General features: G+C 46.0%; 2 protein-coding genes across 2 annotated transcripts; one reads left to right on the plus strand and one right to left on the minus strand.

The window, feature by feature from the left end:
- Window positions 1-3,245: 3,245 nt before the first annotated feature.
- NECAB3 (N-terminal EF-hand calcium binding protein 3) lies at window positions 3,246-100,314 on the minus strand. Its single transcript, XM_056844863.1, has 13 exons — window positions 100,099-100,314; window positions 62,346-62,370; window positions 60,939-61,047; window positions 41,014-41,039; window positions 40,485-40,582; window positions 16,260-16,396; window positions 15,186-15,307; window positions 13,995-14,074; window positions 11,841-11,894; window positions 8,703-8,815; window positions 6,090-6,167; window positions 4,725-4,816; window positions 3,246-3,548 (listed from the first exon to the last, which is right to left on the minus strand). The coding sequence occupies exons 1-13, from the start codon at window positions 100,312-100,314 to the stop codon at window positions 3,520-3,522; spliced, it is 1,179 nt and encodes a 392-aa protein (XP_056700841.1). The 3' UTR covers window positions 3,246-3,519.
- Window positions 100,315-104,383: 4,069 nt separating this feature from the next.
- LOC130473342 (uncharacterized protein F54H12.2-like) lies at window positions 104,384-105,694 on the plus strand. The gene has a single exon (XM_056844864.1). It carries the CDS (start codon window positions 104,384-104,386, stop codon window positions 105,692-105,694), a length of 1,311 nt encoding a protein of 436 aa, XP_056700842.1.
- The last annotated feature ends 38,485 nt before the right edge of the window (window positions 105,695-144,179 follow it).

A 144,179-nucleotide genomic window follows, 5' to 3' on the forward strand; every position in this document is an offset into this window, starting at 1 on the left:
ATTTTAAAAAAAGTTTTAAGTACTTAGCATGGTGTAGTGGTTAAAAGCGGTAGTTTGGAGCGGTGGAGTCTGATCTGGAGAACCGGGTTTGATTCCCCACTCCTCCACATGAGCAGTGGAGGCTAATCTGGTGAACTTGATTTGTTTCCCCACTCCTCCACATGAAGCCAGCTGGGTGACCTTGGGCAAGTTACAGCTCTATTAAGAGCTCTCTCAGCCCCACTTACCTCACAAGGTGTCTGTTGTGGGGAGGGGAAGGGAAGGTGATTGTAAGTCGGTTTGATTCTCCCTGAAGTGGTAGAGAAAGTCGGCATGTAAAAACCAACTCTTCTTCTAATTTGTGAATAGATGAATATTTATCCTCGTACACTCCCATTTAAAAATGAAGGAAAACAGTGAAAAGGCTGCCTATCCATCTCAGCAATGGCACACTATTTTCTTGCAATCTGGTTTAGTCAGTTTTAACAACCCATTAGCTTGCAAAATGAATGCATGAATCACTTGACACTGGCAGTTCTGCAGTGCCATCTCCAACTTCCGGGGAAGCCTTGAAGAATCCCTGGAACATGCCAAGCCTCTTATCCTGCGATGTGCCCGCGCGCGCGTGTGTGTTAAAGTACCAAGAGAGGTAAGAGCAGAACGTGGTTCTCTCTTCAGCATTTATTATTCAACCAAAGAGCATTAGCAGAATTAATCTGAGGAGACAGACCAAAACCTAACCAGTTCAGAGAAGCACAGTGGACTGTTTATTAAGAGACAGGGAACCTGGAGGACATAATCATGTTTGGGTTACTTAATACAGACATAGCCTTGCATAATGTACATGAAAAGAATAATAAGTAACCAGGCATTCATAAAATAAATAGTTTCTATTCTCTCCTTGGGCTGATCTTTTGCTTTCTATTGTTTGAAGACAAACCTTTCCATTCTTCCCTATTTGTAAGAAAACTATTGATAAGAATATATGCAGAGTGCAAAGCATCAAACAACCATTTAGGAGAATTCCGTTTCTTATTTTTTATAACACATGCAATTTTCCATGTCTCTGAAAGATCCATTTTATTTAAAACAGAAAAGAATAATGTGTTTCTTGACTGGATACTGGCAATCAGCTAGAGACACAGGGGACAACACTACAAAACATATGGTGGTTTTATACCAATTTAACAGTTACAGAGTCCCCAGAATGATCTAGAAACTGAAGTTTAGTGATGGGTTCTTGTAGGTTATCCGGGCTGTATGACCGTGGTCTTGGTATTTTCTTTCCAGACATTTCACCAGCAGCTGTGGCAGGCATCTTCAGAGGAGTAACACTGAAGGACAGTCTCTCTCCTTCAGTGTTACTCCTCTGAAGATGCCTGCCACAGCTGCTGGTGAAACATCAGGAAAGAAAATACCAAGACCACGGTCACACAGCCCGGATAACCTACAAGAACCAATGGACTCTGACCGTGAAAGCCTTCAACAATATTTGTGATGGGTGTTGAGAATTCTCAGTGATAGATTCTTTCTTGTCACAGAAATGGAAAAACTATGAAGCCAGTTTAAGTCTGTGGTATAGATGTGGTCTAAAGTGTTTCAGGTAGCAGCCAAGCTATGGATTACATTGCAGCCACAAATCTCCTACTGCCTCTTGTCCAGAAGAAAAGGGAGTAACTAACCCTTTCCCTGACAATTGTCATTCATTCCTCTGAAACTCGGGGCCAAAGTAGATGTTTGGATTTTTAAGGAGTTGGGTCCAGGTTCCCTGCAGCCCACACAGCAGCTGTGGGGGAATGGCTTTTAAAAAATAAAGGAGAGCCAAAATGGGCAAGGAAGGTCTCTGTGGGGGGAGGAAAGGGCTCCAGCCTCCCCCTCCCCAAGCCATTTTCCCATGCCTAAACAGTGCTGGGAGGAATTATTTCCCCATTTTTGCTGTTCCATGTGCATAGAGTACTTCACATGGAGCAGCAAAAATGGAGAAATAACTCTCCCCAGCACTGTTTCAGCATAGGGAAATGGCTTGGGGAGGGGTGAAGGAGCTTTTTCTCCCCTGCAGTGGACTTCCAAGCCTGTTTGGGCTATCTTTTATTTTTTAAAAAAACATTCCCTACAGCTGATTTAAACTCTCTACTCTTTAAAAACTCAAACATCTGGTTTGGCACTCACTCCCACCATTCTAATTTTATAAGTGCAGGGTCCCATATTTGTAAGGTAAACATGGGTTTGAAATAGGGGTACAAAATAATATAATGCCCTAATGACAATTTAGAGCCTGTCCTCTCTAATTGTGAAGTGATTATTGCTATCTACTGCCAGCTTTATTTTGGAGCCTGACTGCTTGTGATGAGAATCAGTTTGTGCACCCGCCAGATCCTTCTCTGGAAAATCTGCGTCCACCAATAATACAGGCACGAGCCAGTTTTGGGCTACAATCAGCAACATCCATGTTTGATTCACAGTTCATAAATAACGTGCTGTTGAGAGTATAGTATATAGGTCAATAAATTAACAAGAAATGATACCCTGAAAGGGTCACACTAACAAGGAAGTGTTTGCTGTTTAGCATAAGAACAGCATCCAGCTCAATCAGATTAATGGCCCAGCCAGCCGAGCATCGTTTCTAGAGCGTCCAACCAGCAGCCTCAAGGAATTCCACAAATGTGGCACGAAGGTGCTGTCTGTCCACCATCAACTGGAATTCAGTAGCATGTGAAGACATAGCCTCTGTCTAGCCATCATGGCTGTCGGTACATGCATCCTCCATGAATTTATCTGATCCCCTTTAAAACCATCCAAGCTACATGAAATTGGAAACTATGGACACATTATCGGTTTCTCAGACTACAGACAGGACTGTGCTTATAGTTTCTCTGCACTTCTGCAGAATCACAGAATACACACAGGCTTGAACACAAAGCATCGATACATTCCACAGAAATCTTTTATCTTCTTATTTTTACTCTCATGGGTAGACATTTCCTAAGCACACTGTAATAACCTGAGGCACACGGCAGGGAAACACTGGTCTTAACTGCCTCAAAATCTTTCTGTCTTCTTTTTAATTAATCTCTAGAGGTTTGTACAATAACCATAGACAAACTCTCAGTTTGGTTCTTCATTACAGCTTCGGTCTCACAGCTCTACAACAGGCCTTCAAAATTATGCTCCCTTTGTGTACCATCACACTTCACTGGATGGATTTGTATCTCCATCCCGCCATGCTTCCGTCTTACACTGTTTGTATAGCCAGAAAGACTAAAAGGCTATGACATCATTCTGTGTGAAAGTTCTATGTCAAAATAGTAGAGGGGTGCAATGACATTCAGGAATGATGGCAGGGTGCATTCAGAAGTGCTCTCCCATTCCTACAGCTGCTGAGGAAAGGAAGATACAAGCACTGCACAAGAATATAGAGGAGGAAAGAGGCATGGAAGCAGTTGGGATGGAGAAGAATAACCCAGGAAGGGAGGCTGCCTTTTAAGGAGAACACTTGATCCATCAGCATGCTGGTTGCTTTGTAGAAATACCATGGGGGGATCAGTTGTTGTTCATGATCCACCAGGAAGCTGAGAAAACAAACAGGAGACATTCTCAAAGTTCATATATACAGAAGGGGAGACATTTTAGTCTAAGGAACTCTCTTGGGCACAACCTCCAAACTATGTGCAATTGGCCAGTGTATTCCTTATGGAGCTCAAGTGGGACTTGAAGAATCTAAATTAAGGAAATCAGCTGGCAAAAGTATTTTTATCTTTATTCAAATTTGTGACCTCAAATATGCCAACCTGTGATTTCACAATTTGATCCAGGAGTGCTTTGCATTGACTGCAAGGCAATGGAACACAACGCTGTAGCCTATGCAAATCTCATCTCTCCTGGGTAAGAGCTAGGGGTAGGCCTCAAGGTTTTTTTCGGTATTTTTCAGATTCAGGTTTATTAAACCTGAACATTTTTTTAAAAATCCATAATACTCTTATTTTTTTAAAAAAATTGGGTTAATAAACTCGAATCCAAAAAAAGCCAAAAAAATCTGGCTTGGATAGGAAGGAAGGCATATTCCTTTTGCTGCCGCCTGAATGCTCCAGTCAGAGCGGGCAGGCGGTGGCAAAAGGAACACCCCTGCCTTCCTCTTATCCGAGCTGATTTCCAGCAGCTCAGGCCTCCACAGGTAAGTAAGGGGGGAGGGAAGGGGGTAGAAAATGATGGTGGTGGCTGAAGCGACCGAATAATGCTGAATAAATTCAGCATTATTCAGGTCTGCTTTTTTCAGTCCCTCTTTTTTGCTGCCTCTTTAATGCTGGTTAAAAAACCCCGGAAAATACCAAAAAGGTACTTTTAAAGTTTTTTTAAACATTCGGCATATTGATATGCACACCCCTAATAAGAGCAATAAATATATTGGACCTCTCTCTTCTTTCCTGCCTTATCTATCTGGAGTTATTTCCAAACCTTATTTAATTTAGTGTTTTTTACTTCCTTTTTTATTAAACTGAGGCAGCAACCTGATGCACACTCACTTGGTAGGAGAAAATCCCACTAAACTACATGGCACTTCTAAACATGCATAGGATCAGGCTATATAGAAGTTTACTTCTGAAATTTGCAACAAAATATAGATATGCACAATGATCAGTTTCTGACAAAATGTTCTGCGCGCTAAGTTCTTTAAAAAGGAATAATATGAGTGCTCATTGTCCACTAGGTGGAAACAAATGCACAGGTTTGTATTGAAACATACCTACCTGGAAACAACATGGTGGTCAAGAGTTCTGGAGTATCCAATAAATCAATGAGGATCTGGTGAAACTTCTTGCAGCAATTAGATTGCAGATGGCTGCAAAGAAATTGGGAAAGTTATAGCAGTGTACATAATATTTGTGTCTCAGCCAGACTGTACTTCTAAGAGCAATAAGGGGGCAGGTCCTATTCAATAAACTCTAGTAAGAGGACTACTTGTAAAGTTTCCCACCTTTTCCCTGCAAGAATGCCACAAACCATCTTTCATCCTACAAAGAATTTGATCCCAGTTTCACCTCCATAACAATCTGACTACCCTCTGCCATTCTTCATCCATCTTTGCTATGGTGCAACATACCTTTCTCACATGCTGGAAGAAGTACTGTTCTGCTCCTGCATTTCAGTGCACTGTGTTATGATGTATTGACATGAAGCATAAAACTGAAGTTTGAGAAGCACTCTTATAAGATGTTGTCCTATTATTTTTGACCCTCTTAACCCACTATATCTATCCAAAGCAATCACAAATCCTTCCTTTGTCCCAACTTTGTTAATTCCTCATTGCCATGATGCCTGACGTACTTTATGGACTTTCCTAGGGACTTCACTTAGACTAGGCTGCTGGACTGAAGGAGAATAGAGGGATATTCTATTTCTCCCTTCAATCAACTTTAAGTGAATTAGCCTTCCATTGCTTAAGATCCACATACAGTGAAAACAGATGGAGAGAACTGATAATCATGGAATGCAGGTCAACCATTGAAACTGATGTGCACTAGGTGCGGGACAGACAAAAGAAACTAGTTCCTACATTGCACAATATGCAATTAATGTATGAAATTCACTGCCACAAAACATGGTAACAACCTTAATACAGGGGAGTGGACAAATTCATGAAAAATAGGTCTTCTGGTTAGCAATTATTACTAGAAGTAATAATAACCAAATGAACTTCCATGTTCAGAGTCAGTGTGCTACTGAGTACCAGTTGCTGGGCAGCAACACTGGAGGAAGGGATACTATCTTCTTGCTTGTGGGCTTCTCAGGGATATCTGGTTGTCCACCGGAGGGGGGTGGGAGAAACAGGATGCTGGTCTAGATGGACTTTATTCTCATCCAGCAGGGCTCTTCTTAGTTGATAAAGAACTGCCCTAACACAAAGCTTGCGGAAATGAGCTGAATGGTGGCATTTCTAAATTTGACTGCACTTGAACAACTGGGACCTGTTTACATGGTGAGGTCCAAAGCTCAGTCTGCAATATACACCCAACCCACACCTGACCACTTAAAAAGGGGAAACATGAATTGGCCATGTACTTTTAAACTCAGCCTCTACAGAAACGCAGCACGGATTGTAGGAAACCACTAACCTTCTCCACGAAGGCACATCTTGCCAGAACTCATAGAGGATGAAGCATGCCTCACTTGTCAGTTTGTGGGCAGACACACTGCAGGAACAGAAGATGAGCCAGGAGGAAAAACGTTATCACTACACACCAGGCTGTGCATAAGTACACAGAAATGGGACTCCAATGTCTACAGCCAGCCTGGCTTTTCTGTACCATAATTACTTATCTTCAGTGACTCACGGATAGGCTTTTGTTGTTGTTTTCATGGAAAGTTAATAGCCTTCACGCAGATGTTAAAGAACTGACAGTGCTTTTAAAGGAACACGTGGATTTCTTATGTTATCTCACAGCCTGTGCACAAAGAATAGCAGATAGCAAGGCTTTTATCTGATGCAATGAACATCCATATTTCCTTGATTCAAATGAAATGACTGATCATGATGACATTCTTCATTCACGGGAATCAATACCAGACCTCACATGCCACTAAGGAGGTCTCGTTCCCTCCACCATTTCAGGGTGGGTATAAATGTTATGTTTGACATGGATCTACCACTGAAAATGGAAGCCTTGTGTAAAGTTTTCCACATGTTTTCACATGGAGCTTCCAGCACTGTGACAAGCTTTCCATATTTGTCCCTTATTGTTTATGGATATTTATCTGGATTGTTTCCCCGAGTCTCTGCCAGTGGCAACTAATGATTTGGAGTGGAGAGGGGGCATATGTGACGTGATGATAGTTCATGGCACAGGGGGGAAAGTTTAAATGGGGAGTGGGGTCACTCCACTCTGGGCTGCAATTCTGTATGGCAGCTGCATGATGAGCTTAACACCTAGCTGTGCTACCTAGGGATTATACCTATGTTGACATGGGCATAGAGTATAAGTTTCTAGGGACAATTTCAAAGATGACACATTGCAGGTTGCTCTTCCACATAATGGGATCACAATGAAGTATCATCGGATGAGTGAGATGTGTTAAATCATAATACATTCTTACTGTATTATGATACAAAAAATCCTTCTTGACTCTAAATTCAGGATCCATTCTCACAATTTTCATTTTTTGGTAGATACAGAATTTGCTGACCTCAAGCTATTAGGGCAGGTGTGTGAACACCTATGTGGTATGAATTGGTTTGGTCACACTACCATGTATTGCAACAACAACAACAACAAACATTTCAAGTGGCCAAAATGCAAATCTGGTTTATTATTAGTTTCTGGGTTCAATTTGAGATATTAGTTATCACTTACAAAGTCCTTCATAGCCGTAGACCTGCATATCTGCAGGACTGCCTCTTCCATTATACATGGGTACTCATTTGAGCCAAGTCTTCTGAAGTTGCCACTTTGCAGGTGGGTAAGAGTGACAGCTGCCCATACACGGGCATTCTCTGTTTTGGCTCCCACCTTATGGAGTAGTTTCCCTGAAAAGGTCAGGAAGGCTCCCATACTTCTATCATTTCACAGAATGTGTGAAACAGAATTGTTCAGATGGACATTTTTATAAAGGGAACAGGAACATTGTCTGTGAATTTCTAGGCCGTCTTCATTGTACCGATAATTGCACAGATAATACTATTTTGTTGCAGTTTTGTACTTTTGCTTTATTATATGTATTATACAGCTTCTAATTTCTAATTTTGTAATCCATTTTTTTTAAAAAAAAATATAGGGCTGTTTACTATATGTATTGTATTGTTTCTACTGCGCTGTTGAGTCTCAGCGAGGAAGGTGGGCTCACTACAAACGACACAAATAAATAAATAGGATTCCTTGGAGGAATGCTGTAAGTAAATATTCAACAATATTTACTTAGTTAGATGGACATTTGTCAGCAATGCTGATTCTGTGACCATAGGCAGATGATGAGAGGAAAGGCATCTTGGCCATCTTCTGGTCACTGGGTGTGTGTGTGTGTGGGGGAAGGTAGTTGTGAATGTCCTACATTGTGCAGGGGGTTGGACTAGATGACCCTGGTGGTCCCTTCCAACTCTATAATTCTATGATTCTAATGTGTGAAAACATTGCTAGAAACCACCAAAGAATGACTGGAAAATGTGGCTACCAAATGCTTAGAGGAATTTGAGAGTTAGCCCCTCAGCCCAACTCAGTTCTGTATGTGTGGTTACTATCAGCAGAAGAGGGCTCTGGAAACTTTCAGAGTTACCTGTTTCTTCCTTAGAGAATAGAAGAATGTACTAACTTTGTTTGTCAACAACAAATATAATTATGGAAGCAGGATGAGGGGGATGGGTGTCTGAACTCACCAGCTTCTGAGCCCACAATTATAAATAGCAAATTCACTTTCTGTGCCTGTTTGTTTTGCCATCTGTGTAGGAAGAGGAGAAACAATATTTCTCTGTAATGAGTCTGTCTCTTGCAGAGTGTTTATTTGCTGTATGGGGCTGTTAGGTGGGCCAGATTAGTCAGTGGATGTTTGTCAGGTCTTGAGTACAAAGCAGCCCTGTATACACTCTATGTGTTATAAATAGCACTTTCCTGGCTATTGGGAGAGTGAATTAAGGTTTGTATACTGAAGATGAAAAGTTCAACAAAAGCCACAATTGCCACTCTTAAGCACATTTCTCATCCAAGCAACTTATAAAAGTCAAGTTTTGGAAGACTTACTGTAGGCAGCTGCTCTGTCCGGCCGTGGTTTCTGTGTAGGACTGGAGAGCTTGGCGAAACGCCTCTAACCCATTTTCTGTCACCGAGATCTCCCTTTGTGCCACCAGGATGTGCTGCAGGGAGAGAAAAGAGATGGAGGGTGAGGCTCCCCGTTCTGATATGCAACATTCAAGGTTGCATGATGTCCTTTGCACTCTAAGTGGCCCTTTTGCATCTAAGGATTTGTCCATGTTCCAAAACGCACCCAAACATGCACTGCAACATCCGTGGTTTGAATGGTAAACTTTATGCAAGTCACAAGTAAACACGCTAACATGGAGAATGACGGTCGAGAAAGAAGAATGTACTGATACTTGCCAGGGGCAAGGGGCAGAATTCCAGCTGGAGCCACTGGATTTTCCTTGTCAATTGTGGCAAAAGAAAAAGCATCAAGGGAAAACAAGGAAACCTGCAGCTGGCACGGAATAATAATGTTTGCCAGAGAGCCAAACACATGGGCATGATATTGCACTACAATATATTAATATAGCCCAACTATGTGCAACATGATTGACAGACGAATGTGTGCAAAAGACAGGTCCTGTCCCAAAAGAGCTTACAGGTTCCATTTAGACAGTTGGCCATGGGGGGCTGGGAGTGGGAATGGGAAGAAGAGGAAAGGCAAACTGAAAGAACTTTACTTCTCCTCTGAAAAACCAATGAATAAGCTCTGTAAAATTCAGAATAATTCAGACAACATGATCCATTTGTACATTCAATCAGCAAATGTACAGCTGGTGCAGGCAAAGGTGTGCTGGCCCTGCCCCCCTATCCATGTGTTGTCATCATTGTGAATGTGGCACCTATACACAGAGGAAATGGTTGGGAATGCTTCTCAACCAGCTTGGCTGACGGTCTCTCTCCAGTTGTATCTTTGGCTTCATAATAAACTAGTTGTATTGCTGGGCTAGGCGAGTACTAAGGCCTTTACTTCCATGGATCTTACAAGACTGAAGCAGTTTTGCTGGTGGGGAAGATAAGGCATCTCTCAAATTCCATTGCCAGTGCTGAGAGGCCACCTGGAGACATTCTGTCCTATGCCCCAGAGAAAAAGCAACATCATACTGGACTGCAGACTCAAGAAGGCAGGCAGCTCCTCTTTCTCTGCCTCCTCCTCTTTCCCTACAAGGCTAGGAGGTATCTTCTGAGTGGAAAGAAGACGTTGCCCCAGTGTTCCTATAAAATGTAATGACAGCCTGCTAAGGAGTTCTTTGTTCTTGCAACGCAATACATCTTTGCCTATCATTTTTGCCTCTTTGGTCCCATCATATCTAACCATTGAAAGGACTTCTGCTCCCTCAAATGACTGCTTTCTCTTTTGTTGTCCCATTATGCCTGTCTCCTAGAACACTTATAGGACGCCACCTCTGACTCTTTGTTAAAGCCCAACCACATCCAGGAAGCTTTCAGCACCAACCCTTAACCCCATCCCCTACCCTATGGAATCTAAATATGTCTAACTGTAGCAAACACATATACGTCCCCTGTCTTTCCCTGCCTCCAAGGTCTCCCCCTTGTTTTGCTGCCTCCCTTGTGTTGAATTCTAGACTGTAAACTCTTTGGAGTAGGGTCCTAAGTTCTTACGTTCTGTGAAGTGCCGCAAGACATTGGCCTTTTCCGCATGCACAGCTTACCACAGATTTTCCACATGGTCGATCTGCGAGGCTTGGAATCGGATTCCACGAAGTAGCTCTGCACACCTCCTTTTGCAACGCTGTTTTCTGTTTTCCTGTTCACTTCTAAATCAGTTTTATTTTGTCTGCACTGGTTTTCCAAAAAGCAATGTTTTCTGGTGAGGGGGTTTCATGCCATTCGAGGCACTGTGGATGATCGCACTGGATGCTCCCCCCACTTCCCCCTAATTTTTTTTGTGTGTTTGGGCATGTGCTCTAGTGCTTTCTCATTAAATGAGAAAGACACTATTTGAGAAGTGGCCGCCTGTGTTTGAAGTTGCCACCTTCAGAAACATGTTCCCATTGATCGAGACCATTCTAACCCACTGCAATTGGCCCCAGGGAGTCCATGATGCAATTCCGGGAACTTTCTGGGAAAGTAGCTTCTCTTGCTCATATGTATCTCATCCACCATTTTGCATTTGGAAAAGTTTGAATTCAAAATGGATGCTCCAAACTGAAGCACAATGGATGCCCCAAACCGAAGCACAATCCACCATTAGGCACATCTGCATGCCCCCCGCAAACAACTAGAGGCCCAGTGCGTTCGTGCACTTTGCTTTACACTCAAGCACCAATGAACTATTGAACTATCACACACCTTACAATTCACCCCAATTAATTCATTTTTTTTCACTCGGAGGGTTTTACCAAGCAATTTTATGAACTTCCCAGAATTAAAACATACCCTGGTTCTCCCAGTGCGTAACAAGAAGCTCAGAGTACATGTTAATTACAGCCTAGGGGGATGCAGAAATGGGGAGAGTTATTCTAGCATTCATGCGTCCATTAGATCCAGCATTATACTGCTAATCTTGTCATCAAAAAATAAAAAATAGGGGGGCAATGGGTGGAGGGAGGGGAAGGGAGGGGAGTAGAGCAAAAGAGTGGGCATGAACAAGGGAGGGGTGTTTGGTAGGACGGAGAAATAAAGATGTTTGAAGAAGTTTGCATGCTCAAGGAAAGCTGGCTCAGATACAGATTAAAAATATCATGGTAAAAGTGCTCAGGAAAATAATGGAGAAAAAAGATGGGGAAATTATTTGAGAACCAAACAGAGGAAAACATGTGCAGAAATGAAAAATAAAATGAAGCTTTTGACAACATGAAACATAGTAAACCATTCATGCAGAAAAGGCCATTGATAACACAACAACTATAGTGAAATGTGAACCTCTATTAGGCCCAAGAAATAGGGGAGGAGCCAGAAGTCCTAACAGGAAATGTAGGGTGGGAAGCAGAAACTACTCAGGAAAGGAACTGAGTGAGGGAAAGCTGTTCTGCTTGTATGTTTGTAATAAATAGCTATTGAAAAGTCACAGAGTCTCTGGCATTAATCTGACAACGACAGTTACAACAATAATACGTTACTTGTATGTATCACCATTATTAGTAAACAGAAATACAGTACTGGCCTTGAACTTACAGAATCTCTTCCTTTGCAGAGATTGTCCTCTTTCAGAGGCTCCAGCCTTGGGCTCTGTAGAAATGCAAAAATGTTGCCAAAGGGGAACACTTTATTTGAGAGGTTAAAACATTTAATGGCGTTGTGAGCTTCTGCACTGCATAGTCACAGTCATTACAAAGCAAGACTAGACTGCCCATCAAAATATGTCAAAGCAGACCCTGTGGAAGGTTCACTATACTAGTGGTGTGATGGGTTTGGAACAGGCTCTCCAGCTTTGGAACTCCGTTCCCCTTGAGGTTCAGCCCATCTGCCAAAGCCTCAACCTGAACATTTTTCAGAGGCAATGCCAGATATCTGGCACAGTTTCTAGGAATAGACAACTGGTAGTTTTAGCATTAGAGTATCTGATCAATCTGTACACACAGGTAGATTCGAGTCCAGTAGCACCTTAGACACCAACAAGAGTTTCAGGGCATAGGCTTTCAAGAGTCAAAGCTCCCTTCATCAGACACTTCATCATGTCTGACGAAGAGAGCTTTGACCCCCAAAAGCTTATACCCTGAAACTCTTGTTGGTATCTAAGGTGCTACTGGATTCGAATCTAACTGTTCTACTGCAGACCAACATGGCTACCCTCTGAAACACACGTGTGCACTTTCATATCCAAGGAAACTTTGAGCTAGTGACACTGGAAGGACACGGAAAGAACTTAAAAGGATTCACACAGATGTCTTTACTGTAATACCAAATGATGTCTCACTTGTGTAAAACAACCATGACATCTGCATTGAACCACAGTATGCCATTATATTTGCACCGAATAATGTCTTGGCATATGTCAAACAGGATGTCATTATTCAACAGCTGGAGTGGACTTTAACCCTGGTTTTATTCCCCAGTGCTGTCCTCAACACAGTACAGACCAGGGTATCAACAGGAACAGTGATGCCAATGAGTATTAGTTGAGGATTCAAATGATTCAAATGATTGCCAGAACACCAGATTCTGGTTTTACAAAATAACTTTTGCTAAAATAATCTGTATGTCAAGTCCCAGGACATGGCTGTCATGAACCAGGGTCTGATTTGGCTAAAGTGCCTTTCCTTGGCCTCAGATGGAGAGGGGCAGAGGTTGAGCACCACCCTATTCCACTTCTTCTCCCCTAGCTCTACTCCCTTCTGATCTCTCTTGTTACATTAGAAGAGATATTCTGGAATTTACGCTAGCTTCAATTCACTGCAAGTATTTAAACCTTAATTGAATGATTCATCCCACACTCGTTTACAGCATTGGAAGGTTTATTACTGGAATCAGGAAGCTCCCACTACCCTAATCAATTAAATTCTACAAGGCTTTTACTGTCTCTTTATGACTATCCAGGAAATGTAATCATAAACCATTTTGCTGAAGGGCAGAACTTTTTTTTAGGATTCCAGCACTACTTTGTTTTGAAATATCCAACCCTGTACATTGAACAGACACAATCTATTAGATAGAGGCTACACACACATTAATACCTCAGAGGCATGTATGATATCTTAACTCATATAAGCTGTCCCTATACATTTCAGCCTATGTTAGGGTTGTCAAGAAAAACAGAATTAGCAGCTGAAGCTTTTCATGGTATGGAGGTAAATAATATCAACTCGTGAAAAACATCCCAGTAAGCCCTTGTTAAAGGAGAAGGACATTTTTCTCCAACCTTAGCATTGTTAATAACTGTTATTTCTGCTAATGAAATCACCATCATTTATCTGGTATATGGGCTCTTTTCCCTTTAACATAAAATTCCCCAGGGTCCCTTCATTGAGAGCTGTGACCACTACATTGTTTCAGAGAGGGTTTTAAATTCTGGTATAAACATGTGAACAAAAGCACTATCAAAGCCATTTGGCAAGCCAAAAATGGTCTCCTGGATGATGTGAAAAAAAATTAAACAAAACAAAAACATACATACCGTATCTGTACATCCCTAGTCCTTTCATAGGTTTATATATTAAAAATGTGGAAGGTTCAGGTATAATAATCAAAGACCTACAACAGAGATCAGGTCAGCTGTATTTTGGCCCAGGCTCAAAACAGGAATCAGGATGTAGGTGGAGATGGGGAAAATGCATCAAGACCAAAACGAATCTCTGTTTTGCCTTGTACCTACTGAATCTGCTGGCTCACCTGACATTCCAGCTTCTCAATGAGCTGTTGTAGCCGATTCATCTCAGTTGTCCATTGGCTGTCAGCTTCCACGCAAACACCTGGGTGTAACATGGAAAGAGATGGCTGAGCTGAAACCATAGTCAAGGAAGCTCATGGCAGCAGTTCAGCATATAAGGATGGCTTTGGTAGGATCAAGAGCGAGGCTGATGGCATGGCAAACCTCCACTATTGCCTTTTAGCACAAATTAGAAAGATGCATTTGCTTTTTATTCATCCCTACTGTCTACTTCACAAAGGAAGGCAATGCTTTCTTCCTTATGCCTTTACATAACATTTGCCTTGTAACTGCAAATATATAATAATCTTTCTATCTAATTTGTCTTTCTCACTGAGACTCGAGATTGATTACACAGGATAAACCAATCACAGTATATACAAAGAGACACCTACTAAGCACAACATAGGTTGAGATAATCAATATGAGAAGACAGCTAATGAGCCATGTACTAGGACTAGGATTACTGGAATCTGAATGAGAGTAGCACATGAGACATGATACAGAGTGTGGATATAATGAAGAAAGTTGTATTACATCAGTAGAAAACAATGAAGCAACAACAGGACAATACTTGTAGCAGAATGATAATATGTCCTGTACACAGTGCTATAACCTACAGCAGTGGATCCCAAACGTTTTGAGTCATGGGGCACTTTGCAGGAGAGAAATTCATCATGGAGCACTAATTTTCACCTAGCACCTATATACTAAACCAAATGACAGTAGTATTTTTTTTTACAATCTCTTCATGGAGCACTAGGAGATGTTTAGCAGAACACCAGGTGCTCTGTGGAGCACAGTTTGGGAACTGCTACAGCCTTTTCCTACAGCCTTTTCTTTATATAGTGCCTTCCTGGTGCAGTCTATTATAGTATAGCAGTTTGCTCTTTTGTTGTAAGAAAGACAGGAATTCTGTTTGGAAAGCAGCTTCAGGAAGCCTCTTGCCCAGCAAAGGGGCAGCCACTGTCAGCTCTGAGTCAACATGTCCTCAAAGAATCAAGGGATGAGAAATCCAGGGATGCCTACGCACATGGGAAATAACCCACTGTTGCATACTGTCAAGACATTTGCATGAAACTTTGCTATTAGAGGAACCTTGCTGCTTCTCTATGGTACAAACACAGATAATACGAATAGGGACTTGCCAATACCTGTAGTCAGCATCCCTGAATAAGGATCTGTAGGAGACAAGCAGATGTTCTTCTGAGCCCTACGACCACATCTTTTCACAGTGCGTGGGCCAACAGACACTTCTGATTTGTTCACCTCAGTCCTAGAAAGCGCCAAAAACAACATAATACATCTCCTGTAGTAATGGCTAGTGGGTTGGATCCAACCAACTTTTGTAATGGTGAAAACGAGGAGGGAAGAAGAAGGTCTCCCCTGATCAACAGAAAGGCTATGCTGGGGATCACAGGATCTGTCTGGGCAAAAACCATGTGGGCTGTAATAAGGACAGGAATAAAATGTGATTATGACAAAAACTTGGCTGGATCCAACCCAGTACATGCATGTGTGTTTGTGCATGCAGTTTCCTCACACATCTAGACACTATGGCGTGGACCCTGTGAACGTATGCCAGGTATGCTAGACACCCTCTGCTGTGGCGTGTGCTTCCTCTCCCACTGGCCGTTTGAGCAAGATCAGTGTTTTCCAGTGAGCCCATGTGAAAATGGAAGTGCGTGCGTAGGATTTTTCAAATTATATTATCAGGAAAATGCTGCCGAGTGGGTCTCCTTTAGGAGTTAAAAAAAAGAATCTAGCACTGGTGGCTCTCAGTTCCTTCCCAACTGTTATTATTATGACAGTTGTTATTATTATAACAGTGCCATCCAGAATGGCACATCTGTGTGGCAGAGTCCCTAAGTCCTACACCACAGAATACCAACAGAAATGCAAAATTGGAAGCAGCATAGCTCATACCACTCCTGCCATTTCCCCCATCAGCTTTCTAACTAGGTAAAGGGGCAGCAGAGAATGAAGACCTCTGTGCACTTAACTATGCAAACTGAATACGCCTGACTCCCCCAGATAAGCTAGTGTACCTTACTTTATGGTTGCCAGAAGCCCGCAGCAGTTTTGGCAAGGCTAATCCCTAGGGGACTGGATAATGAAGAAGAGAAAAAATTGGGAGTGAGATGGGCAGGAGGAGGCTTCTCGGAGGGTGCTTCTATTATGATTGCACCTTCTTTTGTAGCTTTTGTTCAACCCAACCTGTACATTACCTTTCCCGGCCAGCCTGTTCTTCAATGGTGTCTGCAGCGCATTCCAGTGAAACGTGCAAGGACTGCAGTTGGTTCATTGTCTCTCGCAGCAGAAAGCGGGTCATAAACTGTTCCATCTTAGAGGAGCTCTCATATTCCTGGGGGATAAGAACGTGGGAGGAGGAAAGATGGGTGACCAGCTGAGTACTAATAGGCAAACTTTCTAAGAACGGCTACAGAGCCTCTCGCCTTGTTCAGTGCCCCATGAAGAGCCTTCTGCTATTCACACTTTGTGAACCTCAGAGATGGAGGTAGCTGGGGTGATACTACCTTAATGTTGACCCAGACCCAAAGCTATGAAGGAAAAACTCAGGATTTTATGGCTATATTGCAACATTTAAAAATCCAAGGTGGAGCCTGAGATCTCCCAGAGTTACAACTGATGCCGATACTACAGAGACCAGTTTCCCTGCAGAAAATGGCTGGTTTGGAGTATGGACTCTATGGCAGAATACCCTGCTGAGGTATCTTCCCTTCCCAAACCCTGCCCTCCCCAGGAACCACATCCAAACCTCCAGGAATATGCTGGAGGAATATCCAAAGTTGGCAATCCTATCAAGGTTGACCAACTTACCTCTTAACCACACAACACTTCATTCTAATTTATAGCAATTTTAAGAAAGTTCTACTTAGTCAAGAGGAGTAAGGGAAAACAGAACTAGAAAACAATACCATCTCATTCATTTAAAATCAATAGAAAACCGTGCCTCTGTCTTCTTCACTTTCCCTCTGGATACTACCATCTTCAGTATAATTCTTGTCTCAATATTCCGTTCTCCTAAACCTGATGTTGGAGTTTTTCCTTGATCTAATTTTCCATATTTGGCAGGCTTTGGGATTTATAGCTGTGACGTTGTCTATGTGGGAATGGGTGTTATACAAATCCTGCATTTACTGTTCTTTTTCATTGTGAAAATGCTATAACTTACTGTATATTTTCCACAAAAAAATGTAAATTAACATCTCAAATCTTTTGTGCAGATGACAGTCTGCATGCATACAAAACAAACAACAAATAACTAAACAGCAATTAAACTTAGAATTACAACCTAAAGAAATGTTAAAGTGTTCTCATACAAAACTAATTTCAGAAGACCATAGGGCCAATAGATATAAATAACATATCTTTGTTATGTTAACATATCTCACATCGAGATCTGAGGACTGAAATTCTGTAAACAGGGCTCAAATTTCTGCCACCCACCAATACATTTTTTTTTTAAAATCAAACTCTAAGTCTTGGCACATTTATTGCCCTGTTTATTTAATATTTTGCCTTAACCACTAAAAGTAAGCCATGGATTTTTCTTTTTTAAACCACTGGGCTCTTGTTGGTAATAATGCAAACAAAAAAATCAATAAATAAAAGCATTGGAGCCACTGAGCTAAGCAAGAAGCTGTAAGCAAAGGGCCTTTATTTTCACACACACACACACACACACAAGGGACAAAGGGACTTCCATTTTTAGCCATGCAACTGGGGCCCAAGTGATCATACATCACGGTAAAGCTTCTTCCCCCATTTTTCTGTACAACAAACGAACACCAGAGATGATCTGTGCAAGCAAGAGGCTCTTTTCATCCATCCAGATAAAACACAGATTGTTGTCGAAGGCTTTCATGGTCAGAGTTCATTGGTTCTCGTAGGTTATCCGGGCTGTGTAACCGTGGTCTTGGTATTTTCTTTCCTGATGTTTCACCAGCAGCTGTGGCCGGCATCTTCAGAGGAGTAACACTGAAGGAGAGACACTGTCCTTCAGCGTTACTCTTCTGAAGATACCGGCCACAGCTGCTGGCAAAACGTCAGGAAAGAAAATACCAAGACCATGGTTACACAGCCCAGATAACCTATGAGAACCAATGAACTCTGACCGTGAAAGCCTTCGACAATATTTTGACCGCCTCTACGGGGAGAAAATATTTCAAAGGAGAGAGACACTGTCCTTCAGTGTTACTCCTCTGAAGATGCCTGCCACAGCTGCTGGCGAAAAGTCAGGAAAGAAAATACCAAGACCACGGTTACACAGCCCGGATAACCTACGAGAACCAAAACACAGATTATGCATGTACACCTATTAGGCTTGACCTGATTATATAATTGCAGCCTCGGTGATCTGGCATAAACATCTGTCGAGGGAACATCTTTTGATTAATACATTCAAGGTCTAACTAGAGAACACAGTGGCATGACTTGAATGACGTATTAGAACACAGGCCACGCTAAATAGGCACAATTGAAAATGGAAAAGCAGCAGGTAGGGAAAGAATGCTGAATCCTTTCCAAAACTCCCTCCCCACAGCTGCTTTTCTCCCAGAAGGGGTTTGCTTCTGCTCTGAGAACCCAGCTGGGAGAAAAGAAACAAAGGTGAGAGATGGTTTCAGGGGAGAAAAACATCAGCTTTGAAAGGGAAGAGTTCATCACAACCCTCTTTGATTGCTGCCCTGCATGGAATCCCCTCCTGCACTAGGGTTACCACATCCCTCTTTACTATCGGTGGGAGGTTTTTGAGGCGGAGCCTGAGGAGGGCGGGGTTTGGGGAGGGGAGGGACTTCAATGCCATAGAGTCCAATTGCCAATGCAGCCATTTTCTCCAGGTGAACTTGTTATGTATGTACATAGTTAGGATAGTAAGCAGGGGGAAACTTAGGAGCTTGAGTTCCAGGCGAAGGCTCCTAAGCCCTGCTCGCGCGATTGGCCCAAGCCAGCGTGCCCCATTGGCCCTAAGCCGGGGGGCGCTATTGGCGACCCGGGGGTTGTTCCCCCCTATCATGGATCAGGGGGGGAGTGGCCGCACGCAGCCAGGGGAATATAAGCGGGGCCGGTTTTCACAGTTCTCAGTTCTGTTCTTCACTACAATAAAGCGTTGCTGTTGGGACTCCGTCTCGACCTCGTGTGTCCTCCCCATGCGGACTTAACATTGGCGACAAAGGCTGGTAGGCAGTCCAGCTTGCTACCGAAATCACTCTCGCTGAAATCACCTTCGATTCTCTGTGACCTCGCAGTGCCCGGTAGGCAGTCCGGCTTGCCTTGCTGAAATCCCTCGACACACCGAGACGCAACACTTCGCTGCAATGGCCACCCACGGATCACTGGAAGCGTTCGACTCCGCCAACCGAGTGGGAGAGCTACGCAGATTGCGTTGCCTGCTTCATGGACACGACATTGACGACGCCGACAAGAAGCGCTCGATCTTCCTGAGCATGTGTGGGCCACGGACCTTCCAGCTGGCGCAGTCCCTGATGGCCCCCACCAAGGTGCTCGAGGCGCCTTTAAAGGACATTCTGGCCACGCTGGGGAACCATTTCATGCCCCAGCTGACGCACCTCGCTCGCCGCCTGCCGTTCCACCTCCGTGACCAGGAGCCGGGAGAATCCGCTGCAACTACCTCGCCGCCCTACGACAGCTGGCCTGTTTCTGAAAGTTCCAGAACCTTAATGACGCCCTCCTCGATAGGTTCGTCTTCGGCCTCAGGAACGAGAAGGTGCGCCGCCGCATCATCGCCAGAAAGGCTGCAACCCTGATCTCTGCCGTCAAGGAGGCCACGGCGGCAGCCGGCGGCAGCGCCACCGCACCGCCTCGTGCAGAAACCCCTGTCCATTTTGGGGACCCCAGCGACTCCGACTCGGTGGACAAGACACACAAGATGTCCGCTAGACCACACCGGTCGCAGGGCCCCGTGGCTCGCCCATGCGCCAGCTGCGGGGACCTGCACGACCGCCGTTCCTGTCATTTTCATGACACCAACTGCCGGGCTTGCGGCTGGGTTGGCCACATCGTGAAGGTCTGCTGCTCCACACAGAAGGGCCGGCCGGCCGGGCCAGGAAAGATGGCATCGCTCAGCCCATCCACGACATGGCTGAAGACGAGTTTCCCGCCTCCTACCGCTATCGGCATGACACCAAGCTGCACAGCATCCACGTGAACCGGGTCTCCGGCGTGGAGAAAGTTTCCATCTCCGTAAGGATCGAGGGCACCCCCTGCGACATGGAGGTCGACTCGGGCTCACCCTCTCCACGGGTTCTTGGGACACTTTCCGCGCCCTGGGAAGCCACACTTCCTTGCCCAAGCTGCAACCAACCAGCGTCCTGATCTCAGACTACTAGCGTCATCGGGTGCCGGTCCAGGGCGTCGCCTACGTGAACATCCAGTTCAAGCACCACTCCAGCCGTCTCTGCCTCATCGTGGTCGACGGGCCCCGCGCCAGCCTCCTGGGCCTTGAGTGGTTCCAGGCCCTTGGGCTCTACATTGGGGGCATTCACCACATCTCCCAGTCTGCCCTCAACTCCATCTGGTCCGAGTTTGAGGACGTTTGGAAGGGCCCGCTCGGCTGCTACAAGAGGCCGCCTGTTCGCCTGCGCGTCGACCCCGCTGCCACCCATTTCTGGTAGTATCATTGGCATATCTCAAATTGGCATATTTTTAGGACCCATTAATTGGCCAGGCCTCTGTACCGGAGAAGGGCCACAGCACCCGCCCCCTCCTGCCTCCCTCACTGCCCTTCAGCCTTGGTGGCCAGGAGTTGCAGGAGATACCACTGCAGGGCCAGCCCATGGAGAAATGGAAAGAAGAGTTGGACTGGCTGGTGCAAGGCTCACAAGAGTGGTGCCAGCCAGGTACATTTCTCGAAGCAGGCAATGCAGTTAAGATTAAGCATCCCCAAAAGGGTACCTACTCGAAGCATTATCATTTTTTCTCATTTGTTCATTCATTGACTAAAAGGCGAGAGGATTGTCTAAAAACAAACAGATGTTCAGGGATGATTCAGAGGAATATCAAGGGGTGGTGGAAGCTCTTCTAGCTCAATATTTCAGGCTAACCCTTTCATCCCCCTGCACTTCTAATGTCAGTGGCTTAGATCCTATGTATCTGTTCTGCTGGTAGAAGAGGGTATTTTGGCTGATTCCCTCTCCCACTGCTTTGTCCCTGGGGATTCAATGAAGCACAACTGGGGGAGGGGCACAGAAGACTTCAGCAGGAAAATGGAACGTTGTCTTTTATCTGTTACGGCTCTGCTCTCACCACATCAAACCCAAGCCAGTATACTAAAGTCCAAAAGAATGGATTAACATTTTTTAGTTGCCTCTCCTCTATAAGGCCACATTTGAGCAATGTTGCACAAAATCCTCACTCCCCTTGATCTACCACCCCATTGCTGGCACCAAATTAGATTTTGCCAGAATCACTCTTGAATAGTGTACTGTTATACATCTGGTATCACCGTTTGAAAATATGGGTCTGGTGATACAAAGAACTATGAAGTCAAAATGAAGGAGGCAGAACAACTGCTGCATGGGATCCAAATCAGCTAATAGCGCCAAGGAAGCAATGAAAAATTAGATATGATAAACATTCATAATTAAGGAACAAAGATGTCAGAGCCACTCACAAGACATTGATGGACATGAGCAATGGGGCATTTTACAGGGGAAAGTAGCATCCTTGTGTAATTCTACGAGATGTGCCATCAACCTGCTCTGATTGCCTCTCTGCCTAACCATCAAGAAGGAAAGAGATAAAAGAGGAAGAGAGCTTGTGATTCATTAGGAGCCCCCAAAACACTGCAGATTAAGTAAAAGCTACCTCTGGCATACATCCACTCTGGCTGCAGGAGCCCCCCCCCTCCACTCAGCCTCATAAATATGCTAATTGTCTTTCTTCTGCCTGCTCCTTTCAAAATTCCATTTGTCAGAGATATGATAAACACACTTCCCAACCATCCCTGCATTGCAACTTCAAGGAACAAGAAGGCAGTGGAATCTTTTTTCTTGTAAATGGCGTTGAAGCAATGAAGATACCAGGTGAAAAATCCAGAAACAGTGCATATGAGCGTGTGTGTGAACATGTATGTGCATGTACATGTATGCCTCAAAATGAAACATCATCACTTAATGTCAGTATACAATCTTGGATGGTCTAAAGAAGGTCTTAGTAAATGTGCTGTTGATTAGAGCTTTGGGGATAAATAACTAGGAATAAAGTGGGATGGGGCAGAAATGAAGATCTGCAACCCATACAAATGGGGTGCTTTTCCATATCTTTCATATATCCTGGTAACTCCTGTTCAATGACAGGCAAGGATGCCTGGGAAAAAAATTCCTGCCATTCTGGCTGGCAGGGCTAAACAAAATACCCCAACCATTGTACAACGGCCCTATGATATCAGATGACATCACAATAGCACCTTGTATTAGTTCGCCAAGCTCAGGAGGGATAACAGGAGCAGGTAACACAACATTACCGCCACTGCTTCCCAAGAAGAGGAAGGGCTGCTCATGTGAAGTTGCATGATGGGAAATAACTCCTCCCACAAAAAGAGTAAAAAAGCTAAGCCTGAGAAGTTCCCAGACCAGGAAAGGGATAAAGAGAGAGGGCGACTCCTAATTTACTTGAAAAAAGACAATTCAACTGTAAGTATTATCAGAAGCGTAGATCCACCTACCCACTCAGTGACACATACAATCATACACAACCTACCCCAGGCTACTCAATGTGTGTTCCCCACACATGCTTTTCCTGCAGGCTTGTTCAGCACACATAGTTCAGAGATGCACTATAAGGAGCATCTGATCATTATGGGCTACTAAGGTGAGCATAACAATCACATTTTTGTTGGCACCCTAATCCCATCTGCTGGTGTTTCTGATCTCTTCCACTACAGCTAAAGTCAAGGATACGGTTAAGTGGCTGGGTTTCCCCCACTCCAGTCAAGGTCTCTGTGATGGTGATGTCATCAATGACTTTGAAGTCAAGCCTTTGGAGTCTCTCACTCTGTTTTTGTTATCTCTTCCTGTGACTTTCTTGATGGATCTCTGCTATCTCTTTTTCTCACTTCTTGGGTGTTCCCCACATCTGACCAAGCTTCCTCAGAGCCACCAGCACATTAACATTAGGTAGTACCGAACACAACAAGGCAAACCTCTGAAGAAGTGAGCTGTGGCTCACGAAAGCTCACACACTGCTGGAAATTTTGTTAGTCTTTAAGGTGCTACTGGACTCCTACTCTTTTCTACTGAGCCTATTACATTTCACTGGCAGCAGTGCTGTTGGTAGAGGTCTTTACATAGGTGAATGATACTGAGGGTATTCATATATCTGGCAACTTTCACCCATGGCCCATCTAGTCCAGCATTTTATTTCCCACAGTGGGAAACCAGATGCTTTTAGAAAGGACACAAACAGGGTATCCCATGTACAAAATGACACATATCCACATGCCTATTTACACTCTCAAAGAACACCATAACGTTGGTGAACTAGGACTTCCCTTTGCAGAAGCCATCCCAGTTCTTCGTTATTCTCCTGTGTACTTGTAATTTTAGAAACACTTTAGTCTCATCCACATAGCTGATAGATCGCATTATTTCCCTCAGCTCAATTTATTAAGTATATATGAGCTTGGGCACACCTGACATGGACATACTGCACAAAACTGCTCTATTTAATCCCTAATGTTTAAGGGATGGATCATGTCACACTCCCCTAAGGTGGGCTTGCCGAAAACAACCTTCTTGTTGATAATGGTGCTATCCAGGCCACAGCAGTTATAACTACTGACTACACTGAGTATCCCCTTATTGTGACTCTCCATTCACAACGTTCACAATCTTATTATGAATCCTAAAGCAACCGATTTCTCTAGATTTCTCTCATTCAGTATTTTCAGTTGCCTGCTTACCATTAATAACAACAATTTGGGAGCTATCACTCATGAAATAAATACTGGAAAAAGTAAATATTCTGTCAATTCCCTAAAGGCAAGCACTTTTGGAAAAGAACATAAGAAAAACCCTGCTGGATCAGACCAAGGCACATCAAGTCCAGCAGTCTGTTCACACAGTGGCCAACCAGGTGCCCAATATTTTTGAGCCTGTGGACACCTTTGGAATATGTCAAATATTGAAATTTTATATGCTAAGTAAGTTATAAATTATGCCTTTATGTTGTTAAAGCAGTAAACTTAGTTTAGGCTTGATATGACAATAAGTACTAAGGGTGTGCATATCGATTTAACAAAATTTTAAAAAATATATGAAATGTTACTGATATGAAATTTGATGGCAATAAAGGAAGCCAAAAAAACGGATCCTGAATAATGCAGATTTTTGTTTTTTTGGTGTGTGCATTATTCAGGCCGCTTTGGCCCACCACCATTTCCCCCCCCTCTCTCCTCCATCTTCTCTCCACCTTTACCTGCCTCTGGCACCAATCCAGCCTGTGCTGCTTTCCCAGAGCCCAGAGAAGCGGGGGGGGGGGGGCTGGACTCAGATATGCCCTGCCGGTCTTCTCTGGGGTCCAGAGAAGCCGGTGTGTGTGTGGATATGACACCAATGCAGCCTGCGCCGCTTCTCCAAATCCTGGAGAAGCCTTGTGGAGTGGATCTGAAAGCAGTCCAGGGGTGGACCCCAGAGAAGGCCAGTGGGGGGGGGGCAATCTGACAGAAATCCACCCTTCGTCTCTTCTCCGGGCTCCAGAGAAGCACCAGGGGGTGGGGATTGCTTATAGATCCTTCCTGCCAGGCTTCTCCAGAGCCCGATCTAAAAGATTCGGGGGTGGCGGTGGTGTATTTTTTGACTTTGGGTTTATTAACCCAATTTTTTTAAAAAAAATATGGGTTTTCCGGAAGTTTGGGAAATTTCCAGGTTTGATACACCCTAACTGAAAAGTACCAAAAAACTTGCTGCACAGCCCTATTGCATTAATATCAGCCCCCCCACCCCCATTTTTTTGTTTTTTTCAAAGGAAGGGAAAAACCCTCAAAATTCCAGGAAATTTTACATCTCTAGCTTGAGATCTACCAGTAGACTACAATCTACTTCTTCCTATTCGTGACAGAAATAATATAGCTACTCCTGACAGAAGTTAGTGAGCAAGTGGAACATTTTTTTTTATTTGGAAAAGGAGATTTGACTCTGAGACTTATATGACCCAAGGAAGCTGTTTTGTGCAGTAAGTACAGGGCAAGGGTGCCCAAGAGGGAGCCTGACCAGGCTCCATTAAAAGATTGTGAAGAATTCTCATTTATAAGCGAGGAAGGAACACTGCTGGTTATTAGAAAGATTCTGTTTTGCTTACAGGTGAAAGTAGTGCTGCTACCTCCTCTTGGAAAACTCTCTCATGGCTCAAAAGTTCCCCCTTTGTTCACTCTCCCTCTGGGAAGTAGGGTAAACATTTATGGCAGGCAAGAGCTGAGGGACTTCCACGGAGACAATTCTAGCCCCTCCTTGCCATTTCTATCAGCAGCACGCCGAGGAGCAGGAGATGGAGAACCACCAAGGAAGCAGAACATCCTTAGGTTGTTTTTCCTGGTTGAGCCAGAGAAGCCAGCTGATGGAGACTCCCCAGTTGCCAAAAATAAAATCAACAATTGGTACACCATTCATCCAATAAGCATGCAGGGGCAAGCTGACCTGTGCTCAGCTGATTGTTGCAACTTCCTAAACCAATTGCTGGAGTCTAAAACCTCCAGGAGGCAATAAACCAATGTTAAGCATCTCAAAAAGCTGGCTACATGTACTGTCTGCTTGGTGGTGGGAACAGCAGTTTACTACACTAGGATGTCATAGTAAATGGAGGCTGTTAACAACTATCATGTTGGAATGGGAAATTCTTTTAATCCGGGGCCAGATTAAATTTAGCTAATGGAAATAAAGTACACAGTTGCATACTCAGGACTTCTTTTCAATGGCTGTCCACTCAGAAAATGAAGCCTAAAATTGCTAATGTTGATGTTCACATTAAGGTGCTTCCCTGGATGGATAGACAAGAGGTGGGCGGCTGATACCCTGCTAGAAAATCAAGTAGGCAAAGTATTAAATAGTCTGGAGAACCTATCAGAGAAGGGATTAAGCAAGTCTGTAATAGTGTATATAAGACCACGGCACAGAAGAGAAGGGGCACCCATAAATGCTGTTCAGATCCTGATTGTTGCATAAAACTGGTGTTCTCTGCTCACAATGGTGAGTGGAAACCTTGATCCAACACTTACATCTGAGCCTTGCTGCCAGGTGAGAATCTTGCTTCCTTTGGTTGGCTTCATGCTAGTCACTGTAATGATGCCTAGCAAGGGAATAGGTACTGGTGGTCTATTCTGGAGCCGAAATTCTGGGGCAAATTCTTGACACACATAGCAGTAGAAGATGCTGGGGAAAGAAAGTTATCAAGAAACTTCCTTGTAGATAGCCTGCATCTCTTCCTTCTGTGTTCTTATTCCATTAGCACCAAGAAGATGAAAGCTTTTTGTCTTTTGATCCCAGCAGGCATTTTAAGAGTTTCTCTCACACCAGCTCATTACCATGTGCATTGATAAAACAATCTGCTTTGAAAAATGTGAATACAATAACCCAGTTACTTCATCATGCATCCCACCTCAGCCCATGTACTATGCACTTTACTTGTTAATTTATGGATTAGGAAATTGTTGTCAAATCCACACAAGGGAAGTAAAGTATTAGCCAAACGGAATCTCTCAGTTGGGTCCATAGCTTCTTTCTGCCATAATGGATCCAATGGCTGCCTTCCACTAAATCTTGCTTTCACAGAGGAATGAGTCCTTGGATACAAAAGGGGTGCTTGGATATAACTTGGTGGAATCAAGCCATTGGATCCTGCACTCGGATGCCTTCTGAACATAGAAAGTGTTGGATCAAGGTTTCCACTCACCATTGTGAGCAGAGAACACCAGTTTTATGCAATGGATCAAGGTTTCCACTCACCATTGTGAGCAGAGAACACCAGTTTTATGCAACAATCAGGATCTGAACAGTAGTTGTGGGTACCCCTTCCCTTCTGTGCCATGATCTTACAGACACTATTACAGACTTGCTTAATCCCTTCTCTGATAGGTTCCAGAGTCAGCAGAACTCTGATTGCTGGAAGCCAGCATGGTGTAGTGGTTAAGAGAGGTGGTTTGGAGCAGTGGACTCTCATCTGGAGAACCGTGCCTGTGAATTCCCCAAGTCACCCAGTTGGCAGAATGCTGGACTAGATGGACATTTAGTCTCTTCTAGCAAAGCATTTCTTGGGGTTATCTGAATTTTCACACATTTTTCCCTACAGGAAGGTAATTTCTGTGTGTGTGCAGGGGTGGGGGTGTAATTGGTTTACACGGTGAAGTTGTCAAGCATAGTTGAGGAAATATAAAAACATTATTTTCACATGTATATATGCCATTTTTCCATGCTGAAATTATAACCATGTAGGGGAAACATTGTGAAGCATCACAGTGTGGTTGAACCTATATAACAATAACAACAAAAAGGTATGAAGGCTCACAATGAGGTTGTGAAGCTGAAGCTAAGGTGTAGGGTCTGGCCAGCATCTGAATAACAGACTCCCTGTGAACACATTGCTCTGAACACCCCTCACTTGCCATGAATAGAATGCTATGTGGTCACAGAAGCAAACCCTTGTTGAGAAGACAAACCACAATGGGTAAATAACAGTTCTTAGAATTCCCAACAAGACTGCATTTTCCCCATCAACCATCTGATCCAGGACTTTCCTAGTGCACCACTTTTTTTTCTATCGAGAGGTAAATAGACAGGCACATGTCAGAAGGAGATTTGACAACCATCTAGCTTTCTACCAACCCCAGTGTTTTACACACACACACACACATATATAATGGGGAAATAGGAGAAAGATTATTTTTGTTGTTTATTGATTTATCATTTTAAAAACTTCTTTTTTGTTGTGTTGGGCATGCAGCCATGCTATGGGGAGGGAGGCCCTCAGAAGTGATCAAAGCAAGACTCCAAAAGGCAGGTCTACAAACAGAAAGAACTGCCTGCTATAGGCCTGGCTGTTACTCCTGTGGCAGAAAGTCACCGATTGTAGGTTGTCCTCCATGCTCAACTTCAGCTGATCAACCCCTGAGAGAACTCCATTAACCCACCTACTGTGCTACATTTGGGTGCTCCACAGACTGAGGGAGTGGGAGAGGCAGCAATAGCAGGTAAGTCAGACTCCCAGCCTTCCTGCCTGACCAAGTCTCCTCCACTGCCCAGCCTGCTTATCTGGGTCATTTCTATCTGTCCTGCAGCTGTAGTTTCTCCATCTACTGGCAAGGCTGGGCAGCTGTTCAGCAGAACAAGGAGCAGAATCTAGGACAAGGTTGCTGAAATAGCAGGGGAGCTGTCCACAGCCGCCATTTTCACAGCTAGTGCTGAGCTACCAGAGTTGGGCTGCTTCCACAGAGAGACTGGAAAAGGTAACCCCATTGTGAAGGAATCAGCAAGTGGGATGAAGGCAGGTGGAGGTGGCATCTGCACTCCCAGTCTTTATGCTGCTCACTGCTGTCCCCATCCCACATTTCTGCCGCTCCACTGCATAAGCACAGAATTGTGTTGACACACCAACAACCATACCATGCCTCCTGCAGCGTGACAATCTCCCTTTCCCCCTTCACAGCAGTGCTATGGTTCAAGGAATACTGTGAGTATGCCATGAAAAAAGCCTCTTAAAATATAGAAATGTGGAGCATAGCTCCATCCATCTCCCTGGATTGGCTCCACATGGATGCTCCACCCACAGCCAACATACATTTCCTCCTTTGAGTAACAGCAAAGGAGTTTTTTCTTTGCTCCAACTTATGGGAGAAAGCCCTGGGAGCCCAATGAGTCATGCTTGGAAAGAGCATGACATGCCTTGGAAGCTACTCCAAAATACAGAGGCAGCTTCGATCATTGGGGGAGGGGGAATTAGAAAGAGAATGTCTGGCATGGCTGTGCATGTTTGGGACAGAGTGAACAAGAATGTCTATAATGGGGAAACAGGAAGCATGAGGCTAGGTAAGGATGATTTCCATTGGCCTAGTAATGAGTGGATAGATTGCTTGGTGGTAGAGGACTTGTACACCCTGACCTGGATGGCCCAGGCTAGCTCGATCTCATCAGGTCTCAGAAGTTAAACAGGTTAGTTAGTACTTGAATGGGAGACCACCAACGAAGTCCAGGGCAGCAATGCAGAGGCAGCTAGGTTTGAGTGCAGTAGCGCCTTAGAGACCAGCCAGATTTTCGGTGTATGAGCTTGAGAGAGTCAAGCTGCAAGGGAGCTTTGACCCTTGAAAGCTCATACCCTGAAAATTGTGTTGGTCTCTAAGGTGCTACTGGACTTGAATCTAGCTTTTCTACTGCAGACAAACATAGCTACCCTCTGAAACTACACAGAGGCAGCCAATGGCAAACCACCTCTGATCGTCTCTTGCCTTGAAAACCCTACAGGGTTGCTATAAGTTGGCTGCAACTTGATGGCACTTCCCACCACTAGAGGTGAAAACATAAACAGGTGGAATACCTCTTCCCCTTAAATATACCTTGTTTTTTACAGGCTGTACCCTTTTGCAGCTGAAGTGTACTGCCTGACTTCACTGGACTCTGCCCTGGGCACATGGGTATCTGTGCCGCTCCACCTCCAGGTCCCTACTGTTGTCTTCAAGGAACTGGGATCCCTAATCATAAAACAAATTCCATCAACCGCCAAAGGCTAATATCAGGGAATGTCACTGAGAATGATCTAATGTCATGGCACTACATGAGGACATTCTGCTCCCAGAGAAACCATGCTTTCTCCTGCAGAGATACCATTCCCTCTACAGAAACACATATACACCAAAGAAGCACTAGTGTTGTTCTGGAGACTCACAATGAGTATCACCAGCAAGAGTTCTTGGCCCCAGTATTTGAGTGGGGTAAAAGAAAACAGGATGACTGTCAGGATGCAAGTCTTGTCGGGCAGCATGGAGTACACATTTGTACATGCCACACTAGGCAAGCAGGAAGCACCAAGTCTCAACCTGTGCCATGCAAAATGCAGCATATTCCAGATGCCTCAGGGGCTTGGGAGGGGAGCTTTGGTGTCATGCTGTCACTCACGCAAAGGGACATTCCCACAGTTGCCTCTGTCATATGTCCACATTCACTTAAAATAGGGACAAAGAGACGTTATTTCAAGCACTGCAGGGTTTTTTTTTTAAGTCTGCTGTAACACATTTTTATTTAAGCACATTGCTTGTGAGGATTTATGGGGAATAACATATTTGACAGCAGGCAAAGTAAGCCCATTTCCTTTTAGGCCCATCTCACACTGTTCTACTCCTATGGTGTGAAATGTTAACCTGGTAGATCCAATTAATCTGGCGACATCTAGCCCCAGCACTGAGACTGGGAGTTGATTCAGAAGTGCAAGAGTGTGAAACTATAGAAACAAGATGAGGCAGGTCTACTCAGAAGCAGGTCCCATCTTATTCAATGGTGCCTACTCCCAGGAAAATGTCCTTAAGGATTACACAACCTGTGTCCTGAAAAATGGGTCTGTGTTATGTAATGCAATATGCCAAAGGTAGATAGGATAGCCATTGTTAGCTGTTATGTTTTTGGAGAGACCTTGAGGAAGCTCAGCACTTTGCATATTGTCATACACGAGTTTGTCATCATGCAATGTGAAGTTCTGTATAACTGTGCTTCCTACAGATTGCTGCCACAATTATTTCTGGAAATGACAACTCTTTTTTTGTGACTGAGTATTGATTCTTGCTCCACTGAGAGAGTAGACTGAAATTTCCTGCCAACTGCAATCCTCTAGAATTCAACATTCCCAGTAATTGTTGATTAGCAAGGGAATGCGAAGCATAATCGTTTCCATACTTAATCTATTTAGGGGCTTTTTGGCAAGGTGAGAGAGCTTTTCTTCTTCTGCCTGCATAGTTCATCTTCCACACAGCCAGGAGAAAGTGGCAGAGAAAGGAAACAGTATGGAGAAAGTTGCGATTGTAGTCGACAACGGCAGTGCCTTCAGTCGGTCAGGCTTTGCAAGAGAGGATAAGCCAAGAGCTGTCATGAAAACAACCTTCTTGCTTCCCAGCCTCCCAGGGACACAGCTGTACAAGCAACAGTCTCTTGACACAGAGAGCACCACAGAACCCAAAACTCATCCAATCAAGCATGGCATCATAATTGACTGGGACACCATGGAGAACCTTTGGAGCCACCTCTTCTACTGTAGGCTGAGAGTGTCAACTGAGGAACATCCCTTGCTCATGAGTGACTCTCCCTCTTGCCCCACCACAAACAGAGAGAAGATGGCAGAGGTGCTTTTTGAGGGTTTTGGAATCCCTGCTTTGAACGTGGCCAATACAGGATTTCTTTCCCTCTGCTCCTGTGGCAAGGTCACGGGATTGGCTGTGGAAGCAGGGGCTGGGGTTTCCCATGTCACTGCAATCTACTCTGGGCAAACCTGGAGAGAAGGAACACAGAGGCTAGATGTGGCTGGGAGGTTGCTCTGCAAGTACATGCATCACCTGCTACTGAACAGCACCACCAACCCACAGCTCATTAGCACCTTGGACAAAAAGACAGTGACCCTGCTTAAGAAACAGTACTGCTACGTCTCCATGAACTATGAAAGGGATCTCCAACAAAATGACAGCCAGGAACCTGTGAGCTTTGTGACTCCCGATGGGCACTTGATAAAGCTAAGCAAAGAACGGTTTTGCTGCCCTGAACCCCTTTTCAGGCCACACCTGTTGAGCCAGAGCACCCCAGGACTTCACCTCTTAGCCTGCCAAAGCCTGCAGAAGCTTCCAGAGGAATACAAAACAGAGGTCATTAACAACGTGGTGTTAGCTGGAGGCTCTTCGATGTTTCCTGGTTTCCCACAGAGGATGGGCTTGGAACTGGATGCCTTGCTCCATGGCAGAGGATACCAGATCAAAATTTTGGCTGCCCCAGAAAGAAACTCAGCAGCCTGGCTTGGGGGCTCTTTGGTGGCCTCGCTGCCCTCTTTCCAGCACTTCTGGATGAGAAAGGAAGACTACCAAGAGCATGGTACAGCTTATGTGCATGAGAAATTCACACAGTGAAAAAAAGTTTGCACCCTTAAGGCGGGAAAGGCCAGAAACCATTTAAAATACTGAGAAAAGCCTACAATTACAAGGAAATAGAAAATATCTGGCTTTCCAGGTCTGCTTGTATTTTATATACAAAGTATAGCATTTCATGCCCTATTGATGTCAGCTTTCACCTTTGGGGGTTAAAAGTGGTTTAACTTTGGTCTACCTGTGCTCAGTTTCTTTACTGAAACAGGGTTTTTCCTTTACCAGCTCAAAATGAAATAAATATGAGAGCAGAAGCATGCACAGACATAAATCATTTTTAAAATTCGGATACATATTAAAATAAAGATCATCCATTGTTATAGTATGACAAATTTGACACATTTTGTATGCAAATTTGGTTGCTATATTAATTCACCTATTAGTACGCCCGTTCTTATTTTCCCCCACCCCACCTCCCTAAAAAAGAAGGAAAGAAAAAACCCCAAATAGTGACAATTTAACACAAAGGCCACATATATCTGCTCTCCTGTTGTGACAGTGAGGCAAGTCTGCATTATTTTATAAGTCCTAAACGTAGTCATGACTAGATTTAAACTGGCTTATACACAAATATATATTTGTATCGGGGAGGGTTCATGTCTCAGTGCTAGAGAGTCCGCTTTGTATGCAGAAGGTCCCAGGTTCAATCTCTGGCATCTCCAGTTGAAAGGATCAGGTGATGTAAAAGACCCTTACCTGAGGCAGCTTCATGTGTTCCTTTATATTTATTTTGGAGATTGTACTACAGATTCCAAGTTCTCTACCAGCTTCAGGAAAGATGCCCAAGCAGGCAGACATACTCTGCTGCCTAGCCCAATACGTAATCCTATCTATGGGGAATATGTCTCAAATCTGATTTACTATCCAGATGGAATCCTATAGTGCCCAGTTACTTTGGAACAGTTGCTGTTCTATTTGCAGGAAGATGAAAACTTTTTACCTGCTGTCTGGCCTGAAAAGGGCTTTGCTCAGAGACTCCATGCTAAGTAGCTGCTAACACAGCTTTAACTGACAAGGGCAGTTGGGGGGCAATGTCTTGAGTTTCACCTTTCACATTGCAGGGGAGGAGCAAGCAGGGGTGGTCTTAGCCACGGGGCATCTGGGTTAGCTACTTGGGCCGCACATGGAGCGGGGAGCTGACTCTGCAGCCAGCTGCCCTAGTCACTGCCCTAAAGCCCCACCCCCACCCCCACTGATCCTCCCCCACGCTGCCTGAGACAGGCAGTGCAGGGGGGAGCGATCAATTGTAGCTTGGTAGCTACATCTCTGCCCCAAGTTAGTCGCCCTCCCACCTGCCGGAATGATTCTGGGGGCCCATCCCTAAGTTTTGCCCAGGGCCCCAGAATTGCTAAGAATCACTTGGGAGCAAGGAGGGAGATCTTCTGTTGCATTTCCCCCCCAAATCTCATCAATTTCTTTTTAACTAAAGAGGCTAGGAAGAAATGAGCCCAGGAAGTCTTCTCTGTCCTCTTCCAAACTGGCCATAGCAGATTTGGATGAGACAACGTATATTTGATCCTAAATTGTAACTGTGATCCACAGACTCCTCATTTTGAAGTAATCTCATTGAAATAAATTAAACTGTTTCGGGGTGTGATGGAAAGCAGAGTTAATGGCCCCTAGATTCCCATTCCAAAAATTCAAAGAACACTGAAAATTAGTTTCTGTCAATGCCCAGGGAACCTTCACTCCGAATACCAAATAATCCATATTTACTAAGCAAGCCAAATAAAGGCTACAGTTGGGTCTGCACTGACAAAACCTTGATTTATTCCATATGTGTTTAGCATCAGGCTACAGTTGAAGGAGAAAATCGAAGGCCCTTCCTCTGAATGGATAAACAGGGAGTTTTCTGGTTCTTGTAGGTTATCCGGGCTGTGTAACCGTGGTCTTGGTATTTTCTTTCCTGACATTTCGCCAGCAGCTATGGCAGGCATCTTCAGAGGATCTCCTCTGAAGATGCCTGCCACAGCTGCTGGCGAAACGTCAGGAAAGAAAATACCAAGACCACGGTTACACAGCCCGGATAACCTACAAGAACTAATGAACTCTGACCGTGAAAGCCTTCGACAGGGAGTTTTCTGTTTTTGTTTTTTTACTTCCAAAAATGAACCTTACCTCTCAGTCAAAGCCTTTCAGGATGGCTAGGGTCCGATTAGATGTGTGTGTGTATGTGTGTGTGTGTGTGTGGGGGATCAGTCACATACCAATACTATTCACATATACAAAAGAGGGGCTTGCTTTAACAGTAAGAGGGGCATGTGGGAAAGGAGTGCTGAACCTCCTTCCTCCCCCTTTCCTCTTAGTTCCCTGCAGCTGCCACTTTTCTTGCTTCCTGACCCCTGTACTAGAAAGGAGATGGGAACAGATAAAAGTGGGTGGAGCAATGGACTGAAGGGAAGCAAGGAATGGGCTGTGGGCTTCTCATGTTACCCAAGCAGCATGAAAAGGAACTATGCTGCGACAGCCCCCATAGCATAAACATAACCTGAGGACAGGATCTTAAAAGAAATGTCTCCCCTTTTCCAGCTAAGGAGAAGAGAGGTGCCATCCAATAGCTCCACCATAGTGAATGTGGATTCTGTGAGTGTAATACTTCCCAGTTCCATCCATTTTGTCACCAAAAGTGAGTCAACTTGAATAATGCAAATATCAGACACTCCTCAGACTATAAACTGGAGAACAGATGCCTAGAGATTAAAATTTTGGATCAGGCTCCCTCTGGTTTTCTCTGTATCCCCTTAGGCACATCAGTCTTTGTATTTAAGTACATTTGCATAACCAGAGGAACACTCATGTGGACGCCATTTGAAATACCTCTCATTCAAAGACTCCAGGACCATCTGAAGAAGGAAACCTGTGCCAGGCTACCATAATAGCCCATTTGGGCCTCATGGTAGGTAACATTATTCATTTGCTGAGACATCAACATTTTCGCTCAGGGATGAAATCATTCCAGGATCCAAATGTCTCTCCTTCTCCATCAGCACTAGGAGCTTTCCACATGTTGAGCAACCTTTACATCTACACAGCCTGACTTAACAAGACAAATTCCTTCCTCTTCCTACGCCTACTGAGACTCCCACCAAGGCTATCTGAAGCCCAGTTGACCTTGGACTCTTAATGCTTTCCTCATGTAAGGCACCTCTATGTTGGGAAAACTAGACGCGTTGAATTGCTGACTGTCATGCTGCTGTGAAAAGCACAGCACTAATGGGGTCCCTGAGGTTCATAGTGAACTGGTTCAGAATACAAATTTGCCCAATTCATAAAACTTGGAGACACTATGAATTAAGAATGATAACTCTGGAGCTCTTCTCACGAGTGAATGTGTTGCTGGATTTTCAAGCAATTCCAGAAATACTGGGAAATGATAATTCCCAAGGAACAAACTTCGCCAATGTTATAAGCTGGGAAAGAACTCTCAGAAAACAGATGAGCTTTTCCCAGATACTCAAGTTTGTAAATACTGAACCAATTCTGAATCAACAGAGAGCTCTCCCCTTTCACAGGACCCCTTTCAGAAGAAATGGTGGCAAACCCAATTAGATTATTTCATTTCAGAAGAGTCCAATCTAAATGTTGGCACTTACCATTATAATCCTAGCAACAATTGGAATTTCTTGTTTGCATTCTAGCTTTCTGTATTGGTTTGATTTGTGGAAACCAACCCTTTACAGTATGTTTTGCTAAGCAATGTATGATAAAAGCTTAGTTTGAATTAAAACTCACCAGTGGACTTCTATCTTTTTTTCTGATAGAACTCCAGATGCTTGGCAGTGCTACCCTAATTGTAGTACTTCCAAAATCCAGTTTTTGCAAGCAGCTCATCCAGGTTTTGTGAGCATCGAACTCCTGGTAAATCTCCCATGCATAAAAGACCATTAACTAGTTATATTTCACTGTGATTTTGACCAGAGTTATAACCTTCTATGCCCACTGACTTCAATGGACGTAGAAGAGTGTAACTGTTTAGGATACCACCCTTACATGACTAAAGACGCTAGGAATTGTGCAGATTATTCCTTGGCTTGGATTTACAGAAGTGTTTTACTGATAGTCCTATCTGAATTTGCCAAAGCATTTTACTGTCTATTCTTATTCGACGTTGACAAAGAACTCTTCCTGTTAAGTGCCATTTACCGTAAAGTGTTTTACCGCTACTCATCTTTACTTCGTCTTTTTGCAGTCAATAAAGTCAGTCCAGTTAAGGACAAATGCCTCTTTCCTTTGCTTGGGGAAATATTGTTCCTATCAAAAAAAATTAACCGATTGAAAAGTTATCATTGCATGAGGATGAAGTGAGGTGAAGAGCTTCACAGCTGAATTTCTAGTAAAAGTTAAAGAAACACACACATACACACACATATACACCTAAAAGGAGAACTTAGGGTGGCATTCAAAACATAACAGGTTTGATTGTCAGTGGTTCTCATTAAGTCCCGTGGGACAAAGAAAATGAGCTGCATTTGGTTGGAGTGATGTGGGAGTGGCAAAGACTGAGAGCCAGCGTGGTATAGTGGTTCTCCAGGCTCTAATCTGGAGAACAGGCTTTGATTCCTCACACCTCCACATGAGCAGCAGTCTTTAATCTGGTGAACCGGGTTGGTTTCCCCACTCCTACACAGGAAGCCAGCTGGGTGACCCTGGGCTAGTCACAGTTCTCTTAGAGCTCTCAGCCTCACCTACCTCTGTTGTGGGGAGAGGAAAGGAAAGAGATTGTAAGCCACTTTGAGACTCCTTAAGGTAGAGAAAAGCAGGGTATAAAAACCAACTCTTCTTCTCCTCCTCCTCCAGATCTGGAATTACCAGGGGCCAGCATAACCTGGATTCTTCATTTTCCCCCTCGCATTTAATGTATGGCTGCTAGTCACTCTTAAAGTACTGAAGTTGGGGACACCACTGCTTAGAAGCAACACCCTCCCCCACAGAAATTTAGGCTCCACTTGCTAGTTCTTCCATTGAGTGGAAATTAACGGTATGGTGGTTTGCATGCTACAGAATGTGATTTCCCAATGGAGACACCTGGTAGCGGCAGGGAGCAGAAGGTCTCTTAGAAGATCTCTTAGAATATTCTGAATAACAATTCAGAAATGGCCTCATCTCCCTTCCCCACAATCTTTCATCTGCTTCATGCCAAGTTTTGAAAACTTTCATCTGCAAAGTCAAGTCCCCTGGAATTCCCATCCACTTAAGACAGCTGTAAATGGAACACACGTTGAAGTTCTGAAGCGAAGTTGTTCTGTACATTTAACACACTATTCCCAGGAATGTGTATCATTCATTATTCACTAAGGGTTTCTCAGAGCAATTGGTTTGAACAAGGAGGATACTCTTACTACAAATGCCCGGTGGAAAGTTTTTAAAAGAGCTTTCAGTCCTCTGGTAAGTTGCACACATTTGTGTTTCAATTTCAGAAAAGGAACTTACAAGGAAAGGCAATAGTGTGCAAACTCAGCATAACAAATAATACCCAGCTAGGAGAATAGTTCTGACCTGGATGATCCAGGCTACTCTGATCTTGTTGGATCTTGGAAGCTAAGCAGGGTTGACCCTGGTTAGTACTTGGATGGGAGACCACCAAGGAAGACCAGAGAAGACAATGGCAAACCACCTCTGTTTGTCTTTTGCCTTGAAAACCCTACAGGGTCACCATAGGTTGGCTGTGACCAGCTAGTACTTTCCACCAGCAGGAGAATATTCATTTAAATAGCTATCCATCATACATTTACATATTGTTCCTGATAACCTGAGTTCTGCCTTAAACAGCTTTACTAACCAAAGAAACGAACAGCTTTCAATCTGAGAACCGCTAGTATTACATTCAGACTAACAGGCAGGAATGTTTGCACTCATTGGGCATCAATCTGAGTCAATGAGATGTTTGAATGAATGGAGATGAACCATAATGGTCACTACAGTGACTATTATTATTGTTGTTGCTGTTGTTGTTATTAATTTCTCTAGCTGGAAAATAGCATAGAATCTGAGTTAAAAGACATGTGGCCAAAGCAGCATAAAGTGACAAATTAATGAACATGATTTGCTTCCTAGGATTGCCAGTAGGGTTGCCAGGTGCCTCCTCTCCTCCGGCGGGAGGCTTTTCCGGTTTAGAACCGTAAGTGCCTCCTCGTAAGGGGCCTTTACCTCTTAGTTTGAGTGGTAAAGCGGCCCTTTACCACTCAAGCTAAGAGGCAAAGGCCCCTCGCGAGGCAGAACCTCCGGTTCTAAACCGGAAGTGCCGTGCGCCGTATGCACGAGCACCTGCACGTTTGCCCCCCGACCCTCAGTGGTCGGCGGGCAGAGGGGTAAATGGCCGGGGGTTTGCCCGCCACCAGCGGGCACCTGGCAACCCTAATTGCCAGTGCTGTCAGAAAACTTGAACAGAACATAGAGAACTGGGTCTCCACAAACGGGACTGCCAGATTGCTGTTTAGAAATACTGCACAACCCATTGGAAGTTCCAAGTCTCCCGAGGATGATGGAGCCCCAGTTTCTGCCATTCACTTGTCCTTCACCACTCCCGCTACAAGGCAAAATTGGACTCCTGCTTGTCCCCACCAGCAAGGGAGGAGAGTAAGTAATGGCACGGATGCAGGATCGGGGCAGGAGAAGCCAGGGCTGGTTTCAACTACCTCTGCCAGACCTGGAACTTCCCTTTGCTGTCTTTTAAGTTTCCATTTCCACAGGATGATGCGGGGTCAGGAAGAGACAGAGAGTGATTCAACAGATACACAGCTGACATGGACCTCATCCAACTAGCACATTTAGCCCATATTGTACAGTATCATCTCTGTTTGACATTTCTGTGCATTCCCTTTCCCTTGCTGTCTGGCTTAGGGGGCTTCCCGTTCCCCATGTTTAAACCCACATGCTTGGGTGCAATTCTTAAAATAAAAACAGAGCATGCAGGTGAAGACCCCACGCTTGCCCACATCTTCTCTCACTTTGCATCCACTGTATAAAACATTTAATGTTCTCCAAGCAAGCCCTGGATTTCAGAAAAGTTGAGCATGGTCCAGAGGAAACATAAGTGATTCAAATACAGGATCAATGGCTCTTTGTAGGGTGTATCTCCACTTGCTGTTTCTGTTTCAGAACAAGTTCCTATCCCCACCCCCATCAGGACCCAGCAGTGAGAAACGAGAGAAAAAGATCTGATCACCATGCCTCCGTGTATCTGCTCGACAAGGGAGAATTCTAATGGCCCGTAGAGCAGGATTGTTTTTTTCTCTTTACCCGCTATTGGGCAGGGAGGGTCCTTTGGGTAAGCAAAACAATCCCTAATAATTCCATCTGAATTTTGTGGGTAGGGGAAGTTGCACATAAGAATGTTTTTCCCACTGAAACCAAGCGAAGCGTCACCCGAACACGATAACACCCCTGGACATACGACATAATATTAAAGAACCTGGACAAAACATTAGTGGAAAACGCAAGCTGAAATCAAATGTGAAAAACAGTTCTATGGATATCATGTAGGTCAGTCACACCTAGAAAGACATCATACTGCTTAGGGAGACAAAATTAATGTATTTACTTCTTTTATACCACACCTTTCTCTCCAGTGGGGACCCAAAGCAGTTTTCACTGTTCTCCTCTCCTCCATTTTATCATCACAACAACCCTGTATGGGAGGTTAGGCCAAGAGTGTGTGGATTGGCCCATGGTCATCCAGTAGGCTTCCATGGCAGAGCGGGGGCTTGGACTTATACATGAATACATGAAGGTGCCTTATACCGAATCAGACCCTTGGTCCATCAAAGTCAGTATTGTCTATTCAGACCGGCAGCAGCTCTCCAGGGTCTCAAGAAGAGGTCTTTCACATCACCTGCTTGCCTAGTCCCTTTAACTGGAGATGTCAGGGATTGAACCTGGGACCTTCTGCATACCAAGCAGAGGTTCTACCACTGAGCCACGGCCCCTCTTGGGTCTCCCAGATCCTACTGTGACTCTCTAACCACTACACCACACCCGCTCACAGCACAACTCACAATTATTTGGAAGACCTTGAGTTTCACAGGCTGTGTACACAGCACCATCCTAAGTGGGATCCCTCAAATATTTCTGAAAATTCCCACCCAAACTTGGGAGAAATGTATAACATTTTGAAATATATAATTCCAGGTTTCCATGAGAACCTTGGGGGCTGGAAACTTGCTTTCCTTTAAAAAGTTACAGCACTGTCCCTCAGTATCTGAATATCCATTATCACACACAGGAATACTGGTGCACTATTAGAAACCGGAGATAAATAACGACACCTTCTGTAACAGCAACTTATTCTTGCCTCCAATGGAAACTGCACACTTACCATTTTGGTTTTATCCATGGCTGACAGGACGGCAATGTTTAGCTGTTCTAAAGCAGACAGAACATGCTTGTATTCTCCAAGATGTTCTGAGAAATAATCTGTAGCAGAAGAAAACATTCATGGTTAAGATTCCCACAGAGTGCCCAGTGCTCACATTTTTAGCTATTATTAAACACAAGTTTCATTTCTACGGTAATTTAGAAGAGGCCCTATTTATTGTGCCCCTCCTTGTCAGGTAAGATGGCTGGGATTTTCCAAGTGGCCCTTCATTTGTGGAAATCCATCTTCGCACCCTATTCAACTGGTACATACTGTTTAGAGTTTTAGACAGAGGTGGGAATGGTGTGTGGGATGCCATGCCACATCTTTTCAGGCGGACCTAAAACCATCCCAATTATTTTTCAATGGATAAAAGCCATCTCAGAAGGGACCAGGTAAAGCGTAACCCTCCCCCGCATAATTCTGAACAATTTTGGAACAACACGCCTATTTCTTTTTTCCTTAGTTGGGAAGTTAATGGCATACTTACCACACAACTTTTCAGTCTCCAAATTCCTGCAAGAAACAAAGAAAAAAAATACTCTTATGGGTCCGAACTTGACAGAAACAGGTGCTCTTAATGAGAAGACTGCAAGTGTTGGCTAGGGCTGCTGATTGAGAGGGGAGCAGCCATAGCTCAGTCGTAGGGAACACTCTTTCCAGACAGTCCCAGGTTCAGTCCAAGGTATCTACACTTAAAGCATCTCAAGTCACAAAAAGATCCTTCTTGGCCCAGGATGCTGGAGAACTGCTGTTAGTTAAACTGAATTAGAAGGAGCTATGTGCTGATCTAGTACAGCCTCCCATTTCTCATATCATGGTGCGGTGGTTAGAGAGCTGACATAGGATCTGAGAGACCCAGGTTTGAATTCCCACCCTGCCATGGAAGTTTGCTGGGTGACTTGGACAAGTCAGTCTCTCTCAAGTAAACTTACCTCACTAGGTTATTGTGATGATACCACAGAGGAGGCGAGAATAAGTACCACCCTGACTAATCTGAAGAAAAGTCAGCATAAATAAATATCGAGGTATCTTCAGAACTACTGGTGACCTAGAATCATAGAGTTGGAAGGGACCACCAGGGTCATCTAGTCCAACCCCCTGCACATTGCAGGAAATTCCAAACTACCTCCCCCACCACACCCCAGTGACCCATACTCCATGCCCAGAAGGTGGCCAAGGTGCCCTCCTTCTCATGATCTGCCTATGTTCATAGAATCAGCATTACTGAAAGATGGCCATCTAGCCTCTTCTTAAAAACCTCCAGGGAAGAAGAGCTTACCACCTCCTGAGGAAGCCTGTTCCACTGAGGAACTGCTCTGTTAGAAAATTCTTACTAATGTCTAGACGGAAACTCTTTTGATTTAATTTTAACCCGCTGGTTCTGGTCCGACCTTCTGGGGCAACAGAAAGCAACTCGGCACCCTCCTCTATATGACAGCCCTTCAAGTACATGAAGATGGTTATCCTATCCCCTCTCAGTCTTCTCCTCTTCAGGCTAAACTTACCAGCTCCTTCAACCTTTCCTCACAGGACTTGGTCTCCAGACCCCTCACCATCTTTGTTGCCTTCCTCAGGACACGTTCCAGCTTGTCTACATCTTTCTTAAATTGTGGTCCCCAAAACTGAACACAGTACTCTAGGTGAGGTCTAACCAGAGCAGAGTAAAATGATACCATCACTTCGCGTGATCTGGACACTATACCTCTGTTGATACAGCCCAAGATCACATTTGCCTTTTTAGCTACCGCATCACCTACTGCATTACAATTCTTCCCTAGTATATCTCTGACCAAAAGAATACACTCCCTTGTAAGATTTTATATCAGTGGCTATTTCAGAATAAGTGAACACAGTATATGACAACTAGAACAAAGCCTTCAGCTATGTGGGATGGTGAAAAGTAGGGAGATCAGGCAGGGATCCTTATCATGTACATTAGGGTGTTCCAAGTGTGCCCTGATTATCAGCTGTGAAATGTTGGAGAGTACTCATTAAATATTTGGGAGAGGGGTACAGGGAGTGAGATTTTCATAGCTCTTACAAACATATGCACAATGATGCCATACGAGGCAACCCATCTGTTCTTTTCTTAGCTTCCAGCCACACTGACTTAGGTATTCAATAGTGCATCTCCCAGCCCTGTGTTTAGGCAAGGATACTGCGTCTTCTACTTTAATGAAAATAGATGTCCCACTTAGGCCAGCAATTAAAAAAAAAGAGAAATGGAGAAGAGGCACATTACAGAGCAGGGGGTTGTGGCTGTGGTAAAGCATCTGCCTGGCATGCAGAAAGCCCCAGATCCAGCCTGTGGCATCTCCAGTTAAAAGAGCCAGGCAGTAGGTGATGTGAAAGACCTCTGCCTGAGACCCTGGAGAGCTGCTGCCAGTCTGAGTAGACAATACTGACCTTGATGGACCAAGGATCTGATTCAGTATAAGGCTAATTCATCTGCACATGTTTAGAGGGATATGAGCTACACAGCCAGCATCACTGCAACGGGGGATGAAGGTAACAACTCTCCCCATGTGATTCCCCTTGGAGATAAGCATGAGCACCAGCTCAAGTTTGGATTCATGCAGAAGGCAGCTTTTCCCTATGGTGATGCTCATATCAACTATTCTCTACAATATAAGGCAAGCTTTAGAGCATCAGGTCTCTGCAAAGAAATATTCGGAGCAAATCCCCCCAAGAAAAGGGGCAGTTGTCCCCAGATTGATGCATTCCCAGCAAAGTGAACTAATAAAACATGACATGTGCACCCATCACTCTTCTTAGCCTTTTAGGGGTCCCAGAAAGGAAGAGCTGATTAATTGTCTCAGGATGCAAGAATATCTGTTAAAAGCCCATTCCACAAAGAAAGACGGTACACAATCAGTTTTTATAGGGCACTCTTTGTTTGTGGTGAGAAATCCCCGTAAGTCTTCAGCATCTCCTTGTGCTTATAAATGCACCTTATTGTAGCACAATAGCTGTACAGCTACAGAATTCCTCCCAACAAAATTAACAGTACTATTTCTGTAGATCCAGAAGAGCAACCACATTAGATAATACTATGACCATTTTTTACAGGAAACCAGGGGATATTGGCTATAGGGTATACAGGTCATGCTGTAAGCTGTTGGACTACTCCCGCTAAGCAGCGCACGAAGGCATGGGGCCAAAGACTGGCCTAAGAGCAAGACACTGCTCCCCACAAAATGGATGCCTCTCAGAGAGTTTTGGGACCCGTTTTGTGTGTCAAACCTGGGCAGGAAGGTAGTTGGCCACCGAACTTTTCCTCTGGCCCTAAGGTACACCTCGCTGGACAACGAGGCCAGCTAATCCCCACTGTGTCACCCTAAGGTGATTTAACTGACAATCTGAGATGACCATTACTGAGACAACGTTTGCAAAGTGTTCTGAAAAGGCACATATAAGCAAAGAGTTTTTTGTCTGTTTGGTTTCTTTGGTTTTTAATTCACCGGCGCTCTGTAGCCACCCAGCTGTTCCCTGTGCTCATTAGGGCAACCTGGCCATCTTCTTTGGTGCACTCTGGCTTTGGGAGAATCCATTTCCGTTTACAGAAGCGGATAATTAATTTCGTTTTCATTGTGCGACACAGCTGCCCCTTTTACAAAATCTCCTCTGCCTCCTAAGTACCCCGAGAGCTATTACTTAAGTAAGGCCTCCGAGCTTAGAGGGTATTTCAAGGAATTTTCTTCATTGCATTGGGTGGCTTCCATCCATTTGCTAATGAAAATTAAACTCCGGAATAAACTCCTCATACGAAAGCAGAGCTCTCCTGACCAGGAAACACCAGTCCCACTTCCCAGAGGCAGTCAGTTGCATTTGGTACTTATCTAGCCCTTCCTGAATGTGTAACAAACATTAGCCAATTAATAATTAAAACGCTGAATAATTTAATGCGGAGACAAACCTCGAGACAAATTAGACATCCTGGCCTATGTATGCCCAGCACTCTCAAACGAAAACATGGCTTTCCTTTAATTTTGCCTTTCCCATTTGGGCCATATTGTTATTATTATAATTTATTTCAGTGTACCCTATGTTTCGCAAGGGTAGTCTCACAAATCTGCCAGATTTGCCCTGTAAGCACTAGCAAAAAGCCTCAGCATTCCCCACAATGTTATCAGCTACCCCAGAGCTGCTGTATAAACACATTTCCATCAAGCTGTGCTCCTGCTGACTCCTTGGAAGCAGTAATATACAAAACTGGATAAAAAATAACAATATTTTGCATTTACCTAGAGTTTTAGAGTCTTCTTTTGTAACCCTGCCAAGTGTGTGTGTGTGGGGGGAAGGGAGGCAAGATTAGAATTGAAGATTCCCTAATTTGTAGACTCTTAGCCCCTATTTTACACTAGCAGCATAGGCAGCTCATAACTAGGGTTGCCAATCTCCAGGTGGTGGCTGGAGATCTCCCGGATTTACAGCTGGTCTCCAAATGACAAGATCAGTTCCCCTGGAGAAAATGGTTGCTTTGGACGCGGACTCTATGGCAATATACCCCACTGAGGTCCTTCCCCTCCCCAACCCCGCCCCCAGGCTCCATCCGCCAAATCTCCAGGTGTTTCCTAACCCAGAGCTGACAACTCTACAGAAGACAGTGGGTGGCTACAAGAGAGAGAAGAGAGGGTTGCCAGGTCCCACTTTGCCCCCGGCGGGAGGTTTTTGGGGCAGAGCATGAGGAGGGTGGGGATTGGGATGGGGAAAGACTTCAATACCATAGAGTCCAATTGTCAAAGCAGCCATTTTCTCCTGGGGAACTGATCTCTATCGGCTGGAGATCAGTTGTAACAGCGGGAGATCTCCTGCTAATACCTGGAGGTTGGCAACCCTAAGAGAAGGCCTTCTCTGCAGCAGTGCCAAAGCTTTGGAACGTCCTCCCAACTGAGAGGTTCCTCACACTATTTGTCTTCACCATGCTTTTTATTTTATTTAATTTTGCATCACTTACAGCCCACCTTTCTCAAGAAGATTCATGGTGGATGTCTCCATTAACATTCAATAAAATACACACACGATGTAACTACCAGGTTCAGCATTTCCCTGCCTTCATTCTAGTATACATGTGTCACTTGCAAGAAGGTGCAGGACATAAACAAATGCCACGAATGATGGGGCATTTAGTTGTTTGTTTTTTTATTTCTAGTTTGGGTATTTTACAGTTCTCAAAGCCACTAAAACAAATAAAAACACATTAAAAAACAGAATACACATCAAAGCCAACAGGATGTGGTAAAAAAAACATATACAGCCTAAGAATCATCAGCTCAGTAGAACAACACTCATACAGCTTCTATTGTTCTTCTAAAAGAGCTCACAATGTGACTATGGTAGTTTTCTCTCAAAAGGGAGGTCATTGCATGGGAGACCCCGGCAAGAAGGCCATATCCCTAGCAGATGACAATCTAATCTCCCCCATTTGCAGAACCCATAGCAATGCCTCAGCACTGGATCTTAATCTGGGGGGAGGGAAAAGATCTTTCTAGAAATATCCTGGTCCTGGGCTGTTTGGAGCTTTACAAGGTTAAAAACTATGTCTGTATTTGAGAGCCAGCATGGACAGCCAGCGTGGTGTAGTGGTTAAGAGTGGTGGTTTGCAGCAGTGGAGTCTGATCTGGAGAACAGGGTTTGATTCCCCACTCCTCCACATGAGCGGCAGAGGGTAATCTGGTAGATTCATTTCCCCGCTCCTACACACGAAGCCAGCTGGGTGACCTTGGGCAAGTCACAATCTCTCAGCCTCACCCACCTCACAGGGTGTCTGTTGTGGGGCGGGGAAGGGAAGGTGACTGTAAGCCGGTTTGATTCTGCCTAAAGTGGTAGAGAAAGTCGGCATATAAAAACTAACTCTTCTTCTTCCTCTTAGAAACAAACTACATACCAGAGGAGATTTCACAAAATAGTTGTGTTTCTTGCATGCGGCAGCAGACAACCAATAGTTTATGCATTCTAGACCAGCTGAAGTTTCTGAGTCATCTTCAAGGGCAATGTCACACAGAACACATTAGCTGTCAAGCAGAGAAATTACCAAAGCATGCGATACAGCAGCAAAGTCCTTCTCATCCAGGAAGGGATGCTGTTGATGTACTAGCTGGTGAAATATACACATGGCCCTTAGAAGAAAAAAGCGACACTTTTATTACGGGTTCAGAAAGCAAGCCATGAGAGAGCCAACTGAAGGGATGGTAAGCATGCTCAGCTTTAAATAAAGATGACAAAGTACCATCAAAAAACCAGGCCAAATGTACGATGACTATATGGAGCGGCCTGATATCGAATCAAGCCTTTGGCCCCTCTGGAGCAGTGAAAGATCTATCCCAACCCCTGCTGAGATCCTTCAGCTAGAGATGCCAGGAACTGAATCTGGGACCTTCTCCAGGTACAGCAGGTGCTACCAGTGAACCACAGGCCCCCCTTCTCTGTTTACAAAACTGCCATAAAGAAGAAGAAAACCAGTTGCTTTCCTCCCCCACAGATCTCAGTGCAAGACATGCATGCTTTCAGGGCCAGTCTTCACAAGTCTCTTCGAATTTCAGATGCACTTAAGCAGAGCATCTGTTCCCTACAAGTCACATGACCTCTGAGCCAAGCCCGTGCTGTTCTCCACGCTGTCTGCATAGGGGCAAAAGTCCAGCTAGGGCCCTCCACACAACCCAAGGTGTGGTGCTCACACAGCTTTATTTTCCACTACATGGTGTAGTGGTTAGGAGTGGTGGACTCTCATCTGGAGAACAGGGTATGATTCCCCACTCCTCCACATGAGCGGCGGACTCCAATCTGGTGAACCGGGTTGGTTTCCCCACTCCTACACATGAAGCCAGCTGGGCGACCTTGGGCTCGTCACAGTTCTCTCTGAACTCTCTCAGCCTCACCTACCTCACAAGGTGCCTGTTGTGGGGAGAGGAAGAGGAATTGTAAACTGGCAAGGCAATTGCAAGCTGGTTTGAGTCACATTAAAGGTAGAGAAAATTGGGGTCTAAAAACCAATTGGGGCATAAAAACCAAAATTGGGGTATAAAAACCAACTCTTCTTCTTCTTCTGTGCTGAACTAAGAACAGGGAATTTCCCACGAAGATGCAGCCTTTCACTGCAGCAAGGTACAGATTAGGAAAGGATGTCCAATTGTATACACAGTCAGGAAAGTTTTCCAAGGGCAACCAGAAGATACCCTTGCTTCTGTAGACAGAATTAGGACACCTCGGAGGTTGCCAGAGATTCAGCAACTTTATTTTGCGACCTGCAAATCAACCTAGCTGTACAAGAGTGAATTCTGGAAGAATTTTCAAGACAACACTACTAAACATTTCCTCTTTCAGATCCAGCCTCTCTAGCCAGGATATCAAGCCTGCCTGCAATTGCCACTGCGGCAACCAATCAAAGGCAGAAGGTGTGTGTGAGACACTCTGTGGGTGCACAAAAAGGAAGGCAAAATAATAAAAGAGGGCTCTGAAATATTCATCTTCCCAGATGTCAGCCCTTCTCCCAAGGGAATGGGAAAACACCAGGAAGCAGGAGACCCAGCCTTTCTGGTACATTCTCTCCACCTCCTTACTCAGCCAAGGATTCTGCTTCGCCTAAGGAACAGTGGCAGTCCCCCCCCCCCCCGAATTAGCAAAAATGAAATATGCATGTTGCATGTCCCATGCTTGGGAGGGGGGGAGATCCCTCTAGTTTTTAAATTTTTAATTTGGGGCTGAACAAACCAAGCTGGTTTCAGAAACCTCCTTCCTTTACAGAGTTGCTGCAAAGGCAGAGGCGATGCCAGGGCGGATTGGGAAGTTAAAACAGCCCAGGAGTCAGCCAAGGTCTGGGGAGGCTGCTGCTCAGTGTGCCAGAAGCACTGCAGGAGCCACGCAGGTCAGACCCAGCCGGTGGGCGAGGCTCACCCCGTGCTTCCTCCCACCCTGCTGCCAGCCAGCTGACTTTCAAGAAGAGGCAACCAATGAGTTAATTGCAGAGCACAATCGCCACGGTTTGAGCCAAGCAGCCCTGTGATGCTGGCAGGGCTGCCGGGGCTGGGCTTGGCTTGCTTCTGGCTGCCAGCGGCTCTCCAAGTTAAATTCCTGAGTCTACCCATGAGGCAGCATGCTGCTGCAGTTGTCTTGCTTATGGCCTTCCCAGAGGCACATGGTCGGCCACTATGTGAACAGACAGCTGGACATGATGGACCTTGGTCTGATCCAGCGTGGCCTTTCTTGAACACATGAAGCTGCCTTATACTGAATCAGACCCTTGGTCCATCAAAGTCAGTATTGTCTACTCAGACTGGCAGCAGCTCTCCAGGGTCTCAGGTCTTTCACATCACCTACTTGCCTGGTCCTTTTAACTGGAGATGCTGGGGATTGAACCAGGAACCTTCTGCATGCCAAGCACACATGAAGCTGCCTTATACTGAATCAGACCCTTGGTCCATCAAAGTCAGTATTGTCTACTCAGACCGGCAGCGGCTCTCTAGGGTCTCAGGCAAGAGGTCTTTCACATCACCTACCTGCCTAGTCCCTTTAACTGGAGATGCCGGGGGTTGAACCTGGGACCTTCTGCATGCCAAGCAGAGGCTCTACCACTGAGCCACGGCCCCTGCCACTGTTTAAATGCTAGAACAGCAAAAGTGAAAGTGCCCTAAAAGTGGGGGGGGGACTGGCTCCAGGGCCAGCCTTTGTCGTGCTAGTTTATCTGCGCTGAAGGGAAAAGAAGATGAGCAACACGTTGCTCTGTTAAGGACAGGGTTGTTCCAATGTAGCATGGATCTAAGCACCCCAGAATCCCCTGCAACACTGCAAGGGAGCATGGGATAGATGTCCTTGTAAATATGATTTCCCCAAGCAGCCACTTTGGTTCACTGTGCTACCAGGCTGGATGTGTTTCAAACAGAGATATCACCTGATATGTCTCTCCCTAGATTTTCAGATAGGCTGGCTTTTCATATATTTTAAACAGAAATGGCTGATAATATGCACACAATTCACTGTGCCTTGATGTAGTCTCCAATTCAGTATGGTGCCTGTGGGTGCCACGGTGCCTGTTGATGTGTTTCTTTGCACTCACATCCTCCTTCCACAAAGCAAAGAGCCAATCCCAAATTTCCTACACCTTTTGAGCCAGAGATGCTTTGGAAGGCATCCCTTTTTTAACTGCAAGGAACATTCATTCAGAAACAGTTGCTGCCTCCATCATAGGAGGATGCTTGGCTTGGACCCTCCCAATATTTTGTGACTGGCCTTAACCACCCTTGGGAGCCATTTTGTGGTGGTGCCCACTCAAAGTTCTCAACATTGCAAATGTTCCCCCAGGCTCAGCAAGGTTGGGGAATGGGGACCTAGAGCCAGTGTGCTGTAGTGGTTAGGAGCGGTGGACTATAATCTGGAGAACAGGGTTTGATTCCCCACTCCTCCACATGAGTGGCGGACTCTAATCTGGTGAACTGGGTTGATTTTCCCACTCCTACAAATGAAGCCAGCTGGGTGACCTTGAGCTAGTCACAGCTCTCTTAGAGGTTTCTCAGCCCCACCTACCTCACAGGGTGTCTGTTGTGGGGAGGGGAAGGGATTGTAAACCAGTTTGATTCTTCCTTAAGAGGTAGACAAAGTTTTTTCTTCTTCCTCCTTTTCCTCCTCTTCCTTCTAGTGGCAGAATGCGGTCCCTTTTAGGTGCCAACACTACTTTTGAACTAGAAATACCTATCCGTGCAGCTCCTGGTTTCCTACCTGCTCTCATATGATAAAAAAGAAGGGTGTGTATCATCACTGTTCTCTTGGAGACATTAACTTCAAAGAAGTGCCCATAACCAGTCTCTTCTTTGACTTACAGAGGAGCTGAGTCTTATCAGACCAGACCAAATCCATTTTCTTGGTCGATCTAATTGTAAAGATGGCTAATCTTGAAAGTGTCTGCACCAAACATCTCCTCCGCAAGATATGATTTGTTCCCTTTTGCGTAGCTTTCTTTCACATTTGGCAAGGACACTGAAAACCCACTCAAACATAATAACTTCCCTTTTTGGAAAATCAGCAGCCTGCCAGCTCAAGACATTTCTTAAGCATCATCTTCATTGCACAAAGACAATCCCATGCCCTCCTGGTCCCTGGACCACCGTCTGCAACTCCCCAGGGTCTCAGCCTGCTCTCAAGACCTCCAAGCCCTGCATGTGAAGGCCATGGATGTTCAGATTTAACAAACCATCTGCATATCCTGTTGCACCCCCCCACTGCTTTTCAAATTACCTCTTGCTGCTCGAGAACACTTTGGGTTAATCTAATCTCTTTTGTAAAGTTGCTCTGGACCAGAGTTAAGGCATCATTCAAAAGGAGGAAGGCCCACCAATGCCTGAGGTGTCATCTTTCTGAGGATGAAGCAAAATATTTCCATGGCTCCACAGACAGGAGGAAAAAAATCCAGCTCTAAAACATGCGTAGAACACAATGTGCTATTTCTACCTGTCCCCACCTCCATATCCTTTAGTGGATGAACCATTAGAGGCACACGCTTCCTATCCACGTACAAAAGAGCATTCCTGGCTCCTGTTATTCTAACCAAATTTAGATCTTTATTGTGACAGGCATTTATGTTCCTAACGCACCGTTTCTCTTCCCACTGGCTCCTCTCTCAGGCTCTTTCTTCGAGCGCACTCTGCCTCTTCCTTTTCTGGGACCAGGGTCTTCCTTTCATCGTCCCAGGTCCTGTCTTCCTCTTACCCCCAGCCACCCTAACCTCTTCTATTTATTTCTTCATTCTGCAGTGGCTGCAGGAAAAGGGAGAAAAAGCTAAGGATGCTCAAGCGACACTTCGTTTTCGGTTCCTTAAAACTGTGCAATGCTGACAGTGCTTTTCTGCATCGAAGCAGAAGGAAAAAAGATCCAGCAGGAGATCACTAATGAGCAAGACAAAACACTAAAGGATGCTCTGGTCAACCCTGGGCAGCTGGAAAGGCTGAGGGGGTTGGGAATGTTCAGTCTGGAAAAGAGGAGGTTGAGGGGGGACATGATTGCTCTCTTTAAGTATTTGAAGGGCTGTCACTTAGAGGAGGGCAGGGAGCTGTTCCTGTTGGCAACAGAGGACAGGAATCACAATAATGGGTTTAAATTGTGGGTGTAAGGTACCGGCTAGATATTAGGAGAAGATTTTTTTACTGTAAGAGTTGTTCAACAGTGGAATCAGCTACCCAGGGAGGTGGTGTGCTCTGCCTCACTGGCAGTCTTTAAGCAGAGTCTGGACAAGCCCTTGTCAGGGATGCTCTAGGCTGATCCTTCATTAAGCAGGGGGTTGGACTAGATGGCCCCTTCCAACTCTATGATTCTATGATCCAAATACTTGCTTCTTAAGTGTAAGCAGAGGATCTTCCTCCCTCACCTCAAACTGCATCTGAGTTTATAATGTATATGTATGCCCACAAGCTGCTACTAGGGATAGCAGCAATCCCCCCTGCCCCCCCGACACACAACTCAGTGAACGCCAGTGGCTGACAGCTAACGTGTCTGCAACAAGCCGTCGCCAGAGTTGAGAGAATCAATTGTCTGAGCTCCAGAGGCCCAGCTGCTTTTTTGTAACAACAGATGCCCGAGAGCCATAGCTGGTTGTTATTACATTAGAGCAGGCAGTGGGATTCAAATCAAGAAGAGACAGATGGCAGCTTTCATGCCGAATCGGAGCACCTCGCCTGTCCCCAAAGCCAAGGGCCTGCGCTCCTGTTAGCTCGCTTGCTGACAGCATAGATTGAGAAGTACACGGATGACTGCGATGGCACCCCTGCAGATGGATGTTTTGTGATGTACGCTGCTAAGCCTGGCACAACTTGGGTTATTAGGGCTTTACCTGCCACGAATGACAACCTGTGGGGAGTTGCTTGGAAGGTGGTATGAAACACACACTGTAGAATAGAAGAACACCTAGGCTAAAATAAGGCTGCCTGGTACTTTGTAGTCTATAGCTGGAGGGAGACAGACAAACAATAGGGTCGTGTGCCCACCCACTAAGATTATTGTGGTTTGGAAAAGAGATTGTTACTTGCCTCCAGTAAACAGGGATTGCAGGTTTTTGGTGTGATTTCAAAAACTGGACTGTGGCACAAGGGGAAGGAGGGGCTTAAGACACCCACTCCTAATATTGGCCTGATCTGAAACAGCCCCATGGAGCCCCGATTTGCCCCACTGGGGAATACTGGTATGGAAATTAATATGGGTACATGTCAGATTTCCAAATGGAGTAAATGGCAGCTACCCAGGGCCAACAGACGGGTAGTAGGAGAGTGTCCCCCTGGTTACTCACTCAGGTCGGAACCGGATTGGTTTCCTTTAAGGTAGCCCTCTGTGCCGGTTCGTTCACAGAAAGCCCTCCTCGTTTTTTGCCGGCGACGAGTCCCTGGAACAGCAGCGATGGTCGCAAGGAGCAGGTGCCGGGTCTGCGCGCAGGGCAGTCATCCTGCGCAGGGTGGTCGTTCCCTCCGTCTTCCTCTGGTTCGGGATCCGGGTCACTTTGCCAGCGGTTGGTTCTGTAGATCCGTTGGAACATTTTGCCGCGAAGTGTCCCACTTTCCCGAAGCGCAGGCAGGCTCCGTCCTTGAAGCGGCGCACCCTTTCTTCCGAGAACCTGCCCCGGTTCCCTTTGTCGCGGCGGAACTCAGTCGCGGCGCCCCCTTTGGAAGGACCTCGGGGGGGGTTCTTTCGCTGGGCGATCCTTAGAAAGCTGGAGTGTCAATTTTTGGGTCTCTACCTGCGCCACTAGCTGGATCCATTCATCGACCATTCCCGGGTCGCCCAGGGTCAAGCAGCCGTCCAACACCTCCCAACGCAGTCCCTCGCGGAAGTGTTGGATCTTGGTGGCTTCGCTCCACTCTCGTATTTTGCAAGAGAGGGACTGGAACTCTTGGGCATACTCCATGACAGAGCAGGCCCCCTGCTTTAGCCTGCGCATGGCAACCTTGGCCCTCTCTCCCCGGTGAGGGTCTTCAAAATGGCATTGCAGGGCTGCCAAAAACATGCTCAGCGAGCACAGGATCCCGGGTTTGGATTCTGTCACTGTTACCGCCCACTCTACTGCCTCCTTCTCCAGCAAGCTGATTGTGTACCGGACCTGATTGTGTACCGGACTTTTCCGAAGGAAAAGTCTCTCCCTGGTCCTTCATGAACCCGGACAGCTGGAGCAAGAAGTGGGGCAGCTGGGCGCAGGACCCGTCAAAAGACACTTTCAGGTCCCGGGTTGCAGCTCGCCTGGGTGGAACGGGGGTGGGTGGGTGTCTCTGTGCCGGCGGGTGATTTGAGCCCTCTCACCGCTCCTAGTACTGCCATCATAACCCTCTGCAGGGCTTGCAGCTGTGCCTGGAGATCCTGGTTCTGGAGGGTCAGTGCGCGGTTCTGCTCCCGCAGCAGGGCTTCCTCTTCTCTGGAACCGAGGAGTGAGGTGACCGGAGCGTGGAGGGTCGAGGGGCTGTCCCATCGGTCGATCGTCATCCATTCTCAGCTCCGTTCTCTTTCCTCCCCGTAGAAGTCAGTTAACGGTCCCCGGTAAAAGCGGTCGAGATCAGGGTCTGTCGCCGGCCGCTGGATGACCCTCCTGAAGGCGCCGTCGGTCCCAGCCATACCCCATAGCTCGGCGTGTGTTGGTAGAGACGTCCACGTCAGCTCCCCGGCGAACTCTGAACGGGCACCGTCCCGGGGTTGCTTCTTCCCGGTTCCTCCCATCGAGAGGGGCCGCTCTCTGCCAGTCCCCCTGGCAGGGTTCCTCCTCCGCTCGAAACGGGTTGTTGGAATGAAAGGACATCTTATCCTAATGTTAATTATTACAAAAATAATAAGTGATTCTAGCCTACTGTCAGGTCTCAGCAACAAGTTGCGTTCCTGGTAATAAAGACTTCTCTCCAGACGGTGCAGCGAGTTAAAAGTTTTATTTCAGAAAGTCAGCGAGTTCAGCAGATCATAGAAACTTAAGGCTAGAATACAGACATGGGGAAACATCGGTGTGTGTGTGTGTGTGTGTGTGTATATATATATATATATATATATATATATATATATATATATATATATATAAAACTCGTGTGTTAACTGGGTGATCTTCCCGGGCTCCCGGCATTGTCTTGCAGGACCCGGTATCAGATCAGCGATTACTCGGGCGGGTCTCCATTGAGGTGCAGATCTTGGGCAGGAGACTGGGTGCAAAAGGGGAGGAATGGAGTGCACAAAAAACTCCATTTTGTCCGTGGGGGGAACCATCTTGTTTCTTAACCGGGGCCGGCAGAGAGCCTATCTGACAGTAAGAGACTAACAGAGGTAGGTTGCCAGTGCCTTCCTCTGCACAACTCTGGAATTCCTTGGTGGCCTCCCTTCCAATTACTAACAAGGGCCAACCCTGCTTAGCTTCTGAGATCTGATGAGATTGGGCTAGCCAGGGCCATCCATGTCAGGGCACCTGGGGACATACCCAAGAAAAAAAACACACGATGTATAGTTAGGCCCCAGCCTTAGTACCATGCTCTAACCACTACACCACACCAGCTCTTTTGTAAGTACTCAGACCCATTTCACAAACATCTCTTTTCATCTGTGGCTACTATGGCTCTTGCAAGTTATTCAGTGCTCAGTTCTAGCTGCTCTGGCACAGGTCGAGCTGACAGGGAGATGAATCAGCTTTTGCAAGGGCAGCTTTTTGAGAAGTCACAATCAGTTGCCAAAAGAGGATCTGTATTGAAATCTGTCAAACAATATCAACTGAAATGAAACATTGGGCTTACTGGGAGAGTTTCTTCTCAGCAGGGGACATGAAGGTGTCCTTAATATTGGGTTATGCCTCCTCCTTGCTCTGTGGGCAAAGTAATTTTGCAAGGCTTCCTCCATCATCTGGAGACAGACCCTAATTCATGTCTTGCCAAGCTTCCAAGGAAGACAGCCCCACTTCTATGCAGAAATTGTTAAAAAATGTTGTCTGTGAGAAAAAGGCCTCCATTCCGGTACACCTTGTACAAAAACAGGTGTTCCCCCAACCGATTCCTCTGCTGCCAACCAGGATGGGGACGGAAACCTTCCAATATGCTGGGAAGAAGAAATCCTCACAGTTAAGTTCAATGTTTCCTTCTCTATCGCTGGAGGAAGGTATTGTTAATATTGGGATATTGAAAAGCTGAAGGATCCCAGATAGAACAGCCAAGGGGGGGAGGAATCAATGCACGTTTGCCCACCAACCCTCAGGTAGTTGGCAGGCAGAGGGGCAAATTACCAGGGGTTTGCCCACCATCACCGGGCACCTGGCAACCCTAATCTGAGACTGGTGGCAAACAGGCCTACTTTCCTTACTGTGCAATTCTGTGATTTAACCCAAGTTATGTGCTGATGGATCAAACCAACCCTATCACTTATAGTACCATCCTAAGAGGAGTTATGCCCTTCTAACCCCATTGACTTCGAAGGATGCCGGATGATACTGCTAATAGCAAAAAAACAAAAATCGTGCTTGCATATTGTGTATAGAAGTCATGCCACTTTAACTGGCGCATGGACAAAAATAGCAAAGCAGATTTTTTTTTTTGATCCATGCAACACAGGCATACTGCTGTGAGGTTAACGAGCCATCTTAATTATGATCAGATTCCAGACTATTTTTAAAATCAGCTTGAATTCCCAGGCCTAACAAATGCCATCTTCCGGCTCTCTCTGCTCTCCCATTGGCACAAAGCAGCCATGTATGGCTTGTAGGCAAGCTGCCCTGAAGTCTGGGTGCATTATAAACCACAGAACTATAAACCTAGAGGTCGACTGAAGGTCATCTTTCCCCTGATACCAGAACAGGATCTTCTATGTACACCAGCCAGCATATAGCTCAAAACTCAAAATACACTGCAACAGAGTAGGATTAAAACAACCTACAAAGAATGGAAATCCCATGTACCATAATAGACAGAAAGAAGGAAGAAAACAAGCATGTCCACATCACTTTTGTTATCTTGCAGAAATCTTTACATCATCCATGTGAGTTAGGTGAGTATTACTATGGCCATATCGCAGAAAAGAAAAACTGAGGATGAGAAAGTGGTTTGTCGAAGATTAGCTCTGAAGCTACCTGGACATCTTTTGATCTTACCACAACATCCCTTTTCTGTGACCAAGCAAAGTTTTCAAAAATACATGTCAATTATGGCTCACTTCATCCAGATTGCTTTTTAAATTTCCTCTGTCTTTAAATCCTTTCCTACTATCTGATGCTATCCCATATCTGACAATTTCACAATGCAGATTTGGGTTTTTTTAATGAACAAACGAACAAACCAGCATATTGTAGTGGTTAAGTGGCGTGGACTCTAATCTGGAGAACTGGGTCTGATTCCCCTCTCCTCCACATGAGCAGTGGACTAGGGCTGTCGATTCGGTTCGTCCCAAACCGAAAAACAGCCGAATTTTCCCCGATTCGGCTGTTTCTAGTTCGGATGGAACCGAATTTTAAAAAGGCGGGAAAACAACAAGCCAAATTCGGCAAGTTCGGGGCGATCGCTGAATAAATTCAGCAAATTCGGGGGCTCCGAATCAGCAGCATAACCATAAAGGCATTAAAAACACATTCGCGCCTTTCCGCGGCTCTGGGGGGGCATGTTTGGAGGTAGAGGTCCCAAACTTTCAGCATAGCTTGAGGTGACCCTTCTTGCAAGAACCCCCAGGTCTGGTGATTATTGGGGCAGGGGGTCCCGAGTTATGGGGCCCAGAAGGGGTCCCCCACCCATCTGCCCATTACAGCCTTTAAAAACACATTCGAGTTGGGCCGTACCATTACCCTGGCCCGGGGGTCTGGTCTGGTGGTTGCCTCGGTTGCCGGAAAGGCTCGGGAACGCCGCTGCTTACCCCTCCCCCCCTCCAATCATCCACGCATCGATCCCCCGCCTTCCCCCCTCTCAGGGGGAGCGCGGCCCGCCTCCCTTCTCCTCTCGAGACGCCCCCTCCCGCTCTGCGGGATGCTCACCTGAATAGCTCATGATGGCGACGGCGTCGAAGGCGCACTACAGCCCCGCTCCTCACACCCGTTACCTCCTGCGCCAGATGGCAACGGCACCCTGCTAGCCCCGCCTCCCGTCCCTGTTGGCCACGCTCGCTCGCCAGCCTGCCAGCTATTGGCGGCCGCGGCGATTGAGCCCGCCCCTCCCACGCTGGATTGGCCTACAGGCCTGAACCCTTCGCAGTTCATTAGACACCGGGGACATCTATCAAACATCCTCCTGTGAACCCGTGGAAGATGACGGGTGTCGGTCAAGCGGCCTCGGCAAATCACGACGCCCGGCGGAGGTTTCTTAAGCGGTCATTGGGTGAGACTGCTCATCAATCATTAACGAGAGGCAGAACGGCGGACTCTGATTCGTACACATTGTCCGCGAGAACGCGGCAGGCCCGCTTTTCTTCGCTTGTTGGTCTTTCTAAAGGAAGGATCGTTGGCCTCTCCTATTGGCCAGAAAGAGCGAAACTGAGCCCGCCTCCCCCGGGGCCACTGCTTACGACGAACTATATAACGGGAAGAAATTTAAGTTGTTCCCAATCTGCCCGGCTACGGTGGCTGAGCGGGCAAATTGCATAACCCTTTACGTGGTCTCGCAGTTTTAATAATGTCTCCTCCGAACTCTCATCATGGCGCCGGATCAGAATTTAGCCAACCAGTCTTTGAAATAGTGAATACAAGGCTTCAAGTTGAGCATGCCTTCTACAGATATGGTTTATCCTTTTATGTTCCTACGTCCCACATGACGTATAATCTCATGTACTCTTCTAATGCTGGAACTCTTGCACTTTTGTTACTGGAATTGTCTTAAGACAATTTCACACATTAGACAAGGTCCAGCTCAGGTCTGTCTCTGAGTGTATGCTCAGCCAGGAGTTGCAGTCAGCCATAGCTTTGAAATGAAATCAACACTTGTATGTCCAGACCTAAGGATATATCATCGGAACCTGTCTCTGATGTCTGCTTCTCTTATTAAAATAATCCCAGACTTAGATGCAAAGTGAAAACATCTGCCTAGCCCACTACTGAGTAGGGTTGCTAGTCTCCAGGTGGCCTCAAGGTTGACTCAGCCTTCCATCCTTCCATGGTCGGTAAAATGAGTACGCAGCTTGCTGGGGGTAAAGTGTAGACGACTGAGAAAGGCAATTGCAAACCACTCTGTAAACAAAGTCTGCCTAGAAAACTAGGGCTGACGATTCGGTTTGTCCCGAACCAAAAAACAGCCGAATTTTCCCCGATTCGGCGGTTTCTAGTTCAGATGGAACCAAATTCAAAAAAGGCGGGAAAACAACGAGCCGAATTTGGCGAGTTTGGGGCGATCGCTGAATAAATTCAGCAAATTCGGGTGCTCTGAATCAGCAGCAAAACCATAAAGGCATTAAAAACACATTCACACCTTTCTGCGGCTCTGGGGGGGCATGTTAGGAGGTAGAGGTCCCAAACTTTCAGCGTAGCTTGAGGTGACCCTTCTTGCAAGAACCCCCAAGTTTGGTGACAATTGGGGCAGGGGGTCCCGAGTTATGGTTCCCGGAAGGGGTCCCCCACCCATCTGCCCATTACAGCCTTTAAAAACACATTCGAGTTGGGCCATACCATTACCCCGGCCCGGGGGTCTGGTCTGGTGGTTGCCTTGGCAGTTGGGGCATACGATTACCTCGGCCTGGGGGTCTGGTTGCCTCGGCAGTTGGGCCGTACCATTACCCCGGCCCGGGGTTCTGACTAAAAGGCAATTAATCCCGAGTTATGGGGTCCCCCCCCCCAATCCACCCATTGGAATGAATGGGAGCAGGCAATCCTTAATGTGCATCTAGAAAGCGGCAAATCCAAGGCAAAACCTCCCGTGCCAGAGAGTATGTGTGTGTGAGTCTGCTCGAATTGATTGGATAGGATTACTCCTGAGTCCTCCCAGTCCCTGCTCATGATAGAAGAGAAGACATCCACAGTAAGACCCAATTGGGGGCTTTTCTCTATAATTCTCTATAATTTTTTTCCTGTGTGTGTGTATGTGGGGGGGGGAGATTCTGTGTGTGTGGGGGGGAGCCAAAGGGGGGTGGGCTTGATTGCCTCTGTGTGGGACTGTGCTTTCTACTGTTTTCACTGGTTGCTAACTTCATGTGGAGTTAACTGTGGGTCAGTGAGTCTCTCTCTGGCTGGTTCCCATTGTTTCCAAAGGGCTGTGCAGCCACTACTGTTGTTTCGAATGGGCTAGCCTGTCATTCTTTTTAGTACATCCCCTGTAATGTATTTCAGTGGAGTCAGTGCAAGTCAACCGACATTTCCCTCTCCCATTATCTTCAATGGGCTGGGCAGCCTCTCCCATTGCTTCCAATGGGCTGACTTGTCATTCGTTTTAGTACATCCCTTTTAATGGCTTTATTCCAATGGGCAGATGGGGGGACCCCTTCCGGGCCCCATACCTTGGGGGGCCCTGACCCAATCTTCACAAAACTTGGGGGATCTTGCAAAAAGGGTCTCCTCAAGGTACGCTGAGATTTTGGGACATCTACCTCCAAACATGCCCCCCAGAGCCGCGGAAAGGTGCGAATGTGTTTTTAATGCCTTTATTCCTGTGGGCAATTTTTGGGGGGACCCCTTCTGGGCCCCATATCTCGGGACCCCCTGACCCAATCTTTACAAAACTTGGGGGTTCTTGCAAGAAGGGTCTCCTCAAGGTACGCTGAGATTTTGGGACCTCTACCTCCAAACATGCCCCCCCAGAACCGTGGAAAGGCGCGAATGTGTTTTTAATGCCTTTATTCCTGTGGGTGATTTGGGGGGGACCCCTTCCTGGCCCCATATCTCGGGACCCCCTGACCCAATCTTTACAAAACATGGGGGTTCTTGCAAGAAGGGCCCCTTCAAACTACGCTGAAATTTTGGGACCTTTACCTCCAAAAATGCCCCCCCCGGAGCCGCTGAAAGGCGCGAATATGTTTTTAATGGCTTTATTCGGCCGAATTTTTCCTCGAACTCGGAACTTGGCTCCGAATTCCACGGATTCGAATCGGGGGAGCTCGGACTTTGGCATTTCCCGAATCAAAACGGGCCAAATTTTGCCGGATCTGAATTTTACCGAATTTTCTTTTCAACAACTCTACAGTGGACTTTTATCTGATTAACCAGGTTTCCCCACTCCCACACATGAAGTCTGCTAGGTAACCTTGGGCTAGTCACTGTTCTCTCCGAACTCTCTCAGCCTCACCTACTTCACAAGGTGTCTGTTGTGCGGAGAGGAAGGGAAGGTGATTGTAAGCCAATTTGACACTCCTTAAAGGTAGAGAAAATGGTGACATAAAAACAAATTCTTCTTCTTCAGTATGAATGTAGGACGCCCACTTATTCTGGGGCCGTTCTGTGCTCCAGTCTCCCAAATAATGGGGGGGTGGGGAGAAAGGCAGGAATTAAATTTTAATTCACCTCATCTGTAACAGACTAGCACTTACTCTGAATGACGCCTGTCAATGCCGCTGAATACCTCCCACAGTTCTTCAGAACTCAGGATACCGTCACCACAACAATTCTTAAACTCTTCAAATGACAGCTTCCCATCATCTGCATTTGAATCACAGGAGAAGAGTAATTAAACCATGGCAGGGAGGGACCAACATGAGCCAAAATATGCTGCACACTGTCTAATGCCAAATGCTCTACACTCAGAAAATAAGGCATAGCACAGGAGCCAAGAGCTCATGGATCTCTGTTGTACAGCCTTGGTGATGATGGTGGAAAGTGCCGTCGAGTCACAACCTTAGCAATTCTGAAAGAGTGCAGAGCTGTAGATTAGATCCATGAGTTCTTAGCTCATCTATTACCCTTGTTACAACATTAAACATCCCCTAGGGGGCAGGGGGGCTGCACATTTACTGGCTACCATTACCGAGTGGCAACTTAGATGGGGGTGCAGGTGCTGAAATGAAGGGATTCTGAGTTTGCACAGAGGACTTAAACAGCACTGATAGGAGCCAACAGCATTGGTCACCTCTACCAGTTGCTAGTGGCTCATCTGCAGACGCACTAGCGTTACATGTCTGCAAGTCACTCCCTCCTCTATGACACTTGCACCCAGAAAAGCTGGGCTAAAATCCAGCCAGAGAGACAACGGGGCTAAGTCAATATGGAGTAGCCTCACTTTGGCATCTGTAAAATGGGAATTAAAAACAACCAGCACAACAACTGTGAAGATTGCAAAGGACGCAAAATGTGGAACAGAGTGGGATTTTAACATCAGCCGAGAGTGCATCAAACCAGAAATGTCATCACAAAAAAGCAGACCGGTTTCTGAAGAGTGACAGGAGTATGAACACAATAGCCACAGGGGGTATAGAGGTTAGAGCAGATGCCAAAATAGCAGTGAAGGGTGGGCATTTGGAGGTGAAGCTGACATGAACAGAATAAAAGGCTGACACGTGAGCTTGCATGATGGGCAGAGCAAGGGCACGGATCCTTGTGAAAATGGGAAATGACAGACAGCAGTTGTCATAGAGACGGACAGCAATGAAGAGAGTTATGCGGGATTTAAAATGATTCACGGGCTAAAGCATGGGTCAGCAATGTTACAGAACAGCCTGGGCACACCACGCACCCCCACGATGCAAAGAATTCATCATCTGATGAGAAATTTGGAAGCCCAGCAGGCTTGGCTTTCATCTAGGAGGAAGTTTTTAGCCCTCGTAGTTGCAGAGAAAAGTTTGGGAAATATTATTTGCTGTTCTGTTTTTAGCCAGAATACTTCTGAGGCTTTAATGCTCTACTAAGTATATTGTTGCCCACCTCAAGCCCCTGTATACATTTTAATCATATTTGATAAATAACATAAGAAAGAGTAACAAGAAATCAAGCAGGTTGCTCACCATTCTTGTCGGCTCGTCGAAAAATCTGAAAAGGAGGAAAACATATGTCAGTTGTATCCAGAATAATATTGGGGATCAGTATCTCTTTTGTATATGAACATGTAGGAAGTAAAACACAAAAACAGTATAAACAATGGGTCTGCATCTCGTCCCCCATCTCCCTTTTTCCTCCCCCCTTGGTGTCTCCCTTCCCTCCTTCTTCCATCCCCTTTGGTATATTTAGTTACGGCAACCCAAAATGGTACTCAAAGTCTTGCACGGTCAACTTGTGAGACTCTAGATGCCATTTTGGATTGCTACAGCAACCTGGCCAGAAAATATGGTGTACAAGTCCTACTGTGCCATGGGGCCTTTATGCAGAGCATAGTCCCTTTGCCCAAGAATTGAGAGTACCAGATGTTTGATCCCTGGCCAAAGGCATCATACTGTATGGTGAGATCACCTGCCACAATATGAGCTGCACATGCCAAGAGAACCCAAGCATCATCTTTGCAATCTTATTGGTCTTGCAACACATCCCAGATGCATGTGCATGTTGCAGAAGGCCCCCTTTTTAGGGGTGGCTCAAATTTGGAGATTGAGGGGAAGTTGTATTTTTCTGCATGCTTGGGGATTCTCTTAGAGGTGCAAAACTCTTTCCCCCTTCATGCCTGAACCCACTGCACAGATTTTGCTATCCGCAAAGGAATTTTGGAATCAGACTTTGGAATGAGACACAGCAATACTTATATTGGCTGAATGTAAAACAAAGTCTTACAGTCCTTGATGTGAGGGTATACCATATCTTGGGAATGCAAACATGGGGATTCATTTCTCACTGGGGCTAGAGCCCCATACATACTGTGATAAGATGTAGGGGAAAGGTAATTTAAATGGAGGAGAGTACATGGGTAAAGAAAAATGCTGATATCTCTAAGGGGACTGCCTCTTTGGGCCCAGGAGTTCCATATATGCTATTTAAAAACCACTGAATTGTAGCACGCATATGTTGATGCTGCTGAGTACAGAACTGCTGGACAGAATCACAGGGACCATAATATTTTCACTGTGCCAGGATTTGTCTTAGTGCTGGGTTTTTCTCAGGCTTTACTGTAATTATTTTGGCCCTCCAGGACAACTGGCTGGCCACTATGTGAACACCATGTTGGAGCAGATGGACCACTGGTCAAACTGAAAAAAGCTGCCATTGCAGTATCCCTTCCCCAGCCTGTGAGCAATCACAACAAAGCTTTTGTAACCAGAAGGAAGGAGAAAGAACAGCAAGCGAAAGGAAGAGAAAAGGACAGAGAAAAGCAAAGCCTCAGAAAGAACTGTGGCTCAATTGCAGAGCATCTGCTTGGCATACAGAAGGTCCCAATTTCAATCCCTGGCATCTCCTGTCAAAAGGCTCAGGTAGCAGGTGTTGTGAAAGACCTATACCTGAGGCCATGGACAGCTGCTACTAGTCTGAATGAACAATATTGGCCTTGATGGACCAAGGGTCTGATTCAGTTTATGGCACCTTTGTGCCCACATTCTATTTCATCTAATCTTCATTGTTCTCATCCATTTTATTTTAAAGAAACAACCTCGCTCCACATGGAACATCATGTTCCCAACTTCACAAAAGCTGACTTCCTACTGCACGACCCCTTGACAAATTATGTTCGGCTTATGTTCAAATAAAACTGGGTTTTCTTATTCCACATTTTCCCCCTCTTGAAACAGGGCCATTCTAAACTGGTGCATTCTGCTGTGGAATGATTCATCTTATCAGAACATGAACACCAGTTGGCTTGTGAGGAAAAAATCTAGCAGGGTGGAGGATTTCTTTCAAAAATTCAGAGAGTTGTCCCTATTGGCAAGCCCACCACGGAGCTTTAGCCACACGAAAAGCCTAAAAAATGCATCCTCTAACTTCATAAAGAAAATTGCAGAGAAAAGCCAAATGGCATCCTCACTACATTACCGTTACTCTCATGTCTTTAAATTTTCAACAGCTTTAAACAACGTGGGTTTAGCCTAAAAAACAAACCAGAATAAAACATTAGGTACAATTCCTCCTGTGTTCTATCATCAGGGGGGAAATCCTTGCACATACCTTCACTAAAAATGGTTTTTTTCTCCCTTTATGAAGTTCCTATTTGCATACAGAATGACAGCCTAAGTTGGTTGGGCCAATATCTATGCCTGGTAACTGGGCTATCACCAATTAGAGACAGCTTCGAGGTTTGGGCATGGCTTGGTTCCAAAGTGTGGGAACGTGTGTAGAGCCAGAAATATTAGAGAGAGACACACACACAACGTGATCCTGTTGGTTTCCAATTTGCTTTGGAAAATTCATCAGACTCTACCTGAAAAAGTAAAGTTGGCACAATGTGGGGGGTGAATCTGGTTGTGATAGTGGTGCTTCTTGTCAACCTGGCAGTGCAAGGTAGTGCTGTGCACTTTGACACTGTGCCTATGGCTCCCTGACAATGATAAAAAAAAGGAGTCCCGTGGCACCTTAAATCATCACGTTATAGATAAATGCACAGAATGGTACATCAGTAGATAAACATGCAACATGCATATGAACACATTTACGTGGGTATACTTAATTCCGTCTTGTTCACTTTGTTCATGGTATATCATTGTAATGGCCTGCTTGCTTAAGCAATATAATACGACTGACTGACATGTATAACCCAGATGAACCTGGGAGACGATTGGTTCCTGATCCTATATCTGATGACCCATTAAACAACAACAATGAAAGAAAGGGCTTCCTTCAAACTAATATTTTCATAGCTTTGTCAGATATCCCACTTTCAGCTATGCCAGTTTTTAATGCAGAGAGAAAGAGGGAGAGCAAAAATCCAACCTAATAATTAAAGTACCCATACCACAGGAGGGCCTTAAGATGATACTAGACTCCAATTCATCACTCTGTGCCGCCCTTGACAAATCTATCCAGCTCAGACAAGCTCTCTCTCATTAGTAACTCTCCTTCCCTCTTGGGAGGTCATGCTAATATCTGCATTTGCACCAGTTGTGTCCAGAGTGGCTTTATAAACCTTCCTCAGTACGGAAGAAAGTATTCAACAGAGGAAGCCAATTTTCTGGGGGAATTAGGTAATTGAAGAATCCAGCTCTATGCCTAGTGTATGATATGCGGTAATCTATAATGATCCCTTCTGTGGCAGTCTGAAGAATGTGAATTGTTAGACACAGGAATTGAAAAATAATTTGCTGCTGGCTCTCCCTGCTCCCTCCCTTTGCTCATCTTCAAAACACACGGGCGAAGGAAACCACCTCTCCCCATTTACTGGCATGAGCTGATAGTCAGAACACTCTTGGTTGGCTTCAGATGCAGTGAGAAGATAACATATCCACATTCTAAAAGCTGACCCAAATACTGCCATGTTACAGTGGGCAAAGCTTCAAGCTGCTTTGCAAGTGTACTTCGTTCAGGAGCCTCAGAGGTTTGCTGCGGCGTCTGCCTGGCAGACTACGCCATTGCGTTCAGGTCTAAATGAGGATGTAACTTCACACTTGGCTCAGGAGCCAGTCTACAGGTTGTGTGCTCTTCAAGGGTGAAACAAGAAAGCAGGGGGGATGTAGCGGAGAAACCTGGCTTCACACTCTCACTCCCCTGTAAAGCTCGCCGTGGCTGCTTCCACGTGGGTGTTTCCTCCCACATGGAAGGCAGGAAGCTCCCAGGTGAAAGGGCAACGTCTGTGTGACACTGTGCCGATTCTGATCATGACTTGCAGAGTTCCCCTCCAGCAATCTTGTCTTCCCCAGCTCAGAGTGGCTGAAGGGCAGCGTCTGTGTCGGCGCTCCCTCTGTCACCACTATGGGGAAGGGGTGAATGTGAAGCTAAGCCCCACTTTCAAAATGCCACCGTCATTTCCCCCTTTTTAGCCCTCTGAAGGGCTTTCGTTTCATTTCGCTGCAGAACTACGCGGTAGCATTATAGCGCAGCTCATACTGCCCTTGTACAAATCTATGGTGAGGCCACACTTGGAATACTGTGTGCAGTTCTGGTCACCACACCTAAAAAAGGATATTGCAGAGCTTGAGAAGGTGCAGAAAAGGGCAACCAAAATGATCAGGGGGCTAGAGCAATTGCCCTATGAGGAGTGGTTGAAACACTTCGGGCTGTTTAGCTTGGAAAGAAGGCGGTTAAGGGGAGACATGATAGAGGTCTATAACATTATGCATGATATGGAGAGAGTGGACAGGGAGAAGTTTTTCTCCCTCTCTCATAATGCTAGAACTGTGGGGTCATCTGCTGAAGCTGGAGGGTGAGAGATTCAAAACTGATAAAAGGAAGTATTTCTTCACACAAGGCATAGTTAAATTGTGGAACTCCCTGCCCCAGGATGTGGTGATGGCTGCCAACTTGGAAGGCTTTAAGAGGGGAGTGGAGGATAGGACTATCCATGGATACTAGTCAAAATGAATACTGGTCATGATGTATACCTATTCTCTCCAGGATCAGAGGAGCATGCCAAATATATTAGGTGCTGTGGAACTCAGGCAGGATGGTGCTGCTGCATCTGTCTTGTTTGTGGGCTTCCTGGAGGCACCTGGTTGGCCACTGTGTGAACAGACTGCTGGACTTGATGGACCTTGGTCTGATCCAGCATAGCTTTTCTTATGTTTCTTATGAATGAGAAAGGAGGGAAGGGGTGGTGCAATTGTCACTGCGTCTGCACCTTTGACCAAGTTATCAGGGAAAAGAGGAGGAGTGGGATGGGGTAGTGGGCATGGCAGCAGTTAGCAACACAGGAACAGGTGTGTATGGATGCCATTAGGGTCACTGCCACGTATCCCAGCTTGATCCTTGGACCAAAAAAAATGAATAATAATGAAAGTTTTATTCTTAACTGCTAAGAGAGGCTAGATCACATGCCTTGCCAGAGCTGCAGTCTGCACAGGAAGGATAATGAGCCAGAAGCCAAGCTGCTTGTTTGGTTTGTCTATGATTAATGTAAACTCCTTGCATGGAAATAAATCTGTAGTTGTTACCATTTGTTGCTGAGGATTCTCATTTCAATGCAGCAGCTCAGTCATGAAGATACTGCATTCTCCATGCACTCTAATCCCTTCATTTTCAAATAATCTGATGACCCAATGGTCTTGCACAACATAAATCGCACTAATGCCACCCTCTAATTCCACCCTCAGGTTGAAGCCACTGCAGACAAAGATTTTGCCACAGCCAGCAATTATACCAAAATCTATATCCGCTAACAAAAAAGCTGGGAAGAATCAGAAGCAATCACTGGCTGAATCTAGAAATCTCTCAAAGGGGTCACCGCCACACAATCAAAGAAGATGTGAGCCAATATGCATTCAACATTCCAATTTCTGTACCTAGGCAAATGCAATACTTTCTCTAGATAGCACTAGAGTTGTGAATGACCCTGCATACATTGTCATGAGCACTGTGGATATTATTTCTCCAGGCCATCTGAGTGAAAAAGCACCAGGTGTGTGTGTGTAAAGTGCCGATTTATGGCGATCCCAGCAAGGGGCTTTCAAGGGAAGTAAGAAGCAGAGGTGGTTTGCCATGGCCTTCATCTGCAGAGCCTTCCTTGGTGGTACTGACCCTGCTTAGCTACTGAGATATGACAAGATCAGCCTATACCTTGATGCCTTCCCTCCCAGAAAGCACCATATCCCTCTAAAAACAATAAAAATTCTGAACACTCAAGGTTGAGAGACTATACCCAGTGTGGTTTCCAGCTATGAGAGGGTGGCAATGAAGGTGCCTTGAACATTGTCTCTGCAAGCCTATTCCATAGATCAGAGACAATGATGGAAAAGACTCATGAATGGGAAGAAGCAACATGTGCCGCACAAAGCAAGGAGACGGCTCAAAACAACTATTGTGAGGATCACAACTAGAACATGGGAACATATGGAGAGAGGTGGTCTGTCAGATATATGGATGTAAAGTTGCCCACCAAAGTGGGCAACTTCCCACTGCTGGCCTCTGGCCTCCGCCACTGCTCAAAGGCACAGAGGAAGTACCATGGTGATTTCCCCACCACCACCTTCCTTATTCATTGTGTGTGTGTGTGTGTGTGTGTGTATAAAGTGCCATCAAGTCGCAGCCGACTTATGGCGACCCCTTTTGGGGTTTTCATGGCAAGAGACTTAACAGAGGTGGTTTGCCAGTGCCTTCCTCTGCACAGCAACCCTGGTATTCCTTGGTGGTCTCCCATCCAAATACTAACCAGGGCTGACCCTGCTTAGCCTCTGAGATCTGACGAGATCAGGCTAGCCTGGGACATCCAGGTCAGGTCCTTATACATTAGTCCCTCCCATTAGTTCCCCTAGCCTTATCTGCCATGTTGCAAGATGACATGATGTTCTGCACCCAGTGAGATTTTAAGGTGGGCAGCAGGACTGGGAGATGACGTGGCCAGCAGGCACAGCAGTTGCAGCCTCCGTCAGCACTTTGGGGCATTCTGAAGGGTAGGTATTATCTCAGGCCAAGCCCAGAATGATTATATATTAACCTGTGGACAAACATGTATCTCCACCCATCTATCTGCCTGAAGAGTTGCAGTCCTCTAAGCTGGATGCAGCACACCAACAATGTACTGTGTCTGGCTCCTACCAGTTAGAATCATAGAGTTGGAAAGGACCACCAGGGTCATCTAGTCCAACCCCCTGCACAATTCAGGAAATTCACAACTACCTCCCACACACACACACACCCAGTGACCCCTACTCCATGCCCAGAAGATGGCCAAGATGCCCTCCCTCTCATCATCTGCCTATGGTCATAGAATCAGCATTGCTGACAGATGGCCATCTAGCCTCTGCTTAAAACCTCCAGAGAAGGAGCACTTAACACCTCCCGAGGAAGTCTGTTCCACTGAGGAACCGCTCTGTTAGAAAATTATTTCTAATGTCTAGACAGAAACTCTTTTGATTTAATTTCAACCTGTTGGTTCTGGTCCGACCTTCTGGGGAAACAGAAAACAACTCAGCACCATCCTCTATGCAACAGCCCTTCAAGTACTTGAAGATGGTTCTCATATCCCCTCTCAGTCTTCTCCTCTTCAGACTAAACAGCTTCAGGTACTTGACAGCTACCTTGTTTTTGCCATTCTCGGCAGGAAATAAAAACTAGTACATTGATTGAACCTCTAAGGGGCCACAGTGTCTGGCTGGAAGAATCTATCTGCCTTAGCACATGCAGGTTTTACAGGGCTGTTCCCCGAGGTGCAGAGTGTTAAGCTGCAGTACTGCAGTCGAAGCTTTGCTCACGACCTGAGTTTGATCCCGACAGAAGTCGGTTTCAGGTAGCCGGCTCAAGGTTGACTCAGCCTTCCATCCTTGTGAGGTCGGTAAAATGAGTACCCAGCTTGCTGGGGGTAAAGGGAAGATGACTGGAGAAGGCACTGGCAAACCACCCCATAAACATAGTCTGCCTAGGAAACGTCGGGATGTGATGTCACTCCATGGGTCAGGAATGACCCGGTGCTTGCACAGGGGACCTTGACCTTTTTTTTCTAGACTAAGCCCAGGGAATCTGGGCATCTTTTATCTCACTTTTGGATGTCGAAATCTTTGCTAGGCTGATCAAACTTCAAAACTCCTGACATTAAATAATTTCTGACTCGCTTCCTCTGACAGAATACACAGAGACTATGGAAAGAGCCTTCCACCAGAACAAACACCTCTATACCACCTCTAATGTTGCGGCAGGAAAACAAACCTGCTCTCATCTTACCAGTGTTAGGTAATGGGTGCCTGTGGGAGACAGATGTTGTCAGCCAAAGATGCTATCTTAGCACGAAAATATTGTGCTTCATTCTCTAAGAGTCCATTAGCCAGATTTAATCTAAATAAAGAAATGTGCATTTTTCACCCTCTGGAGATTTTTTTCCTGGGTTTTAAAGGAAAACATTCCCAGTGGGTTTCCTTTCTTGTGCATTTATTTCTTAATGCTTTGCTTTCAAGATGTTGAGGGATACACAACTGCAAACATGCCTTATGACACATTACCTGGCCTTGCATGCCCCATACACATGACTAGATCTCCCCTACAACAAGCTATGGGTGTGGGCTGTACTGAATCGAGGGGATAAAACACATGCCCACTTGAACAGTGGATGGAGGGGGGTGTTGGATCCAATCAATACTTACTGTTAATATAAGGGATATGATTTTTGCTGATTATCCCCTCCTGTTGCAGACCTCAGATTTGCCCCTCGTACTTTCCTTGGGGGTTCCCTGTCTCCCAGGAGAAGCATCTATTTCTTTCGTTATTAGTAAAATTATATCCTGCCCTCCCCAGCACGGCTGGGCTCAGGGAGGCTTCCAATAGATAATGCAATAAGCATAAAACACATAAATATGGCAGCATTTAAAACATACAATATAAACTTAAAACCCCAATTTAACAAGGATGGTGCCCTGTCTCAATAGCCAACGCCTATGATATGTCCTTGCCAAGGAGGTTCGCCAAGGTATTAATCAGGTCAGTCACCTCCAAGGCCCAACCAGTGTAAGCCAGGAAGACACCGATGGCGGGGATGGAGGAGGAACAGAACAGGGAGGAAAAGATAGGAAAGGTAGGTAGGGGAAGGAAAATGGAAAAAGGGGAGAGGGGCAGGGAAGCCAGCCAAACAATGTACCGTCACTGCCTTCAACCATATGCCTGGTGGAACATCTCTGTCTTACATGCCCTGCAGAACTGAGTTAGGTCCCGCAGGTCACTGGTTTCATTAGGCAGAGAGTTCCACCAGGCTGGGGCCAGAGCCAAAAAGGCCCTGGCCCTAGTCAAGGACAGCTGGATGGTTCTAGGTCCAGGGACCACCAGCCAGCTGTTCTCAGTTGAGTGGAGCGCCCTCTGGGGGTGTAACAGGAGAGACGGTCCCGGAGATATGCTAGTCACAAACCATTTAGGGCACAGGTGTCGAACTCATTTGTTACAAGGGCCGGATATGACATAAATGTCACTTGGTTGGGCCGGGCCATGCCTCACCAGCCAATATTGGGAGCGTGGGGTGTGTGGCTACCTCAGCTGGCGACCCTAAAAAAAACACGCAACCCCAGATCGAGGGGGGGGGGGGTTGGCTTAGCTGGCTCACGGGCCAGATAAGAGCTCTCAAGGGGCAAGCTCCAGCCCACAGGCCTTATGTTTGACACCCCAGGTTTAGGGCTTTGAAGGTGAGTACCAGAACCTTGAGCCTGATCCAGTATTTAATCTTGAGCCAGTACAGCTGGCAGAGCACAAGTTGGTGCTCTCAAAGGGATCCTGGTAAGGACCCACGCCAACACATTCTGGACCAGTTGAAGTTTCTGGAGCAGCCTCAAGGGTAGCCCTGTGTAGAGTGAGTTGCAGTAGACCAGTCTAGCGGTGACTGCTGTATGGATCCCTGTGGCTAGGTCGGTAAGGGACAGATACGGGATCAGCTGCCGAGCTTGGCAGAGATGGAAAAATGCCAACTGAGCCGTATTCGTGACCTGGGGCTTCAATGACAGGGAGGCATCCAGTGTCACCCCCAGATTCTTGATGGAGGAAGCTGGAGTCAGCTGTTTCCCATCAATAAAGGGGAACTGAATTCCCCAACCAGAACCTTCCTGGCCCAGCCACAGGACCTCTGTCTTTGAAGGGTTCAATTTCAGGCAGCTGTGTTTCAACCATCCAGCCACAACCTCCAGACACCTGGCCAGCTGTTCTGGGATAGTGTCCGGAAGACAGTCCATCAGCAGATACAGTTGGGTGTCATAAGGGTACTGATGGCAGCCCAGCCCGAAGCTCCTGACAAGCTGGGCGAGGGGACGCATACAGATGTTGAAAAGCAGTGGGGAGAGGATTGCTCCCTGAGGGACTCTGACACCAAAGGGTGCCGCATCAAGACTCTCCAAACAAATGTCACCCTCTGTCCCCGACCTTGAAGGAATTAGATCAGCCACTGAAGGGCAGTCCCCCATTGGGGGGAGATCAATGGACTTCAGTGGATGGGTGGGGAAACAGGGAGGTTCCATTCCATTTGCAGAAATGATCAATGGGATCAAATCTTAGGGCTAAAACATACAGTACGCTTGCAAGGTACTTGTTGTGGGGAGAGGAAGAGATTGTGATTGTAAGCCGCTTAAGATAGAGAAAAAGGAGGGTATAAAACTAACTCTTCTTCTTCTTCTTCTTACAAGTTCTCTCTGGGTTTGCTTCTTTGATCAGTCACACACCAGCTTCGAGAATGTGGGGGGGAGGCACTCTCACAAAATCCGTTTTCTGCTGCTTCTTTTCTAGCTTCTCACAGTGAGGACCACCTGATCACAAGGGGCACCCAGTTTGATACAAGGAGAGGCCATCTTTCAAGTATGTAGGTTCTTGATCATGAAGAGCTTGATAGTTTAAAACCGGTTCTGGGCCTGCAAACACACTGCAATATGGTCTAATTACTACAAATTATGCTCATGTCTAGTTGCACCCATTAAAAGACAGGCGGAAGCATTCTGAACCAGCAGAAGTTTCTGATTTGACTTGAAAGGTTGCATTTGGCATCACAGCCATTCAGCGGAAAACCTCTTGCAACCATACTGAGATCCAGAGAAGAAAGGCATCTCGCAGAGCACAATTCACAGCCAAGCGTGTAGAGTACATTTCAACTCAGTTACTAGAAGTGTGCATGGGGAAGGGCCCTGAGTCAGTGATGGAGCATCTGCTTTGCAAGCAGAAAGTCTCAGGTTCAGTCCCCGGCATCTCCAGTTAAAAGCATCAGGTAGTAGGTGATTTGAAAGAACTCACCTGGAGACCCCCAAGAGAGTAGGCAATAGTGACCTTGATGGACTAATGGTCTGACTCAATATAAGGCAGCTTCATGAATTCACATATTGTAGGTTTGGGGAGGGGAGCCTGCATAAAATGACTCTCTCGTCCTCACAAAATATCCTCTGAAAATATCCTCAGAAAATTTCCCCACTCCTACACACAAAGTCAGCTGGGTGACCTTGGGCTAGTCACACTCTCTCAGCCCCACCTACCTCACAGGGTGTCTGTTGTGGGGAGGGGAAGGGAAGGTGATTGTAAGCTGGTTTGATTCTTCCTCAAGTGGTAGAGAAAGTCTGCATATAAAAACCAACTCTTCTTCTTCTGCCCTAATTCGGAGAGCTTGCCAGGCTGTTGCTGCCTGGTATGACTTCAAGAGAATAAATCCTTCGGCATTGCTAACTACTGTTGCTCTTCCCATAAGTTCAGAAACAACACTGTTTGTAAGCACCATTCTACACACAAGCCAACGAACAATGTCACCTTTTTTCACCCTCATTTCCTGCAAGTGACACAGCAATAACTCTCCCCCCTCCATCTCAAGCGTAGCCCCCCTCCCCTAAGGTTCATTACTCACTTGTTGTTCAACAAAGCCCAAATCTGCTGATCTTCCAGTACCGGCAAAATTGTTTCTCGCCCACAATTATTAAACCACACAACATCCAATCACCTCACCGTGCTTTCGGTAGCCCTTTCTTTAATGTGTGTTAGGCTCTAAACGATAAAGTTTCACAAAAATTGGTCAGAGGTAGCTGTTCATTACTGAGAGGTGTATAACTGCAGGATTCCCCCCACCGCCCATCATGACCCTGAGCCAGTACAAGTGGATTGAAAGACTTGTTTTAATGTTAGGAAATGTGCCTTTGAAATGGGGGTTAAGGGAACGGCAAGAACACAGCTCACAGCCCTCTTGCTGTCAAGTTTGATCTTCATGAGGCTTTCTTCCTTTTCTAAAGAACCCTGCAAAGGACTTGGCTGGACGACGGGGTCTTAGATATGCTTAGCTGGGGAGGGGGGGCTAGTAAATGGGTCAGTCACTGATGTTTTTACAGCGCCGTTGGCTATAATAAGATACGGCTGAGATTTCTAACCATGTAGTCCTAAACTGAATCACACCTTTCTAAACCAACTGAGTTCCATAGACTCAAAAGCATGCAACTCTGCTTAGGACTGCGCTCTTAAGTTATAATGGTCCCCTCCCAGAGCAGATATGTTAATTGCTCTCCCCCTTCTTGAAGTTTCTTTCTCTTAAAGGTAAGATAAGCCTGAGTGTGCTTGCGCACACCAGTTAATTTAAAACTGATATAAAAATTATCCTCTAGTTAGTCTTGCCACTGAGCTATTAAATACAACTCAGATCATATTGGTTTTAACATTAGTTACACGGCTGAAAATGCTGATTTCTAAAGTTCTGTGCAACATTCTTTTAATGGCAACTATCTCTTTGATGCCTTTATTTATGGACTCAAAAAGGCCTGACATGCTGCATGGGATTATCAACCTCCAGGTGGGACCTGGAGATCACCTGGAATTACAACTGATCTCCAAATTACAGATCACAGTTCCTTTGGTGAAAATCGCTGCTCTGAAGGGTGGACCACATAGCATTATGCCCTGCTGGAAACTCTCCTCTACCTAAACCCCACACCCACCAGGCTCCACCCACAAATCTCCAGGAATTTCCCTACCTGGAGTTGACAACTCTACATGCAGATTCTAACCAATTACAACAAAGTGGTAATCTAAGAAGGTTAATGTGTGTATTAAGTGCCGTCAAGTCGCTTCCGACTCATGGCAACCCTATGAATCAATGTCCTCCAGAACTTCCTATCTTTAACAGCCTTGTTCTGGTCTTGCAAATTGAGGGCTGTGGCTTCCTTTATAGAGTCAATCCATCTCTTGTTGGGTCTTCCTCTTTTCCTGCTGACTTCAACTTTTCCTAGCATCATTATCTTTTCCTGTGACTCTTGTCTTCTCATAATGTGACCAAAGTACGATAGCCTCAGTTTACTCACTTTAGTTTCAAGGGTCAGTTCAGGCTTGATTTGATCTATAATTCACTGATTTGTTTTTTTGGCAGTCGACGGTATCCGTAACACTCTCCTCCAACACTACATTTCAAAGGAATCTACTTTCTTCCTATCAGCTTTCTTCATTGTCCAGCTTTCACACCCATACATGTACACATTATTATTATTATGCTGTTCAGCTTGGTTGGTTACTTCAGTAGTTTCATCAGAGTGCCAAAGCATGGTACTCTTTCGAACAGGAATCAATTTTAAAACCACTGAGAGTATAATTATGGCTCTCTATGAAAGGTCAGCTTAATTTAGTGGGCATGAAACTGATCTATCCAGCTCCACAGAGCCATTTCAAATTGGGTAAATGGCACAGGGTGAAGGCATAAATCTTCTCCACCCATTCTGCGGTCCTGATCCTAATCAAGACTCTGTGAATCTGCTTTTCAAAAGGAAAAATACTTGGGAGCTCATTCACACAACTCCCACCATCACATCTGTTTTTGGCCTGTGCTAGACAGACATGTGGGTTGGATAAAGGGTCACAGAATCATTGGAACGTATCTTGATCCCTCTCTTTTGGCCCCACACTCCTGGTTGCTCTGATCCTGGGATGCCACAGTTCATGCAGGTCTCCTGACTGCTCCCAGACTCTTGTGAAGAGAGAAGTCTTCCTAAGAGGCAGAGATCTGCCCCACCTGAAGATACAACCAATCAGCTGTAATGCAGGCAATGGCTCCATAGAGACACAGTCCTCTATGGTAGGTCCACAGTGACTCCTGAGCACAACCAGGGATCCCCCAATCTCCTAACAGAGAGACCTGATCATTTTCTGTATAACCTGATCCTGCCTCCCTTCAGGAGTAGGCAAAAAAACAAAACCCTAAAGCTCTTGGCCAATCTGGACAACATAGGGGGAAACTCTAGTTTGGCTCATCCTCTACAACAAAGTGGGAGGGAACCAATCAGTGGCACCTTTACTGGTCTCAGCTACTAGGCCAGGGCCAACCAAAATCATGCCATTCTCCCTGCCACAGCTGTGCACAACACTGCCCACAACACCTTCCTGTCCTTGTGAGAGAAAGCAGAGTGATTCTCTCTTTTTTCAATAGATGCAAGTTTATCATTTGCTTATACAGAAGCTCCAAAGAAATACATTTCCCAATCTGCATTGCCTTGCTTTTAAATATTTTCTCAATCATACTGAAAGTTCATATGATGCAGAAAATAATTGGAAGTAAGTATATTAGCAAAGGCTTGTTGGCAAAAATGGAAAAGCGGACTATGGAAAGGATTCAAAAAGAGGACGTATTAGAAGGAGATGGAAAAAAGGTAGCTTTGGAGTAGAATACTTATTTTGATATATTTGCTCATTTACTCCTTTAAATTTGAGACAGGTCCAATATAATCTTTTGTATAGATGGTGTCCCACACCACAAAGACTGAACACTATTTCTGGAACCAAATAAACTGAATGTCAGGCAAGAGATGCTAGTTCAGAGTATATATATATAAGGTGGGAGTATCCAGTTGTGAATTAATCAGGGCATAGTAGTGTATATATAGAGAGAGAGAGCCAACATGGTGTAGTGGTTAAGGCGTCAGACTAGGACCTGGGAAACCCAGGTTAAAATTCCCACTCAAGCCATGGAAGCTTGCTGGATGACCTTGGGCCAGTCACACACCCTCAGCCCTGATCCTGGCTAGTATTTGGATGGGAATACCAGGGCGCGACACAGAGGCAGGCAATGGCAAACCACCTCTGTTAGTCTCTTGCAGTGAAAACCCTACAGGGTCGCCATAAGCTAGCTGTGATTTGACAAAAAAAAAATGTAGTATATAATGACAGGAAACATGTTAAGATTTGATCCTATTCTGATGTTGATGATTAAAAAAAACTAACATAACTGAACATAAAACTATTTTTGAAATGTTGTAGTAGTTGCAAAAATTGTAATTACATTTGTTAGGAAACTGGAACTCCCCTGCATGAGTCAGAATGGTTGGAGATAGTTTTGTTATGAAGAGAAATTGATTAATTAACTGGCCTCATCCAGCTCCAGGATGGGACTGGAATTACTGTTAAATTGCTGAATAGGTGACCATTCCTACTGGAATTACCTTCTCTTAGAGGACTATTTCTTTTTGGTATTGTACATTTGATTTTTATTTGCATATTTATTTCAAAATGTTCTATTAGAATATAAAGGGAACTCTGCAGAGGTTTTTTTTAACAAAGATCTCAGGTTATGATGTATGTTGCGATAAGACTTATTTCCCCAAGCTTTTTTCCCTGATGGTTTCTGGTTTTTTAGATATGTATGTAACATAATTGATTGGCTATCAAACTGATTCAAATGGTGTGTGAAGACTTGAATATGAGGACTTAGAAAACAACTGCATAGCTTCCAGCTAACTCAAAACATTCAAAGGTTTCTAGACTTCACAACTTCCCTATAAGCATTCCAAGATTCACAGCTGAAAGCTGACAAAGGCTCCTTCTTACTAGCCCTTAATTTAAGGGTTTAGGAAGAGGAGGAGGAAAAAGAGGAGGAAGAAGAAGAGTTGTTTTTATATGCTTTCTCTTACCACCTAAGGAAGAATCAAACTGGCTTACAATCACCTTCCCTTCCCCTCCCCATAACAGACGCCCTGTGAGATAGGTAGGACTGAGAGAGTGTGACTAGCCCAAGGTCACCCAGCTGGCTTCGTGTGTAGGAGTGGGGAAACAAATCCAGTTCACCAAATTAGCCTCCGCCACTCATGTGGAGGAAAGGGGAATCAAACCCAGTTCTCCAGATCAAACTCCACTGCTCCAAGCTACCGCTCTTAACCACTACACCATGCTGGAAGGAGGGTATTGTTCTATTTATTTATTTAGGTAATGGATATGTGGTTTTCTTTGTCCAATCAAAAAGTGGGAGACATTATCCAAATATTCCTACCAAAAGGTTTCCCCAGGATAATGTGAGTTTTGCACTCAGCCCTGTTGAGGTTGTGGCCAAAATCTGGAGTGGGGTACAAACTCTGAGAGTGGTCTGCAAAGGTCTCCCAGAAAGTCATACTTTCTCTCCAGATGGGGAGAGATTTCCCTGACACGGTCCATTAAAGTATGGGTGGGTCTCTGCATTGTTCTCTCCTCCAAAGGTACTTGGGCAGAGTCCTTGACAGCCATCCAAGGCAACCTACAGCTGTAGATCTAAAAGTGGCTCAGGACACAACCAAACCTAGCTATTTGAACAAGAAAATGAAACCCTTTCAGTTAATGAATATTGAAGGGGTAAGATGGGATGCTTGAATAACCAGTACATGAAGAAAATGGCAGGAAAATACTGTATGGGAGTAAAGGGCTTCTTGGATAAGCTTCACAGGAAGGGAAATGATAAGAGGTGACCAACTGCCTGTAATCCAAGTGAAAACCATGCACAGATTTATGCCAGTGCACTAAAACAATTGCACAGGGCGCTCCTCGTGTGTACCTCCTTGTAATAAAGGGCTCACAACAACCAGTGTTTGGGCTGCAGAAACATTAATCAAAATGTAAATTACCAGTAACATTAATCTTATTTTCAGTTACACAAACTGACTTTCTGATACTGACATTTTGTTGATATCTCATTCTGAATGTTGACACGGTTTGGTTCTTTCACTGTAAAAAGTTGTTGATAACCAATATAAGGTGTTAAACCTTTGGAGCCTAAGTGCCCTACATCAGCTAGGGAAATGGAGATTTGTTCTATTAAAGTCCACATAAAAATGGCCTAGGTAGCTAAACAGCAGAGCAATTTTTTCCACAGAGCCTTCCTCATTTCTCAGATGCTTACACAAGGTCAGAACCCATGCCTTAGTGCAATGCAATTAGTGCTTGAAGAACTGTGTACAAAAGTTGTTCCCTAGCCTGGAAGGTCAATTGATTGAATAACTGTAATTCAGTTTTCATTCCAGGTAGCTCAACGAGTAATACACTCCCATGAGAAGATGGAAAGACAAAAATACAAAAGGGGGGAAATAATAATCCTTCCCCAACAAGAATTTTTTCACACACTGAATGGCTGATGCCTTCCTGTACACAATGGCTGCTCATCAATTTCTCTGCAAGACCAGCTGTTGGCAGGTCCGTAATCGAATCTCACAGCATGTTGGCATTTTGCATCTTCTGTGCGGGTCCAGGAAGGGTGCAGACTGCGGGTGGGATGTATTATCCTTTACTTGCTAAAAAAAAAATCCCTTTCCTATTGTACACCGTCTGCTAGCCAAAATACTGAAGAACAACACAGATGCACAAAAGAAACCACTTACAGCTATACGAGGCAGAGAGACATTTCCTTACAAACTTCCACATGTCCTTTGCATTCACAGCATGCTGTCCTGTTATGAAATATGAATTGCTTTGGCAGCTGCTCTTTCTTTTGATTTACAAGCCTTCAAATAGCAAGGCAACCAGTCAAGGTTGCGCTGAGAGCCTGCATCTCATCAGAAAAGCCCCTCTGACCTGCCCTGCTCGTTCTTGAGGGAGAGCCCTCTTTCAAGCTACAGACTCTGCGCCAAGGCCAAGATGGCTTGAAGTGCAGACAACCTTATGGGAAATTATCTTAGGGCCGGTTCACATGCGACAGAACACATGAGAACATCCTTTGCTTCTGTTTTAAGGTGCGTACTTAAGACTCTACACAGTCACTCGTACATCTTTTTCGGTTTCTTTTCCCCTAGATGCCCAATTTTGTCCATAAAATAGCAGTAGAATAGGAGCCCCATGGCGCAGAGTGGTAAGCTGCAGTACTGCAGTCAAAAGCTCTGCTCACGACCTGAGTTCGATCCCGATGGAAGTCGGTTTCAGGTAGCCGGCTCAAGGTCGGTTTCAGGTAGCCGGCTCAGCCTTCCATCCTTCTGAGGTCGGTAAAATGAGTACCCAGCTTGCTGGGGGTAAAGGGAAGATGACTGGGGAAGGCACTGGCAAACCACCCTGCAAACAAAAGTCTGCCTTGGAAACGTCAGGATGTGACGTCACCCCATGGGTCAGGAATGACCCAGTGCTTGCACAGGGGACCTTTACTTTTACTTTAGAATGGGAAGGGGTAAGCAAGCAAAGACTACGATGCATTTTGGCATACTCACTGGAATTTGCCACTGTTGTAATTGGCTTCAGAATATTATTTTAGGCATGTCGGGATCTTGATGCTTCTGCAAAAACTGCATATGCATGGTGAAGATTGTATGGGTTGTCCCCACTCCTGCTAAGCAGTGGGGGGGATGGGGAATGCCTCCTCTGAAATGCAGGCCACAACCTTCACCAAGGTCCCAGATGCTTCTGCGCATGTATAGGGCACTCAGAGCCACTGAGCATTAAGGTAACAGAACATGGCCTGGATCCTGCCAAAGAACACCTGCTGATTACAAGGGTTTCCATCTAGTAAGTAATAGCTTTATTTGGATTTAGCCATAGGCCATTACAAACATGTCTAGAAGACCACAGATATGTAATAAAAGGAAATACGAGGTTAATAAAATGCTGGATTAACAATAGATATACATAATAATAGATATACATAATTGTTCAAGACTTTCTATTCCTTGGCTCTACCATCAACCAAAAGGGAGACTGCAGCCAAGAAATCAGAAAGAGATTGAGACTGGGAAGGGCAGCCATGAAGGAGCTAGAAAATATTTTGAAGTGTAAGGATGTGTCACTGGCCACCAAGACTAGATTAATTCATGCCATCGTATTCCCTATTACTATGTAAGGATGTGAAAGCTGGACAGTGAAAAAAGCTGATAGGAAGAAAATAGATTCCTTTGAAATGTGGGTTGGAGGAGAGTGTTATGGATACCCTGGACCGCCAAAAAAACAAATCAGTGGGTTATAGATCAAATCAAGCCTGAACTGACCCTAGAAGCTAAAATGACTAAACTGAGGCTGTCGTATTTTGGTCACGTCATGAGACGACAAGAGTCACTGGAAAAGACAGTCATGCTAGGAAAAGTTGAGGGCAGCAGGAAAAGAGGAAGACCCAACAAGAGATGGACTGACTCAATAAAGGAAGCCACAGCCTTCAGTTTGCAAGATCTGAGCAAGGCTGTCAAAGATAGGACATTTTGGAGGACTTTCATTCATAGGGTTGCCATGAGTCGGAAGCGACTTGACGGCACTTAACACACACACACATACATAATAAAACTATGCTAAATTGATGCATACAGAGAAATAGCAACTAAAAGTTGAAGTGGTGTCCCAAATCAGCCAGTGGGACCTAGCAACCATTAAAATCAACTCAAACGATCAGCTCTCTTAGCAACCATATTGGACCTTATTTTCTTTGCCGCCAGAGCATACAGGGAAGACGGTTTCCATCTGTGAAGCAGGACTTTCTCACCTCCCCTTCCCAGTGCAGCCTAAAGTGCTTCCCAAAATGCTGCTGCTTCTGGGTCACACAGGGCCCCTAGGGAAGAGCATGAAGGGGGAACTGAAGGTTTGCCACAGGAGGGGGCAGTAAACAAACATTACCCCTCTTCCAGCCATGGAAATCCTCTTCCACTGGATCCAATCGAATGTTTCTGTTTAATACTTTTCATGTTGCTCTCCAGATAGGGTTGCCAGGTGCCCGGTGGTTGGGGGAAAACCCCTGGCAATTCGCCCCTCTGCCCGCCAACCACCTGAGGGTCGACGGGCAAACGTACACACGTGCGCCAAAGTGCCACTTTGCGAGGGGCCCTTTCCTCTTAGTTTGAGTGGTAAAGGGCTGCTTTACCACTCAAACTAAGAGGAAAAGGCCCCTTGCAAGGCGGCACTTCCGGTTTACAACTGGAAGTGCCATGCGTGCACGTCGTTGCATGCGCAATCGCACTCACAGCCCCAAAGCCTCCTGCCGGAGCAGAGGAGAAACCTGGTAAGCCTATCTCCAGAGCAAGGGTGAGGCCATCTAACCTGTGAGGGATCCACACATGGTTGGATACCACCCAATGATAATTATTTATCTCCTAGATTTGTATGTTATGTATATCTGCAGAGGACTGGAAACAACAAAACAGACCAGAATTTTTTTTTTTAAACCCTGTAATCTGGGGGGAAACACATGAAGCAAAAGAACAAGTTCCTACTGCATATCTGCAGTTTCCCCTCAATGTCACTGGTTGTGTGAATGATTCTGGAAGACTGATCTCTGTGCCCTCGCTTTATTTTACTGTTTACTCTTCTTTTAGCAGACTCCGAGCTGAGCAAATGGGGTTATATAATCTCATGATAACCCTGTAAAGTAGGAAGACATCAAAAGGTACCAATGAGCTTTGAAGCAGAGGAGAGATTTGAACCAGGGGTTTCCATAGGCAAGCACAGCATTCTATCAATTAATTTTTTCATTATTGCCCTACAAACTCTACTTCCACAGCTTAAAGAATATGCACTACCCCCTTTCAGTGCTATTTGATAGAAATGATCAGCGTTAGATAGATTTTCAATGCAATCCTATGCAGAGTTAAAAGGTAAAAGTCCCCTGTGCAAGCACCGGGTCATTCCTGACCAATGGGGTGACGTATCATCCCGACATTTACTAGGCAGACTTTGTTTACGGGGTGGTTTGCCAGTGCCTTCCCCAGTCAGCTTCCCTTTACCCCCAACAAGCTGGGTACTCATTTTACCGACCTCGGAAGGATGGAAGGCTGAGTCAACCTTGAGCTGGCTACCTGAAACCGACTTCCGTCAGGATCGAACTCAGGTCGTGAGCAGAGCCTGGACTGCAATACTGCAGCTTAACCACTCTGTGCCATGGGGCTCCTCAATGCAGAGTTACTCCGGTGTAAACCCAATGTAGTCAACAGGGCACAGTCACTTTACATACAACTGCACTGTTAACTGGTTCTTGTAGGTTATCCGGGCTGTGTAACCGTGGTCTTGGAATTTTCTTTCCTGACGTTTCGCCAGCAACTGTGGCAGGCATCTTCAGAGTAGTAACACTGAAGGACAGTGTCTCTCAGTGTCAAGGGTGTAGGAAGAGTAATATATAGTCAGAAAGGGGTTGGGTTTGAGCTGAGTATTGTCCTGCAAAAGTATTGTCCTGTAAGTATCAAGATAATGTGCTAATGAGGGTATGGTATGTTAATATGGAACCATTGTATCCTGAAGTGATCTGTTAATGTGTGTAATCCAAAACTAATCTGTATGGCTATTGTTGAATGTTGTCTTTGAATGTTGAATGTTGAATGTTGTCTTTGTCTGGAGGTTTTTCAGGGCAGGAAGCCAAGCCTTATTCATTCTTAAACTCTCCTCTTTTCTGTTAAAGTTGTGCTGATGTTTATGAATTTCAATGGCTTCTCTGTGCAATCTGACAAAATAGTTGGTAGAATTGTCCAGTCTTTCAGTGTCTTGGAATAAGACCCTGTGTCCTGTTTGTGTCAGTCCATGTTCAGCCACTGCTGATTTCTCAGGTTGGCCAACGTCAGGAAAGAAAACGTCAGGAAAGAAAATTCCAAGACCACGGTTACACAGCCCGGATAACCTACAAGAACCAATGAACTCTGACCGTGAAAGCCTTCGACAATATTTTGCACTGTTAACCTCTCAGGCCTCAAGTGCTTTTTGTTTTCCAATTCTGTAATCCTAGACCTATTTGCTTTGTTATGTTATTGGATATCCTATGCTGCCTAGTTGAATTGTTTTCTGTTGCTTTTACTGCATTGTCTTCTACCTTTGTAGAAGAAGGGGCCGTGGCTCAGTGGTAGAGCCTCTGCTTGGCAGGCAGAAGGTCCCAGGTTCAATCCCCAGTGGCATCTCCAGTTAAAGGGACTAGGCAAGTAGGTGATGTGAAAGACCTCTGCCTGAGACCCTGGAGAGCCGCTGCGGGTCTGAGTAGACAATACTGACTTTGATGGACCAAGGGTCTGATTCAGTAGAAGGCAGCTTCAGGTCTGCATACCTGCATTTGCCTGGCTTTAGACAGGTTTTTTGCTGTTGTTTGTTTGGTTGGTTGCTTTTTTATTATCTTATGCTGTCTGATGGAATTGTTTTCTATATTTTGCAATGTGCCTTGAGTCTCAGCAAAAAAGGCAGGCTATAAATGAAGTGACATAAAATAAGAATAAGCGGGGGATGCACGAGGTTGCGAGCTCAGCTTCCTAAATCCCAAGACACGGTGATCTCCAGTGACCAGTATAGGCACTGGTGGATGCAACGTTGTTAAAAAATGTCTGCAGTAGACACGTTTTGCAATGACGCCTGCAGTGTGTTTGGAGGACTGCCCCGACCAGATAATTTGGAGAGGGGGAACTCTGCCTATCCCGTGTCCTTTCCCATTTCTCCACTGATTGATGGCCAGTTGGGTTCGATTACTGCCTCAGCGTTGTGGGGAGAAAAGAATCCAACCAGAAGGAAGCTGTCAATGCTTGAGTTACTGCTGGCATAAATTCTGACGTGTGAAATGATAACCTGCCACCCCATCTAATCTAGAATTCTGTAGAAAAAAGCATGCTAAGAATAGTAATCGTAATTAGCACCATCTTGATGTCTAAGAATGGGCTACTGAATGACAGCTGCAGCCCTCTCTACAGCAGCCAGCATTAGCCCCTGGCTATGCAGTTAAATAGTCACATATAGAGGCACTATATTAGTTTAGTATGCCAGTGAGAATCAAGTTTTTGCAGGAGGATGCTTCTTTTAAAAAACGCACAGAGCAGATAATTGTATTCCTGACTTGTTCCCTTTCTTTAAATACCCATTATCAGGCAAAGACTTTGTTGCTTCATTTAGCATTCCCTCAGTTATCCTTCCTCCCTCCCCCAAAGTTTTGATTGTTGTTTCTATGTTTTGCATTTGTCTATGGTTTTAATTGTTTTAATGGTGTGTTTCTTGGTTTTAATGAGCCCCGTGGCACAGAGTGGTAAGCTGCAGTACTGCAGTCCAAGCTCTGCTCGCAACCTGAGTTCGATCCCGACGGAAGTTGGTTTCAGGTAGCCGGCTCAAGGTTGACTCAGCCTTCCATCCTTCCGAGGTTGGTAAAATGAGTACCCAGCTTGCTGGGGGGAAAGGGAAGATGACTGGGGAAGGCACTGGCAAGCCACCCCGTAAACAAAGTCTGCCTAGTAAACGCTGGGATGTGACGTCACCCCATGGGTCAGGAATGACCCGGTGCTTGCACAGGGGACCTTTACCTTTTAATTGGTTTTAATGACTTTTGAGAAGAGATTTTGTTATGTGTGTTTAAATTTGTTAGCAGCCTCAGTGGCCCTAAGAGGAAAAATGTGGGGGGGGGGGTAATATTTTGTAATAAACAAATAAGGAAATAAATTAGCTGAGGCAGTTGAACTTAGGATAGGGTGTGGAGGAGGGTTGCCGGCTCCAGCAAGGAGCCATCTTTTTACTTCCCTTACACAGAATTCTATAAGATGGGTTTCAGCACACAGGAGCTACAGAGGCTAATACAAGCACACCTGATACGTGATTAAGAAGGAAGTGAGAGCTGTCTGACTTTGTCAGTCCCATTGGTCACAACAGGAATTCAGGTTTGACTCTGCAGTTAAATGACATCCATAGGGAAGCCATCACATTTCACCATTAATAGAACAGTTGTGGGATCCTTATTTATAGATTCAAGGCTCGTACGAACAGTTGCTATTTGGGGGCAATGACTTCCCCCTTCACGCACGGCTAATATATATATATATTTTAATCAAAGAGCCACAGGCCAGAAGACCTAATGCAAACCATCCTATTTCACACAATGGCCACCCAGCAATGGAGGACAGAATATTTACAGTATAATCCCAAACAGAGTAACACCCTTCTAAATCAATTTAAGTCAACTTTAAATAGTATGCCTAGGGTTGCCAACTCCAGATTGGGAAATTCCTAGAGATTTTGGGGGTGGAGACTGGCAAGTGTGGGGTTTGGGGACTGACTACAGAAATCAGTTCCCCTGCTTTGGAGGGTGGACTTCAATGGGGTATAATGCCATAGAGTCCACCTTCCAAAGTGAACATTTTCTCCAGGTGAACTGATCTCCGTCACCTGGAGATCATGTGTAATAGCGGGAGATTTCCAGCCACCATCTAGAGGTTGGCAACCCTGTCTCTTAATGACCTTAGGGTTGCCAACCTCCATGTGAGGCCTGGAGACCTCCCAAAATTACCACTCATCTCCAGACTACAGAGATCAGCTCCCCTGCAGAAAATGGCAGCTTTGGATGGTATACTCTACAACATTATACCCCACTGAGGTCCCTCCTCTCCCCAAACTCCAACCTCCCCAAACTCCACCCCCAAATCTCCAGAAATTTCCCAACCCGGAGTTGACAATCCTAACTAGCATTGTAGGGGCATCTCAATAGGTTACAAAGGGATCTAATTTTGTTCAAGTACCACTACGCATACATAATTTCATTCCACGCATCTGTTTGCCCAATGCAAGAGAATGAAAAGGGACTGCTGGCCTGTTCTGATTTCATGCTGTCTTTATGAGATCAGGACAAAAACAAGCTCTGCACATTTTAGATTAGAACATAAGAAAACCCATGTGGGATCAGACCAAGGCCCATCAAGTCCAGCAGTCTGTTCACACAGTGGCCAACTAGGTGCCTCTAGGAAGCCCACAAACAAGAGTGACTGCAGCAGCATTATCCTGCCTGTGTTCCACAGCACCTAATATAATAAGCATGTTCCTCTGTTCCTGGAGAGAATAGGTATGTACCATGACTAGTATTCATTTTGACTAATAGCCATGGACAGCCCAATCCCCCATGAACATGTCCACTTCCCTCAAAGTCTTCCAAGTTGGCAGCTCCCCTCTTAAAGTCTTCCAAGTTGGCAACCATCACCACATCCTGGGGCAGGGAGTTCCACATTTTAACTATGCCATGGAGGTCTGAAGGATAATAAAAAGAAACAGTATAATAAAATGAAGCATCTCAAGGTAGATTCTGATCATCCTCATAATTATTTACAGTGGAAAGATTTTTGCAAATGCTCTTTTTTTATGGAAAAGGAGCCTTTAACAAAGGATTTGAAAACAACCCACTTGCTGTTCCCAGGTTGAATTCCTTGTAAAAGTTTCTTGCATGTTGTCCATGCAAGAATTCTCACATGTGGTCTCCCAAATTTGTAAACACACACACACATCCTTGGGATGGCAGCAGGCCCAGTAAACACACATAACACAGGGGGGGGGGTGAATCAATGACAATTATTGGAGGTATGCAAAACAGAACAAAACAGTCTTCATCCACTGGCGGAAGGCAACAATAGAGGAAGACAGACAAATCTCCCTGTGCACATGTAACATATAGTTTGACTGACTGTGGTCTTTCACTCACCGTCATCCCTCCGATGACTTTGGATCTTTGTGTTGATTATGCATGCCGTTTCCAGCTGTCAGAGGTCGCCTGTTTTTATTTTACATTATGCATTTTGAATGTCCAGTAAGTAACATGTTCATTGTAGACTTGTCACTTTTCACTCTGTTGAATGGGAGGGGGGCATTAAAGCCATAGTTTGCCTAAGGCAACAAAAAAACCTTGGGCTGGCCCTACCTGGTAGATCAGACCGAAGATCCATCTAGTCCAGCATCTAACAGTGGTCATCCACATGCAGTTTGGAAGCACACCATATAGACATTAGCCCTTACCCTATTGATTGCCATCCCCCATCCACTGGCAGAAGCCCTTTCTTCTGCTCATCAGTTTTGGTTGACACATTTCTACCATCCTCACCCTCATTAGTTTGCCCATCGGTTGGAAAAGTAGTCATCAACATCTTTTGATATAGGAGCAGGTCAGCAAAGTGCCGCTTCCCTGCCAACATTGAGTCAAACGTTCTCATTTCCCCAGAGAAGCTGGCTCCTGCTTCTCCTCCACCCCCAGCTGCCCCTATCCCTGGGGTGCCAACGCAGTGCTGAGATGATGATCCAGATTCTATTCAGGAACCTTCATCATCTGTAGAGTCGCTCTGACGGCAGAATTATTGTTACAGATAATAGTGGGTGAGTCAGAGAGAACACAGCATGAGTCCTCATTCTCAGGATGAGTTTGCCAAGTTAGCAGCAAGAGAAAACCTTTCAGTTGAACCCCGGGACAATTCAATAGTGCCCTAAAGCAGAAATTCTTCAAAAGTGTGAGATATGGTTCCATTGGGGAAGGGGGGGGTTCTTAAAGGGCTATGTGTGTGGATGTGCTCATTACATATACCTAAAAAAAAAAACCTGAAAGCTATTTCCAAAACCACCCCATATATACAGTTATTTGTTATGGGTGCTAAGACAAGACTGTCAAATGAGCGTGTATTTTAGAAATACTAACTAATATGACAGTTTAGGGGGACTAAAAAATAAATTTGTGTGCCATAGACAATACACTTGTACAATACGACCGCCAATGAAAAGCTATTGTCTGAACACCGCCTCAGATTATGTTAAGGCACAGCCCTGATTTCTTCCTTTCACTAGCCTTATTCCCTTTTGTGACACCCTTTCTGGAAAACAAACTGAAACAATCATACCATCCTTTCCAGGTTATTTATATATTCTCTTGCTTAAAAACACCAACAACATGGAACACTGAGCAAACCTAGAATCATCCTCCATATATTAAACATTGATTCCTCCAGCTGTAAAGCAGGACAGAGATGCCACAGGCTACTTGGCAAAATCTCAAATGCAGAAATCCAAGAGAGATCCACTTTCCCACGAGCACACACAAAACATCTAGCCAGTCTGGCTGATCAGTCTTTGTGCTAGAAATTCTCCTGACTCCTGAGGTCTGTACATGTGAATGACAGAAGGTTACCCAAACCTAACCCAGACAGCTTCAAAGGCATGACTCAAGACACCCCACAGAGTCTTAGCCATCTCTGTCCTGATAACGCCCAATTTATTCCTTCTTCTTCACAAATATTAATTCTTACCTTTCATAAGGAAGGTAGCCCAGCCAAGATAATTCAGTAATGAATCATAGAGATGGAAGGGTCCACCAGGGTCATCTAGTCCACCCCCATGCACAGTGCAGGAAATTCCAAACTACCTCCCCCACACACCCCCAGTGCCCAGGAGATGGCCAAGATGCCTTCCCTCTCGTGAACTGCCTAAGGTCATAGAATCAGTCTTACTGACAGATGGCCATCTAGCCTCGGCTTTAAAACCTCCAGGGAAGGAGAGCTTACCACCTCCCGAGGAAGCCTGTTCCACTGAGGAACCGCTCTGTTAGAAAATTCTTCCTAATGTCTAGATGGAAACTCTTCTGATTTAATTTTAACCCACTGGTTCTGGTCCAACCTTCTGGGGCAACAAAAAACAACTCGGCACCATCCTCTATATGACAGCCCTTCAAGTATCCTGCATTGGGCATGGGGTTGGACTAGATGACCCTGGTGGTCCCTTCCAACTCTATGATTCTAAGTACTTGAATGCCCTAATGCAGTGCTATACAGAAATTCTGTATGCATGAGATATTTTGCTAGGTATCACTTTTTACCGGGTTGGATCCAGTGGTGCTGTTCCACTGGTATAATGGTACTTAACTCTGGCAGAATGGCACTGGATACAGCGGAGGAGGGAAGGTAACTTTTGCCAGTGTGCCATCCACTGCAGACCCCCCCCCCCCATGTTCTTTGTGATAGCAAAAATTTGGGCAGGGGAAGGAATGAGTGAACTGCAGTAGGAGGAGGAAGGAGAGAAAGTCCCATTCCACAAACTTCAATCCACCGTATTTTCAGGACATTTAACGTATTCAGTTTTTGATTGCTATATCAGCATTGTTTTTCTTGCCTTGTTTTCTTTTATTGCATTTTCATCCTGTCTTTCTTCCCAGGAACTCAAGGCATTCTTGATTGTCTCCCCCCCCCCCCATTTTATCATCACAACACCCCTGTTGGGTAGATGAGGCTGAGAGGGAATGTTTGGCTTAATGTCACTCAGTCAACTTTATGAGTGGAGGTTTAAGCCTGGGTCTCTCCTGTCACAGCTCTCTGAGCTTTATCTGCCCTATTATCTGTAGCCGTTTTTCAGAACTGGCCCGGTTGTCTCAATTCAATGCTGCTTTTTAAATGGAGTTTTGAAGCTGATATAAATGCTTAAAAAAAAAAAAAGCCAGCATTGTTGGTTTATTACTGCAGTTTTGTGCATGCTTTTATTATTGTATGTGAGTTTGTATTGTCGCACCATTTTGTGCCATTTGTGACTGTTTTAAACACCAATGAAGTTTCGATTAATTCATAGTTTTATTTTTAATTGTTGTATGCCACCCACAGCAGCATTCTAAAGAAGCAGAAAATAGAGAAGCTAAGACAAAGAAATAATAGGGAATTAATGGTGGAGTTCTTAAGATATTCATTTCAGTGATTCCAGGGTGCAAACAAGACATACAGCTAGACATTTTTTATAATTTTTCTCCCATTTTCTACTGAGGGAAACCCTTCACGCCCACCGTTTTCTCTATTGTTACAAAATCCACAATTATTTTCATCGACAAAGCTCTACCTTCTTGGCACAAGTGTACTAAAAACTTCAAAACCCTAAAGGCATTCAAAGAAAGAGGCAGAACATTCAGTGAGCTATCTCTTTTCACATTTTTCTTATTTCATTTCTAAGAACTATAAAGTGAACACCAGGGCTACCAGAAGGTTGACCTTAAAAGGTAGAGATGATCAGAATGGCGATTCTGTAAAAACAGAGCTTTGCACCAGAACATTTATTCCCCATAACTCTGTGGTGTATCTGCTTAGACTGTTCACAAAGTCACCTCAAGCTGAACTGATGCCATATAGCAAGTCTAAAGGTCCTGTGCTAGGTATATTGGAACAGATATACCCAAGGTTACATTCATACCATGGTAGGTTAACATGGTGATAAATGTTCAAAAAGACGAGAGCCTTTGGTAGACATTATGGTAGTGTTCTGTTAATGTGTGATGGGAGCCCACCAATCTCACATCTCAAGTGTGTGCAGGTATGTGCAATCCCATCACGTGTGTTCATTTTCCATGCTGGTGTAGGTTCCATTTATAGCAAACAATTCACATGAATGAAAGCTATACCTGCATGATGGAAATCCACACAGTGCCTAATTCATATGTTACAAGCTCATAGTTTCAGCTGGGTAGCCATATTATTCTGCAGTGGAAGAGCAAGATTCAAGTCTGGCATCAGTTCCAGGTTCATACTTACTGTCTCCTGAATATATGCGGCTGCCAGGCTCTTGCCATGCATGAATAGAACACTACTGTAACATCTGCAGAGGGCTATCAGCAGCAGCAGATTTAGTTGTTGGAAGTTAGATTTGATGGCACGAATGCAAAGTATTGTACATCATTTTTATGCACATAAGTGATGCCCATCTATCATTTGCTATGTTTGCTGAATGCGTTTGTGTTATTTAGTGGGGCTGTCACCCAATTAAAACCTATCCATAGGGTTGCTAACCTCCAGGTAATAGCTGGAGAGCTCCTGCTATTACAACTCTTCTCCAGCTGATAGAGATCAGTTCACATGGAGAAAATGGCCGCTTTGACAATTGGACTCTATTGCTTTGAAGTCCCCGCTCTCAAACCTCACCCTCCTCAGGCTCCGCCCCCAAAATCTCCTGCCCATGGCAAAGAGGGACCTGGCAACCCTACCTATCCAAGAGACAGACTACACATTCAGTGGGGGTGGGGAGTGGAGTCTGATTAGTTCTCTTGATCCTAACTTTCAAAAGAAGCCACAGGGGCTAGGGCTGTCAATTCGGTTCGGTCCGAACCGAAAATCAACCGAATTTCCCCTGATTCGGTGATTTTCAGTTCGGACGGATCCGAACTCAAATCTGGCGGGCAACGGGGGGGGGGGCGAATTCAGCGAGTTCGGGAGTTCGCGAATAAATTCGGCCAATTCGGCCCCCCTTCAGGGCAGCCCGCTGAAAGGCGCGGGCTGCCCTTTAAACAGATCTGCGCCTCCCAGCTGGGAGGCGCAGATCAGTTTAAAGGGCAGCCCGCCTCCCTTCAGCGGGCTCCGCTGAAGGGGGGCGGGCTGCACTTTAAACTCATCTGTGCCTCCCGGCCGGGAGGCACAGATGAGGTTAAATGACAGCCCGCCCCCCTGCAGGGAAGCCCGCTGAAGGGGGGCGGGCTGTCATTTAAACTCATCTGTGCCTCCCGCCCGGGAGGCACAGATGAGTTTAAATGACAGCCCGCCCCCCTGCAGGGAAGCCCGCTGAAGGGGGGCGGGCTGTCATTTAAACTCATCTGCGCCTCCCGCCCGGGAGGCACAGATGAGTTTAAATGACAGCGCGCCCCCCTGCAGGGAAGCCCGCTGAAGGGGGGCGGGCTGTCCTTTAAACTCATCTGCGCCTCCCGCCCGGGAGGCACAGATGAGTTTAAATGACAGCCCGCCCCCCTGCAGGGAAGCCCGCTGAAGGGGGGCGGGCTGTCCTTTAAACTCATCTGCGCCTGGCGCAGATGAGTTTAAAGGGCAGCCGCGCCTCTCCAGCGGGCTCCGCTGTAGAGGCGCGGCTGTCATTTAAACTCATCTGAGCCTCCCGCCCGGGAGGCTCAGATGAGTTTAAATGACAGCCCGCGCCTCTCCAGCGGAGCCCCCTGAAGGGGGGCGGGGGGCCCTTTAAACTGATCTGCGCCTCCCAGCTGGGAGGCTCAGATCAGTTTAAAGGGCCCCCGCGCACCTTCAGGGAATCCCTGAAGGCGCGCTTCGGCCGAATTTTCCCCCGAACTCCGGATCCCCCCGAATTACCGGGGATCCGAAGCGGGGGAGTTTGGACTTCGGACCGTACCGACCCCACAAGGGTCAAATTCGGCCGAATCCGAACTGTACCGAATTTTTTTTTTTTTGACAGCCCTAACAGGGGCCTGATGTGGTTTGGAGCCATAGCCCTGGGCAGGAGGGTTAACCCTGTCGTCCCATGACATTTCCCTGATAGAAATTGAGCCATTCCTCAGTTGATATTAGATCTGGAAGGTGGAAATGTAGGACTGTCTGTCTTCCCCCCCCCCAATTAGGGTTAAGAGTACTTTGGAGAAGTCTATCCAGAAAATAATGGGAGGGGGTCTATTGGGGAATATATTAACCTCCTGCCCAGGTGCCATGACCACAATCTAAACTGGGGTGGGGAGGCCTTGTAGTTCTGGTCGTAGTTTCAGAAAGTTACATGCAGCTTGGCTAATAGAATTTTAGATGGTTAGCAATTTAATCAAGTCTACAATTCATTTTCACAAAACCAAGTGCTTTGATAGCGGCATACCTTGTTTTTAAGCAGATGCACGCTTTTGTCACAGAAGTCCCCATCTTAGACGTAACATTCTCTCCTACGCCAGAGAGAAGGAGAAATGCCTCTTTAAGTCAGCATTAGTCTTCTGCGGGTATAGAAAGCACTTCCAATAAAAGTGATTTGTAAAATGTTATAACCCTGCTCCCTGATTAACTGAAAGCAGTTTTTTAGTCAATCCAAAAAATTTTTTGCAATCAACTGACCAATGGCTGCGCTGCTAGTCAGCATTCATAAAATAGCCCCATGGTGCTCGGAGCAGCTGAGATATATTGTGTGTAATCCTTACAATCACCCTGTAAAGTAGGCCAGTGTTATTTTTATGCTGATAATACAGAATGGGGGAGGAGGGCTAGGGATTGAGTCACCCAATATGTCTCGGCTAAGGTATGAACATAAGACTTCCAAGACTAATATCCTGCAACGTACTTTTTTTGTGTGTGTGTGTTTTAATGAATTAGGAGCCCTGTGACCCTCCCTTGTAGTGTACAAAAGCAGAGCTGTGGAAGGATATGTTCAACTAGTTTCTATTACATGTGTAAATTTCCCCATTCTCGGGGGGCGGGGGGAAGGAAGCCGATGCTCATTTCTTTTCCGGCATAACTGTTAAGGACACAGAGGAACTGTCCCATCCTCAGAGTACAATCATAAAACAGATCTATTCAGAATACTACTCCAGCCTAGTCAAATGTGGCTGACCCCCAGGAAAACATTGCTAGCATTGCACTGCCAAGCTAACAATCTCTTTCCCCTACCCCCCCACCACCACCCAGCCCCTCTCGCAATTCAGCATAAAGAATGGAAATCATTTTGCACTCTAAAAGTGTTGGAGCAGCAAACACAAGGTAAATTAGGTTTAAATAACTCAAACCTCTTTGCCTGTACATTTGTTACCTGGTAGCCCCACTGCCTCTTCTAAATCTCCTTCCTGCTGCTTAGTAGTAACACCTGTGGCCAGCTCTTTTATTTCCTTTTTTTTTAAGAAATGCTGTTTTTGGCTGCCTTGTTTAGTGTTCTCTATGAAGAAGTATCAAATAATGCATCAAAGGATGACAGGCAGGTGCTTAAAAAGCATCGTGTTCCTCCCACAATAGGAAAGTTACTATGGAAGAGGAAGGCCAAGCAAGGTCAACTAGAGTCATGAATAAGGTTGCCAACCTCCAGGTAATAAAACAAGAATTTTTGTGCTGAGAATAGTTGAGCAACCAAACAAGAACCAGCACGGTGACCAAGCTGCAATTAGTTATGTAATGAAAATCTCATAATATGAAAATAATATACAAAATTACAAAAATCCACAAGGTGGATAATTTGCGAAATCTATAAGAAAGTTGTATAGCAAACTGTGAATCTACAAATTGCATGGGGTGCTATACAGTCAAACAAGTCTAACATTCAATATACATTATAACATGCTCCATGGCAGAAAATCATTTTTAGCACACATTGTGGTAATGGAAAAGGTACACAATAAATAAACAATAATCCATCCACTGTGCTATATGAATTCAAAGTCCAACTGGTGAAGTGAGTGCAAATAGGAGCAGCCAGCTTCAAAAGATCCTTTTCAAACCATTCTTCCTCAGTCACGATGACGCAGGAGAAATGGGCACGAGCTCCTATCAAACACTTTCCTATGGAGCCTAAGTCTCAAAGCACTCAATGCTTAAAGCCATATTTAATCGAAGGTACCTTTGGAAACCTTTCTTGCCAGTTTCACCCGCTCCACAAACCCAAGAAGACTCTTGCACCTCTTAAGTCCTTCATGAAGGGAGAGTATCACCAGGTGTGCTTTTTTGTTGCCATAATCACATAGAACTATAAAATTCTTAACAACACTGGAGCTGGCAGCTGAGCTCAGTGAATGACAAAAATCTGAAGACCTAAATGAATAATGAATCAGCTTGTAACTTGCTTCCTGTTTACTCAGCACTGCTGCAAGAAAATGTTACTAGCTTACTACTTTACTATCACTTGTACAGGTTGCATGCCTTAATAGCTAAGCCCAATGAGAGCAATCCAATGGTCATTGTAAAGAAGTAATTTACACATTTTAATATATAGCATTTGCCTGAGAGGAAGACCATGAATTTTCAGTATATTTAGAATTCTATTGTCCAGGAAAAGATTTTGCTCATAGCTGTGGCCTTCACATATCCAGAAGGCTAAAATAAACTAAAGCTGACCACAGTCATCCTTAGTAATGTCTATGTGCTTAGATTTCCACACAGATAAGTCTAAACGAACAGTTGAGGTCCATTGGGTAGAAGAAGATTTAATATATGTGATTAATATTCCACAAGGAGCTCCAACATAGGAGGGTTGGATCCCGCAGATCCATTCAGCTAGCAGAGATGCTTTTCCCGGCACAATAGGTGCTTCTTCCATCAGCAGAAGAACCTCTTGTATAGGGAAGGCTTCTTGCATAGGAGGAAGACGCTTCCACCAGGGGAACAGATCCACAGGATCCAACCAAATATTGTTTGGTCCCTAGGAATCAGAGGAGAATACACATAGAAAATATTATGTTGGAATCAAAAATCCATTTGGAGTTTTCAAGAATGAGCCATGACCAGAATATGTTTCCTACCAGTTTGCGTTTGTGGGTCAGGTGGATTTTCCACTTCCAACCCAACCTTTCCATAACCTGGCTCCATAGTGATCATTACAAAATATAACATTGGGAAAGATAGGGAATAGCTTTTAAGAGCATTCCCATTTTATTCAATGTCCATACATTTCTTTTGTCCTTTTGTCACATCTAGGGTCCAAACTAGATGATTGTGGGAGATTTGTGGTCAACTCACCTGTGGGTTTTTCAAAGTGCTAAGAGCAGCCTCTCAAGGCAGCAGCATGGGGTGTGGGAATGTAGCACACAAGGACCTATGGATACTTACATCGTGTCCCTAGATGGGGCAAATAACTGGAGGGGGATTCAAATTGCGAAAACAACATTGAGAGATGTATTAATCCTCTCTTGCATCACAGGCATGATCTAGATTACTCCCCACACAATGACTTTTGGCACTGGGGGATTCTAATCACGTATCTCCTTAATAATCTGCCTTGAGTCTCAGTGAAAAAAGCAGACCATAAATAACGTAAATAAATACATTAAATAACGTGCAGTTTTCCTTGGAAGATTTTTAAGCCCTACAAATGTTGTAGAACCTATAGATCAGAGGTTTCAGTAGTATGCAGATTTTTAAGCCCTACAAAACTTGCAGAATCTATAGACCGGAGGTTTCAGTAGTATGAGTTCACACACTGTGATCCTTTCTTTCTAACTGCATCCTGCTGCCTGAAGATTATCTGTCTCTATCCCTTTCAGCGTGCTTTGAGTATGCTGTAATTGGAGAGGATAAAACAGGCAACATGCAAATATTCTAGCATCTTAGCTATGCAAGAAACCAGTGGGCATCACTTTAAAACATTCATCTTTGGCTACACCACTTAATTTTGCTGAGCTTGGAGACCTGACATGTCTCTCTACATTTGTAATTTCATTGATAGGGTGGGCAAATGCATGTTTCATTTCCCTTGGATACTTCTTCATTCATCACTGACATTGATACTGGGGATATGCATTGAGTCTCACACATTAAATCTTGTTATTTTAACGTGCAAAGCACTTTACCATCTTAATCTCATTAATAAATGCTGCCTTATGCCTGGTCAGATCACCGGTCCACCTACCTCAGTATTACCTACTGACAGCCAGGCTGTCAGGCTGAGAAAGATGCTTCCTAGCATCTACTACTTGAGATCCTGGGGACTGGAGGCAGGCCCTTCTGAATGCATAGCACATGTGCCATCAGCCACAGCACTTCCCATAAAAAGGTGCATATCTCCACAACAGAAGACAGCGTCAAAATTTAGTTCAAAATAACTTGCACTATCCTAGAATCTCTAACTGCTAGGGAAGCAGATATAATTTACATGATGGCAGGGACGTTAGCCAAAATTCAAGATGTTCAGAGCTAATTAGCGAGATAATTGTGTAGACTGATTAATTGCTACATGCAGAGTGCTTTCATTGTACAGGCTGCATTAGCGATGACTGAGCCAGGCTGACGAGCTGTGCCGCAATCTCATGGCTGGGGCGCTCACTCTGCCTATCAGACTTTTACTCCTGCTGTACATGCCAATGCTGAACTAGGCATGCTGCAATACAGACGTCAAGCTGAAGCCCTATTGCACATAATCAGGTCCCCTGTATGCATGGACAGAAGTGGCATCGCATGCTGGGAGGACTGAGGAAGAGCAGGCCATTGGACACCCCAACGGGAAGGTAAAGGAAGGGTCAGCTCAGACCAAATAAGTAGTACTGTAATGGGGAGCTTTTATCACACACCACCTGCCAAAAATTGCAGGAGAGCCCTGTGTGTGTGTCTGCGTGACCAGGCGTGTGTGTATGTGAGTGTGTGACCGAGCCATTCTCTTTAAGAACCAGAGAGAGGTGTTCATTCTAGTGTATTAGTCTGAGAGCGCGTTACCGAGTCTGACCACCGGAGGCCCGCGTGCTAGAGAAGAGTGTTTTTTAAGAAAACACCATTTTTTATTTTTTATGAGAAAAAAAGGGTGGAGAAGTCTGTGCTAAAAGAGTGCTTATGCAGACATTATGTTAAAAGGGCTGAGCGTTTTTTCCCCCAATCGTAGGGTGTGTAAAGCCCCTCCGAGTGGTTTTTCAACCCCTTGCCACCTCCAGGTAGGAGATTCCCAAACAAGTGGTTTTTTTTTAACTAGGAGGGGCAATAACCAGGATTGTGTAAAACAAAAGCTTAGAGAGAGCGGGGTGTAAGGCTGCAGGAAAAGTTAAAACCCCCACAGCCCATTCCTACAGAAAGAAAAAGTTAAAAAGCCGCGCCCCAGAGACTAGTCCCACGGGGAGAGACATCTTCTCTCTCCTATCTACCCAACACCCCCAGCCCCTAGACAGAGAAACCAGCCACCCAGCCACGTTTAGCACAGAGAGCCAAAAAGGATCTTAAGAGAGAGAGAGAGAGAGAGAGAGAGAGAGAGAGAGAGAATAGGTATATCGCTTTGCTTTTTTAACAGTTCTCACCAGCAGAGCTCTCACGACAGAAAAGAAAGCAAGAAACCGTCTGCCCCCAGCCTATGCAACGAAGGGGAGGGGCTGGTATTTTGGAAAACCCTCCGTTCTAACACCTGATCTGGCTTTAAGAATTTGATAGGCTAGTCCAGGGGGGGGAGTGGTATCCCCTCCCCACATCCGAGCAGCCAGAGATTGCGAGATTGTGACTACAAACGGCAAAAAAAGCTCTCTGTACAGGGAGTAAGCAGGCAGGAGGGTTTCCCCCAGAGTCTGGGGGGGTTCTACATCTCCGGTAAGCTCAGAGTGTGCTGTTTAGCCCCTGCAGGCTGGCAGGCAAAAACAACAAACTTTTCCCCCCTCCTTGCATAAGCTCCTGCAGCTTCCCCCCCCCCCAGAAAACAAGCAAGCTACTTTCTAAGCCCTAGTTTCTGGCCATCGCAGGCAAAGTCTGAAAAAAAGATCTTAAGAGAGAGAGAGAGAGAGAGAGAGAGGCAGGCTCTGTCCTTATCTTGCACCTTCTATGGCAAGAACAGCAGGGAGCCTGAAACGGGGCCCCTCTGGAGAAACTTCCCCCCGGCAGGCAGTCAGGAAAGAGCGCAGAGAAGCTGACAAACCAGTTTTACCACTCAGCAGACACACGGAGAGGGGGAGGGGAGTTTTTTACAGAACACCCCCGGTAGTGCAGAAAAGCGTCGTTTGAACAGAGAGAGAGAGAGAGAGAGAGAAATCAGCACACAAGCAAAACACTCCCACAGACACCCAGCCACCCCCCAGCCCCTGAGAGAGACCGAGCAGTGGGCTGGCTTTTGCCCGCTTGTGTGGCTTTTTAAAAAAACACCTCACGCAGAGGGGAGACCATCCCCCAACCTCACTGAACCCCCCCCCCCCGGCAGGCAGTCAGGAAAGTTTACAGAGAAAACTACCTTTTTCTCAAACTTTTTAAAGTTGTTTTTTGGGGGTCTGACCCCTGTTTACTAGTGCTCTGGTGTTTAACGACCTTACCCCTCCAGAGCATTCACGGCAGAAAGAAAAGTTAAAAGGCGCGCTCCTCCAGCCGTCTATACAACAAAGAGGGGCGGAGACTGCTCCCTACCCACCTGGTACAGCTTTAAGAGAATAGGATTGGAGGATGGCTAAAACATGTGGGAGAGTGGTGAGAGAAAGGAGGGGGAGAGTGGATGGAGAAAGGAGGGGGAGGAGGGACTGATCACCCCCCCCACACACACACACACACACACCACACCCCAGACAGGTCAAAAACCAGCCAGAACAACTACGTTAAAAATGTGTGTGTGTGTGTGTGTGTTTGATTTCTCTCAGGGCACACAGGCACGCTTATCTCAAGGACAACCGACTTCCTGTTTTTTAGCAGTGAGCTGGAGAAAAAACTAAGCCAGCCGTCAGTTCCCTTCTCCCTTCCCACTCAAACCCCCCTGCTCTTTTTAAAGTTGTTTTTTCTTTACTCCTTTACAAACAAGACGAAACAGGGGCTGGATGACTCCTGTTTGCTTAGAACGTAAGAAAGACCCTGCTGGATCAGACCCAGGCCCACCCAGACCGGCAGTCTGTTCACATGCTGACCCAACAGAGCGGGCAGGGATGCAGACGTGAAAGTAAACTTTCTTAAACTTTTTTTCCCCTTTTAGCCGTAGGCAGGAGGGGCTCCCACACGTGAACAAAGCATACACAAATACCCCCTCTGTATCTGCCCCCACGGGGCACTTCACGCCAACCACTTCACGCCAACCTTGCAGGGCGGGCCTTTCTGACCCAACTCGTAGAGAGAACCGGACGGAGCGCCGAGCTTCGCCACGGTGGTCAGGGACGGCGAGCCTGGCCGCCCTGCCGATTTTTGTGGCGTTCCGAGCGGGTTTAGCCAACGACCACAGGGGGACGCTCTCCCCGCACATGTGTCAGCGGGAGGGGGGCGTGTGACCTATCCCCGCGTGCGTCCGGTTGAGGGGGTGTCGGATCTGTGACCCCCGCGGGTCTGCGGGGTGGCAGGGAGGAAGGGGGCGCAAAAAGCGCCCCCTATCGAAAACACAACACACGAGAGTCTGACACGGGGCGGGAGGCGCGGCTCGGGGTGAGAGGGCCTCCGAAGCGCGCGGGGGCGGAGCGGGGTGCGGCCCGAGCCGCGGAGGGGGGCCCCGGGGGAAAAAAACTGGAGGCGGGGTGGGAGACCCGGCGAGCGGGTTTAAAAAGGATGGTTCGGGCGGCCTTCCTTCCACGGCATGCTCAAGTGCTTCTGCATCTCTCATTGTGCTACGGAGGATAAAAACAACGTTTATTTAGAAATGCGCCCTACAACTCTAGCGCTGCCAGGGGTACAGGCTAAGGCGGAAGAGGAGCCGATTTATGAAGAAATGGACGCACAGGTGCCACCGGCTCAACGGGAAGAGGAGCAGATTTATGAAGAAATGGACGTGCCGTTGCCCCGTTCAAAGGTCAACGAGGTCCCCGATTCGAAGGAACCTGATGACGACCGTCCGGAGTGTATCCGTTCTCTTGTACAAGGGGTGAGTATAAGGCCGATAGAGGGTCCGAGGGAAAGAACCCCCGGTGTGGCTGTGTAGAGGAAAAGCGCCACTGTGTTCTTCTCTCCTAGCTGAACGAGGGAAAAGTCCCCTGGTCTGTTTTTACCCAAATTGTGTCTGCTGCACTGGGGGAAGTCCGCACGGACTGTTGTGGCTATTGTGACTATATCGCCTTTTACGACCCGGCTACCAGCGTGGGATATGCCGACTACAGGCGGTGGAAGGCGCTCCGCGTAAGTATTTGGAGGACCTGGAAGGGTCTGAACCACGTGTCTGAACAGCTGTGAGACTGACGTGGCTTTGTGTTTTTGAATTTTTCTGTTTTTGACAGGCCGAGGCCGCCGAAAAGGCTATGAAAGAGTCAACCGTCATCTCGAAAGGAGAGGCTCCGAATCGACTCGATGCGACCTTCTCCTCGGACTCTGAAGAGTCGGAGGATGAAGTGAGATGGAAGACCGAACAGGCCTCGTACGGCGAGGAATCATCGGATTCGGGCCACCTGACGGCGGACGAGGGTGAAGGAGAGGCGGTAGAACCCCCGCCCTCACGACAGGGGACACCCGAACCCCCCGAGGACGAAGAGGAAGCGGAACGGCGCCCCTGCGTGCAGGAATTATTCCCTGGGGTAAGTAGACCTCCCGAGTCCCCGTCTGCGAAGGCCGTGACGGCGACACGCTCGCTGAACAAAGTTTTTTTCTGTTTTTTTCAACGCAGGTGTGGTCAAAACTCGTACATTACGGATGCCTGGCGAAGAGAGTCACCGCGGAACTGAACCCCTTGTGCTGTCACCGATGCGCTTTAACCCGTGTGTTTCAAGAGTTGAATTCGGGGGAGGCCGACGAGGCTGACCAATGCTTGAAAGATGTGGACGTGTTTGAGATCAAGGAGTCAGAGCTGATTGATCTCCTCAAATCAGACATGCGAGAGGTGGTGCTGGGGATGAAGAAGAAGACGGACCCGAAGGCCGGGGAAGGAGCTGAGAAATAAAATGAGGAGGAGGGGTGTGGGGAAAAAGCGCCTGTGTTTTGTCTATAAAGCTGTCTAATAAAAATTACTTTTTCATTGGGACCACGAAAGATTGCGGCGTCATGACTCGGCAGGATGCTATCCTGAAAAAAATTTACTACCAGCCCGGTGAAGAGGGGAGCTTCGGGGGGGCCGAAGCGCTTTTCAGGGCGGCTTCTAAGAAGGGGTACGTGCGGGGTAGAAAAGGGGCCGAAGCCTGGCTGGCGGATCAGGATGCTTACGTCTTGCACAAACCGGCCAGGGTGCATTTTGAAAGAAACAGGGTGGTGGTGGGGGATATCGATGAACAATGGCAGAGCGATCTGGTGGACATGCAGAAATACGCCGAGTACAACGGGGGGTACAAGTACATTTTAACGACGGTCGATATCCTTTCGAAATACGGGTGGGGGGTGGCTCTGAGAGACAAGACGGGGCCGGAGGTGGCGAGGGCTTTTCAAAACATCTTCGCCGAAGGGCGCGCCCCTAAAAAACTGCAGACCGACAGGGGGAAGGAGTTTCTAAACAAACACGTCGCCGGCGTGTTAAAACGGCACGGGGTTCAACACTTTGTCACCAACAACGAGGTGAAGGCGTCGGTGGTGGAAAGGTTTAACAGAACCTTAAAGGGTAAAATGTGGAGGTATTTCACGGCCCGCAATACTTTCAAGTACATAGACGTCCTCCCCGACCTCCTTAAAAGCTACAACGGGAGTTTCCACAGAACTATTCGGTCCCGCCCAGCGGACGTCACCCCCTCCAACTCTCTAGCCGTGTGGCGCACCGTGTACGGCGCGGACTCGCAGGCTCGCCCGAAGCCCGCCAAACGCTCGTTCGGGAAGGGAGACCGCGTCAGGGTTTCTAAAACAAAGGGCTTTTTCGAGAAGGGGTACGAGCAGTCGTTCACCGATGAAATTTTTATCGTCGACGACGTGTTCGAGAGGGGGAGGCGACCGGTGTATCGTCTGACCGATTTTGACGAGGAACCGATCACGGGCGGGTTTTACACCGAGGAGCTGCAGAAAGTCAGCCGCTGGCGAGACAGGGTGTTTAGGATCGAGAAAATTATAAAGACCCGCCGCGATAAACGAGGAGAGTTTTTCTTGGTGAAGTGGAGGGGCTGGCCCGCTAAATTCAACAGTTGGGTGCCCGCGGAAGACGTGGTAGAGCAGGATGGAAGATGAGGGGTTCTACATCACCCTCCCCAGCAACGCCTCCAAGGAGCTCTTTCCCGAAAACACCAACTCTTCTTTCACCGTGCGCCTGGCTAAGCCCCTGGACCTGCGAGGGGAATGGGAAGTGGGCCTGGTGGAAATCCAGTATCCGCACAACTGGTACACTTTCGATTGGCCTGCCGCGTTCTGGGTCAGCCGCGGAGCGATCACTTTCCAGTATCGGGTGAAACAGGGGTATTACGCCACCCTTCAAAGCATCGTCGAGTTGATGGATAAAGCCGTCAGGGAGCAGGCCAAGACGCACCCCCAGATGTTTTTCTATTACGATCCCTCGGCGGCCATGTTACGCTTTAAAGGGGACGATATGTACGAGGTCACGATGAGCAAAGAATTAGCTTACGTGATGGGGGCCCCCCCTGACAAGCCCATTAAAAAACTCGAACACTGCTGCGATATCACGGGGGGGGGGTTAATACGCTGTACGTGTACTCCGATATCGTAGAATATCAGAGGGTGGGGGACGCGTCGGTCCCCCTTCTGCGCTGCGTGCCCGTGCAGGGAAAGGTTCACGATTCTATCACGGTGACGTACGACCGGCCACATTATATCCCGATCAGCAAGCATCACATCGAGACGGTTCACATCGAAATAAAGAACGATCGGAATAAGAACGTTCTGTTTCGCTATGGAAAAACGGTGCTTAAACTGCATCTCAGGCCTCGGAAGAAATGGTGATCGTCAAAGAGTACGGGGACCCCCGGCTGTTCAGGGGCTATTATCAAGCCCAGGCCGGGTACGGCCTCCCCGGCTTTCAAGGGGCGCCGGTGATGTACGGCCGCGGCGTGGGGGGAATTTTTAAGCGGCTTTTTCGAATGGCCGTGCCACTTTTGAGAAGGGGGTTGGAGATCGCCAAACCGCACGTGAAAACGGCGGCGCGTCATTTCGCCAAAGACGTGGTGGGTCGGGTGTCTCAGGCCGCTCTGAATAAAATCGCGCCACAGGAAGGCTGGGGGATGATGTACCTTCCGAGAAGGGGCGGATTGAAAAGGAAAGCCTCGAGGACCCGTAGCGGCCCCCCGTCGCCTCTTAAAAGAGTACGCCCCGCCGCCAAGGAGCAGAGGAGCGGAAGGAAGCGCGCCGGCCAGAACAAGGGGGCGGAGAAGAAGAAGAAGAAGAAGAACAAGAAGAAGGGCGCGAAGAGCCCTCCGCACGGCGACCTAGCCGACGTCTTATAACAAAAAAACAATCCGTGTAAAAAAAAAATGGCCTTCGTCCACTGCGGCTCCGCCGAGTGCACCAAGTCGGAGCTCGACCTCTTCCTGCTAGCCCCCACCCAGACGTGTATCGAGAAAAGCACGTACGTGGAAGTACCCCCCCTCTCGGCTCTGACGGCGGGCTCGCCCGTGGAGTTTTTTATAACCGGGCACGGGGAAGATTATCTGGACTTGAATAACACCCTTCTGTACGTCAGCTGTAAAATCGTCCTGGAAGACGGGACGAACATCCCCCGCGATGCCCGCGTGGCGGTGGCAAACTACCCCATCGCCTCCCTTTTCAGCCAGCTGGACGTGACCGTGGGGGACCGCCTGGTCAGCCAAAGCAGCAACTGTTACCCTTACAGGGCGTTCATCGAGGGGGTGCTCAACTACAGCGGCGAAACCTTGGCGACGCAGTTTTCCCCGGGGTTGTTTTACAAAGACACCCCGGGGCACCTCGAGAACACCGCTCTGGACGGCCCCAACGAGGGCTTTAAGCAGAGGGCCGCTCTGACCGCCGAGAGCAAGAAGCTCGAGCTTCTGGGGAACCTGCACGCCGACATTTTTTTCCAGGAGAAACTCCTCCTGAACGGGGTCGATGTGAAAATCAAGCTGACTCGCAGCAAGGATGCTTTCTGCCTCATCAGCCACGGTCAGGTCGACCACTACAAACTCGTGATCCTATCCGCCTCCCTCTTTGTAAAAAAGGTGAAAGTGGCCCTGAGCATCCGGCTGGCCCACGCCGAAGCCCTGCTGTCCTCTACGGCCAAATACCCCGTGGACAGAGTCGCCATGAAGGTGTTCAGCATCGCGGCCGGCACCCGCGTGAGCAACCAGGATAACCTCTTCCTGGGCCAGCTCCCCAAGATGGTGGTGATGGGCCTGGTGGACAACGACGCTTTCAGCGGGGCTTTCAACAAAAACCCCTTCAACTTCAAACATTACAACATTAACTTTGTGGCGTTGTACGTGGACGGGGAGCAAGTGCCCGCCAAACCCTTCCAGCCCGACTTTCCGAACGGGAACTGCGTCAGGGAATACATGAACCTGGTGCAGACGGCCGGGAAGCATCTGCAGGACCGGCCTCTCCTGATCAACAGGGACGGGTTTGCGAAGGGGTACACGTTGTTTGCCTTCGACCTGACGCCCGATCAGGAGTGCTCCGACCATTACTCTCTGATCAAGACGGGGAACCTGAGGGCCGAAATCCGCTTCGCCGACGCTCTGGCCCACACGGTCAACCTGATCGTGTACGGGGTGTTCGATAACGTGGTCGAGATCAACCACAACCGCAACGTCCTCTTTGACTACATGTAGCATGGACACGCTGCAGCTGACGAGGGCCTTGCTGGCCGACCCTCACACGCGAAAATCCTTCGCGGGGGTCTTCCCTTGCGACCGGCTGCCGGCTAAAAGACTGCTCCGCCGACCCGTCTCTCTAGTGGTCAACACCCACCCCCACACTCTACCGGGCGAACACTGGCTAGCCATCCATCTCCCCGACCGCCGCCGCGGCGAGTTTTTTGACTCTTACGGCAACCCCCCCTCCAGCCCCCTCTTCCCACGAAACATCATGGCTTTTCTGAAAAGAAACGCGGAGGAGATCCGCTTCCAGCGGCACGGCCTCCAAAGCCTGACGTCCGCCACCTGCGGGCACCACTGCCTGTTTTTCCTCCATCAGCGCTGCCGTGGAGAGCCCTTCGATTCCGTGGTGGAGATGTATTCGGTCGACCCCCTGCAAAACGACCGGCTGGTTGTGAATTTTGTGAAAAAAATAACCCCCCGCAGGAGGAGGAGAACTTTACAAAGCACGTACGCGCCTGTTCAGGCCTGTGTTTCTTGCCGGTTCTAATAATAATAAAGTGTTTTTTTTAAAAAACGAAGCCTGGCGTGCGTGTTTTGTTTTCAAATAAAAAAGAGACCGTGATGACGGTTGGGTTTTTTTAAAAAAGATTTTATTAAACGGTCAGCCATAGAGGCCGTTCTTTCCCATTTTTCTTTTTAGAAGGGGTATAGAGGGGAGTGACCGTTCGTTTCTTAGTCGATACGAGAGGGGCCTTCTTCGAAGCCGGGGTTGGGGGGGACCTTTTCAGCGAATCCAACATCGTCCTGACGGTTGAGTTCCCGGCCACGGTCGTCGGCACGTTCAGCTCGGCCAGAGCTCTCAGAAACAGATCCATGCCCGTCGGCAGGCTGGTGGTGGGTGGGGCGTGGTTCTGGGTCACCGTCCTGACGAGGTCAAACAGGTTGGTGCCGGCCACTGGCTTGCTTTTATAAACAAAAGTTCCTTTCTGATCCCAGGTGGCCGTCTTGCTGTTCTGCCCCAGTTTCTTCAGCAGGACGTGGGCCCCCGCTCTGTACCGGGCTGGGAGGTTCTCCAGCAGTTCCGCCGCCACGCCGTCGGTCTTTTGGGGGGGCTCGGGCTCGGGGCCGGGCGGCGTCTCGGGCGGCGGGGGGAAATAAAGGTTCAGTTGTGTTTTTTCTTCCTCCCCCGCTCTGACGTGCCCTAGATATTTCTGGAGCAGGGATCCGTAGAGCCGTGCCTTTTCACGCTCGGACAGGTCCCGCCGGTCGAGAACCGCTTTCATCTCTCTGTCCAGAGAATGCACGACGGCGGTGCGGATGTTCTCTTCGTCCCTGGGCCCCCCACGTTTAAACGCTGTAACTGGTGACTGGGGACCAAGTACATTTTCTCCGCGTGCTCCATCAGCTACGCGTTAATAGCCCGGCGATCAGAGGCAACGCGAAACCCAAGAGAGACCCGATAAAGCCCCCCGTCTGCCTCACCAGCCGTCTTTTTTGACGCAGTGGCGTTTTAGAACTGCTCAGAGCCTTGATGACCCCGCACTTTTTCCTCAGCACCGCTTTCTGACGCGGGGCCAGCTGTATGATCCCTTTCAAGACGTTCAGGGCGATCTCCGCCACGGCCTTGACGAAGTCGTCGGGAGCCAGCCCCAGAATAGCTTTCCTGAGCCGGGGAGAAGACCGGGAGACCACTTTCAAAAGGTCCCCGTTCCTCTTGAGGCAGGCCGACATGCCGGCGCGTGCGTTTTCACCACCCCGCCTTTCCTTCAAATGCGCCAAGGAGCCGCCGTCAGCGTCTTTTGGCGCCCCCCTTTCCTGATTTTTTTTTAAGAACATAGCTGGCGGGGAGGGCAGGGGGGAAAAAACCGGTTCTGAGCCGGTAGGCCTCGGGCGTGGTAGCGTTCAGATCGACGATGAGGTAGCCGTAGGGTTCGGAGGTCGCATCCTCAAAGGCCTCCATGAAAAAGTTTGCTTTTCCCGGGTACATCTGCCGGGCCAGGGTGACAATCTGTTGTTTATCGCGAGGGTTTTTAAATAAAACCATGTACTTGGCGTTCAGACTGATGGTGCGCGCCGACTTCCCCTGCGTGAAGAGGTTCTGGACTATGTAAATGACGCTCATGTTTTTATGATGCACGTATTGGGTGAAAGCATTTTCGATTTCCGAGCTGCCCGAAGCCGCCCCCATCAGGTCGTCCAGAATAATCAGGTTTCTCTTCTCGGGAGGCAGCAGTTCCTCGTCGTGCAAGCTCGCGGGGAGCCCCTCCACAAACTTGATCAGGGGGAACTTGGCTTGTAATTCGTCGTACAGGGGTTGGCGGCAGGAAAAAAACCAGACTATGTTCTCGGGGAAGACAGAAAGCGTCGAGCGGGCGTGGGTTAGCAGGTTTTTAATAAAGTACGATTTACCGCAGTTGCTAGGACCCGCCAAGATGGCCGAGAAAGGATGCTTCCACCGCGTGTCCATGCTGCGTTCGGAAAAAACAGAAGGACCGGCTCACCTCCCTCCCTTTTTAACCCGCTCCGCCCCCGCGCGCTTCGGAGGCCCTCTCACCCCGAGGCGCGCCTCCCGCCCCGTGTCAGACTCTCGTGTGTTGTGTTTTCGATAGGGGGCGCTTTTTGCGCCCCCCTTCCTCCCTGCCACCCCGCAGACCCGCGGGGGTCACAGATCCGACACCCCCTCAACCGGACGCACGCGGGGATAGGTCACACGCCCCCCTCCCGCTGACACAAGCGTGGCTCAGGTTACAACGGCCCGCTCGTCGGGGCCGGCGTTGTTTTTTAAAAAACTAGCTCGGAACGCCACAAAAATCGGCGGGGCGGCCAGGCTCGCCGTCCCTGACCACCGTGGCGAAGCTCGGCGCTCCGGCCGGTTCTCTCTACGAGTTGGGTCAGAAAGGCCCGCCCTGCAAGGTTGGCGTGAAGTGGTTGGCGTGAAGTGCCCCGTGGGGGCAGATACAGAGGGGGTATTTGTGTAAGCTTTGTTCACGTGTGGGAGCCCCTCCTGCCTACGGCTAAAAGGGGAAAAAAAGTTTAAGAAAGTTTACTTTCACGTCTGCATCCCTGCCCGCTCTGTTGGGTCAGCGTGTGAACAGACTGCCGGTCTGGGTGGGCCTGGGTCTGATCCAGCAGGGTCTTTCTTACGTTCTAAGCAAACAGGAGTCATCCAGCCCCTGTTTCGTCTTGTTTGTAAAGGAGTAAAGAAAAAACAACTTTAAAAAGAGCAGGGGGGTTTGAGTGGGAAGGGAGGAGGGAACTGACGGCTGGCTTAGTTTTTTCTCCAGCTCACTGCTAAAACACAGGAAGTCGGTTGTCCTTGAGATAAGCGTGCCTGTGTGCCCTGAGAGAAATCAAACACACACACACACACACATTTTTAACGTAGCTGTTCTGGCCGGTTTTTGACCTGTCTGGGGTGTGGTGTGTGTGTGTGTGTGTGTGGGGGGGGGGTGATCAGTCCCTCCTCCCCCTCCTTTCTCCATCCACTCTCCCCCTCCTTTCTCTCACCACTCTCCCACATGTTTTAGCCATCCTCCAATCCTATTCTCTTAAAGCTGTACCAGGTGGGTAGGGAGCAGTCTCCGCCCCTCTTTGTTGTATAGACGGCTGGAGGAGCGCGCCTTTTAACTTTTCTTTCTGCCGTGAATGCTCTGGAGGGGTAAGGTCGTTAAACACCAGAGCACTAGTAAACAGGGGTCAGACCCCCAAAAAACAACTTTAAAAAGTTTGAGAAAAAGGTAGTTTTCTCTGTAAACTTTCCTGACTGCCTGCCGGGGGGGGGGGGGGTTCAGTGAGGTTGGGGGATGGTCTCCCCTCTGCGTGAGGTGTTTTTTTAAAAAGCCACACAAGCGGGCAAAAGCCAGCCCACTGCTCGGTCTCTCTCAGGGGCTGGGGGGTGGCTGGGTGTCTGTGGGAGTGTTTTGCTTGTGTGCTGATTTCTCTCTCTCTCTCTCTCTCTCTGTTCAAACGACGCTTTTCTGCACTACCGGGGGTGTTCTGTAAAAAACTCCCCTCCCCCTCTCCGTGTGTCTGCTGAGTGGTAAAACTGGTTTGTCAGCTTCTCTGCGCTCTTTCCTGACTGCCTGCCGGGGGGAAGTTTCTCCAGAGGGGCCCCGTTTCAGGCTCCCTGCTGTTCTTGCCATAGAAGGTGCAAGATAAGGACAGAGCCTGCCTCTCTCTCTCTCTCTCTCTCTCTTAAGATCTTTTTTTCAGACTTTGCCTGCGATGGCCAGAAACTAGGGCTTAGAAAGTAGCTTGCTTGTTTTCGGGGGGGGGGGGAAGCTGCAGGAGCTTATGCAAGGAGGGGGGAAAAGTTTGTTGTTTTTGCCTGCCAGCCTGCAGGGGCTAAACAGCACACTCTGAGCTTACCGGAGATGTAGAACCCCCCCAGACTCTGGGGGAAACCCTCCTGCCTGCTTACTCCCTGTACAGAGAGCTTTTTTTGCCGTTTGTAGTCACAATCTCGCAATCTCTGGCTGCTCGGATGTGGGGAGGGGATACCACTCCCCCCCCCCTGGACTAGCCTATCAAATTCTTAAAGCCAGATCAGGTGTTAGAACGGAGGGTTTTCCAAAATACCAGCCCCTCCCCTTCGTTGCATAGGCTGGGGGCAGACGGTTTCTTGCTTTCTTTTCTGTCGTGAGAGCTCTGCTGGTGAGAACTGTTAAAAAAAGCAAAGCAATATACCTATTCTCTCTCTCTCTCTCTCTCTCTCTTAAGATCCTTTTTGGCTCTCTGTGCTAAACGTGGCTGGGTGGCTGGTTTCTCTGTCTAGGGGCTGGGGTAATGGGTAGATAGGAGAAAGATGTCTCTCCCCGTGGGACTAGTCTCTGGGGCGCGGCTTTTTAACTTTTTCTTTCTGTAGGAATGGGCTGTGGGGGTTTTAACTTTTCCTGCAGCCTTACACCCCGCTCTCTCTAAGCTTTTGTTTTACACAATCCTGGTTATTGCCCCTCCTAGTTAAAAAAAAACCACTTGTTTGGGAATCTCCTACCTGGAGGTGGCAAGGGGTTGAAAAACCACTCGGAGGGGCTTTACACACCCTACGATTGGGGGAAAAAACGCTCAGCCCTTTTAACATAATGTCTGCATAAGCACTCTTTTAGCACAGACTTCTCCCCCCCTTTTTTTTCTCATAAAAAATAAAAAATGGTGTTTTCTTAAAAAACACTCTTCTCTAGCACGCGGGCCTCCGGTGGTCAGACTCGGTAACGCGCTCTCAGACTAATACACTAGAATGAACACCTCTCTCTGGTTCTTAAAGAGAATGGCTCGGTCACACTCACACACACATGCCTGGTCACGCAGACACACACACAGGGCTCTCCTGCAATTTTTGGCAGGTGGTGTGTGATAAAAGCTCCCCATTACAGTACTACTCAAATAGTGTAACTGGGGAGATTGCTGGCATTATGCTTTGCGATTTAGGTGTATTCGACAATAGCCTTTAGCATCAACAAATCATAATTAGCGTATTCATTGGTATGATATGTTTCGAGGACATGTTAAAATGACTCAATTTCTCCCTCTTTGGTTATATTTTATTGCCTCTGAGCTACCAAATTTTGAACCTGTCAACTATGATGCCAGCTCTGAGTTGGGAAATTCCTGGAGATTTTGGGGTGGAGACTGGGGAGGTTAGGGTTTGGGGAGAAGAGGGACTTCAGTGGGGTATAATGCCATAGAGTCCACCTTCCAGAGCAGCCATTTTCTCCAGAGGAAGTGATTTCTGTGGGGCCTAGAGATCTGGAATTAAAATGGATCTCTACAGAGATCCTGTACAGAGACTAGTTCTCTGAGACTACAGAGACTACAGAGATTAGTTCTCCTGGAGAAAATGGCTGCTTTAGAGGATAGACTCTATCACATTATACCAAGAGCCAAGGTCCCTCCCCAAACCTTGCCCTTTCCAGGCTCCACCTCAGTCTATAGGAATTCCCCCACCAAGAGTCCACAACCCTTGGCATCACTGAAGTGTGCACCTGTATTCAATAACATCCCAGAGATATTGGAATTGCCATGCCCCTTCACCAGTCCCCTAACTATGGGATTTCAGAACTAGATACCAATTTGTTTCTCTTACTAGGGTTCAATCTAATTTATATTTCCATGTACCCCCTTTTAAACATGTTATCCATAGTGGAAATTAGGGAGCAATCCTGTGCACGTCTACTAGGAACTAGAAGTCCCATTTTATTCAGTGGGACTTACTCTTAGGAAAATGTACTTAGGAACACAGCCTCACAGTGTAATCCTAAGTATGTCTACTCAGACGTAAATCCCATTGAGCTCAAGGGGATACTGTTCTATCACTAGGGTTGCCAACCTCCAGGTGGTAGCTGGAGATCTTCCACTATTACACCTGATCTCCAGGTGACAGTGATCAGTTCACCTGGAGAAAATGGCTGCTTTGGCAGTTGTACTCTATGGCATTGAAGTCCCTCCCCTCTCCAAACCCCTCCCTCCTCAGGCTCCATTCCCAAAATCTCCAGGTATTTCCCAACCCGGAGCTGGCAACCCTATCGCCCATGCTTTTAAATCTCTATGTAAAGCCCTTAGGACAAATCATTCATAGTTTTGGCATTTGCTGTCATCAATATGCCGTCAATACTCAGCTCTATCTATCCTTATCCAAATCCCCTGGTGATCTGGTAGAGGTAATGGTGGTTAGGAAGGCAGAGGTCTTGAAGGACATTATTCTCCTCACTTTTGATGGGAGTTCAACTGACCTTTGCTGACTCAGTTAAAAGCCTTGAGATCATACTGGAGCCGGCTTTATTATTAGAGAAGCAAGTTAATTCAGTTGCCAAAAAAAGCTTTCTTCCAACTCAGCCTAGCCCATCAGATGGCCCTATAGCTTGATATGGCTGACCTGGAATCAAGCCACAGTAACATCAATACTAGACTACTGTAAAGCACTGTACATTGCTTTCCCCTCAAAATTAACTCGGAAACTCCAGCTGATCCAGCTATTAGCTAAACGGAGCATACATACTAATCTTACCCTGCAGCCCCTCCAATGGCTGCCCACGTGTTACCAAGCTCAGTTTAAGGCAGAGGTTCCCAAACTGAGCTCCGTGCAGCACTTGGTGCTCCGTGAAACATCTCCAAGTGCTCCATGAAGAGATTAGAAATAAAAACACTACTGTCATTCAGTTTAGTACATAGGTGTTAGGGTAAAATTAGTGCTCCATGACTAATTTCTCTCCTGAAAAGTGCTCCGTGCCTCAAAAAGTTTGGGAACCTCTGGCTATCCCACTGAAAGTCCTCCATGGCCTTGGCCCCTCTTATCTGGAGGACTGCATTTCTTCCTATGCGCCACCATGACAACTACGCTCATGTCAGCAGGGGGTTCTGCAGGTGCCAACCTACAAATGGGCAAAGCCAACAACTACTAGGGTTGCCAGGTGCCTCTTTGCCACCAGTGGGAGGCTTTTAGGGAGGAGCCTGAGGAGGGCAGGGTTTATGAAGGGGAGGGAGACCAATTGCCAAAGCGGCCATTTTCTCCAGGGGAACTGATCTCTATCGGCTGGAGATCAGTTGTAATAGCAGGAGATCTCCAGCTAGTACCTGGAGGCTGGCAACCCTAACAACTACTCACACGCTTTCTCCATTGGGGCTCCCGCCTTGTGGAATGGCCTGCCCAAGGTGGTCAGGAAAGCTCCAACTCTCCTGGGCCTTCGGCAAACTATGCAAAACTGAACTATTCAAATGGGATTATCTGCACAGGTAATAGGGTTGCAGTGTACAAAACGGTACAAAATCTTATTTGGATAAACTATTGGGACTGTGGTCTATACTCCTGTGTATAGCTTATCATAAGTAGGATCCTACTATGTAATTTCTGTACTGCTTAATGTGTCATGTCAATATTTCTGCTATGCTTCAGTTCTTCCTGGTGGTTCCAGACTTCTAAAATCTAATGCATTGGTTATTGAATGTCCCATTTTGTCGATTGTACTGATTCGCTATGTGTAATCCACCTTGAGTCCCTGTGAGAAAGGCAGAGTATAAATAATATAAATAAATAAAATAAATACTCAATAGTAATTGTGACTAGGAATGAAGACAAAATAATACTTTTCTTGTCCTGGGATGTGCGGCGCTTGAAGCTTGTCAATAAAAGGCCACACTTTGTTCATCCTAAGGGAACTCTAAATAATACATTTTAAATAGTTAAGACATTATTTCGTAGTAAAGCTTTTGAATACCTGTAAATTAATTTAATTGAGGATAAATAGCTTGTGAGATTGTTTTTCCTGTCAGCCAGCCAACTCGGTTTGTTACCGGGGGGGGGGGGCATTTATAAATCAAAGATATTTCTGCACATTTTATATTATATTTTCAGTGCTTGCCCCAGTTCTTTACAGAACTTCTGGGATTTTTTTCCAGTTTAGCAATTTTTTGTGTCATTTCCTATTGACAAGTCCACTATTTATTTCTCTTAACATCAGCTTGAAAGTAAAATTGTTAATTTTCCCATGGTTTTATTCTGTCTTTTCTCAGCCTGAATACGTATCTCCCTGTAATTTCCCTGGGCACAAATAATTTCTAAAGGGTCATGCTTTGATAACATCTTTTTAGCAACTGATAGCGGACTCGTTAGTTTAACTCTGTTAGAGCTTGTTTTAAGGGAAGCCATTTGAGAATAAGATTGGAGTTTCATCGCCATATCCATACAAGCAGGCTGTAATCTTTGAACCCTTCAAACATTTATGAACTTTGCTTTTGCATGTGCAGTCAACAGGGCTTTAAACTGGTGCCTGTATTATAAGAACCCACTCAAGAGAGCAGAGAACCAAACAGAAACAAAGGCTTTGATTCTAAGAATTAAACCTACCAGTAAAAGAGTTATTTCCTGCACCAACAAGTGTAAGAAATATTAACAGATACTCTAAGCTGTCTGTGTCGTTTGATTTTTATGTGGCTAAGATAACGTAAAGTCATGATTTAGACCAGTTTTGATTTCTTATATTATAAAAACACAATGTGCGTAATAGTTAGGAAATACTGCAAACCGGTGACAAATTGTGTACATTAAAAGCACACACATTTTGAAATGGTTCCCATCTGGCAGTATTCCCCACCCCCCATCATAACGGCAGTGGGGAAGGGAGGAAGCTTCATTACTTACTTTAAATCTATGACTTCTACATCATTTTGTTAGGATTTGAAAATCCTACACTCAGGGAATAAAAATATTCCTGCCCAGGCATAGCATGCTAGTGGCTTATCCTTTGATAACAATGATGACTGATAAGGAAATGGGTTGATTTATGACTTTAAAAAGGGTGGAAATTTTCAATTGCTATTTTAAATTATCTTTTAGGAACTGCCTTGGATGCATTTTTTTAAAATGTAAGACAGCACACAAGTAATGCAAGTAAATAATAAATGATTTCCAAAATGCCAAAGACATTGTCTAAATGTTAAACAATTTTAATTGTGTTTACTTCCGTAACAGTTTTGCAAGGGAGGTCTAAATGAAGGCCAATTTGATCATCATCCTTCTTTGGGAATACCACCGGTCAATGAGTAGGGTTGCCAACCTCCAGGTACTTCCTTGCCTGATCCATAGTAGGATAGCTACTATGCACCTCTGGACATTCTATTAAGGAACCTCCAGGTACTAGCTGGAGATCTCCTGCTATTACTACTGATCTCCAGCCGATAGAGATCAGTTCACCTGGAAAAAATGGCTGCTTTGGCAATTGGGCTCTATGGCATTGAAGTCCCTCCCCAAACCCCACCCTCCTCAGGCTCCACCCCCAAAACCTCCCACCGGTGGCAAAGAGGGACCTGGCAACCCTATCAATGAGTGAGAGAGAAGTGTAGCATGCCGGATGAGAATATGTGTGTATGCACAAGCTGTCACATGACGGCAACTTGCAGGAATAAAGGGATTTGCAAATGTACTTCCCTGTCCACAGAAGCAACTTTCATGGCACAGCATGTCCTCTCCCTGTACACATTACAGTCTGTCACTTTTGCTTCTACAAATTAACATGGCTACCCGTTCTCACATAACTTTACCATACTTGTAAATATAAACAATTGATTCTAATATGTGATTTCATTCTGGGGCTGCATCCAACCAGCAGGGTTTTCTCTCCTACAACATGCTATTGACACTTGTGTAAGTGGACTGTGATCAGTCATCGTTTAGTACTGTAATTCCTAGGGTTTTTTTCCCATGGAGAAACATATACATTAAAGAGGTAGAAGCCGTTCTGATACTGCTCTAGGAAGAAGTCTTACATTATCCTTCTTTCTGCCCTTTTCTTGCTCCACCTGTTCTGTCAATGTAGCCTTAAAAGTGCTGTATTTGTGCTATTTAACCCATATGACCATTCATTTTGGTACAGGGCAATCCTGTGCAGCGTGGTGCAGCGGTTAGGAGCAGTGGACTCTAATCCGGAGAACTGAGTTTGACTCCCCACTCCTACACATGAGAGGTGGACTCTAATCTGGTGAACCAGGTTGGCTTCCCCACTCCTACACCTGAAGCCAGCTGGGTGACCTTGGGCTAATCACAGTTCTCTCTGAACTCTCTTGCCCCACTTACCTCACAAGATGTCTGTTGTAGGGAGAGGAATGAAAGGAGAGTGGAAACTGGTTTGATTCTCCTTAAAAGGTACAAAAGTTGTAATAAGAAGAAGAGTTGGTTTTTTTTATGCCATCTGTTTAGTTCAGTGACCTTAGACTGGAATAACTCTGCACACGGTTGTACTTAGTTTTTTTTAGTAGAAGCTAATCACGGGTATGCCAGGATGCTGTTTTGAGGTCCTTCTGCTTTTCCATAGATTGAATGTATGAATTTCAGCCTTATTTCAGAGGAAAAAAATTGAAACCCGGTGGTCAAAATTCCAGGAAGAAACTCTAGAAGATTGGTATTGGGATAGTGTGGGGCAAAAATGACCAGAATTGTGTGGGCGGGGCAGGGCTGGATTAACCATCAAGCAAAATAAGCACGTGCTTAGGGCATAACAGGAAGGGACGCACCACGGAAATTTTACATTGCCAGATTTACCATGAACCGTATGGTGCAAAACTGCAAAGGGTGCAGCTGAACCAGGGTCCACAAAAAGTAGGAGAAAACTTTCCAAATATAAATGAAGTGGAAGTATACAAACGTAAACATTATTTTCCATCTTACTGTAAGTTTTGTTTCATTTCAAAAAATAAAATTTTATTTGATGGTTTATTATTGTTTATATTTTGAATTACATATATATGGGGGCACTAAAACATTTTAAGTGCTTAGGGCCTCAAAAGGTCTTAATCCGGCCCTGGGGTGGGAAGAATCCCCCTCGGTTTGTGCAATAGAGCCAACAGTGGCCATTCATTTCAGTAATTCCAACTGTTACAGTGCAATCCTATTGGTTTCCACGAGGGACAAGAATGACCCAAACGAAAACATAAAAAGAGTGCTCGTCTAGAGACAACATACTCTTATCCTAATTTTAGGAACTATCGGGGGGGGGGGGATCCCTAGATTTCCAAGACCACATAAATTGACTTAGAGTAAAGGCAGGACATGTGTGTGTGTTAAGTGCCGACAAGTCACTTCCAACTCTTGGCGACCCTATGAATCAATGTCCTCCAAAACGTCCTATCTTTGACAGCCTTGCTCAGGTCTTGCAAATTGAGGGCTGTGGCTTCCTTTATTGAGTCAATCCATTCTCTTGTTGGGTCTTCCTCTTTTCCTGCTGCCTTCAACTTTTCCTAGCATGACTGTCTTTTCCTGTGACTCTTGTCTTCTCGTAATGTGACCAAAACACGACAGCCTCAGTGTAGTCATTTCAGGTTCTAGGGTCAGTTCAGGCTCGATTTGATCGATAACACACCGATTTGGGTTTTTTTTGGCAGGTACCCAATCCCATAACACTCTCCTCCAGCACCACTTTCAAAGCAATCGACTTTCTTCCCATCAGCTTTCTTCCTTGTCCAGCTTTCCCACCCACGCACAGGCAGGGCATCACCCTGTTCTTTGGGACACAATTGCAACGTTCGAACCACCATCCCTACTGTCATCCCATGGCTCTCCAAATCCCCATTTTTTTAGCACCCCCCCCCACATACACTTCTCTGCAAAAGTAGAAAAGAGCAAGAGTCCAGTAGCACCTTCAAGACTAACAAAAATATTTTCTGGCAGGGTAGGAGCTTTCGTGAGCCACAGCTCATACCCTGCCAGAAAATATTTTTGTTAGTCTTGAAGGTGCTACTGGACTCTTGCCCTTTTGTCTTTAAGGTGCTACTGGACTCTTGCCCCTTTGTCTTTAAGGTGCTACTGGACTCTTGCACAGCTCACGCTGTGGCTCGCGAAAGCTCCTACCCTGCCAGAAAATATTTTTTGTCCGTCTTGAAGGTGCCCCTGGACTCTTGCCCTTTTCTACTACTGCAGACAGACTAACACGGCGACCCACTGTGAATTTTGTGCAAAAGTGCACACACACACCCCCGGCTTTGATCTGCCTTGTTCCCTGGGACGCAGGAAGTTTTTAAAACCAGACCCCGGCACCCAAGAAGGGATGGGACGAACACGGCCAAGCAGGAGCCCCCCGGAAAAAGAATCTGCTGGGAAAAGGCGATAGATAGATAGATAAGATAGATAAGATAGATAAGATGGATAAGATGGATGGATGGATAGATAGATGGATAGATGGATAGATGGATGGATAGATGGATAGATGGATGGATAGATGGATAGATGGATGGATAGATGGATGGATAGATGGATAGATCTACATGCCCGCCCGTTTCTTCCCCTCGGACCTCATCTCCCGTTCGCAGGGCGGCCCCGGAGCCGCTACTCACGTCGTGGAAGATGGCCAGCCCCTGGCCCAAGCGCGGCGAGGAGGACCGCGCGGCTCTGGGGCTGTGAGCGTGCTTGGCGGAGAGCAAGCACATCGTCAGCATCTCCGCGCACGCCATCATCTTCGCCAGCGGCCCCTTCCTCCGCGCCCGACCCGACCCGCCCCGGGGCTCCTCCGCGCTCGGAGCGAAGCGGCGACTGACTGCAGCCCGACCCGGCGAGCCGCTCTCGGCAGCCTGGGAGCAACTTTCCGTGCGCGCCGCCCCGATTGGCCCGGCTCGCTTTGACTGGCAGGGCCGGCTTCTGAGCCCGCCCCCAGGCGCGAAGCGGGCTCTGGGCGGCTGCCGCAGCCTCAGCACGAGGCCCGTCGGTCGGGAGGGAGGACGGGTCGCTTCCCGGTGGTGCCAGCCAGCCAGCAGGGACCTTCTGCGTGCCAAGTGGATGCTTTACCGCTGAGACTAACAAAAATGGTTTCTTCACAGCGGGTCGCCGTGTGAGTCTGTCTGCGGTAGTAGAAAAGGGCAAGAGTCCAGGAGCACCTTCAAGACTAACAAGAATATTTTCTTCAGATACCTGAAGAAGTGAGTTGTGGCTCACGAAAGCTCCTACCCTACCAGAAAATATTTTTGTTAGTCTTTAAGGTGCTACTGGACTCTTGCCCTTTTCTAAAAATATTTTCTGGCAGGGTAGGAGCTTTTGTGAGCCACACTTCAGATACTGAAGAAGTGAGCTGTGGCTCATGAAAGCTCACACCCTGCCAGAAAATATTTTTGTTCGTCTTTAAGGTGCTACTGGACTCTTGCTCTTTTCTACTACTGCAGACAGACTCACACGGCGGCTACCCACTGTGGATTAGCTTTACCACTGAGCCACACACCCACCCTCCCGACGCATGGAGCTGCCTTCCTCCGAATCAAACCCTTGGTCCATCAAGGTCTACCACTGAGCTACAGCCCCTCCCCAATCCTTTCAGACCCAGCTCCTTCAGTCTTCCCTCCTTTTTAAGGATTTTTTTAAAATCTCGAAAGTAAATCAAAGGAGGAAAGACTGAAGGAGCTGGGTCTAAAAGGATTGGGGAGGGGCTGTAGCTCAGTGGTAGACCATCTGCTTGGCATACAGAAGGTCTCAGGTTCAATCCCCGGCATCTCCAGTTAAAGGGACTGAGTGGACAATACTGACTGATGGACCAAGGGTTTGATTCGGTGGAAGGCAGCTTCATGTGTTCATTTGTTGGGAGGGTGTGTGGCTCAGTGGTAGAGCATCTGCTCAACATGCAGAAGGTCCCTGGTTCAATCCCCAGCATCTCCAGTTAAAGGGACTAGGCAAGTGGGTGATGTGAAAGACCTCTGCCTGAGACCCTGGAGAGCCGCTGCCAGTCTGAGTAGACAATACTGGCTTTGATGGACCAAGGGTCTGATTCAGTATAAGGGTCTGATTCAATATAAAGCAGTGCCATGTGTTCATGTATTCAAGATTCAGGGGAAACTCTGTTGAATGTGCTTAAAAATGTCAAAAAGCTGCTCTCTCCCACCCCCCAAAAAGGAGGGGTGAGCTCAGGAAATAGGGGATTGCTGAGTCATGGTTTGATGCTGGGTGGGTGGGGGCTCGGTTTGCCAGCTGGCCTGGAGAAAAAGTCCCTACCCTTTTAAGAGACACTTAAGGTGTGGAAAGGGGCAGTTGAAGCTTGGAGGTATGGAGGTATATTCATGGCATGGAGGTAAATTAAGCTTGTGTCAAAGGGACAGGAAGTTTTTCTCCACAGCCAGTTGGCAGCCCAATTTGGGACATTGTGGGGGAGTGTCTAAGTGCACATCAGTTGTTACTAACGGCAGGGCAACGGTGGCTGTGCATACTTGGTTATGGGGTGCAGAGTTTGAGAGCCCGACCTTCCATTTACTACGGGCAGGAGGCAGGACTGCCAAGAGCATCTAGCCCAGGGCTATAGGGAGCCTTCCTTGCAAGGCAGAGATGCCATGCTGGGGAGGAGGGAATCCTTTTGTCACACTCAGATGACTCCTTGTATTTTAGCATTTAATGTTCCTTAGCAGAACAGGCTTCCTTGGGAGGTGATGGGCTTGTTGTTTTTTAAGCAGAGGCTACATGGCCATCTGACAGCAATGCTGATTCTATTAATTTAGGCAGATCATGAGAGGGAGGGCAGGAAGGGATGAGTCATTGCTCGGCTCTCTTGGCCCTTTCTTACATTCCCAGGGTAATGCCAATTGCCACTTTGGGGTCAGGAAGGAATTTTCCTCCAGGCCAGATTGGCCAGGGGTCCTGGAGGGTTTTTGCCTTCCTTTGGGCATAGAGCAGGGGTCAATGGGAGAGCTGGGGATGAAGGTAGTTGTGAATTGCCTGCATTGTGCAGGGGGTTAGACTAGATGATCCTTGGGGTCCCTTCCAGTTCTGTGTTTCTATGCATAACTTATTTTGTTAAAAAAATTGGAAGCTACTATAGACTTATAAGGAACACCTTTCTTACAACAATTATAATTTTCTTTAAGTTACCCCTTCCTAGCTGAAGGTACCCTGCCATGCTCAGTCATAGGCATGAATGGGGTTTTTTCAGTATGATTTACGCATGATGGGTTGCATCCAGCCAACTGCCAATGGAGGTCATGCAGATTTCCCCCTCAGTCCCCTTCCTTGAAAAGTCCATTTTGACTGCAGGAAAAATCATGCCTGTATTTGTAGGACCCACATGGACAAAAAAAAAAAAAAAAGCCATGGGTGGTAGCTTCACCAAGGAGGGATAGTTAGGGTAAATCATCTTCTCTTCCATCTTCTATAAGCAGAAACCCAGGAGGAAAGGGAGGATTTTGGTAGATTCTCCCTTCTCGCTGCAAGCCCCCAACCCAACCCATAGGGCATGCAAATCCTACAACACCAGGCATTCTCTTTCTGGGAATCAAAAGGGGCTGCTGGGGGAAGGGGAATGTGGTGAAAATCCATGCACATCATGCTGCAATTGGTTTGATATAACACAATACAGGTGATGATGATCTTTAAAAATACACCAGTGGGAATCCTGGGCGAACAGGGAACCTGCTATTGCTGTTTTTTAAATCAGATACTTTCCTCTTCCAAAAATACAAATGGATATTCCTTAATAGAAGCTTTTATGTCATAAATGGAAAACCCAGTTTCTAAAAAAAAATAATCTTAAGTGGGGTCTTGTGTGTATGTTAAGTGCCATCAAGCCGCTTTCGACTTATGGCCACCCTCTGAATCAATGTCCTCCAAAACGTCCTGTCGTTAACAGCCTTGCTCAGGTCTTGCAAACTGAGGGCTGTGGCTTCCTTTATAGAGTCAATACTCCCAATTACTCAGATTTGTCCCTAGTGTAATTCCTGGACATAAGTGTACTTGGAAAAGCTCTTCATTTCTCAGCAGTAGTGTTCTACACAAATTGCATTCAGAGAGCAAACACACTCTAGTTTCCCAGTGGTGGAATAAGATGCAGTGCTCCGTAGAAACCTATAGATTACATTCCCACCTGAAAAGGAATCCTACTTTAGGGTAATAAGGTAGCTGTTTTTCAAAACAGATCACCCCCATTCTTTAGGACATATCTTGACATTGTAAAGAGACCTTTCAGGCTTTAGAAATAAAATTAAAAAAAAGAACACCACATACATCTAGTTTTAAAATGGTTTCTATTGTTCTCATTGGGGAGTGTTCAGAAGATCCCGTTAACCCGTTTCTCTTATGGCCAAACTAGATGAGATGTAAGTTGTGAATGGATGAGCCCATTGTTTTTAAAGGGAAATAGTAGCCAGTATTCATTGAGAGGTACAGAGGAAGGCACCGGCAAACCACCCCTGTTAGACTCTTGCCATGAAAACCCCGAAAGGGATCGCCATAAGTCAGCTGCGACTTGAAGGCACTTTACACACAACACATTCATTGGGAGCAGAGATATGATGTGGGGCTTTAACCTCTCTACCCCATGCACTTTTCCAAATTGAAAATGCTCCCCCCCCCCCGCCAGCTATTATTAGGGAATGGGGAAAAGACTGGGAACCTCTCCTGGCTTGCCTTTTTCCCTTCCAGGATTTACAGCCTGGGAAGGTCTGTTTTGACTGGAGAAACTGCACAGGAGAGGGTTAAACCCGGGCAACCAATTAAACCCACGCACACCCACCCTCCCGCTGGCACAGGTATGAATCAGGTTTCTGCACAACAGCTTTTGTCCTTTAAAAAATGCACAGAATCTTCATTCATGGATCAGCATTACCCCAGTGTGTCTATCCTGCTATTCTAGATAAGTTGACCAGGATGCTCTAATTAACAATAACATTCATGAGAATTGCCATGAAATCCTTCAGATGCACTGAAGTGGTGGTAGTAGAGCTCTTTCACCATATTTTACTCCCCCAGGTGAAAATGGGAATTTAAATGCTTCTAAACATTGTTTGCGTGGATCAGAGGGCCTTGATAAACACTTAACATTTTTTTCCCACAGTTTTGTCTCCTGCTGTCCTTGAAACAGCAGCCATATGGACTGGCTACAGGAAACTGTGAAGGTTGCTTCCCTAATGGGGAGCTGTTTTTTACTCACGCCAACGTAAAGCATTTGTTTTTGTCATAACAAGAACAGCAACCTGTGTATCTAATGCTGTTCCCCATGGGGTGCTCATAATGACTACTGGATCGTTGGGTGTTTATTGAATATCAATTAACTCTGAAGCACCACTGATAAAGTCAAAATCCTGCTGTAATAATCCCAGCAAGCAGCAAATAAACCTGAAGTACTGCAGCTCACATGAAGACAACAAACTTGGCAGAGGACTGTAGGCTCTTGCTTCTGCTAGGCAGTCTTGTTTAAAATCGCTGGGCTGGAATGTGCTAAGTTAAAAGTACCTACCCCAGAGACGACTATCTTCAAAATACTGTGTAACGATTTCAATGGATTTAGAAAAGTGTAATTCTATTTAAGATTACACTGCCAGTTCTTTTTGTCACAGAGATGTTTGGGTGAAAGAACAGCACATTTTTTCCCCTTCAATAATCGTCAATAAAACACTCAACACAAAGCAAAACAGGACATGGTTTTTCTCAAAGAACATGATCTTGGCTATTCATCCTGATTCACTGCTGGGAGGAATGACACCTTGTTGCTGCTGGATCATGAAAAGTTAGGCTAGATGCCATTTGAAGCCCAGCCTTAGGTATTTATTTTAGATATTTGTCCCTGATTTTCTCTCCAATGGGTCCCAAAGTGGTTTACACCAATGCACTCCCCCTCCTCCATTTTATCCTTATAACAACAACATTGTGAGGTAAGTTAGACTGAGAGCAACTGCCTCAGAGCCACAGCAAAGATTCAAACTTGGCTCCCCCATATCTTAGCTAGCGCTCTAACCTGTACACTACACTGGCTCATTAAGATACTTCCCAAGTAAGTGGGCACAGGATTGCAATCACAATGATCAGATAATGCTTTTGACTCAGACTAATCTTCCCACAGTGAGGAGTGGGAACAAAGGAGGCTGAGGACACTTGGAAGGCAAATCGGCACAAAACCCATACAGAAATACAGGCTCCTTTCTCCCTGCTTGGTAGGGAAGAGAGTTATAGCCCTCTTTTCTCCCCATGGGGACCCAAAGCTGTTTACAACATTGTTCTCCCCTCCACCACTTTATTCTCATCACCACAACCATGAGAGGTAGGTTGGGGCTGAGAGAGAGAGAGAGTCTGGCCCAAGATCCAGAAAGATCACGGTCAACTTGACAGGAGCTGAATCAACACGGGCCAAACCGTGCCTTATGTGTGGCAACCCTCCCATTCCATAATTGTTTTGGTCATTCATATGGAAAGGTAATTTGTAATCATGGTTTTATAAGAAATGGGGCAATGATTCTTAAAGCAGTAGCTGTCTTTTTTATTACAGAGCCTTGAGGCTAAGTACCAAAATAGGCCATGGTTTCCCCATCTTTGCTGAGCAGCCCAAATTCTTTTTTCTTTAGCCTGTGGGAGAACATCCAGTCACATCCAGTGGGAATATTTTTTTTGCTGCCTGACTGAGCTGTGTTTACTCTGCTGGTCTGTCTGCTGTGCTGGCTTCCACGGGCTGTGCTCCCTTTAGCCCACAGGTGTCAAACGTACTGCCTGCCTGCCCAGATCCCAGAACAATTCAGTGAGGTACTCCAGGTGCCTGGACTTCTTGGCCGTGCAGTTTGAAATGATATCAGAGGGCAAACGGACTCTTCCACTGATCCCGCTGGGAACTGATGCCAGCAGCTCTTAATATTGTCTGTCTTCAGCAACCTAGGAATGACTTGCAGTTGGCTGTATCAAGTTGTAGTTGTAGAAGGAGGAGGAGGTGGTTTTTATACCCCAGTTTTCTCTAGCTTTAAGGAGTCTCAAACTGGCTACAATAACCCTCCCTTCCTCTCCCCATATCATGTGAATACTTGGAACCTTCACACTTGGAAACATGAAAACAGTATTTAAAACATTGATTGTGTGTGTGTGTTAAGTGCCGTCAAGTCGCTTCCGACTCATGGCGACCCTATGAATGAAAGTCCTCCAAAATGTCCTATCTTTGACAGCCTTGCTCAGATCTTGCAAACATTGATTAGGAAGGAGAAATAATTGAGGGAATACCAAAAATTTTTTAAAGTCTTCATCCACTGGTGGAAGATGGCAACAGAAGGGGACAGAAGAATCTCCCTGGGGAGAAAGTTCAAGAGCTTTGGTGGCGTGACTGACAAGGCCCTCTCCCAGGTTGTCACCCACCTAATCTCAGAAGGCGGGGACACCTGATACAGGGCTTCCAAAGATGACCGTAGCAGTTGGGCAGGTTCATAAGGGAGTAGGCAGTCCTTCTGGTATGTTGGTCCCAAACCATACAGGGCTGTGAAGCCCATATAAGACCAGCACCTTGAATTGTGCCTGGAAACAAATTGTAAGCTAGTGTCGATGGGCCAAGACTGGAGTGATATGGTCCCTACAATCCACTCCAGTCAACATCTTGGCTGCAGCATTCTGTACCAATTGACGTTTCCAAACACTTTCAAGGGCTGCCCCATGTAGAGCAGATTGCAGTAATCTAATCTAGATGTAACCTGGGAAAGGCTGCAGCTGGCTAATCAGTCAAAGCTGGTAAAAGGCACTCTTGGCTACAGTTGCCACCTGCTTATCCAGCAGCAGGCTTGGATCCAAGAACACCCCCAGATTAGGGATCTGTTCCTTCTAGGGGAGTGCAACACCCCATCAGAGGCGGATCTACTGTGAAACTAATGAAGCTTAAGCTTCAGGGCCTCTAATCCTGGAAGGGCCCCCGATGCAACTTTTTTTAATGAGTGAATTTCGCAACAAAATCGATGGAGTTTTTTAGTGATCGTATCATAAGCCAATGGGTTGAAGTACTTAATATTGACTTTAGAATATGCTCTATTACCCATTTCATACGGCCTGAAAATGTCCCTGTAATTGGTTAAATTTCAAGATTTTCTCGGGGGTTTGCAGGGCTCGAACCCCCAGCTGTAAGGGCTCACTGAGCTCACCAGAATCTATTTACAGCCTACATTTTGGCAGATGGATCCTCAAATTCTTCGTTGGTGCATGGCTTAATAGTTTTGTAGTTTTATTTCGTCACTGTATGGCCCATTCTCAAGGACTCCACCCCACCACCCTGTTCTCCCCCATTTGGGCCTCGAGGTCCTTGTAAGGGCAGCAAAGCCCTTTGAACCTTGTTGGACGATGCTCTATTGTTGCTGGTTGCGAAGGGGCCCCCATAACAGTTCAAGCTTCAGGGCCCCAAAAATGTAGGTCTGCCACTGCACCCCATTCAGAAGGGGTGATACCTTAAATCCCAGGTCAGACCTTCTGCCCACCAGTAACACCTCTGTCTTATCAGGATCAGGCTTCAGTTTATTAGCCAGCATCCACTCCAAAACTGCCTCCAGGGTTTCTACAGTCTCCCTAAGATCAGCTGGAAGTGTAAGATGGAGCTGAGTGTCATCTGCTTATTGGTGACAACCCAGCCCAAGTTTCAAGATGCCCTCACCCACCCAGCAGTTTCATGTAGAAGAAGAAGAGTTGGTTTTTACATGCCGATTTTCTCTACCTTTTTTTAAGGAGAATCAAACTGGCTTACAATCTTCTTCTCTTCCTCTCCCCACAACAGACACCTTGTGAGGTAAGTGAGGCAGAGAGAGCTCTAAGAGAACTGCGACTAGCCTAAGGTCACCCAGCCGGCTTCATGTGGAGGAGTGGTGAATCAAACCCGGTCATTCAGATTAGAGTCCACTGCTCTTAACCACTACACTACGTTGGCATGTAGATGCTAAAGAGCATAGAGGACCAGATGGAACATGAGCCACAATCCTTCATAACTATATGCCTTTATTACTTATTCCTTCAATGAATGTATTGTCCATGCATGGCGCTGTAGGCTATGTATTAAAAAATAACAAAATTATGGCCCAAAGACAAAAAAAACATAGTGGATTTGGAAGTGGACAAGGACCACGGTTCAAATACCTGCTCAGCCACAAAGTGACCTTGGCTCAGCCAAGCTCTTTCAGCCCAGCTGGGTTGTTTTGAGGACAAAAGGGATGGGGAGGGAGAACGGGATATGCTGTGGCAGGCTCACTGGAGGAAGAGCAGGGTAAAGCACAATCAATAAAACAGCAGCCGATCCAAATAAGTTGCAAACATGGATTATAAATATGTTTAAAAGCACATCCAATCAATCAACTGTTAAAAGCCTGGATAAATAAAAAGGTTGACATCAGAGAGGGTACGGGCCAATTATATCATCCGCTGAATGCACAAAAGGAAGTGAAAATGTCATATGAGCTGGCTCCTGGTAATGTCTCCTTATTAGTATGGTTCCATCAGTTATACAGTGGATTACTTCTTATTAAAACATTTCTACTCGTTTTTTTCCAAAACAATTTGCTCTAAGTGGCTTAGAGTGTTTTGCAGAATAACTGAGCAAGAGACCTGTCCTTGAGGAGCTTACAGTCTAAATCAGGGTGATGTCATGCCATGTCATCAAAAGCTTCATCTGCCCATTTCCCCCACATTAAAGGGACAGTACGTTTTCCTCCAGGCTGTTCTTCAGCTCTCCCACCTCCTGCTGCTTCCTGGGGTGAAACTACACCTTCAACTGTGACTGATTTTAGCCCCAGTAGTAGGGTTGCTGCCAACTCTGACATGGGGAATTCCTGGAGATTTGGAGATGATGCCTCGGAAGGGTGGAGTATGGCAGGGCAGGGAGCAAAGAGGAGATGTGATGCCATTCTAGGATTTCTATTTCTCCTAGACTTTATGGTATACCATATAGTCCACCCTCTGAAGCTGCCATTTTCTTTAGGGTAATTGATCTCTGTAGTCTGCAGATCAGGTGTAATTCTAGGAGAACTCCAGGCATCGCCTGGAAACTGGCAACCCTATCCAGTAGGGAAAAACCATTGTGTATAGAATAAGACTCTTAACTGAAATTGCAAGAGTTCTATATGATACGCAAGTGGTTTGCTCCACAAAAATGACATACGTGTGTGTGTGTGTGTGTGTGTATATATTCATTCTAAGGAAAACACTGTGGATTTCATTTAGCAGGAGATAGATTATATATATATATAATTAATATATAATATTATATATATATAATTTTCATATACACAGGGCTGACTTTGTATTCCAACACTGCTAGAGTACTTCAGAACTAGTGTTGACAATTGTAAGAAAATAATTTACTTTAAAACATTTTGGAGAACCTGAGGGTTGAATTTTCAAATTTTCAATTCATAATGAAATTTCATCCATTTTGAAGACAAAAATTTCATCCAGTTTCACCACCTAGTAAAGGAAAGAGGACGTCCCTATCAGCACCATCCCCACTAACATAGAGTTTGCCACAGAAGCCAGAACACACTGATTTTCTTCTTACTCTTAGAAGTACATCCAATGGAACAGTTTCTTGCATGCTGGGTAAAATATGTTGTTCTCGCTTTAATTCAATTGCTCGAAAAGCCAAGTTCTAAGGAAAACACTGCGGATTTCATTTAGCAGGAGATAAATTGAAATGAAGCACCAAACGTGGCAGCACACGAAGAACAGGTGATGAAAGAACAAAGAGAAAAGCCATGCTATTTTAAGGCAGGTGTGCTTTAACCAGTGGAGCACAGTGCCAAATGACACTGCTCTATTATTCAGTGAAATCCAATAATGGGCTTTGGCTGTTATGAATAATAGCATTCCCAGCGACATCAGCCAGAATGTATCTGAATAGAATATATCTCGGGGGTTGCAAATCTGATTCTTTTGAAAAACAAGCTCATCACTGAGAAAGACCATTTCCCCATGCTAGGATATTGCACAAATAGTTGTATGTTAGAGGAATTCCAGGAATAGCATCTGGAGAATTCAAAAGATGCTTCTGATGACAGGGCATTCATTTATATTAGGGCTGGGCAGAGGGGAGTGTATCTCACCTCCCAAACCATCTTTGCACTATATGAAATTCACCCCTACTTTTCACTGACCATTCATGAGGGCACTTAAAAGGAGTTTAAAAAAATTGCACCTCCATACACATTCAGCCCTGACTTGGATAGCCCAGGATAGCTTGATCTGGTCAGATCTCAGACGTTAAGTTGGGTCAGCTGTGGTTAGTATTTGGATGGGAGACCACCAAGCAAGTCCAGGGTCGCCATGCAGAGGCAGGCAATGGCAAACCACCTCTGTTCGTTTCTTGCCTTGAAAACCCTACAGGGTCACCATAAGTCAACTGCGACTTGACGGCAACCACACACACATTCAGACAATTGTGCTTCCCCTCCCCGTCAGAAACTCTTCCTCAGCATCAGTATATCTCCCTCTTCCCCGTCCCGGTACCGTTTAGTGCAGTGGCATTCCCAGACCTTTAGGTGGCAGCACCTCTATCATCTACTCTGTGTGTGTGTAAAGTCGCTAGCTTGGTACAATTATCTTATTTAAAAATATTGTCTCCTCCTTCAGGGAACAATGATATTATCACTTAGCTAATGAAATCGAGTTACATGATAACATCATTGAGAGCCAACGAAGCAAGTGCATTCTGCATTAATTTCATTTGCCCTCAATGACGTCTTCACATAGCTCAGTCATGCTGCTTATCTTAACATTACTGTCCTCAGGAAAAAGTGATGGTAAGGGTAAGATATTTGGGGAAATTTGGGGGAACATTCCTTCCCAAACCAGTTTCATGATGAAAATGATTGCTGTCATACATTTGATTCAGTCCTGGTTTACACTAACTTCAGCATAAGAGCTGATTGATACTTAGGGTTGCCAACCTCCAGGTGGTGGCTGGAGATCGCCTACTATTACAACTGATCTCCAGCTGACAGAAATCAGTTCACCTGGAGAAAATGGCCGCTTTGGCAATTGGACTCTATGGCATTGAAGTCCCTCCCCAAACCCTGCCCTCCTCAGACCCCACTCCAAAAATCTCCTTCCGGTGGTGAAGAGGGACCTGGCAACCTTATTGATACTTAAGGACAATTATTAGCATTTCGTTCATTCCCAGGAAGGAGGGATGAAGTCTGGAATTTCCAAAAAAAGACTCTTCCTATAGCAGATGTGATGTTAAATGAAGAGAACACCATCTTTTCCAAACTGGATAGCTTGCTAATGGTCAGTAATAGTCAGTGTATGTTTCTGGAGCTAGCTGGCTGTTTAGGGACTTTGAATGTCTGGAAGATGTTTCTTGAATGAACATAGGTGGCTGGAGACTAAGATCCAAAGTCTTCCCTTCCCTTTTGTGTTGTGCCCTTTTCAACTGTGCAGGTGGGCTTCTGGTGTAGATAGGGTTGCCAACAGAGCTCATGAAAAAAGTCCTGTCCCTTTAATAGAGGCTTAATATGTGGACATGGATAGTGGAGGTAAATCACATCATCTGGGAAATAACACCTTGCTTAGTCTCAGTTAAAGGAACAGGACATTTTTCCTCTCTCTAGGCAGTTGGTAACTCTACCTCCAGCATTCTGAGCTTCCACTCACCCAAGAACAGGATCGTTCAATGATCCAAGAAACTCTTAGTACTTGAAAATGCTCTGCAGTGGAGGACTACCTCTGCAATAGGCAACGATCCAAGCCTAACAGTGCAGCTCCAAGCAGAGATACAGCCATCTTCATTGAAGGCAATGGACTGGAAAGGGTGACACTCTGCTTACAGGATGCACTGAAAGACAGCCGGCAGGCTTGCATGGGAAGATAATTTCGACTATTTCCAAGGTAATGAGCAAAGAAACAAATGTCTAAGTTTTGCAACTGGCTGGAAAGAAGTAGCGTGGGGGAGAAGCTGTTTGCTTTGGGAGAAAATAGATGCTGCTTTAAAGCTAGATCTGGGTAATTTGTTTTCCTGCTTTTCCATGCTCAGCATGTATAAATAGATATTGTAAAGTTATTGTAAGTCTCTGGTGCTCTTTCCTCATAATGAGGAGGAACATTTACCAGTTAGTGAACTGAGCAAATGCATGTATGAAGCAGTACTTATTTATTTACTTCTGTATAGCCCATCTTTCTTGCTTGGAGAGCCAGCATGGTGTAGTGGTTAAGAGCGGTGGACTCTGATCTGGAGAACCGGGTTCGATACCTCACTCCTCCACATGAGCGGCAGACTCTAATCTGGTGAACTGGTTTGGCTTCCCCACTCCTACCCATGGAGCCAGCTGGGTGACCTTGGGCTAGTCACAGTTCTCTCAGAACTCTCTCAGCCTCACCTACCTCACAAGGTGTCTGTTGTGGGGAGAGGAAGGAAAGGTGATGGTAAGCTGGTTTGATTCTCCTTAAAAGGTAGAAAAAATTGTCATATAAAAACCAACTCTTCTTCTTAGACTCAAGCCAGATTACAAAATATAACAGAATGTAATCAGACAGCATATGACATCCGATAAACAATGCAATAAAGTTGGGAAAACAATGCAAAAGTGGGGGGGGGAGTATCAGTCATGAGATATTATAAACGATTCAGAAAATGGAGCCACAGAAGCAGCAGACAATGCAGTAAGAACAAGATAATACATAGAATGAACACTGGAATACTTCCAAAGGGATTTTTTGAACCAGAACTACAAGCTACTGCTACCGTCATTCAACTTGCCCTCCCTTGCCTGAGGCATACCCTGCTGTCTTCAAACAAAACAACATTGTAGTGAGAATGATATAAGATTTCACAGGTACAAGAAGCTTCCCATAGATAGCTTTCTTTCACCTGGCAGGGATGGGGACATGCTTCCTTTGCCTGCAATGCTTACCTTTACTTAAACAGTAAATCAGCAAAAAGGGGGAAGGAATGTTCACTAACCAGGTTACCCTTAGCTTTGGCTAGCAAGGACTTGGGCCAGTACAGCACAGAAGCTGGCAACAGAACTGGATTAACAATTACCTTGTAGGATCTGCTACCGATCTTGTTAATGTTCACATTTGACATGGCAAAATCACTACTATGGGAAAGCAACTTTAAGCTGTATTCTACACCAGCATGGTGCCATGGTTAAGAGCGGTGGTTTGGAGCGGTGGAGTCTAATCTGGTGAACTGGGTTGGTTTCCCCACTCCTACACACAAAGCCAGCTGGGTGACCTTGGGCAAGTCATGCTCTCTCAGCCTCACCCACCTCACAGGGTGTCTGTTGTGGGGAGGGGAAGGGAAGGAGATTGTAAGCCAGTTTGAGTCTCCCTTAAGTGGTAGAGAAAGTCGGCATATAAAAACCAACTCTTTGTCTTCTTTTTCGTCGTCTTCTTCTAGATTCTGAACTTTAAGAACCGTATCTCATGGGGAGGAGATGGGATTACCTGCATGGGAGGTTTTCAAGAAAAGGGTGGACAAACTTTGGATATAACAGTCAACTGTTGTCTATCAGTGAGGCTGGAGCTGCACACTGTACCAGCTAACTCACGTGCTAGCAAAACTACAGGAACGCAGCAGAGTTTTATTTTGGCTGTGGGCCAGTATGGGCAGAAAAGAGCAATATAAATGTTTTAAATAAATAAGAGAAGCTTTAACAATTTGCCTATCTTCCTCTGTTCCTTCCAAGCCTCTCTCCTATTTCTCTCTGTTTCTTTCTCTCTCATACACACACCCAGCAATGTGGCAATCTTGTCTCTGTACTAGGGCTGTCAATGCGGTTCCACGCGACAAGAAAAACAGCCGAATTTTCCCTGATTCGGCGGTTTCTACTTCGGATAGAACCAAAGTAAAAAATGGCGGGAAAACGACGAACCAAACGTGACGAGTTTGGGCGGACGCCGGATAAATTCGTACAAGTTCAGCGCCCCCAAAGCAGCATTCTCCTGCGGCCAATCGGTGGCCAAGCTGGGTCTTCTTCTGGTCAATCAGTCGTGGATGAGTGCATGAGCCCGGCCGCTGTGCAGGAGAGAGAGAGAGTGTGTCTGTTTGTGTGAGAGAGAGATCCCCATGGGTGGGGGGGGTGCGTGTGCACATTCATGGCTTTCCACGGCTCTGGGGGGGCATTTTTGGAGGTAGAGGTCCCAAACTTTCAGTGTAGCTTGAGGGGACCCTTCTTGCAAGAACCCCCACATTTTGTAAAGATTGGGTCAGGGGGTCCCGAGATATGGGTCCTGGAAGGGGTCCCCCCCAAAATCGCCAATTGGAATAAAGCCATTAAAAACACATTCGTGGCTTTCCACAGCTCCGGGGGCACATTTTTGGAGGTAGAGGTCCCAAATCTTCGGGGTAGCTTGGAGGGACCCTACTTGCAAGAACCCCCAAGTTTTGTAAAGATTGGATCAGACTCTCAAGCTACAATGAAAGTTTGGGACCTCTGCCTCCAAAAATGCCCCCCCGGAGCCGTGGAAAGCCACGAATGTGTTTTTAATGCCTTTATTTCAATTGGTGATTTTGGGGGGGGGCTTCTGGGCCCCATATCTCAGGACCCCCTGACCCAATCTTTACAAAACTTGGGAGTTCTTGCAAGAAGGGTCCCCTCAGGCTATACTGAAAGTTTGGGACCTCTACCTCCAAAAATGCCCCTCCAGAGACGCGGAAAGTCGCGAAAGTGTTTCTAATGGCTTTAAATGGCCGAATTTATTCGCGAACTCTGAACTTAGTGCCTAATTCCATGGATCCGAATCAGGGGAGTTCGGACTTCGGCATTTCCCAAATAAAAACGGGCCGAATTTTGCCGAATCTGAATTTTACTGAATTTGTTTTTCAACAGCCCTACTCTGTACCTAGGCCTTCTGGAGGAAACATCTTGTGTTTGCCTGCCCATTCAGATTGCCAGTTTTACACTCACAAAGAGAGTAGCATGGTTTTTGTACAGGGTTACAAAACACTCAGGAAAAACTCTGACCTTGAAGACCCTTTTCACTTCCAGCTCACATGGAACAGTGGGTCTATCACCATAGGTTTTGTATGGATTTGATGTGTTGATTGAACTCCATCTGATGCTCTCAAACCACCTGGCAAAAGAAGCATAGTTAAACTGCCCATTTTGTTATATGCACGGGAGACAGAGGGACTGAATAAATTGGGGAATTAAGCTTACTGTTCACACATTAATGAAACAGAGTCCAGATGGGAGAATGATGTTCAGAACACTGTGGAATATAATTCCTTATTTCGCTAACACTTCCTGGACTTCCAGCTTTACGTTACAAGACATCACCTGGAATACAGAAAAGCCTTCTCTGCGTATTCTGATGAGCTCAAAAGCTTGCACAGTGTTGTGTCATTTCGGTTAGCCCTAATAAAATTGTATTACATGGATTTTGGTTTTGGTATTGGATTTTATGTGGACCAATATGGCTGGCTACAGCTTCTGTTCTGGATGTACAATTAGCTGAAATATGAACAGTTACTACATGGGGGGAGGTCATGGAGGCCCTCCGCCTCCTCATACTTCCCCAGTCCTTTCTTTCTTCCTTCTCCAACTTCTCTTCCTCCCCTCCTCCTTGTTGACATCTGACTAGGCTTTCTACAGCAAGCCAAAATGGCTTGCAAAGTCCTGCAAGTTGACATTTTGGGTTGCCACAGTATCCTGCCATCAACATATGTGGTTCCTGTGCTGTGGTGGGACCTGCCCACAGAGTAGGGTTGCCAACTCCAGGTTGGGAAGTACCTGGAGATTTTTGGGGTAGAGCCTGAGGGGGGCAGGGTTTGGGGAGGAGAGGGACCGATACCATAGTGTCAATTGCCAAAGCGGCCATTTTCTCCAGGTGAACTGATCTCTATCAGCTGGAAATCAGTTGTAATAGCAAGAGATCTCCAGTTAGTACCTGGACATTGTTGTTCACACTTTTGGAAGACCAGCAAGCTGAAGAAGCACATGAAATGTGTAAGGATCTAGACTGCACATTCTTGCTGTCTTCGTCTTTCACTTGTATCTGCACTGAGCATTGATTAGGTGGATGCTTTGAGGAGTCTCCTTCCTGGATAAACCAGTCATCGTGTTGGACAGTTTTGTATGCACCTAGCATTTTTGCTTGTTTTCTGTATCATCATCTATAATTTAACTGCTGTCGCCTTGAATACCTTTTTGTCATTGAGGTATTTCCCTGGTTATCATTGTAAACCTTTAGTTAGTGGATCATAGTATGTATAGTAGATACGTGTGTTATGGTAAAGTGTATGATGTATGTTAATTATGGTTCTTCAATAAGGTGATTAGTAAACGTATATGTAATAGTGGTATTGCTCTTGAGCTTGCTAAAGCATCTGAAAATGGCACCAAAAGTGTTGCAAGACTTCAGCCACTATTTTAGTTGTCTTTGCAACCTCATCCCAAATGCACGTGTGCCGGCATGAACCTCTGTGGAAGGGGCGGGCCCAAATTTGGGAGTTGTCACATTTTTCTGCATATCTGGGAGTTCCCCCAGTTATGCAGCACCTTACTCTCTTGCCCCATGATGCAGATTTTGCTGTCTGCATGTAGGGCACCACTTTGGAATTAGAGAGATAGAGAGATAGAGATATAAATATAGATTATGAGGATTATTTACATTGAGATACTGCCTTTCCTCCATGGAGATGAGGCTGCTGTACTACTGCTGGTGCCTTACCTCTCTCGACTCGACCTAGCCAAAGTGATCCATGCAACGGTCACCTCCAGACTAGACTACTGTAACACACTCTATGAAGGGTTGCCCTTAAGACTGATCCAGAAACTTCAACTGGTCCAGAGCGCAGTGGCGTGGGTCCTTACGGAGACCCCTTGGAAGGCATATATTCAACCTGTGCTCCGCCAACTGCACCGGCTCCAGATTGTGCACCGGGTCAGGTTAAGGTATTGGTGCTAATCTTTAAAGTCCTAAACTAGAGGCGTCAAACATAAGGCCCGTGGGCCGGATCCAGCTCTGAGAGCTCTTATCCAGATCGCAAGCCAGCTGAGGCAGCCACACACACCCACTCTTGATCTGGGCTGGTGAGGCATGGCCCGGCACGACCAAGTGACATTTATGTCATATCTGGCCCTCGTAACAATTGAGTTCGACACCCCTGCCCTCAACGGACTGGGACGGTCATACCTGCAGGAACGCCTCTCCCGATATACCCCCCAAAGGGGACTTTGCTCATCTGGAGAAAATCTTCTGGTGTTGATCTTTGGCCTGAAAAACATCCAGCTGTCCTCAACCAGGGCCAGAGCCTTTTCGGCTCTAGCCCCAGTCTGGTGGAACGCTATGCCCAGGGAGGTTCGGATCTTGCCGAATCTAAAACAATTCCACAGGGCCTGTAAAACTGAGCTGTTCCGCCAGGCATATGGCTGAGGGCAGCAACGGTCTTCCAACTGGCTGCCCCTCCTCCTCCTCCTCCTCCTCCCCTTCCTTCTCTGTCTGCTATTTCCCACAGATAGTACAAATTGTTAGTGTTGCTGTGTTATTATGTTATATTATAGATGTATTTGCTGCTGTGTCAGTACAGGCGCCGGTTTCACTGTTGTATTTTATGTGATTACTTACTGTTTTTAGATTGTTTTAAAGGATTGTGTGCTACTGAATGCACAGTGACAGACCTCTGTTTTACAGAGCCTGTAAAACAGGGGTGTCGAACTCAATTGTTACGAGGGCCGGATATGACATAAATGTCACTTGGTCAGGCCAGGCCTCGCCAGCCCAGATCAAGTGTTTGTGTGTGTGTGTGGGGGGGTGGCTGCCTCAGCTGGCTCGTGGGCCAGATAAGACCTCTCAAGGGGCAGGATCTGGCCCGAGGGCCTTATGTTTGACACCCCTGCTTTAGGGCACTGAAGTCCCTCCCCTCCCCAAACCCCACCCTCCTCCGGCTCCACCTCAAAAATCTCCAGGTATTTCCCAACCCAGAGTTGGCAACCCTAAGTACAACCATTGTGTTGTCCAAACTAACTTCTAGACAAGGTTTGTTTTAAATTGGCCTTAATATGTTTTTATTGCCAAGTATGAAAATGCACAACATTGAAAGGTTAGTTCACAATAAGCTTGATTATGGTTTTTATTCTGGGACCCTCATATCTGCAAGACCGCCTCCACGCATATGTGCCCGCAAACCAAGGCTGATCACCAGACCAGGTATTATTGTTTGTAGCTCCCCCCACCCTTCTTGGATCAGTGAGAACTGTTGCTGCTTGGGCTCATATTTTATCCATGGCTGCATGGGCTTCCAGAGGAGATGATGCAGGCCTAGGGTTGCCAACTCTGTGGGGTTGCCAGGTCCCTCTTCGCCACCGGCAGGAGATTTTTGGAGTGGGGTCTGAGGAGGGCGGGGTTTGGGGAGGGGAGGGACTTCAATGCCATAGAGTGCAATTGCCAAAGCGGCCATTTTTCTCCAGGTGATCTGATCTCTATCGGCTGGAGATCAGTTGAATTAGCAGGAGATCTCCTGCTACTACCTGGCAGTTGGCAACCCTACAACTCTGGCTTGGAAAATTCTTGGAGATTTGGGCAAATACCTGGGATAGGTGAAGTTTGAGGAAGGGAGGGAACTCACTGGAGATGTATTGCCATAGAAATGATCTTATGAAACTACCATTTCCTCCACGGGGACTGGAGGTCAGATGTAATTCCAGGAAAACTCCTGACCCTACCTGAAAGTTTGCAACCCTAGGCAGGCCATGACATTGCACAGAGGGTGTGTTCATATTACCAATTTACTTAAGAAAGAACAGGCAATTATACTGTGGGTAGGATAGGGTTGCCGGGTCCCTCTTCGCCACCCGCAGGAAGTTTTGGGGGCCATTTTCTCCATTGGGTAGAGATCAGTTGTAATAGCAGGAGATCTCCAGCTGGAGGTTGCAATAAAGAAACAGTGCTGGCAGAATGGTATCAAATCGTATATTCAAAAAAACTACATAAAACTGCAACACACTGACATAACAAGTGATACATAAATTATATACAAAATCTATACAAAGTTGTCAACAATATGATCAACATCACTGCATAAAGCACAATGGCTGTCTCCAAGAAGACGAAGATAAAGAAGTCCAAATGAATGGTAGAAGTACTTTAGCCCAGCATCTGGGATATAAAGTTCGCTGCTCTAAGAACATTAATTGGCACAAGAGCGAAGGACAATTAACGTTCTTGGAGCAGTGAACTTTATATGTTGATCATATTGTTGACAACTTTGTATAGATTTTGTATATAATTTATGTATCACTTGCTATGTCAGTGTGTTGCTCTTTTATGTAGTTTTTTGAATATACGATTTGATACCATTCAGCCAGCACTGTTTCTTTATTGCAGTTGTTATATTAACAGTGATAGTGAGTCCTTTGTTACTATCTGGAGCTTGGCAACTCTAGAGTAGGAGGAGGTTGAAGGCCAGTCCTGGTTAGGACTCTGTATCATCAAATGGCATGTTTTAGGGAGATGGAGACATTATTCTTGGTGTGCACAGTTTTTGTCTGAAATTAAGGGGTGCCCAAAGGAACTGTGTATATCTGGGCATGATGATGGATGTCCAAAGCCATCCAAAACAATGCAATTTGGAACAGGAAACATATAATACACCTTCTGTTTGAATTTTACTTTTATCAGACCACAGCATGCCTGCAAGGGATACAGTGTCTTGCAGCATGAAATGTAATACCTGTAATACAGTTAGTCATTGACAGAACACCTGTCTTGCCATATGCTCCTGTGCAAATTGATTCCAAACGTAAGATATTTTGTACTATTATTTCCCACCTGCTGAAGGTACCTCTAGCATTTCCCTCTGCTGTGCTTTTTTGAAGGTACATTCTTATTGAAAGCTTGTTTGCTCTTCCTGTCTCAGTAGGGTTGCCAACCTCCAGGTAGTAGCAGGAGATCTCCTGCTATTACAACTGATCTCCAGCTGATAGAGATCAGTTCACCTGGAGAAAATGGCTGCTTTGGCAAGTGGACTCTATGGCATTGAAGTCCCTCCCCTCCCCAAATCCCGCCCTCCTCAGGCTCCACCCCAAAAAACCTCCCGCCAGTGGCAAAGAGGGACCTGGCAACCCTATGTCTCAGGTATACCTCTGGTGTGGCTAGGAAGCTCAAGGCCTTGGATGTGAGCCAAAGAGCTCTTGGCTATGGCTTCTGTCCTGTGGCCTTGGACAACTGGCTCATTGGATTCCAAACCAGCCCTGTCCTTAGGATACACTGCTTGTGCTGTCTTTTTTATATATGTAAATTGTGTGTTTAAATTTGTATTTATTTTATTGTACTCAACTGTATTTTTATGTGTTGTGAGCCTCTTTGGGTTCTGTTAAGGAGAAAAGCTGCCAATTAATATGCTAATAAATTGAATCTCCCTGCTTAGATCACTGACACAGTGCTGTTTTTCTCCTTCCTGAAGGACTGATGTTGACTTGGGCTCAAGCAATAAATCTGAAAGATCCAAGAATAATTTTGCTGCTCTTTGCCCTGACATGGTTGCAAAGGACAGTGAAGTCAGCTTCCCTCAGCAGAAATAGCTGGAAAGAGCATCCTTTGCAAAAGCAGAATTGTCTGTGTTCCCTAATCAAAAACAGACAGCTCCCAGCTTTCCTTTTCAGCCTAGGAAGCAAAACACAAGGTAGTAAGCACTAACAAGATATACTTGTAGTATGACAGCGCTAGAAAAAACAAGTGCCCAGACTCAGAAGCATTGGAAGCAACACAAACTGGTAACACCTTGTATATGTTATGTGCCACCAGGTTGCTTCCAAATTATGGGGACCCTACAAATTAATGACCTTCAAAACAGCCTATTGCTAACAGCCTTGCTCAGACATTGCAGACTTGAAGGCAGTGGCTTCCTTTATTAAGCCAATCTACCTCATGTTGGGTCCTCCTCTTTTCCTACTGCCTGCAACCTTTCCTAGCATGATTATCCTTTCCAGTGAGTCTTGTCTTCTCATGATGTGACCAAAGTATAATAGCCTCAGTTTAGTCATTTTAGCATCTAGGGAGAATGGGGGCTTGGTTTGATCTAGAGCTTATTTATTTGTCTTTTCGGCAGTCCGTGGTATTCATAAAACGCTCCTCCAACATGTCATTTCAAATAAATCTGTTTTATTCCTGTAAGTTTTCTTCATTGTCTACCTACTGGACAGGAAAGAACAGTGCCCCCAATATTCCTATAGCCCAAGGATGGTCAGAAGGCACTTAACTTGTTCTTCCTATGTTTTATCTAGACCAGTGGTTCCCAAAGTGGGCAGTACCACCCCTGGGGGGGCGGTGGGATTACCTAGGGGGGCACTAAGAGGCAAGAGGGCTGCAGGGGGTGCTAGAGGTGGGCCCCTTTGACTGTGTTGTTGGATAGGGTAGGGGGCGCTGGGGTTCGGTTTGTGGGACTAAGGGGGCGGTGGCCCTAAAAGTTTGGGAACCACTGATCTAGACCAACTTTGATGTAATGGTCTTTGGCCACATGCAATAATCCTTTACTACTTGAACACACATGAAGCTGCCTTCTACTGAATCAGACCTTTGGTCCATCGAAGTCAGTACTGTCTACTCAGACCGGCAATGGCTCTCCAGGGTCTCAGGCAGAGGTCTTTCACATCACCTCCTTGCCTATTCCCTTTAACTGGAGATGCTGGGGATTGAGACCCGTTCACTTCATGAAACCCGTTTTCTTCCCAGATGTTTTTGTTTCCCAGAATCCCCTGCCACAAGGAAACTCAAGAGCCTCTGGAGGAAGCTTCAATCCCTCAACTCATCTGGGTATCTATTCCTCTTACCCTCTCCTGCGCTTACCCAGGCATCCTGCGCTCTTTTAACCCTCTCCAAAAGAAACCAGCAGCTACTACTACTTGTTTAATGATGGAGAGAAAAATATTAATATCAGGGATGAAGATGTTCAGTAGTATTTCTTGCTGTGGAACCACAATGGCTCTAACGTTGTTGAAAAATAGCTACCTTTGGTTGGGATTAAACAACAACAAGAAGAAGATTACTATAGCAAGAAATATTCACCTGAAAAGGAGACTTGATTCTCCATGTAACCAACATACATCCATTTTGCTGTAGCATTTCTCTCAGGAGCCTGGAATTAAATTCTAAACTTGTCTATTAGAAGCCTAGGAGACCAGCACTAACCTAGATCAGCATCTAACCAAATTGGCCATGGCAGTTTAAATGGTTGATTTATAGAGGGTGCTGGAGGCGAACAATATTATTTCACTGAGCCTGGGCTTATAATTATGGAGGTTATTTCTTTTTGCAAGAAATATTTCCAGTGGTTTCTCATGTGGCCAATTCTTTGCAATTTTTTTGTTGCTAGGACAAGGTAGCATGTAAAGAATGTTTTGCAAAGTACAACACACACAATCAGTTAGCAAAGCCCCAATACAGATTAGCCCCAGATGCAAAACTGACTCACAGAAATGACTTTTTTGGGGGGGAAACTATCCTTCCTATTGCAAGTACTGCATTTCATGCAAGGCTCTTAAGGAGGCTTACATGAACATAGGAAGCTGCTTTATACTGAGTCAGAGCCTTGGTCTATGAAGGACAGTGTTGTCGACTCTGACTGGCAGTGTCAGAGGACAAGGCAATTGGAAGGAGGATCTGAAAGTAGAATGTGGATGTTCTGTGCACCAACAATAACATTATGCAAGTGTGGAATTTTGAGTCTGGCATTGAAAATCTCCACCTTTAGCCCTTGTCGCTGCAAAAATAACCTTGAAAACTCATGAGTGGTACTCGATGACACCTCCAGATGCTTCTGCATTGGAATTTATTTCACTTCCTGTTGATGTCTTTTGCACTAACTAGGGAGCAGAATTCCAAAAGAAAGTTATATGGAATTACTGAGTTTCAGCCTGTTTCCTTTTCTTTCCTCCCCTGCATTTTACAGATGATGGGGAACCATCTGGGCTGAGGACAGATTCCGTTTTGCTTTTGAGGGTTTGGATGCATGAAATAAGCATATCTAGTTCTTAAGACATCATGAGAAGAGGTCCACAGGCAGGAGGACAACACTGGTGTGGCTGCAGGAGAGAGATAGACCTAAAGGTAGGGTTTAACAAGAGAAGGGATTTGGCAGGCAGTAGTCCTGAAGGCATCCATTCATTGCTCCATCATACCCTCCCTTCAGAACAGAAGCGCCTCTTACTGCTGAATGCCAAGGGAGATGATTAGGCTTTGGTAAGGCATGCATTTGAATGAGATTGACAGAATGGGACATAGCAATTGATTCTAGTCTCTCCCCATGAGAAACAGGAAAGAAATTTAAGCGATGGCTCAGTGGAGGAAAGCCACATTCAATACTCCCCATTCAATTCCTCTGCAGATGCTATATTCATGCAAACAGGGTGACTGCCACTGTGTATATTGGGAGTGTGTGGTCCCCATGATGCACCTTTCAAGCATGATCATGATATTGTGTGAATGGTGCAACACATGAATTTTCCGTGCACATACTGCCTCCATAGACATGCATAAGGAAAATCTATGCATTGCCAATTCACATGGTACAGCAATCATATGTGCCAGGTTCATGACAGGGACCATCCATTTCTAATATATACAGCTGGCGGGTGCCCAGTTTTTGCAAATCTAACATCTGCACAAGTCTTCTGTCTTCTTTGGACAGTCACTGTGCCACAGGGACCGCAAGATTATGAATGCTTCAGAGCCATGAGTATCATGTTTATAAAATGGGTCAAAAAGAGCTGAGGAAAGAACAAGCTTTTCTAAGCCAGAGGTGTACCCCATGTGGCTAAAGCAACCAAGCTATTCCAGCTTCCTAGGAAAAGAAGGTTTTTTAAAAAATTACTAGTCAGGATGGCATTAACAACAAAAACCCAGCGCTAACTGAAGATGTTATCTTCTCTCCACTTGCTCTGGCTGGCTGCCCCTCTACTGCTTACTCATAATTCTGAGCGAATCCTCGAATCCCTTTTCATCATTCTCTCCTGTTTTAATTACTTGCTAAGCCTCCAGCAAACAGCCTGGGTGCTGTCGACTGTGTCCAACATGCTGAAGAAAATTGAGACACTTTTTGAAACTGAAATTAAGTGGATTAAGCACTGATGAAAAGCATCAGACTCTAGGCTCTGGAGACTGACAATCAGTAATTAGCACAGATGTCCGGCAAATGTTGGCAAAAGAAGAGGATGTGTTTATTAGCTATGCAGGATTTTGAGTGGGGAGGGGAGGGATGCTACTTCTGTGCTGGACAGTCATTGCCCCTCTGGCCTGCTTCTCACATGACATAGCTAGTTGTCGTCAAGCATACACACAACAGGGAACTGCAGCCCATCCTGATGCCCTGAAGAGTAAGGATGGGGCGAATTTCACCAATGACGTGTTCAACAGTTAAACTTACCATGGTCAAAGGTCTTGATCAGACATGAGCCTGTCACCCAGCCTGTTCCATTTCTGCTGAACAGTCACGAATGCCTGCATTAGGCTTCTGCAAACTGCGCATGTGCAACGAGGCTGCCAATTCAAACTGTGGCATCCGTTAGTGTGGCTAAGGGCTACTTAAACAAACACCAAAGAGTAAGATTTTATTAAAACAGCATTTATTTATGACAGATTTGGGACTGATCTAATGGCCTATTTAAACAACTGCCTGCTGAATGAAACCATTATGCAGCAAGAATAGGAGGGTAGTAGAACACATTTGAGCTGCATGAGAATACACATGCATGAATAGCCAATTTGCTTTACTGCATGGTTAGGAAGGAATACAGTGACGCAACCTGTCAAACAGCAACAAACTGCTTGACCCGATCAAAAAATCAGTGCCTTGGTCATGACTGGTGAACAGTATGTGAACCAAGCTGGCCAGTGTTCAAACATCCCTACTCAAGAGTGAACCTATCTAAAACAAATGTTTCACAGTGTAATTCTAAACTGAGTTACATCCTTCTAACCTCATGGACTACAACACACTCAGAAGGTATAACTCTCCTTAGGATGACACTGTCTAACATCTGCGTATCACTTTTAAATTTTATGCAACATAAAAAGATAAAATAAATAAATAAAAGAGTGTTAATAATAATACCAGATTCTGGCATTTCATAAAAGTATAATCATTTCATAATATAAATGATCAAAATGCAACAAATGCAGTTTATTATAGTCAAGAAGAACAATTGTATAAATAGATTGTCAGATCATGTTTCTGATCCCATGTTTTTTAAAAGGGTTTCACAAAAACTGATAGTTTTGGACCGCCATCTATAAGTCTTACAAGTTCACTAACAGTGAAGTCTTATGCATTTTGACTCTGGGCTTTTCAAAAAATAGGATTTCACTGTTACGAACTAGTTTTTAGTCAGCTGGAAGTGC

Source organism: Euleptes europaea, chromosome 2 (assembly GCF_029931775.1).
Source record: "Euleptes europaea isolate rEulEur1 chromosome 2, rEulEur1.hap1, whole genome shotgun sequence".
Classification (NCBI taxonomy): domain Eukaryota; kingdom Metazoa; phylum Chordata; class Lepidosauria; order Squamata; family Sphaerodactylidae; genus Euleptes; species Euleptes europaea.

Excerpts from the sequence above, each read along its gene's own strand:
- NECAB3 (XM_056844863.1), bottom strand. The coding sequence starts at position 100,314 with ATGTGCGGGGAGAGCGTCCCCCTGTGGTCGTTGGCTAAACCCGCTCGG. Across the intron at positions 40,583-41,013 it reads GGAGACTGAAAAGTTGTGTG|ATTATTTCTCAGAACATCTT; the intron begins GTAAGTATGCCA and ends CTTCTGCTACAG. Across the intron at positions 16,397-40,484 it reads CCATGGATAAAACCAAAATG|GAATATGAGAGCTCCTCTAA; the intron begins GTAAGTGTGCAG and ends CTTATCCCCCAG.
- LOC130473342 (XM_056844864.1), top strand. The coding sequence starts at position 104,384 with ATGGCCTTCGTCCACTGCGGCTCCGCCGAGTGCACCAAGTCGGAGCTC.